This window comes from Periophthalmus magnuspinnatus, chromosome 5, assembly GCF_009829125.3.
Source record: "Periophthalmus magnuspinnatus isolate fPerMag1 chromosome 5, fPerMag1.2.pri, whole genome shotgun sequence".
NCBI lineage: Eukaryota > Metazoa > Chordata > Actinopteri > Gobiiformes > Gobiidae > Periophthalmus > Periophthalmus magnuspinnatus.
The window spans coordinates 2850159-2994337 of NC_047130.1; the positions used below are offsets into that span (position 1 = coordinate 2850159).

The 144179-nt window shown below is 40.5% G+C and overlaps 7 protein-coding genes across 9 annotated transcripts in view; 4 read left to right on the plus strand and 3 right to left on the minus strand.

The window, feature by feature from the left end:
• slc41a1 (solute carrier family 41 member 1) overlaps window positions 1-2614 on the plus strand; it is a 13000-nt gene extending 10386 nt beyond the window's left edge. Inside the window, exons 10-11 of the mRNA XM_033967134.2 lie at window positions 1-24; window positions 90-2614. The exon at window positions 1-24 is cut by the window's left edge and continues 125 nt beyond it. Coding sequence (XP_033823025.1) covers window positions 1-24; window positions 90-275 — 210 coding nt within the window. The 3' untranslated portion in view covers window positions 276-2614. The remainder of the gene's footprint in view (window positions 25-89) is intronic.
• Window positions 2615-2879: 265 nt separating this feature from the next.
• On the minus strand, window positions 2880-8678 carry si:ch211-112f3.4 (EF-hand and coiled-coil domain-containing protein 1). Its single transcript, XM_033966673.2, has 9 exons — window positions 8089-8678; window positions 7270-7684; window positions 7031-7165; window positions 5814-5890; window positions 5329-5470; window positions 5143-5245; window positions 4729-4827; window positions 4298-4367; window positions 2880-4229 (listed from the first exon to the last, which is right to left on the minus strand). The coding sequence occupies exons 1-9, from the start codon at window positions 8618-8620 to the stop codon at window positions 4069-4071; spliced, it is 1734 nt and encodes a 577-aa protein (XP_033822564.1). The 5' UTR covers window positions 8621-8678; the 3' UTR covers window positions 2880-4068.
• Window positions 8679-15246: 6568 nt separating this feature from the next.
• Window positions 15247-93747, plus strand: etnk2 (ethanolamine kinase 2). The gene is made up of 9 exons (XM_033966995.2): window positions 15247-15629; window positions 17428-17565; window positions 17652-17914; window positions 19163-19305; window positions 19661-19744; window positions 19824-19984; window positions 20602-20675; window positions 21035-23603; window positions 93736-93747. The coding sequence occupies exons 1-8, from the start codon at window positions 15483-15485 to the stop codon at window positions 21105-21107; spliced, it is 1083 nt and encodes a 360-aa protein (XP_033822886.1). The 5' UTR covers window positions 15247-15482; the 3' UTR covers window positions 21108-23603; window positions 93736-93747.
• Window positions 24047-55698, minus strand: LOC117371408 (transcription factor SOX-13-like). 3 transcript variants are annotated; one of them, XM_033967088.2, is made up of 14 exons: window positions 55340-55698; window positions 37652-37802; window positions 37385-37481; window positions 36171-36257; window positions 35385-35557; window positions 33364-33432; window positions 32901-33015; window positions 31064-31140; window positions 30391-30556; window positions 29609-29715; window positions 28372-28471; window positions 27669-27833; window positions 26182-26398; window positions 24047-25645 (listed from the first exon to the last, which is right to left on the minus strand). In XM_033967088.2, the coding sequence occupies exons 2-14, from the start codon at window positions 37799-37801 to the stop codon at window positions 25363-25365; spliced, it is 1806 nt and encodes a 601-aa protein (XP_033822979.1). In that variant the 5' UTR covers window position 37802; window positions 55340-55698; the 3' UTR covers window positions 24047-25362. The 3 variants fall into 3 exon arrangements, with proteins under 3 accessions (XP_033822979.1, XP_055077781.1, XP_055077780.1); XM_055221806.1 differs by lacking the exon at window positions 55340-55698 and adding an exon at window positions 51462-51519 and having other exon boundaries at window positions 32901-33012; XM_055221805.1 differs by lacking the exon at window positions 55340-55698 and adding an exon at window positions 51462-51519.
• Window positions 69626-76693, plus strand: snrpe (small nuclear ribonucleoprotein polypeptide E). The gene is made up of 5 exons (XM_033965986.2): window positions 69626-69787; window positions 70047-70073; window positions 70156-70218; window positions 76258-76336; window positions 76532-76693. Exons 1-5 carry the CDS (start codon window positions 69734-69736, stop codon window positions 76585-76587), a joined length of 279 nt encoding a protein of 92 aa, XP_033821877.1. The 5' UTR covers window positions 69626-69733; the 3' UTR covers window positions 76588-76693.
• LOC117370541 (cell division control protein 42 homolog) lies at window positions 77059-82701 on the plus strand. Its single transcript, XM_033965985.2, has 6 exons — window positions 77059-77182; window positions 78623-78756; window positions 78864-78936; window positions 79044-79153; window positions 79241-79438; window positions 81209-82701. The coding sequence occupies exons 2-6, from the start codon at window positions 78652-78654 to the stop codon at window positions 81296-81298; spliced, it is 576 nt and encodes a 191-aa protein (XP_033821876.1). The 5' UTR covers window positions 77059-77182; window positions 78623-78651; the 3' UTR covers window positions 81299-82701.
• wnt4 (wingless-type MMTV integration site family, member 4) lies at window positions 91609-104945 on the minus strand. The gene is made up of 6 exons (XM_033966276.2): window positions 104502-104945; window positions 95088-95169; window positions 94833-94986; window positions 94383-94514; window positions 94148-94290; window positions 91609-93980 (listed from the first exon to the last, which is right to left on the minus strand). Exons 1-6 carry the CDS (start codon window positions 104681-104683, stop codon window positions 93510-93512), a joined length of 1164 nt encoding a protein of 387 aa, XP_033822167.1. The 5' UTR covers window positions 104684-104945; the 3' UTR covers window positions 91609-93509.
• Window positions 104946-144179: the final 39234 nt, after the last annotated feature.

The window sequence follows — 144179 nt, forward strand, 5'->3', positions numbered from 1 at the left end:
TATCTGGCTGCTGCCTTGCTGCAGGTACGTGCATGCCTCCAGGACCATAGCCTCTGTCTATGCTATCAGTCTGACAGTTTGTGTTACAGGTCATCATCCTGCTCTACCTGGCTGAGTGGATGGTCCACTGGATGTGGGGGCGTGGAATGGACCCTGATAACTTCTCCATTCCGTACCTCACAGCTCTGGGGGACCTGCTCGGCACAGGTTTCTTGGCCCTTTGCTTCCACATGCGTTTCTTCTTAGGAGATAAGGACAGCAATGTGGGCAACTGAAAGCACGGATACGCACAAATAATACAACTAAAGCTGGGCTTGCATGAGAAGCAACAGTGCCGATGTTTTGATTGGACCTCCTCAGAAAAGGGCTATTCTTCAGCAGGTCTTTGTTGGAAGTGTACTTGTGTGATGTTTCCTTTGAGGATCTCAAAGATATCAGGGCATTTGACTGTACCCTTCACAGCAGAAGGCTCTCTGGGTCCAGCCCACAGACTACTTATATTTGTTTGTGGCCTTTTAATTGTACAAAAGTATGGTGTTGATTTTGTTTTGGGCAAGTCTTCATTATTTTTCAATGGGGACAGTAGCCTAACTCTTTGAATAATAACATATAGACAGGGAACGCTTAATCACCAAGTGCTATATTTCTCAGTAGAAGCCTAAGATGCAGGAGCTGACAGCAGAATGCTCACAGCTCTCTGGTTGAGTTGATTACAGCTATGTACCATGGGATAAGGCGCACACCAGAGCCTGAATAATTTCCTAATGGGATTTGGAAAACAAATAAGAGTGATTTTTGTGTTATAATCATTGGCAGAAAATGTTGCGGTATCTTAATATGAAGGCTAGAAAAAAATCTTGAACCAGATTCTGCCATGATTGTTACTGTAATACCAAATTGTCATTTTGTTTCATAACTTGATTACAAAATACCCCAAACAATAGTATACTTTTTTTGTTTAAAGTGTAAATAAACAAGCAGACATGTGGATAGAAGCATGTGTAACATGGAGGCACTGGTTGGGAACATGGTGTACTCTGTAGGCACATGTTCTTTACTGTGTGTGAATGCTGAGAGTGCACAGTACTCTACACTGTCACGAGCTGTCCCACCTGAGGACAGCTGTTGTCCCTGGTAACCACCAGAGCATGTGTTCACAAGCACAGCCTATGGATCTGCATTCAAACTTCAATCCTCTGACAAACTTCTGTCAGAGCCAACATAATCTCTATGCAATTTTCTGGTGTGCCTGAGATGGAAGGTTTATTTTCCAGATTGGTCAATATGGCTTCACAAAGTGTTTAGTCTGGGTAATTAAAGCTTTCTGCCACCAGACTGTGTGAGTGTGATACAAAAACATACAGCGACAGTGAGCGAATGTTACAGCCATTGAACAGACTGTACCAAGTACAGGTGTTGGCCCAAAGGCAAAGTCTTAGCAGAACTCTGCATGTGATGCATGGTTATAAATACTTCACTGTGCTGTTTTAAGGGGCCAGCCAAATGCATGTGCAGGGCACATAGTGTGAATGTGCAAAACTTGAAAATGTTCCTGAAATCACAAAATGTAAACAAAAAATTAAGTCATGATTTTCTATTCCGTTCCTTTATTCTTTCCTTTTTGTCTAATCTTTCTAATTGTGTTAAAAGATTTTGTGGAAAAACACTGTTCAGACTCAGACATATATAAGATACAGAATGTACTGTACTATTTCATTTGGACACTAGAGGACGCTGCTGTGACACCAGTCCTCTCCTGTGGGCTCAACTGTTTCAGTCCTCAAAGACAATATAAATACAAGTGTTATATACAAATCTCTATATGGACTCTGTTTGAACTGGGCTCATGTGCACTTCACTCAGTATCTGTTCACTAACTGACCCGGTGCCAGCAGTACGCCTCTACATACATAGTTGTTAATACTTCAATAAGAGGCAAGTCATGCATCGTCTATTTATTTTTGAAAAGCACACAAAGCAATTTGTAAATACTATATATTTATTCTATATATGATGTTGTTTATTTTGACTTTTCCTTTGTCACAGTTTGATTTCTGTTCACATATCTTTTATAGCTATAATGTTTGATAAAGTCAGTGACGCTTTGGAGGTTGCTGTAATAGATTCGCAGAAAGGCTAATGACTAGCACAGTGCCTAATCTTGACACATGCACACTGTTCAAAACTATGGCCTTAACCTGCCAAAGTGGAGCATGAGCTCGGAGCAGGGCTCACCACAGCGTAGCATAGCACTGATTACTAATAGGTGTACAGTGGTTTGATTCTCATGTTATATTGAATGTTGTAATGACAAGATCAAACAGCAGTAAGAAAAGAGTTTGATTCAAAATGACTTGGACCAGAAACCATGAGGCTGTAGTCTTGGTGAAGTTTTACAAAGTAATTTTCTTTACCAGTGCACCACTTCTGCCTTGTTGACCCCAGAGCTCGAGCCCCCTGCCCCTAAGCTGAAAGTTGAGACTTGCTGCTGCTCATACTGATGTCAAATGACCATGTGCCCTCTTGTTGTAACTACAAAGGATCTTTCTGCAGGACTTTGTAAACTGCTGGAAATAAAGCTTTTTATTATTTCATTATATGTGTTTTGTTCTTTTGATTGAAATTTACAAGATTCTGCCCTTTTTTCCTGCTGTCATGTTCACATCAAATTGTGCAGTTTGCATGTCCTTTAAGTGACTGTTAAGTTCAAGAAAAAGATATCAATCACAGCCACAGCCTTTGTCTGTAATGACAGTATGGATGTGAACCGATATTTGTCCTTATATGTTATATGTGTTGTGATTAACTGCTCCCTATTGCTAGTACACTCATGACTCGAGCAAGAATGACCAGAAGAAGATGAATAAATGCAATAGAATGAAACTTGTAAACTGTACAAACTTTAATGATAAATATACAATCATTATATCTGGAAGAATATAAGTATAAACAGTGATATAAAAATGACTCTCATGGCAGCTAACATGAAGTGCCAAAATTCAGTTCAGGAAGATGAGATCAGATGGCAAAAAATTTACAAATCTTTGCTGGAAAATTCTTCAAATTCTATTCCAAAGACTCTTTATAATAATTGACTTGTGTAAACTATTGGTAACATATGAATAAGCATCACATGTTTACAAGCATTTGTAAAACATTATTACCATTCATTATGACTTATAAGTTCTTTATAACTGATAAGGAACCCTAAAAAGCTGCATGGCACAGTGCTACAGTGCAATACTAAATCTATGCCATCTATCGACAACCGCCCAAATCTTTTTACTAACTTTCACTAGAATCAGCAAAGTTTTATCGCCATTGTCAGTGAATAAATTTCACAAACTAGGGACTTGCTTCTGCGTTTTGGTGCAGCATTATAAGCTTGTGCCAAATCTTAACCAGACACAGGCCCTACTACAACAACATTTACATGGGCAAAGTTAATCTTAATCTTATAGCTCTTAAATGAGCTATTATAAATGTACATGTACATTTTGCCAGTTAAAAACCTGGATTAAAGGGGGCAGACTGTCTAAAAATGACTATTAACCATGTTATAATGGTTGTCTCTCACTATAAGCTTAGTCAAAGTTTTATTTCAATTAAATGATGCATGTCTGGAAAATTTTGTTTTCACCTACCCCCAATCTCCACCCACTGCTTGATTTTTCCCAAAAAACCTGATTCCAGGCCATACATGCAAGGCTAAAAAATGTCAAAAAGACGATTTTCAACAATATCAGGTCTGCAGTGGACCTATTTCTATGATTAAGCCATCTGAGATCAATATTGTAGTTCACAGTGAACAAACTGTAAAATAAAGATTTACATATGATAGAGTTTAATACTAAATGCCCCTAAAAACCTTTCCTACATGGTTCATAGGTATACGTTATTGTACAACAAGTCTAATGTATTTATAAACTGAATGTTAACTAGCACAATATTAATCCCTATTAATACCTTGTAAATAGTTTACAAAAAATCATTTATTATAAAGCAATACTGGGTATCGTTAAAAAATATATATATAAAAATAAAAAAATCTCTTGTTAAGTGCTGATGTCAACATGAGATGACCAGAGAGCTGGTGCTGTTGTTCTGGTGTGTGGCCGCTAGGGGGAGCAGTCTCTCTGGTCCTGGACCCTCTCCCCTCTCTGTCTGGACCTCAGTGGATGACAAGCGCACACACAGAGCGTCGGCTACCTGCAGCACCTGGGACGGGCCTGTCACAAAGAATAAATGATAGCACAATTCTCAGACCAAAACATAATGTCCCACGTAATGTAGTTACCATTTCCTGTCCTGCTGTAGGCCTCTAAAGTATCCATAAGAATTCTCCCCAAGGCTTGACTGGACACATTCTGTGGACAAACACAAAGAGACAGTGTCTAAAATTAAAATGTGTAGGACAGGTTAGACAACACATTTTCCAAAAAACGTAGTGCACGTGATTATATTTGGGATTTTGCCAAGATTGTATGTGCTTTCCTCATTTTGATAATTTTGGTGTTTTTTTGTCATTTCACTGGATATTTTGATGCCACAATTGCAATTGAATAATCTGGTGACAAACATTTATAACCACATCTGCTTATCTGATATAAAACTATGGCTAACTAAATATTATGTACTATTGAACCAAACTAAGCAATAATGAGAAAAACTTGCACTTTAAGGTTCAAGCGAATGCAACCACATATGATTTATATGATTCTGTTTTACCTTATTGCGTAATTGGAGCAGCAGTGTGAGTGCATCAGTGAGCTTCTCCTCCAGTAACGACATCCTCTGCCTCTGCAGCCTGTCCCCTGAGTGAGGAGCCTGCAAACAGCACGAGGGGATATTCATGAGGGGATAATCACACTTAGGTTGGTAACACATCTTAGCTTAGAGACAAAGTGCTATATTTAATTAGGTATGAGGGCTAGGTCATAGGAAAGCAAAAGACACATTTTACTTACTTTCATGTAATATATATTTTTTTAATTTGTGAAAGAAGAATTGCATTTAATATAAAAACAAAACAAAAATGTGAAAACAATAACCGTGTGTTCATATTTCTCCAGTAATGTAAACAACTTTGTGATAGCTTCTAACTAATAGTCATAGAAAATACGTATTTGTTTTGAAGTGTACCTTGTCTGATGCCTTGGTCTCCTTGTCGCCCTGGCTCAGACTGGCTCCTCTCCGTCGCCCCCTATCCTTGGAGAGGCTCGCCTCTCTGTCCAGACTCTGACATCTGAGACAAGTGTCAGATCATGTTAAGTTAAAAAAATAAAAAAAAACTCTCCTGAATATATGTTACACCCAGTAAGAGCTGACCCTTTCCCACAGCTGTGTGGTCGACTGCAATGCCTCTTCATGTCCACCAGGCAGCGCTCTCTCTCTTCTGCAGCAGCTCTGTCCTCCTCCTCCTCATCTGAGGCGGCTTTGCCCTCCACAGCCCTCTGTAGACACTCTGCATCTGGAGCACACAATACTAACACGGTCTATTTGTGCTGTGGCGTTTTTTTTGTTTTGTTTTTTTTGTTTTTAATATATTGATATGCGATATTGTATAATATTGTTAATTACCCATTTCTATATAAAAATAGCAACATTCAAGGGTTTCAGATTTCATATTGTGGCATTTTAACCACACCCTGTTTTCAGAGGGATTCCTTGAAGCTGTAGCCTGATGAAAACATGTTTGATCTGACTGAAGACTATTATTTCAAAGCTGTCGGTAAAGAGCTAAAATTAATAAGACATTATAGAACTATCCAGGCTGTTATTTGATGCTATTCTAAATTTGTAAGGCCACCAACCTGTCACCTTGGTGTTGTCAGCACCCACTGGGTGAGCCCAGTCCTGGGTGGAGGTGGTCAGACAGCTGCAGCGGGATCTGTGGTTAGAAAGAGACGTCACATATGGTTTCAGTGAACCTGCTGTATATTTGTACAGTGTGTTAATAGATCTACATGGAACTCATCTATCCTCAGACTTCACAAAACAGAGGGAGGAACAAAGCAGAGTCCACAGGCATACAAACAAAAGAACAAGTTACAAAAGTTAGCTGGAATGTTTTTTCTTCACTTGTAACGGTGTAACAACAGAATGTGTCTGTGTATGTTTTCAGAATATGCACTGGACATAGATCAGTTTATGCAGCCATTTTAACTGAACATCCCCAAAAAAGCAGCTCATTGATTCAAGGCACAATCCTGGAACATGAGCCCAGGACGAGACAGTTATACCCACACTACTGTGGGGGTATACTGTGTGTGACACGTGTGTGTTGTGTGATACGTGTGTGTTGTGTGATACGTGTGTGTTGTGTGATACGTGTGTGTTGTGTGATACGTGTGTGTTGTGTGATACGTGCGTGTTGTGTGACACCTCTGTTGTGTGATACGTGCGTGTTGTGTGATACATGTGTGTTGTGTGATACATGTGTGTTGTGTGATACGTGTGTGTTGTGTGATACATGTGTGTTGTGTGACACCTCTGTTGTGTGATACGTGTGTGTTGTGTGATACGTGTGTGTTGTGTGATACATGTGTTGTATGACACGTGTGTTGTGTGCTACATGTGTGTTGTGTGATACCTGTGTGTTGTGTGACACCTGTGTGTTGTGTGATACCTGTATGTTGTGTGATACCTGTGTTGTGTGACACATGTGTGTTGTGTGATACATGTGTGTTGTGTGACACCTGTGTGTTGTGTGATACCTGTATGTTGTGTGATACCTGTGTTGTGTGATACCTGTATGTTGTGTGATACCTGTGTGTTGTGTGATACATGTGTGTTGTGTGATACATGTGTGTTGTGTGATACCTGTGTGTTGTGTGATACCTGTATGTTGTGTGATACCTGTGTTGTGTGATACCTGTGTGTTGTGTGATACCTGTGTGTTGTGTGATACCTGTGTTGTGTGATACCTGTGTGTTGTGTGATACCTGTGTTGTGTGATACCTGTGTGTTGTGTGATACCTGTGTGTTGTGTGATACCTGTGTTGTGTGATACCTGTGTGTTGTGTGATACCTGTGCTGCTGCAGCTCTGTCTCCAGGTGCCTGACCCTGTCCTGCAGTTGTGGCACACTGTGAGCCTGCTCCTGGATCAGACGCACTCTCTCTAGTCCCAGAGTCAGAGCCTCGCGGGCCTCCTCTGCTCGCCGCCTGCTCCACGCACATTTTAACAAGGTAAGAACCACCACATAACCATACAGTCTGAAGAAAACAAATCAAGGACTTGATTTAGACACGAGGAGAGCATGTCTCACCTGATGTGAGCATTCTCCTTTCGCAGGGCTGACTCCAGGGCCTGCAGTTTGCGCACCTCCTCATACGACCAGCGCAGCTCCTCCTCAAGCCGCTCGTTGAACTTCATGGCCTCTTGCAGCTGGCCATCCCGGGATGATCGGATCAGCTTCAGCTCCCTGAGCAGTGGGTCTCTGGCTTCTCGCCTCCTGACTGCTGCCTCACAAGAGCCTCCCTTGATCCTGTGAGTTGGCACCAGTTTGCCCTGGCTGAAGGTGATGGAGGAGGTGGACATCCTGGGCTTGATGGTGGTGGGAGAAGCCAGACTGCGGGTGCGCTCTCTCCTCAGTGCCACCTCCAGAGCCAGACAGCGAGCGTCACTGCCCTGCAGCGCCGAGCGGAGGTCCTCCACCAGCTCTCTCAGAGCAGCTGTCTCATCTGTACACAGGACACTGATTAACAATCAAGAGCATACAACACACTGACAGCATACAGCAGCATGGGTTTAAAGAGTCAAATATTAAATCATAGAACAAATCCTGACAGTAATCTGTTAGTCTTCAAATGCACTGCAGGTCTTCAATACATATGCTTTGTTAAGACATATTCATTTGTTTTGTGTCAGTGATCTCAAATTGGCAATGTCATTTTCAATGACACATGCAGCACCATCAACTCCGTGCTTTTACATCAACATGGTAGGGCTGAAAGACCTTTGTGCTTATCTTTAGTGTCATTACACAATTATAAGGGATTAGATCTTTAATATTCAGAACCGCTGCGACAAGTTGTGCTATTTACCTGGACAGTGTAAAGTACCGTTCTTAGAAATAGGCCAGTACCTGCCTCCTCTGCGCTCGGGCCTCTCGGGGCTCTCGCACCTCCAAACTGGTCGCGGGTCAAGTCAAAACTCACACACTTTTTACGTCTTGGTCGTGGCCACCTCAGACGAATATCTCTCTCCACGAGCTCAGTGTTCTCAGTGACTGGCAAACGCCACGCGCACTGGCTATTGTCTTTGCGCGCACTGCGCACTCGAAAGTATCCACAGAGGCGCGCGTGAAAGTCTTTGAAGGAGAGCTGTGATGGCAGGTCCGCGCACACATCCATGTATTCTTCATCCTTCTCAGTTTGAGTCCCCTCACTTATCCCCAGCACTGCGCACAGAGCCGTGAAGTCTTCAGCGCTCACCGTATCGTCTCTGTGGGGATAAGCTAGATGGTGGAAGACCTCCTGGAGATACTGATCTATGCCTGTAGCGAGGACCACAATTTCATTGTCCACCCCTGGGTCAGGCCGGTGATAATGGGCCAGCGCGCTCCGCAACCACTCACTTTTACGCACTGCTCGTGGAGAAGGCTCGACACGCTCCATGCGTGCACCTAGAGTTGTAGCGTTGACTGACACTCAGATGTGGTAGGTAGGAAACACTTCACTCAAGCCCGTGGATTTGCCAGACCCAAGACCCACCCTCTATCCGAGCCTTGCGCGGGGAGGGGGTCAATGGGAACACCAACAAGATGTCGTCTTTCAATACAGATTAACTCCATACAGATGCTTCTTCCTAAATGTTTCTATACGATAGTATATGAAAAAACAAGTATATGCTATTTTATACACAAGCAGTTTCCAGAGTAATAAACAATAACATGAATAGCCTAATGTGCACTATGTAACTCAAATGCGTTGGATTCATCTTAAAACATTGTAAAAGCAGATTGATGAGATGCTAGAGGAATGGTTAAACTGAACATGACACGTTTAAAGCACATGATTCACGGCTCTCATCAACTGTCACCCACTTCCTGTAACCTGAGCCCCGCCCACAGGAACTGAACCTGCCCAAAAGGTGACTCCACACTCCTCATTCATGCCTCTGACAGGAGCAACAGTAGACGGCTCCAGTGAAACAGTCTGAGTAATAATAACACATGGGCAGAAAGAATAATAGGAGCCAATAGTTCAAAGCGAAATATATACATAAACTCAATCAAAACAGCTGAAAAGAAGATGACCTTATACTCTTAATTTTTGAGTATTTGTAAAAGTCAATGGGGGAAAAAAATTAAGGGAGATTTTACTTCCAAAAACAGTGGAGCGCCATTGTAGGCTCTAATTTCAAGAAGAAGAAGCAGAAGAAGTGGCAAGGTTCTATCATAAACATTAAGATGTGTGGTTGGATAATGCTGCCTCTCACTTAGAATTAGAAACTTGGGCAATCTTAAATGTTCCACACAGGAAATTACATGAGCACAGAAGTGATAAAAAACCTCACAATTCTCTAGACAGGAGATCAATACAAATCTGAATAAGGAGAGTGGAACGAAGGTAAAACATCTATGTTTATATGTACACATGAGTAAAATATTACACAACACAAGAGATATTTTTGTTTGTTTTGGTTTGGTCCAGATTATTTGGCATTAAAAATACACCTGTTATTGTACATATATCCAGTAAATAATTGTTGAAAAGTGCGGCCCACCCACTTTCAATCCAGTGTTTAAATTGCACTTAATACAATTGTACAATAATGAATGTCAAAATGTCACAATTCAAAGCTCTTTGACTACTTTTACTACACACTGACCTGATGCCCTTGCTCAGTCCTGTACCCGGTTATAATTGTATTTTTATTATGTTGTTTTGGTGAACTGGTCCAGTGTAAGGAAATACAGTGCAAAGCTGAAGTACTCTAATCTACTGTAACCCAATACAGTTTTTAGTTGACCCGTTGTATGCATATGACTCATGTGGAAAGCTCATTGTTATGTCTTTGTTATGGTCGTGAGTTTGTTCTAAAGTGACTCATGGGCTTTTACTTCAGGCTGATATGGTATTTGATTTCAGTGATACTTTGTACAACTACTGTGTACTACAGACCTCACCCGTGCACACACATAAATTGTCCTGGTCTAAAGACAGTATAAGGTTGTGTTTCCTTCTCTCTGACAGAAACGTGCAGAGGCAGGCACAATCCCAGCTCTTCTTCTTGCTTGTGGAAACTATGCTGCCCCTCAGGCCTTGGGAAAACCTTGAGAAAACTCTGAAGGTCAAGGTGTGCTCTGATACAGCAGACTGAGAAGATCTGATGTTGGGGTATTATTATTTGATGTTCAGAACAGAGTCATAACAGTCCTGAAGGAAATTTCACATTAATTTTTCTTACAAACTTGTATGGAAAAAAGTAATACTAAAATACAAATACGGGCACAGCATATTAGAAAGTAATATCAAAAGACAGCCTAACCAGTCACTCTATCAATCACTAACTCACACAATCATAAATGAGCAAATTGGGTGGATTATCTTGCTCAAGGACACAACAGCAAATCTCCTCCATGCCCCTCCTGCCAAGACATCTTCAGCTAAGTTCCCCAGTGCTAAGGGCTCTAAAACTCTTCTGCTGCTCAAGCTTCTGCTAATCTCAGTTATTTTTAGTCGGAGTAAAGAATTTATTGGTCAACCATTAAATGAGACATTCAGTGTTATCCGCAGTTAACCATTAGCTGAATAGTGTTGTGGATGCATACTACAGCACTAAATACATGTAAACAGAAGATTTCCACAGAATGGAGACCCTGGTTTTACTGAGACCCGCTTCTAGGATATAAAGGGCTTATGTGAATCTCTTTAATAGATGCTTTGCTGGAGAGAAATACCCCTGCATTACACTGGCTTATATGTTGTGTTTGGGGAAACAGTGAGAACGAGTCCTCCAGCTGCCTGTGCTCAGAGGGACAGATCTAAAAATAAAAGAACGCAGAAGAGGGGAGCAGTACAAGAGTGTGTGTGTGTATGTGGGGGGAGTGCCACGCGGCCTGCAGTTCACCTCAGAGGGAGGGGACCAGAATCATCAGTAAAGATATAGGGTTTGGTGCAGCCTTTGTTGGTGGCCATATGCTCCCCCGAGGCTGGACGAAAGAGAAATGGAGAATACACTTTATGCACGTCTTTGAAGTAGAGACACTGAAATGAGTCTGTCACAGCTCATCCCTGTGTGACCCTCACCCTGTAGGAGGCCAGTTCTCCAAACAAGCCCACATCACATGAGTCTGTCCTCGTTTGGTGAACTGAGTTGAGTTTATTTCAAATCAAGTTTATCTGTATCTACAATATCATGTCACAAGCAGGCCAATTCATTAAGCATTCATGTCTTTGTGCACTGGTTTCACAGCTAATTTGTAAAACAGAACGATTCTATTTATGCCCTTAAATTAATTTCACACTTTTGAGCAACACATTTGTTAAATTTAAATTGCACTGTTAAAGATGGAGATGCTGTGACTATATAGCAGAGAAGTTTAACAATACACACCAGGTCCCATTGATGTCCTGGTCAGAGGTTTTCTTGCTTTTGTAAAATGTTCTGTCCTAATGGCTGTATTTGATAGAACACATACAGTGTATAATGGGGGAGAGAGAGGGCAGAGACATTCGAAGCCGGAAAGCATACTCACAGCAACCACATAGGCAACAACTAGAAGCTGTTGTCAAGGTTTATACATGTGTGTAAGTGTAATGTGAAAAGCTAATGGCCTCACTCCTCCTCTACCTGAACGGTGTGTATGACTGTACTCTCCCTGCTATGTGTACCAAGGTGTGTCTGTCTCTGCTCTGGAACAATCATTGACCTCAATCTCCAGGACCATGCAGACTAAATACAGACTAGAAATCATGATAATGGTGTATGTAGAGGTGGGTAGAGTAGCCAAAGTTTGAGAGTTACATTATTTGTAATATGATTACTTAAGCAGAAGTAAAAAAGTAGTGACACAAATATTTACTCAAGAAAAAGTATGGTAAGAAACCACTTGAGTATTGAGAAACCAGGACATAAAATGTTTTTAAAATGTGATTTCAGTGTAAACAAAGACAAAACACAAAATAAATGCACACATTCTAGTTTTTAGAATAGACACCATAATTGCAAAAGCAAAGTGTAAGGAGCACAAATCTAATCATTGAATATTAAATTTAACATACATAATATACACAATAGACAGACTTAGTGGGAAAAGTAGCTTTTAAAAAAAAAAAATAAAGTAAGTAAGAGTTAGTTAGATAAAAGAAAAGTACATGTTTTTAAAACACACACACACACACACCCACACACACACACACAAAACAACACTCAAGTAAATGTACTTCCCATCTTGGAGTGTGTGGATGTTATTGCTGCTGCACATGTCTGGACATGTCGTCCCAATCTCTGAAGCATTTAATCCAAACATCAATCTCTGTGGATGCTTCCATGGACACAAACCAACATCACTGATGGAGTGAGGTGGCGGCTGCTATTACTTTAAGTGGTATAATGCATTATCCACAGTGTTTCCTCCTTTTTGTCTCAGAATGTGCACGAGGCACCCATCTGGCAGAATAGAGGGTGTGTTTGGCTATTTAACCTACAGGTCATTAAAATCAATCACTTTCCTTCAGCTATAAAATGGTTTGTTGTCAGATAAAATGTTGTGAAGTAAAGTGATGAGCCAGTTTCTCAAAATGCATTTAACAGGTCATACAGGATTTGTTTATTTTATTTAGTTAATTCCAAATAATGACACAAAATTAACACTTAACACTCAACTGTTTTTTGTCTAATATGTCAACATTACTTGATGAAAATTGTATTTTTCTGGAGTAAGTAAAATACAGAAGAAGTTTCAAATTGATATCTCTAAAATTAAGTTTTATCCCCATTCACCTGCAGTGTCTCATCTTAAATTCTAAAATATAGTAAAACATGATGAACCAACACTTGATAAACTTATTCCAATGAGGTATAATATAGGCTTTATTCTCATTGCCATAAGGACATTCACAATTTTAACTCAATCTGAAAAATGTGCTCAAATGGATTTTTGCCCGTAAGCAGCAATGTAACAAAAAGCGGCCTTTACTGTGTCAAAGGCCTGCAGTGGCTCAGATGGGCAGGCGTCCTTGAATGACTCCTCCCTCACTTCGTTGCGGCTCATAAACTGTTGACCTATTGCGGACATCTGTCAGCCCAGTGGTGGCCCCTCTCTAGGTGTGTGCATGTTAGGGTCAGTGAAACTCCAACACTCATCGCTTGGAACAATCCCATCTCCAAACAACTCTACAGCTTGACAGATGAGTGAGAGTCAACATGGGGCTTGGAGTGGACTGAGAGAGAGGATATTATTGGATGTGATTTATGTGGGTCCAAATGTAAACGCTACTCTATTGTGCTCTAGTGTAAACATTTCCTCATTCCGAAGATATGGACGGAGCAGCCCTACCTTTGAGCTGTCCCACCTGCCGATAGGGTCATGGCTGAGACAAAGTGAACACACACTCATGATGGCTATTCATACTTTTTGGGGACATTAAATTGACTTACATTCATTGGAGACTGGTCCTTAGACAAAGTTATGAGCCTAAAATTAGCCTAAATTCTTATGGTAACCTTGACACATTTAACCACCAGGATCTATGTCATAAGGACCTGAATTTTGTCCCTGTGATGTGACTGTCTGTTTATGGGTTTCAAGTATAAGAATGTCTTCCTTATTTGAAGGATTATCTTTAGACATGGCAATGGTCCTCTATTGTTATAGCAATAATGTGACTCAAATCAAATATGCTTTGAATGGAGAGACACACAAAATCCTTCAAATTAGGAAACAGACCATGAAGTTTAGTCCCCACAATGTGATAAATACTGGCCCACACACAGAGATGGAGAGAGAGAGAGAAAGAGAGAAGGACACACTAGGACATACCAACTGCATTCCTTATACTTCCATTGAAGAGACAGGAGGGGTGTGAGCAGATAGGACAAGTGTCTACAGGTATCTCAGGCTGGGGCAACACGTCTTGATAAAAACATATCAAAGAAAGGCCACTACTCACAGAATCTAAAAAGGGCAATCTTTTACACAAATCTGATTACATCTGTCTGGCAAGCTCAAACCAGTATGATTTTCTACTCATTTCTTATTATGTTCTATATTTGCTTCTATTACTATTTCAAAAACAGTATTTTTTTCTCTAGCATATTTAATACCCTATTGTTTGAGAAATGTATCAGACAGGTTATCTTTTTCGTCTTTATGAGTGTAATTATTGAGTATAGCCTATAGGCCTACTTTATACAAAAATATACAATCCATCAACAGTCAGTTTTAACAGTCTTTGGAGCTGCTTTAAAGTAATCCACAAAAAAGGATTAGGTGAATTCCAGCTCAATAAAACATAAAAAAAAAAACATTAAGTGGTTCCAAACGTTGTCCCTTGGGGCAATGCTCTTTTGATTAATGGTCCTAACAATTCTAGACTAATCATTTTGGTTTTCCTGGTGGACAGTTTGGGTTTTCCTGTTGAATATACCACAAAAATCAGAACATAGGTTTGCTGAGACTTTTAGAAAGGTGACATTTTAGTATGCTGTGGCTGTGGAATTTTATACCAGACAGACAATCAAGCATTCAGAGTTGTTTAGCCTATTCAGCCTAAACTACTGTTCTCTTCTGGTGAGATTGATCGATTTTATTGGTGAAAATGGCTGACGCATATTATTATTATTATTATTATTATTGTTGTTGTTGTTGTTGTTGTTGTTGTTGTTGTTGTTGTTGTTGTTGTTGTTGTTGAATAAAAAAAATAATTACAATATTTCTTTCAATTCCAAAAAAAATATCATTCAACTGCGGTTACATGCACAGCAAAAAATATCCCCATTTCTGGACCTTTAAGATTATTTTAATTAAATGCAAACCACAAAATCAATCAGTAATCAGATGGACAATTAGCAGAAAGAAATCAGTCGATCTTGGTTGCGCATGTGGCCCTAATCATGGAGCTACGCCACTGTCAGCCACCGTCAGCCACTGTCAGCCACCGTCAGCCATCCTCTACTGCCCTCTACTGGTGGATTTAATGTAGCACTGGTCACGGTCGGAGTCAATCGGGTAAATTCGGAGGGACTCGTACAGGGGGCGTGTTCGGCAGTGGCACAATCGGATGATCCCTGGGTGGGCGGAGCCAAGCAGGAGGAAGTGGTCTCACTGCTCCAAGAAAACCGGTCACCAGCATTCATACTCCGGCAATTTATCCGAACTTCTCCATCGCCACAGCTGCCCACAGGATAAATCGCACCGCCAATCCTCCACCTGCGCATAGTTTACTCTGCCATTCACGTCTAGGCAGTGTGTTTATGCGCCAAGATCTAAAAATATCCGTGTAGGACTTGGAGATTAACTGCTGAATTATAATGGAGACGCAGATCCATGTGCCCGTAGGGTCTCCGGCAATTACGAAAATACCGGTTTTTGTGGACGAACACAATGTCACGGAAGGTGCACTGAAGCTTATAAAAGAGCTACGACCAGCGTGGGACACAAGCGATGTTAAGACGAAGGTAAAAAAAACAACAAAAAAAACCCTGAGCTAGCTGTAGGCTAAGCTAAGCTAAGAATGACAGCACCGCAGCATCACTTAAAGTCCAGTGTGCACGAGCCCCCGCGTGCGGCTGGTGCGCACGGAGAGGAGGGCGGATGGGATACTGCTTTTCTTATGTAATATTTTGGTTCAAATGCACTATAATATCTTGTACTTGTAATATCCTGATATGTATCTTGTATTAGAGCACTGGAAAGTTATAGTTTCTTGTAAGAACACTAAACAAATATAGCAGCATGCAAGCGCCGAGCCATCCTGTCATGTTTCAGTGTCACTGGGCATCTGGTGGTGACATCCATCCATGTGTGAAACAGGCAGCGCAAATGATCCTTACAGTCCTATAGTAACTACATTACTGACTTCTCTTGTCCAATCAGTACAGTTATGAATAATAAACATTTCTGGGACTGGGACAACATGCTATGGATGTTTTTCTGTTGGCCATCTGATTGTCCCCATGAAGAAGTTGTGTGACTTTCAACATATCTGTTTTAATGGAAACAAGTAGGCCAAGCTAAAAGTCAAGTCTGTGGGGAGGTGATTCCACTCACACTAAGAATGCATGCTTTTCAATGTATTTGTGACCATTAAAACACCTGTAATTGACAGGATGCAAGATAAAGACAATGCCATTCAACATTCAAGGCAAAGCAGGGGTGGATCTCCCAGCCAAAAAGCTACATAGTGCACCTCATAAGTTTCAGTGGAAAGAATATACAGCAGGCTGCTTGGAGAAAGATCAGATGTCATGTCACAGCCAGGTCAGCGTTGGTGACTGTTTCAGCATTCACATTTTTCATTGTTTGAATAAAGCAATAGTGTTTTTACAGGATGAAACTGTGTAATCTTTCAGCCCTGTATCCCCAGAGTGCACTCCCCCTCTCTCTTCACCTGCGGCTGAGCGAATGTGCACACTTTTTCTCAATGACCATCACCCAAACATACTTTGTCCCTCAGAACGCCTGCCTGAAATCCTGAATGTATGTGCATCAATTCATTAACAAACCCACTTATTGCAAGTACTGGTCTAGGAAGAATGAATTAAAACATAGAGTAACCTACATAGAATGTATGTGTTCTTCAGTAGTTAATGCACTGTTTGGATCACAGCACGACGTGATACATGATAAGGACAATTGCTCTGCTCTACCAACCAAAGCACTGCTGATCCTTTCTAAACACAAGACTTTATATCTACTTCTTGCCAAGAACAACATGTTTCATATTTTCCAGCTGACCAAATCCTGTTTGTGTAGTCAATTGCAGTGACTGAATGCAGATAATATGACTGGATGTTTACTTCTGTCTGGAGGCTTATGGCTGCAATGTACTGGTGACTGCTTTTTAGGAGTGTATTGTGAGTAAGTAGAATGGGTCAGTCATGTGTTAGCAGAGACATGCTTGTGTATAGTCATAACGGGGATGCCTGGCCGCCCATCTTTGTGGTGAGCTGCGCATGGAATGTCAGACATGTGTGAGTGGGTGTGTGCTCTGGGAGATGCTCACTAGATGTTGCCAATGGACCTGCTGTGCTCTAAAGGGTGACCCTCTCCCTATGGATGACCGTTGATGTAAAAGCATATAAAACACATGGAGTACACAAGGGTTCCCTTATCTGAGAGGGTGATACAAACTACCTGCCTGACTACTTTGACTAAAATAAAAGACAAATACCATAAAACACAAAATTTGCAATGCTTTACATTTTCCACAGTTGTCCTAATCTTCTCTAATGAAATACTTTCTGTTTGTACCAGCTCTTCAAAGATGGCACTACAAACAAGCTGGTGGGCTGCTATGTGGATGATAGTCCAGAGGATGTAGTGCTGGTGCGAGTTTATGGGAACAAGACAGAGCTGATTGTGGACAGAGATAATGAGCTCAAAAGCTTTCAGGTAGAGAATGAATTGAATATGGCTGTGTGCACACTTTCTCAGCTCTTTGTAATCCTTTTCTAATAACAATGTTTTTCTGTCAATAGGTACTGCATGCAAATGGCTGTGCGCCCCGACTGTACTGCACCTTTCAGAATGGCATCTGCTATGAGTTTATGGAGGGAGACGCTCTGGGCACACAGGACGTCAGAGACCCTTCACTCTGCAGACTTATAGCCAGAGAGATGGCTCGTATCCACGCCATCCATGCACACAATGGCTGCATCCCCAAATCCAACCTGTGGATTAAAATGCGCCAGTACTTCTCTCTGGTGGCTACAGAGTTTACTGACCAGGCATCTAATATCAGGTGAGTGCTGCTTCTGACTGTAGTTCAGGAACACTCTTCCAATGATAATGGTGCAAATTGGTTCACTATCAGTGGCCTTATGAGAACTGAGGAGAACTGAGAACATTTTATTATCTTACAGTTATGGTTTTCTAGCTACATAAATTGTTTGATTGTACTTAAATTATTAAGTGCTGCAATTCTGATTTTATTGCAATATTTTAATATATACACAAAAATAATTTCAGCTTTTGCAAGTATTTTGCAACCGCCACCACTAATTTGTATTGCTGGTTATTTAAAAGAATAAGTAAAATTATGGTGTCCACTTCCTAAGCAATGTTTTCATCACCATTAATTCAGTCTTTTTTTTAAATCAATTTACCAATATATTACATCACATCATCTAATACAAAACCAGAAAAGACCACGAAAGACCATTATACAAGAGACCCTTGGTGAGAATGAAACAATGGAGAGTTTGAAACATCCAGGTGGTTGAAATACTTTTCAACAACAATTAAACGACAGTACATTTATTGGACTGATGTTTCACCACCAACCAGGCAGCTTTATTGGGACTGGTGAGGGCACTTGTAGGAAAATAACAGACTTGGGTTTAATGGATACAGGCACCACATTAGAGGTAACAGAGGTATGCAGGATGTTCGATAACCAGGGCTACTGCTACTCCTGTATGTTGTAAGATTACATTGATGCTTGGCTGAAGTCGATGAGTGGTTTATACAACTGTACTGTACATAGCACTATGTAAATGCGAGAGTACGGGCTGGATATGAGGAGTCTGTGGCATGCAGAGGGCAGCAGATGTTTGCTCAGCTCATCAGTGGGCCTGTTCTTTCTGGGTGACTGAGACAGGACCTTATGTCAGACCGGAGAGGTGGGAGTGTAAGAAACTGTAAACCTTTTAGTAGAGCTTTTGTCGTGTTGTAGAGGAACTTTGTTTTTACTTTGGACGTAACTGTGACTGTGTGTGGATTAACTTCCATAAGCCTATTAGACACCGCTTAGGGCAGGGGTCGCTCTCTAGTTGGTTTGAGTAATGTGATAGTGATGTGCAGGTGGCTGGATGCCAGTGAGGTTAAGAACCTGTTGTTTTAGCTGTGTCCCTGAGACCTTGCACCCCACAGAGCCCAGTTGTCTGTGCTTGTTGGTCTCACGAGTATTCACCAGCTGACATCGAGGTAAAATAACTAAAGCTTGTCTAACTGCAGGTTCTGTACTCTCTTCCTCTTTTGTGTCATCCAGGATCCAGCAGGAGGTCCCTAGTCAGGCAGTGCTGGAGCAGGAGATGGCATGGATGAAAGAGCATCTGTCCACACTGGGCTCCCCTGTGGTGCTGTGCCACAACGACATTCTCTGCAAGAACATCATCTACAACAGCAAAGAGGGTGGGTACTTTGTGAAGGCTGTCTCACCACTAATCACCCCAATACATGGATCTGACTGGAGAGCTCTACTCTACAGATCTTATGAAGGCCTTTATTCATTCAGTATATTCAGTGTGTCCATACTCCCAAAGTTATAAGCTATAAGGCCTAATCTGCTCCTTTAAGTGGTATATCCTCCCTGGTGGAATGCTTCCCACTCAGTCCTATGTATACTGCTATTGTGTCATCCAGTCAAAGTATGTGTATGACATTGCCAGGTTGTACATTGCAAGTACAGCTAGCAGCTCTGTATAGTTACACAGTCCAGTTTTACAGTCCACTTTTAAGTCTAGATTGTTGTTGTTGTCTTTTTCAGGTCACGTGCGCTTTATAGACTATGAATACTCCAGCTACAATTATCAGGCCTTCGACATTGGCAACCACTTCAACGAGTTTGCAGGTTTGTTCAAATGCAGTCCTGTACCGTGTCTGTGGGTTCTCCTTTTTGTACATTGCTGAATTGTTTGAGTGTTGTTTAGGTATGGCAGAGCCTGACTTTGAGCTTTACCCAAGCCGGGAAATGCAGATGGAATGGCTCCGAGAGTACCTGCAGGCCTACAAGTTTTTCACCAATAAGAGTGAGGAGATCAGCCAAGCAGAACTGGAGACACTTTACGTACAGGTCAACAAGTTTGCCCTGGTGAGTAGATGTGTTTGTTCATATAGTAATGCTGTGTAAATGTATTATAATTACATTTGTGGACCAAAATCAATAAAAAGCGACAATATATATGCACTAGGATGGTTAAAAGTATTGAAAATTAGATACTAATCACTACAAAAGTATTATCAAAACTAGATGCTCATTTGGGCAAGATACTACAAAAAAAATCACACTTTTTTTAAAAGTATTGTATTTGACCTTTTCTGAATAGTTTTAGAATAGTCAGAAGCTTTATCAGAACTTGTGTTTGTTTGTAATATAAGGAAATTACTCTTATGTTGTGTTGAAAATTATATTCTGTTTAGAAATCTGTGCCAACTATTGAGCTTATTCCTTATCAAAATTGAATATGAAATTTTTATATCAACACAAACTTTGTCAGGGCTTAATAGTAAAATGATATGATTGTGAAAATGCTGTGAATCCACATTCTTTTGTAATGGGAGTATAATTTAGTTAGGAAGCATTTACCGTATATTTATCTACATTTATATTTTGAATGCATGTATATGCATTTTTAGTCAGTGAGGGCATTTTTAACATAATGTCTTCAGTGCACACAATTTAAATGCAATTTTACATTTACTGTCTAGGCATCTCATTTCTTCTGGGGATTTTGGGCTCTGATCCAGGCCAAGTACTCCTCCATAGATTTTGACTTTCTCGGGTAAGTTGACATCTGTGTTTGTTACTGTGTGGGTCCTAATATGAGTGATGGGTGTAAGTGAATGGTCTCTGTCAGTAAGAGTGAAACTCCAAACCCTAAAGGCAGGACATATTACATTTCATTTCTTTCTGCTGGACTTCCTGGCCAGACACCGCTGCCAGTCTCCCATTGTGTCTCCTATGACTGAATATTTAAGTGAATCCACCACAAATTAAAATCTTTCATTCTATAACGAATGAGTGCGTTTTGTAAAGTTATGTTATCTGTCCTTGCATATGTTAATCTTATGACCAACAATCTCACGGTGCTTTCAAAAAGTTAGTTAGTATTTGTAATGTATTTTTCTTTGGAATTTTCAGGTATGCTGTCCTACGTTTCAACCAGTACTTCAAGACCAAACCAGGAGTGATGGCGCTTCAGGTCCCAGAATAACTTCAGCTGTTTAAACTTAGAGACTTGACTCTGAGGGTCAGAGATTGTAGTTGGACTTTATGATTTGGACCAACTTGGCATTTCTTCTGCAAGTGCTACTTTTAATTTCTCTTTCTGTAAGTCAGCTCCAAGTCAAATTTTCAAACGTTTGAGTGTGTGTATGGTTGAATGTGTATGGCTGAATGTGTATCATCTAGTTTGTCTGGACTGATCTGTCCTGCACTCCCTCTTTGGGCAGCTGAACCAGGTGTATGGCATCTTAAGCTGTCATACAGGGACTAAACTGTCCATGGCAGTCAGTGTAAGGGCACAGACTCTTGTACTGTGTCCCAGGCTGTGACCAAAACCTGTGCAGACTTTTCTCTGTGTAGTTGCTTCCGTCTTGGGAAGTGTTAGGATCTGCTGGTTTATTGCAGTGAATCTACTTCTAAGACTTGTGTCTACTTACTTGTTTAGTGCAAACTGCTGCTGCTAACAAATGTGAAATCTGAGATTTTTATTGTGCACTACCGTGAAATAGTTGTCTACAGAGACAGGTATGGGTAAAGACATCACTATCTTTAGTAAGGCTGGGTACCTATAAATGTTTATAGGTATCAGTACTTGAAAAATACCTGGTTTTCGGTACCAGAACCTCAACTGTATTTTTTTCAGTAGCTTTTCCTGTATTGATCGTTATAGATGAAGCAGGTACTGCTGATCCTAATGAACATTACATGACTTTGAAATGCAGCCAATTCTAAATAAGATTGCCTCTTGCTCTTGTTATACAATTTTAGAAGTAGCAGTAGTTTGTTCCATGTGATTCACCTGTTCACATGAACCTCTGGCCTTCAAGTCAAACTCATGTTCCGACCACACAGTCACCCATGTCATTAGTTGGTCTTTATCATTTCATCAGCGTTCAGCTTTCTAATGTAGAGACAGGACAAGTTAATTCACAGAGCAGTCTCTACATTTGTGTTCCAGCCACCTCACTCAGTCTCTTGTTTCTACTGAGTGTGGTTGAATAGCTTAATTCTTATGGCCATTTCTGCATGGACCTTTTTCCGCACAGACGTTTTTCTGCCTACTTGACTTTTATGTTCACCACAAATGCTTGGATAACTTTTCCATCAAACGTTTCCGAGCTTTTGAAAAATCCCAACCTTCCTCACCTCTGCCACCGCACTGCCCCTGGATTTATTCATTTATCGATACAGATCCAAATAGTTGTGCATATGAGCAGCTGCATATAATATACATATTTCATTAAAATAAAATGATATATAGATCCTCTTAGTGTAGTGTACTACTTTTCAAAATCAGAGAGTACATCATAAAGAAAAAGTTGGTAGAAATATCCATAAATCACTTTATGTATGATATCTGTCCAATGGTCAGTTGTACCTGCAGGGGGAGTCACTGAGCTCTCAGCTTTGTCTTTTGCTGCTTGTCTCAAGTAACGGGACATTTGAATAATTGACATGTTTCAGGCTCTAGCACAGGACACCAGATGACTGACATTAGTAGCTACATTAGTTTTCAGCCTGGCTTATAAAAGTCAAGTTAACCTGAAAAGAACTTGCACCAGTGATATACCGTCAGTTGTGCATTTTGTTTAAAACACTTTTGGTGCTTTATAGAATACATTGGCAAAAGTAGGATGGATCATCACAAAAACGGCAACTAAATGTAAAGAAAGGCATTGACATGGACATAGAAGGTCCAGTGATTCTTTCTCAATGTGGAACAAAATGTCCAGTGGCACCACTGAGTGGCACAAACATTAGCAGCTAATTTTACTGGTCTAAAAAGTTTATTCTCAAGTGATCTGTTGCACTCTGATTCTCAAGTTTACTTTCTCTTTGCACTGACAATGATGATATTTCAAGTGTGAAACGTTATGTAATCAGTAATTTCAGGTTCAGTCACAGCTTGTTTCCATCGAGATGGTATTGCTTTGCCTGGAATGTTCCACAGTATAGCAATATACTTTTGCATATTAAATTGCAGGTGTTTTTGCAAAAAATGCTCTTGGAATAAAGTGACCTACTTGATTCCATGGAGAAAGATAAGTTGTGGAATTATGGAACATTTTAGGCAAAGAAATTATCCATGGAGACAAGCAGGTGGGGCCCTCCTCCATAAAAGTTACGTAGTGCACCTTTTGAATATGAAGAGGGTGAATTTGTGATGACCAAAATAAAATGAAGTTAATGAAAAACAATTGAGACCAATAGAGAGATTGCTATGTTACCTTAAAGCAACTACATTCTTGTAGCTGGACTCAAGTTCCATACAAGCCATTGAAGTTTGTCTACTTGAAAAATGCTTTATTTATTGTGTGACTTCAACTTATTGTCTGAATGCCTCTGAATAGTTTGCTTTGCAGTTACAATATTTTTGTTTGAGAATGTACTAACTTAATTATGAGACACTGTATACATAACTGTTATTAATGCTGATCATTTTGTAATGCTTTGACTGAACTGAGCTGTGAGATCATGTACTCGAGTGTGATGGACCATGTAAATACTGCAAGATTACTGCAAAGAGCACTCTGTACAGTGACTCCTACAGACAAACTAGGTTTAACAGCTGTCAGTAAATATTTCCATAAAGTATGAAACCAAAATCTTTGTTTTGTTCCATGTTTTGATCATTCTTTCTGGATCTCTCACTTCAAAAATAAGCAGCCTATCGAGACCTGAACGTTCAATACTTAAAATGTGACTTTCTTAGGTGGTTCAAGATTATATTCTGTACTGATTCACACCCCTTAGACAGAAATAATGTCAGAGAAAAAGGATAATATGAGTTGAGATTGGACCACATCTCAAATCATTCAAACGGGTAGTTTTCCCATTTCCACTCCATTAACACAAACGGCCAATCAAATAAGGGTTTAACTTGAAACTCAATGTTTAAATTCTGATTACAAGAACAACACTGACATATCCAGTTAGTAAAACAACCAATTTATTGGTTTTTAAGGAAAAAACAACAACTCTGAAAACAGAAATGTACATCTTTAAATTACACTGGCTCTTATAAACAAAATATAGTCTCTTCTTTCTTCTGTATTTACATCAGCAGGGGTGACTAGTGGCTTTGGGAGCGTCTCTACTAAAATAACATGGCAGTTCCAATACAACCAGCTTCAGGTATAGTCAGACTACAGAGCCCTTAACGGCTTGATAATGGGTTACTATTCACACTGAACACCTAATGTTAGTGATGTCAGCATCACTTTGACACTATTCAGGAGTAGCCAGAATTTTTCAAGTAATGCCTTATGCAGATCTAAACAGTCCTTCCCGTGAATTTGTTGTAAAATATGTAGCCAACATGTGTTTGTGGGTCATCCACCCCTTATTCAGTCTATAGAAGGTAACAAATGTACTGAAGGAAATGGTTGAGGGAAATATTTGAATAAGTACAAAAATACAGAATAAGATATTCTCTAAAATGTAGAACAATGTACATCATTGTGACAGAAAAACTGGTTTGAGGTCAATCAATAAAACACAGAGAGCAAACAATTATAAAAACACCAACAAAGTGATACACAAATACAGCATTTACAGAAAACAGGACAAGAACAGTGAGGGGAAACTACAATGTGCCTTTTTAACTGGACCTGAAGTTCAACTGTCAACAATTAAGTGCATTTGGGGAAACAATATTGTACTGCATTTCCAAACCACAAGAGGGCAGCATCAAAGTGTCATTTCTCCACCTCAGAAAAGTTGCACTGCTGTTCTAAGGGGGGGAAAAATGTAACCTCTTAAACAGAGAGGACCAATGCAAATGTTTTTATTGCAACAATTTAGCATAGAAAAATTATAAGTGCATGAATAAAATAAATTCAATTTTTGGAAAGAAAAGTGTTGAAATTGTCCAAATTATCTTGAGTGGTGTTAGAGTTAATGATTGTCTCTGAGTGAATGTCTCTTAAATGTTAAAGATAAGACTCATTCAATAACAGCCTGCTGTCTATAGGATGTGGTCACCCAAGCCTTGAAATTTTGGATGCTACAGCCAAACACGTGCAAAACACAAAACAAAAATGTTAGCCAACCAATATTTAATAGTGAAAAGTAAAAAAAAAAAAAAGCAGATACCCCTTCTGTTGAGATTTGATTTATCATTGTCTGTACAGGTAAAAGGTTAGTTAAAATGTTTTGTTAAAAAGTTCCAAAGGTGAGCACCTGCCAAATCAAGTGCCCCTTTGCGCCTATTTTATACAGCATCTTATGTGTCCCCCTTCCCCTCAGTCTGCTAAGAGCACTAGTTCCCCCTCACTGCGATCTCCTCCATCACTCTCTTCGCCCTCACTGTAAGGGTTGGGGTCCCTCTCTCTATCTCTGTCCCGGGACATGGGGGGCGGGGGCTTGATCGGTACCTCTGCTCTCCGTCCAGCAGAGGAAACCTGGGGCAGGTAGTGCTCCAGCAGAGCTGGGTGGAAGGGCATGGTTGCCACAGAGACAGGACCTGTGCTGCTGTGGTACTGGCCTTCACTGTGTGGGTAGTGGATCTGCTGTGGCTCTGTTTGACTGAAAAGAAGAGGATGCAAAGATGAAAATGAGATTTCAAGTCTTAGTGGTGGAAAGCCAACTTTTCCAGCAACATTAAGCTTAGATACACTCAATTATTATAATTATCAAAAATTATGAGTACTTTTCTTCAAACTCCAGTTTTGAATTATTATGAATACGTATTACAATACAATTAGCAATGCCTTGAATTAATTTTCTTCAGAGAGAAAATCTTTTCAAAGGAATACACAAATGTGATATTAAAATTGGTTCTGATGCAAATTAAATGTTTTATCACCACTAAATCAGTAGCCTAACTTATGTATAAATGCACCACACGTGTGTATAATTACACCACAACTGTTTACAATTAATAGTTACAAGCGCACATATCAAAATGTGTTCATGTAATGTAGTGTAGTTTTTTTTAATGGTTGGTATTGGTTGGCATTTGATATTTGTGCTCACGGGTACCCATAGTCCATGTTTTGAGTAAGACACTTCTCTTTAATGCATTTGTTGCCTACACATTGCTTCGCCTAGCTGCTCCTTACCTGTGTGTGTACGGGCCCCTCTGCTCCTGCCGCCGGCTCTTCATCATGGCCTTGTACTCTCCGACGCGGAGGCGCCGGCCTTCCACAATGCAGGTGCGTTTGGGCCGGGGCTTGTACTTGTAATCGGGGTAACGCTCCAGATGCTGCCTGCTCAGCCGGGCCTGCTCCTCATAGTACGGCTGCTTCTCTTGGTTGGACATGGACTTCCACCTGGAGCCTGCGGGGAACAAAGATATAATCACACTGGTATAAAGGCAGATTTTTTTCTACAAATTTATCATAACCTCTGAAAATGTCCAGTTTTTCTAAAGTACATTTATAAAATTCCTTATTCATCACACTGAACTCAACCTACTAATGCAAGCAAGTTGAACCCATAGACTATAGACTGTATGTATAAAGGGACATAGCTAACCTGCTAGCCGCTGAGATCCAAACAGGAAGCAAGCATGGGCATGCTTCTGGTTTCATTGGCTCTGTCTCCAATTCACTTTTTATTGAAAAAAATTTGCCCCTCTGTAACTGCTGCCATCAGCCTCATTACTTTGGTCTTAAATTGTTCTTATATCTTAATTTCGGGACAAAATAGTGAAAATAAAAACACCAGGTGCATGTAGAGTTTATGAGTATCAATAACCGAGGTCGCTCCCACTAGCATTAGCAACAGGTTTGATTGACAGCATTGCTAAGGGCTTGCTCCCTGCCAAACCAGTGGTGCAGCCGGGAAGGGGAGTTACATTCAACAGCCTCACTCCAGGTTGGCTCTTTGATTGCTATGATAGTTACAGTCGGAATGACAAATATGGAACTCTAGCTCCAATATGAAGCTCATCGAGGATAGCATTTGGAGTTTGGAGTAGACACTATGGGTGACATCACACTCACTTAGTCCACAGGTAAAGTGGAGGCCAAGTTATGACCCCAGCATAATTCTATCTGAAAACTACAGTCTTATATTATATATTTGTATTTTCTGGTTAATAAAAATGTTACAGAACAATAAAGATTATCTATAGATGCAAGTAACATGCCATCCCATTCATCAATATCTAGTTTGGGTTCTTTCCAAGAGCCCATGCTGACCCCCTAAGAAACCCCAGGTTGGGAACGACTGCTCTACAAGTCTTGTCATATAAAGCTTTAATTTCCAAACCTATGGTAAACAAAGTGTCTGTTAGCAGAGTTGTGCGAATGGTCTCTACCCCTTTTCGTCCACAGTGAGTTGCACAACATTTAACGGGGTATTGACGTAGATTCATTCAGTGTAATTAGTCTGGATGTGTGTGTGCATGTCGGCTTCTGTGTGTCAGCCTGAATGGTGGTTGCTCACAGCACAATAGAATGGAATGCACATGATTGGCCCAGTGACAGCCCTGTGTGTGTATTTATGTGTGTGCGTGTATGTGTGTGTGTAGGAGAAGCAGGTGGGCTGGTCCGACTCTCGTGTTGCACCGTCTCAGAATAGGCCCGCGTGCCGCTCTACTCACCCAGGATCTTGCTGATAGAGGAGTTGTGCATATCGGGGAAGGCCTGGAGGATCCTGCGCCGCTCGTCCTTGGCCCACACCATAAATGCGTTCATGGGTCTCTTGATGTGGCCGGAGGAAGCAGAAGGTCGCGCCTCAGGGTAGCTGCCTGGTGCGGGCTGAGCTCCTACAGAAATAAGACTACAATCAAACCAGAGCACCGGATTGGGAGAGAGACCCGCCAAAAATACGCATACCACATTTACCCACAGGCGTCTGTACGTGAACTCTTCCTGAGATTAATATTTTGTTTTATTTTTTAAACAACCAAAGCTTTCATTTTTACATCCTGTGAAAGGGCTACAGTTTTGAGGGCTTGTTACACCTCACATTAAAGTGTTGCTGGCACAAGTTAAATTGATTGTTTGAGCCCTATCGATGGGAAATACCAGTGTTTTTGTTTTATGTTTCAGTCTGATACCTTCTAATACTAGAGTTGTATTGTAGGTCTAAAATATTATTTTAAAAAAAGTTTTATATTTTGATAAAAAGGTCCACCCATAATTAATAAGAAGCACAAAATTTACCAAGCAATGGCTAGAACACAATCTGTGAAGGCTGTACTAGTGGTGAAACAATTGTTTATTATGTAGTTAGATACTATAATACATACTATAAGTGAACAGTGAACAGTGAACTCTAAAGTCTAGAGGTGCAGGCCGTACCGTCGGAGTCACTGCTATGGTGATCCTCAGCAGTGGGCTGTCTGTCGTCACTGCGCTCACCCTGAGGTACTCGCTCACTCAGAGAGGGATCTTTGTATTCCTGCACATACAGAGACAGACAGGTGAGGCAGTCATGTGCAGCACACACATGTTCACACATATGCACACACAGGCCATTTGAATGTGGAGCACTGTAAAAGAGATGACCCACTGATCATAGGCAGTCATGTGTCACACCGGAGCTATTTAAGGTAAAGGACTGGCACACTTGGCATATCAGCTGTGTTTAAATAGAGAGCTGTAAATGCAAAGAAAGGAAGTGGGAACAAAAAGAATGGCGTTTATTGTACCCTGGACTAAAGGTGAAGGAGACAAGCAATAGATAGTGGGAACAAATAGAAATTTGCAAAGCTATTAAAGCAGCGATGATCTTGTAAATTATTATTTATTCCAATGGCGGGAGCACGTTTCCAAAATAGGGCAGAACGGTCTGTAGGTGTTAAAGAGATGCAGAACTGTGTGTGTAGAAGACAGGACAGACTGGACAATGACACAGGGCAGGTGGCTCACTCTCTGCCACCAAGGCCTTTGTGGCTTTGTGAGGCTGTCACACAGCTGCTCCAAGAGCGGCAGCTTCACCTCCAAGAATGAAAACTAAGACAAGAATAGAAGCCAAGAAGCACATAAACCAAAACACTGTGCAATAACTGTATACCAGAAAGGAGCTGTGAAAGTAATCATTACAAATCTACAACCATTAAACATGTATTTGAGCATGCTGAATGTACATTTTTTACATGCTGTGTAAAGTTTTCAATCAAATCAGGAATACTGCAAACACATTATTTTTATATATATATAAAAACAAACTTTGAGACAACACCACTAAAATGCATTGTCCAGGATCTCCTTGTCTGACAGAGGATCCTAAACAAACAGCTGTCTCACTGGAACCCCAAAATGGAAACCCAAGATGCCAAAGTTACTTGTCATTTCCAAACAACTTTCTCCAAACAGTATCAGCTATCAGCTGTGGTAATGGACTTGTGCTTGTTAATGACACGGCCCATGCTATAGTACAACCGCTAAACCACTTCCCGTAACCCTAAACTTCTGGTGTTGCTAAATAAACTCCAAGACTGATGAGATAAGATGTCAGATGTCTCCATTTTATACCCCCTGTCCTACTAATAGATTATGTGAGTAAAGTGAGATACTGTTTGGACACAACATTTACCGTCTTTCCACCACAGTCCCTGTCCCTGGTGTCTTTGCCGTGGTTCCTCAACAACTGCTGAGCGTCATGGATGGCCTGGGTCACAACATCTCCATCTCCAAGGAAACCTGTTGGATAAATAGGATCCAACACAATGGGAAATAATACTTTGGAACATTTATAAGGGAAAGCGTGAGTTATTGTGGGAGCACAATAGAGGACAGTATAGCCATTATTCAAGTTGTATATTGTTTAGGGAATACAATAGAGATGCATAAGGAATTGCATTATTGCTTTGCTGTGGCATGTTAAAAACAAAGAGTGTGTTTTCCACAGGGAATTGTGAATAAAACTTGTCATCTATTCAATTCCAACACTTTTAGAAAAAAGTTAAAAGTCTCCCAAAATTCAACAAATAATATGGTTACTAAAAAAAGAAAACCAGGTTAAGAAGTAGGGCTACTCAGCCCTACTTTTTATGTAAAGCAGTCCAATTACTCAATTAGACGATCACGATCTTTCAATCTCTTGATTAATCATCAATGATATGGTTAAGGTTTTTGAATCAAGAGGTCAATCCCCCGTCAGTGAAAACATTTTTGTAGCATACACACTTATTAATTTCTCTCCAACTAATCCTTTAAGTACCCACATAACTGCTTTACTATGGTCCTTGGATTTTTTGAAGACCTTCCCTTTCCAACCAGTATTCCCAATTTATCCACTATAAAGTGATTTCTGCAATTATATAAATCCATTACATGAACTTTGCACATGTAGTGTGGGAATTAGTGTGGACTCACTGAGCGCAGACCGGGGAGGGCTGTGGGACACTTCTCTTGGGTGCTCTCTGGGTCTGTACGCCCCCTGCAGCCCCAGTGTTCCCAGCTCCAGAGCCTGAGGACTGGGTGTCTTCCCCATCTCCATCCCCTTGGGTTTGGAGGTCAGGTTCAAAGGCTGACTGGCTTCCTACACATACAGTGAGAGCAGATGAGCTGGGGTGGGGCCACACACACACAGTCACACACACAGTCACACAATGAGGCTAAACCGCAAAGGGCAAGGGCGTGAGTGTCTTGCAGTTATGCACAGCAGATCTGGCATGTTGGAGCGCATCTGTCACACCTTTGTAGCATTTTGGTCCTTTTGTCTTGGTGCTCACCTCATCCTCTCTTCCCTTTTGTTTACTTAAGCTCTGTTGGTCTATCTCTGCTTGAGAAGCAGCCGTGCAAACAGGACACACTCGGCACACACACATGGCAGTGCACTTGTCAAACCTTTGAACAGAGGGTGTGGCGTATTCCAAAAAGCTTTCAGCTCCAAAATACCAGAAAAGTACTATTATCTATTTAATCTGAGCGCCTCTTTGACACACACGCTGTTGCCCTCTCTCAGTATTAGATTTGTGTGCATTAAACGTATGTGTGCATCTTTGGAGTGAGTATTCTTGCACTGAGCCATGGTGGTTGTATGTACCTGTCTGAATGAGCCGCTGCCCCTCTTGCTGGGTGCTGGGTGAGGACTTGGTAACAGCTGCATGGGGTAATCCACAGCTGCACAACAATGACACAAAGCAAATTAAAAAAAACAAAAACAGGCTTTTGTTTGCTGCAGTAGCAAGGGAACAACTGTTTAATCACTAGTTGTGGTTTGTATTCTGTTCTTTAAGATTAAAGATAAACATTTAGTGCCTTTCGAGTGAATTGTAAGGGTTTATTTTAGAACAGTCAGAGAAGATCCACTGAACTTGTGTGAAGCCGTGACAAAGTAAGTGTAAGTTTGCCCCAACATATAACATCATTGTTAAAAAGGTGCACTATGCAAGTTTTCTGATGGAGGATCTGACACATTCTTGTCACCATAGAGATGACAGCTTTGCCTGGAATGTCCCACAGTATGCCATTAAAGTCAAAGCCCAAAACAAGACAAGCAGGTGAGCCCAACAGGCAAAGTTACAGGTCAGATCTGTGGAGAGCTGACCCCACAGCAAGAATGCATGTTTCTCAATAGCATTTCTTCAATTACATGTCTTATTGCTCAAATATAGCAGCTGGTGTACGCATCACCACAAAAGTTACATGGTGCGCCTTTAAGTGATCATATTGTTTTTGCAACTTCAGAAGAGGACACATTTGTTCAGGTATTGAATGTTCAAAGGAACCGTCTTAACACAAACGCTGATCCCCATCATTATGCCAGTTAAAACAACATAACCTACAAGTAACCTCTTCACTATTCATTATTGTGGTTTGATTGTTGATACAATGGGAGAGGTTAAGATGACAAACCTCTACTTTTTCATTCTATACATATCTGTGAGGGAGCTCTTCAACAAAATGGCATTTGTTGAAATATAAAACGAGCTATCCTTAAATTACGCCTACAATGTTTTAAAGACCGGCCTTGTGAGTTTTTGGTTTGAAAAGAGGAGACGACGAGGTCAGAGAGAAGGAGCTTTTAAGTCTTGTGAAAGGCTGACAGCACAAAGCTATGCCTCTCTGAGCTGTGCCCTTTATAGCCTGCTAACTGTACAAGAGTGAAAGCTACCATCATCGCCATTGTTCGGCTTGAGTCTACGTTTGTGTCTCACCAATGCTTCCCATTATACATAAAACAGGCCTTGAGTTGAAGTGCGTTTAAGTCTCTCCTCAATACGATTTGAGAAAAGACAAGGAGGACATTCCAGTGCGTGGTTAATAGAGCTGCATATGGCAACAACTTTTCTGACGGATTTTGGCCTTCAAATAAAAAGAAAGATCTTAAGTGAGTTGAACGTTTACCCTTTTGTTCTATAGTGTACGGAAAGAATACTCCACGGAAGAGCTGATAACCTTAAAGTTCTCATACTAAAGAAATAAAACAAAGCAACCTTGGGAGACTAACAAACGAGAGCACTGAAAATTTAAAGAGAAGCTACGTCTTTGCACTGGGTTTCCATTAGTGGATATAACCCTTGTCTTGTCCCAAGTATAGAAATATTGTATAAGCAGTTCTTGAGATCTAAATTTGTCCACTACATACTGTTTGCGTGTACTTATAAAACAACATATTGTCTGATAATCAGGAAGTGTGCATTAGCATCCTGTTAGCCTTACCATCACAGGAAAAACTCCGGTTTGTTCTGAGACTTGTGAAAAGCGCTTATAAACTCATCGTAGTGAATAATTAGGATGCTCGGAGTGGATTAGATTAGTGAAAATTTGTTCAAAATTAATTGGTTCTGTTTTTCAATTTGCAGTGGTCCATTTTTAAAACGGTACAAATCAACTAGAGCACATTTAAGAGCTAGCAAATTGATTATGAGGGGACTCACTTGGCTTGCATGGGATCGGTTGCAGTGGCAGGGTCATCTGAGGGTCAGAGGTCACTGGCAGGGGCTGCGTGTTTGGGTGAAATGCTGGGATCATGACATAGGGCATGTTTACCTGCTGAGACAAAAGCAGACTCGTCAACCAAACGTGTGCGCAACAGCAGTCAATGAGGAGAGAAAGAGCGAGAGAGAAGTAGAGAGGAGAAAGAATGGAGAGAGAGAAGAGGGAAGGAGAACAAGAGATGAAGGGAGAAAATGGAGAGAGATTGCAAGAGGAAGGAGAAAGGGAGACACAAGAAGCAAAGTGAGGAGAGGGTAAAGAGTGAGGGGAAGAGAGCGTGAAAAGAGAGTGAGGGGGGAGAGTGAACAGAGATTGCAAGAGGAGAGGGGGACACAGATTGAAACTGAAGAGCAAAAGGGAGGAGTAAAGAGAGAGAGTGACGAGACAGAATGAGTGAGGCCTGACCTGGATCTGCTGCTGGAGCAGGTTGATCTTGTGTTGTTGCTGGATGAGTTGCTGCTGCTGTTTGGCAATCTGCCAAAAACGCAATGTTAGATTTGACTGGAAACGGTACAATGATTGGTCACAAAACACAAGGTTTTTCAAGATTTTGACATGATCTTAGTTATAAAATATGAAATGCCCAATAAGATGGCGTAGAGATGTGCAGATTATCCAAAAAATAATAGTGTGAATGTTTTGGAGATATGCAAAATTTGAATATAGATTATATCTTTTATAATGCAAAATGGTGCAAAACGATCTGATTTAAAAGAAAAGTGGAAAAAAGCTTATGTTGTAAACTTGCAAATAATCCAATTTGTTCACATATACAGTTTCAGCAGACAATTGTGCTATTTTGGGGAGGGCTGATTATTCAAAAGCTACATTTTCATACATTTTCTTGAATTCTTAAATTCTATGGCAACGTTTCTGACTTTTCATCATACTGAAATCTATGGATATATTTAAACACATGTTTTAACACAATGATGTTGGAGTGGCATAATATTGTCTGAATATCGCTATTGGGATACTTATGGTATAGCAAAAGACGAAGTTTCAATCTGTCAACTGGACAAATCGTAGAACGTTTTGCTGCTCATCCAAGCCGCTTCTTCACTTCTGGTCAGATTGCTGGTGGACACAGTCCCTCCCTTCAGATAGATATAAGGCAAACTACACTGAAACTGTAAACAGTTATTGTCTCCAGTTTCAGCCTTAACGACCCTATTCAACCTTTAACCGCCCTCCTATTGTTCTCTTTTGTTTCTTTTTGTTTGCTTTGGGTCTGAGGATGGAATCATAGATCTGTGAGCGATTATGTCTCAGGAAAGACGATCCTTTCTTAAACAGGAATGGGGGCCTAACAAAAATAACTTATTTAACTCCCCTCTCAAACCATTTCTTTTCTCTGGCTAAGATCTGAACCTCACCATCTTCAAAGGAGTAGTTAGTGTCTTTGAGATGGAGATGTACAGGAGACTGGGGTCCAGAGGAGCTCTCTCGACAATGTTGGTACATTTGAGAAACTAAACAGCCACTCCATAAGAGAATGTAACGCTCACTGCACTCTTCATTACACTGAATGGAGTAGACCACATTATTTTGTTTATGGCTCAGGGTTTTGTCCTTTGGGTGAACCAGTTTCTGTCTTAGTGTTTGTAGGTTTGAAAAAGACCGGAATCTCATACTGTCTGAAAAATTCTCTGAAGTTTTTCAAACACACCTGCTGTGTAAGGAATAGTTACGCAAATCCTTCTAGGTTCAGATTCCCTGTTGTCCTGTTTTTTAGCTCTCTTAGATCTATTGAAGGCCCATTTTGGATAACCACAAGCAGAGAGGGCTTTCTCCACGTAGAAAGTATGTAGAATGTAGCAACACCGGCGCGAGAGCTCCTCTGGATCCCAGTCCACCGTACATCTCCATCTCAAAGCCACTAACCACTCCTTTGAAGATAGTGAGGTTCAGATCTTAGCCAGAGAAAAGAAATGGTTTGAGAGGGGAGTTAAAGAAGCCATTTTTCTTAGGAAAGACAATCCTTCCATAAACAGGAATGGGGGCCTGAGACATAATCTCTCACAGATCTATGATTCCATCCTTAGACTCAAAGCAAACAAAAAGAAACAAAAGAGAACAATAGATGAGCCATTAAAGGTTGAATAGGGTCATTACGGCTGAAACTGGAGACGATCGCTGTTTATGGTTTCAGTGTGATTCAGATAGATATAAGGCAGTGTCAACCTGCAATCTGACCAGAATTGAAGAAGCGGCTTGGATGAGCAGCGAAACGTCTTCATGATTTGTCCAGTTGATAGGATTTAACCTTTGTCTTTTGCTATAGATAAGACCTGGATGAATGAGGGATAACACAGACAATACTTATGGTACTTGTTGTAATTATTAATTTTAGGCAATATGCCCAATTTCAAACTTAAATGCATGACAACCAGTGTGCCATGAGATTGTGTGTCCTGTGCTTGTACCTGCTCCTGCTGCTGCCGGGCCAGCTCCATTTGCTGCTGTTGCTTCTCCAGGAGCAGAGTGGCCATGTTTCTCTGCTCAGAATGTGCCCCCATCAGCTGCTCCCTCAGCCCACTCAGCTGGTTTATCATCATCAACAACTGTAGTTCCTTCTCCGCCAGGGACTCGGGGGTACCTGGCACGGGACCATGGGGTACTGTTTAGGATCAGAACCTCCATTTTACCTTCTTGATTGGGTGAAACTGTACTGAAGTTGGCAATATTAACAGACTAATCTACAAAGGTCTTATTACAGGCTGTTATCACGAACTATAGTCAGCTGCAGCACAGACACAGATTTGGTCACATTCACTAAAGTACTTCGATATGATGAGAATATGACATGATTTTAAAACTTAAGTCTTTTTTTCAAGCAATATATACTAAACACAATACCAAGACTTTGCTTTACTAAATACAATACCAAAACAAAATTTAAACCAAACTTATTTCAGTCATTTTGAAAGCCATTTCTATTGGTCCATGATATGCTTGCATCTTTTCAAATCAAGAGGTCTATAGCCAATCCTCTGAACTCTCCTACATTTGACAATGATTTTCCTCTCTGAAGTACACCAAGAGATCACATGGCAACACAATTTCCTCCCATCATTCCAAAATATACACATGTTGGAATTCATTGCTACAAGTAACTTTATGTGAGATGACACGGTCATCGCTCTGTGCTTACACTCTCGTCCATCTGTGGATGAATTGTATTGATTTTGTTTTTTTGTGCCAAGACCAACCTTTCAGCTGTCCTCCCGCTGCTGAGCCTTTGTCCAAAAGTTTCTCCTTCCAGTCCGTGTTGAGCAGCTTCTCAATAGTGGGCATGACTGAAAGACACAACAAGGAAATCGGACCTCAACATGATTGCACCAGCACCAAGCGGCGGGCACTAGGCAGCTGAGCGTACAAATACATGCCAAGTGAAGCCCACATGACACCACGATACACTTGCACCTCTCTGCTGTCCTAATGGGCCTGATTGGAGAATACATTCAGAGGCCAGGGTTTGTTTGTGCGTCTGGGAGAAAGTTTGAGTGTTTGAGTGAATCGATATTTGGACACAACAATCCAAGGTCAGCTGGTGCAGGGAATTTTAGAAAAAAATTAAGGCATGGAGTGCTGGTAATAGAGAGGAGGGCAGAGAGTGTCAGAGGAGCAGCCTTTCACGCGGCATGTAAAGAACCGAACTGGGCAAAACAAAAATCATGCTGCACTCATTCGCTTGCCCAAACAACAGCCATCACTTTTAAGCATTGATTTTACACAGGCTGTATTGTCTATGAGTGAATAGCAAGTGAATGTAGCTCGCTTAGGCTGCATCTGAAAACATGGAGTTGTCAACTTATGAGCAATAGGAACATTTTAAACAAAAGTCCAAAAGATAGAAGTCTGTGGGCAGATCGTCTAAATATCAATAATACATACATAGTTCACAAATGTTACAAAAGGAGCTGGCTCAAATAAAAATGGGGGGAGACTTATGTTGCATGTGTAATTGTGGGTAATTTTACAATCATTTCACATTCGTCCCATACTCAACTAATATTCAAGAAACATTTTTGTAGGACTGACATATACATATATATATATATTTTTTTTTATTTCAATATCACCCACCCCTATTTGACATGCATCAACTGTTAATCTACTTTTACACTTCAAGATCTTTTCATCATCTTACTGACCATTTCATATGATTTTTTATGGTTTGGCAATATAATGAAACTTAAATTTTACTTTCTCCCCAAATATACTTCCACTTCAGGTCAAGAGTTCTCAGTATATGCTTATACCTGTATGAAATCTGCTCTTTGTCCAATAAGAACTGCATGCAGAGGTGTGTCTGAACTTGACTGGTACTGGCGAAATACAATTACAACTACAATAAGATTCAATGCATTATAGAGAGTATCTTGTAAATAGTAAAAAAGCGGGGCAATTTAGCGGGGCTAACCTTCCTTGAGGTTGGATTGTCCATCTTGTCTCTCCTGAGCTTCTTTGAGCGCTGTGGGACTCTGTCTGTGGGAGGGTTCAGTCCCTGGGGACCTGTCCTGTAAAAGAAACAAAGAAACGTTTTATGTATATAGAACTCTTACTTGTAAGACATGTCCTTCATTCATTTTGCAGCCCCTAAAATTATTGTCAAAAGGGGCAAATATTTTCAAGAGGTAACTTCTAATGGCTTGTTTTACAAATTTGAGCAGGAGAGAGGAGTAGTCACCTGGCGGGTCTCTTGTTGGTGGCTTCGTGTCCAGTCGCGGGATGGGGAAGTGTTGGGGGGCTCTTCCTGCTCCACTTTGACTCCCAGAGCCTTCATGGTCCCGTCCCCACACGAGGGGAGCTGCAGCACTGGAGGACTGGGCTCAACCATTCTGTAAAACACAGAACAAGACTATCAGCATAGATTTAACATTACACATTGGTTTGTCCATAGCTAAGTGCAGTTAAGTGAACTCTTCCATAAAATGTATTTCCATAAGCAAACAAACCAAAGTGGCTCTGTCACGCACAGACAAATGACTGTCAAAGTTGTGACGCCATGAATTTAGATTAGGTTTTGAGATTTATAATTACGTTATACGAGTTATTGATGAAATGGTACAAACAAGGGCAGCACAAAACATGAGACTAGATCTGTCACGATGACACATTTTGCTGTGCGATATATTGCTAAAGTAAACATGATAAATGATAATATTGAAACCATAACACAAAGCAGAATTATTCCTAAAAAAGTATTCTAAATGTACAATATTGTTGAAAAACAACTGTTGCATTCTCATGGTAATTTATTGCAAATCATAAGTAGTTAGTTTGCATCTGTAATGTGTCATATTCCAACCTTTTAAAGCTTGATGTAGGATTTATTGTGACGGGCCTACATGAGAGAATTTGTGGAAAAAATAGACCAAAGCTATAGCATGATATCAAATGTTCCCTACTTTATAAAAATTAATAAAAAAAAAAAAATTATATATATATATATATATATATATATACACACACACACACACATATACACGTTTGTGTAGTATCAATCTACTTAAAAAAATTTGTAAGTAAATGTACAGTTGAATTAGTAAAAGTAACTAATATAAATGAACTTTTAGAACTTTCCACTGTCACACTAAAAGAGTGTAATTTAGATTACCTCATGTATGCATTTCTCTGAAATGGGAGAGAGATGAATGCCACTAATTTAGGTCACAGCCAATGTCAAGGTTAAAGGTCGTGTGGTGGAAGTGCCATTGTTTGATGGTGTTTGAAAGGTGACACTGAATAATGGAGGGCTAAGGGGAGGCCTGCCCACATCACCTCACCGACCAGCAGAGGACAGGTACAGAGAGAGAGGGGTGAGCCGCAATCAACTTGAACCAAATCAACTGTGCCAGCATGTGCGTGTTTGATTTCCCAGCTCTGCAGCGGGAGGAAAGAAAAACACAGCAGACAGCCGAACAAAACAAAACACAACACACAAGGGCAAAAAGTGCACATATATATAAAGAGGCAGAAAAAAGCCATTGTTGGAGCGGGGGAACAAAGGAAGCCAGGACAATGGGGCAGAGGCTGACAAAAGCCGCGGCCGCAGGAAACAGGCCGGAGAACAATGGCAGCGGAATGTGCCGATCCGACTCGGGAACACGGCACAAATATGTGAAGCGCCACACAGCATAATAATGATTAACCCCCCTTCTCCAAAAGGGACGCTAAACAAAGACACCTGTCTGCAGGACCCAAGGCTCCAGGCTCACTATCACAGTTCAGCTTCACTATGATAGAGCTAAAACACTCCAACAGTGTCCCCTGAGGGAGAGCAAATCCTCACTGTCAACAGGTGGAAGTACAGAACTAAATATGCATACAGTCATCTTGTGCGGTCATCTCTCAGCACTGACCAAAGCTCTTCAGGAATCTAGAATCTCAATTCATTCAGCTGAATGTTTTCTTTCTCTTTAAATACACAATGTTTAAACATTCAGAACATCCCAGTGCATATACAGTTCATGCTAAAGTTTATGCAAAAGTTCTAAAAGTTGTATGCTCCTCTTCAAAATCGGAATTAGGTTTAGAATAAAAAAATACATTAAAAAAATCATAAAAAGTGGTTTGCCAAACTAAACTGCGCACTCTGTGCCTTGAGTCTATTAAATACAGCTGGAACAGGAGGAGCCGCTGCCACTCAGCTGCTGCAGCCGCTGCCACTATCAGCTCCACACACAGCTCAGAACCCCATAGTGCCCAGTGCTCAGGGCGGAGGAGCTGGAGAGAGCACTGTGGATTTTTGCACAAGGCACACACATTGTACTACATGGTACTCAAAAGCATAGATAGATATTAAAATTATTATCTAAGCATATATCATGTTACAAAGAACACAGTTGTATGTGAACATTGGATAGTGTACTTGGGTTTAAAATAAACTAACTTGATTATAGGTTTATCTAAACAATTTGTGTCAAAGCAAAGGCATGCACAAGATGTCATTGGCACTTCCGTCCTCACTGCTTCATACACCATGTGACATGCGTCTTGGTGGCAGTAATCACTCACATATAGTATAACATAAGGGGACTGTTCTGTGGGTAGGTCTGTGGGGCAGTGGGGGTGGCCTGGCAGCGGGTGCTGGGTCCCACGCTGCAGTTATTCCTGGGGCCCTCCACGTTCCACAGGCTGAGAGTGGAGCTGCCACAGGTGGCTTTCACACGCCTGGGCTTTGTGCGTGAGGTATGCCCAGAATCTTAGCGGCCGCAGGCTGCTGACAGACAGGAATGAGTTAAGGTGCATGTGTGGATGTGTGTTTTACAAGCACAAAGGCTTTCTTTACAACAATACCTTCAGCGTCTTAGCTTGAACAATGCAAGCAACCAAGGTTATCGCGTACCTCCACGGCATTTGGTTAAATACACACTTAGCTCCTCTCTGAAGCACCCACATGGAACCCAGCCTTGCCTGCACATGTATGGTTTTCTAAAGAGCCATTTGAATAGAGCTGTCCTCAATTTGTGAGAGATCACTGGGGCCTGTTTTCATACCACATACAGCAGCTTTGCCACAAGCCTTGGCGAAATAATTGCTCAGAAGGCCCTGATGCAGCTGTGCCCAGTATCAAGAACAAAGTGACCAAAAGCTGCTATTTGTGACTCTGGAAATGCAATATACTCACTCGAGTGCTGAATGTGGACCAAGCAGGTGAGGTTTCAAGAATCTGGCAGGATAACAACACAATGACAGCCATTTCTGCTTCAGGTTAAACCCGTCATGTATTACATTATTTCTGCATAAAAAGGCTTGTTATCAAAAGGTATAAAGTGCTGGCAGAATGAACACTGACAAACAGTAACCCATGTGCCAAGCAGCTCAAAGATATTTTAAAGGAGACATACAAAAGCACTGGAGCGGGACTGAGTGCACTGATGGAGGGTGACTGAGGACGTGGCTCTGCTCCTATGATAAACACTGACAACGGTGAAACTTTAGACTTCCCACGACACAAGTGCACTTCCCACAAAACCTTCAGTTAGCCAACAAGTTGTAACATGTTAATAGCGACATTTGCCCCAGGAGCTGCCAAACCAAAGCCTGTTATTGTTCATTCTTTTGTTACCCTTTCTTTCATTGTTTCCTGATTCTCTCCTCACTCTTTCCCCCTCTTCTCCTCCTCAGTTGCTGACAGGACCAGCTTGCTGAGTTTATGTAGTGCTTGTGGCTCCCCAGCTCCAGCCTGAGGCACAGAAGCAGAATGTGCATTGAGAGAGCCACATTAAGCAGCAGGGACAAGTGAGACATATAAAGAGCTCCGCTTGGCCATAAACAAATAAAGGCATTCTCATTGTCAGGGCTGAGACTGACAGCTGCAATGGCAGAAGGTTCCCTGCAGGAAGGTTTCAAAGCGCCGCACTCAGCTGGCCGTCCATTCAAACAGACAAGATTTCACACCCCGATCTTAGCATGTTTCCAAAACCAGTTCCTTCGCACTTTAAAACAGAGCCATTTGACTTCCTCACAGTCTGTTTGGCAGTAAACATGTTTGCGGCAGAGCAGCAACTATTTCAGTGAGTTGCCAGTCGTGTTAAGACAAGTGTAAACTGATGTACAAACAAATATTTGTAGATAGGTTTCATACTGTGCTTTATTTGATTAGGGATGATAAAACAATGGAGTGTGTGGTGCCAGACACTGCCTCCTTGCCCAGGGGCCTGGCACTGACCCTAGCATCACTCAGCACATCTCCGTTCGGCTCCAGGAGACCTACACAGCTCACCTGCTTCCAGTTAAAACTACTGTTAGCATGACATGCTCATATTCTGTGGTCAAGTTAAATAAACTTAAAGTAAAGTTATATAAAGTAAATAATATATTTTTGTTGCCTGGTTTTCAAAAGAAATAATAATGTATGAAAAGAAAACTGACCATATCAAGTTACTGTATTCTGACCATATGAAGCAAATATTGTTTTGTGAAAAAAATACTGTTTTATAAATTGTTTAACATACCTTTGGTCCAGCTGTCAAAAACTTAATACCTGACACATTTTATAATTAAGGTTAAAAAAATTAAAAATCCAACAAGTCTAAAAAGTAATGAATCAGTTCATTTATAAAAATCATAAGATGTGGCACACTAACCTGTCAAGCAATGGCCGTGTAGAGATCCTAAAAGTGCTGTGCACCCAGTTGGAGGGAACTGGTGACACAGATCATAATAAATGCTGCGTGCCGGTGCAAACGCATGTCTTCTACTCTCCTGTGCACTCCGACCCCTCCTCTGCTACCCCCTCCTCCCCCATGCACAAATAACCCATGTCCATAAGAGCCACACACAAAGCGCCTCTTCAAATCCTGTCTCATTTTGCATAATTAGCATGCACTCTGCAGCAGGTATCCCTCGCGCTGCCCAGGCTGATAGCGATCGCCTGCCATTCTACAAACAGGTGCGATGCCAGCAATCATAAAGCCACCATCAAACAAATGAATCTAAATTTCATGCACTGAACAGATTAATCGTAAAAAATGTGCCATTTAAATAAAGCAAAACATATATTTTTTCCATTTTCTTTCCAATTCTTGTTATCATCACTCTAGTGTCAAAGCTAGACTGTAAACTCAAGTCAAGTTGCTCTCTAACAGGTCCAAAAACAAGTGCACTTTGCTGAAATGCAGCAGTTGAGGTGTCATCATCAAACTCTTTATGGCATTTCTCCGCTACGTTAAAACAAGATCTTGAGTGCAGCATTCCAGTCAATTTGGCCCGTCAATCATTTAAAATAATCCAACAACAAAAAGAAAAATAACTGGATTCAAATTTTAGAGGTGTACCCATTTTTAGCACATTTTAGTGATCACTGTTACTGCAACGTAGAACTGAAACATGGATTAAACATCTTTACAGTCCTTTTCGTTATTATGAGAAGGTATTAAGTTAAAAACAAGAACATTTTGTTATAACTTATAATCTGTAATGATTACGTTTAATGGTATTAATGGCGTCAGTTGAAACATCAGTTTGTTTTAATGGAATCAGTGCATTGTATATGAGCTTAATATGTTCATGTTAAAACGAGAAACTAAATAGGCAGGTCCACACACTGTATGATCGGCTGCAATAAGAAGGGAAAAGTCAAGCTCTTGTGTTTAATAACAAGGTAGGCTGCATGGCTCTCCAACTCTACTGCCTTGTAGGCATTGGCCTACTGTAAAAAGCTCCAGGCCTGTCTTTTAGATGTGGAAATCCAAAACGGAGCTGGAGATCCAAAACGAGCCATAGGAACATGTGCATATTTTGCTCTGCTTGAGAGTAAAAGCAGCATGTTTCTGATACGTGGGGTTGGGGTGGGTTGCACATATGTTCAGCTCCCTATTCTGCGGAGAGCACCAATGAGCAACCCAGCAACAGTGCCCACTAGAGTTGGGCGATATGACAATATTGTATACCGCAGTATTGCAATAGCATGACCGCGGTATTGCAATAGCATGACGTGTCACCTTTAATACCATCTGTCCCATTGGAATTTGCAATGTTTTATATTCAACACTGCAACCAATAATCTGCTCAATGAAATATATATTCTCACACATTTAACAAATATTAAACCTCTATTTTGCTGTCAATAATCGTAATAAATTAATCCACAAAAGCTGAAAACATATTGGCACTGCTGTAGAAGAGTTATGTAGCGCACCTGAACTCATCATTACGTCAGAAGCACACAGCTCCTTCTGCCCATCAGAACAACTGTTGGGGCTCAAAGAGTGCTGGCTACAAGAAATAATAACTTTTTAAAAACGCATGATGTGCAGGACGAATGGAGCCTTGTGAACTGCGTGGAGCTGGACTCGGGATGAGGACAGATTCTGACTTTACATCCTAAACCAGTGTGCATCCATGACGCATGAGTTCATACTGTTTGGTTGTCATTGTCTGTGAAGGGCAGAAGAGGAGTTGCTTGGACAGGATAAATAGATGAGTGAACCAAAGTCATCAACTGCCCAAATACACAAGTAGAATGTTTTCCTTCGCTCTAGCAAACTGTATATCCACATGCACAGACATGTGCGTGGATCTCAGTTTTTGTTTTAATGTGAACATGCATCAGTCCAGCTACAGGCCTGCACTGTATTTGATTTAATGAGTACGTGTGTATTTGCTGTAATTAGAGGCTGATAGTTGAAAACACAACCTCTATCATTCTTTACTGTCATAGTTTCACACATTTTCTTCTGATTTGTAGTTTAAAAAGTAAAAAAAAAACAAAAAAAAAAAAAAACAAGGTAGCAGTGGGAACCAGCAGTAAGGTGCATGTGAGTGGAAGGAGGAGAGACTAAGAGATTAATGATGTATTTTGCATTTAGATCGGCTAAATATCTATCCATTTTACACACTGTAGATGTGGTATTCAAGGGGGGGGGGGGGGGGGGGGGGGGAATCTAAATATAACAGATTTGGCTTAATTAGTTGGAACAGGCGATAATACAGTCTATCGTGGCATAATTAGGGGACGGTATGACGATATTAAAAAATTGATATTGCCCAACTCTAGCGCCCACACATAGCCTCAGGGTGTTAGAGGAGAAGAGAGATGACTAACTGAACAATCCCTGGAGTATGCACAAAGCTACAGGTCCTTTTCAGTGCGGTGGCCCCTTATGATCACAGCACATCTGACAGATGCCATGTCTGAACAAACATTTCCATGTGGGTGAAGGCACACGTGCTCTTGGGAAACAGGAGGAAGCCAGGAGAGAATCAGTGGCATCTTGAGATCGGAGTGTCCAGGCACAGAAGCGTGAAGGAAAATTAGGAAATGTGACTGGTTACTGTACACGGCACCAACACAGATGTGCATGCACACATCACCCTTATGATTGGTGCCACTAAGCATTGTTTAAGGTGCCCACTGACAAGACACAACATTCCAGATCCAGTAGAGGTGTACGTGGGCCTTTGGCTACAGATAGACACTGGATGTGCCCCTCTGGTCTCCAGGTGCATTGGCACATCCAAAAGGCAGGCCCAGAGCTAAGTGGGCCTTTCTTCAAGTCGGCATAGGAGTGCCATGCAATCCTGTCATTAGACATGAGCAAAATGATAAGTGTCTGGCTTGATCCTCCCCTGCCCATTGCTACAGATCATACAGATCGCACACTGAGACCTGCTTAAAGTGACTGGCCCCTATTCAGAACATTGGATAAGAGCTCAGTAGATCAAAACATTATGTAAAGTTCAAACCTTCTATCCAGTTTGCTAAGACCCATGTACCCTGAAATTATATAAAAGTGATGTCAAAAGCCTTAATGTAGCAGCCTGGTGTTTATTGGTGAGGTCAGGGAGACAGAGCACACACGCATATACACACACACACACACGCAGAGGAGCTGAACAAAGCACTGCCTTACGTTGCTGACTGGGCCTCATTACAGAATGAGCTCTCAGGGCCACAGACACAAAAGCCATGCACTCCTCTGCCTTTCCTTCCCCTTTCTTCCTCTGTTCTCTTGGCTTTTTGATGTCAAGGGTACTGAACCATAGTGCGGAGTTTGGAGTATAACCTCATCAAGAACACATGCACTTTCCTCTTTTTTGTCTTTCAAATGTGTGAGCGCTTGAAAGACCCAAAACAGAAGCTATAGTGAAGTTTTCCTCATATGTTAGAAAAGGGACTGTCCCAAAACGTGTACATCCTGGATAGTCTGGCACACAATGTCACGAGATGAGGAGATATGAGCCACATTTTGACAAGAGCCGATTGATAGTTGATGAATTTGATAGTTCGGCAATGGTGGAGAAATACAAGGGGGAAGTTTGATGTGCACAACAATATTGGTAGAACACAACTTGAGTAAACAAAAAAAAGTATTGCATGATACAAAACATTTATTTGTCTGTGAAGTGAATTTTGGCAGAATTTAATTAGAATTGCAGTTTAAAAGACTGACATATCAAAAGCTAAAGGCATTCAGACATTTTAGTGCTATATAAACTGAATATTTATCTAAAAAAAAATGAAAATGTAATCAGTTACATGACAAATAACTAATAGTCAAGTCAATCTTAAAAACCAGTAGGGATAAAGAGATACTAAGAATAACTCCATTACAATTAACTGCATGTGACATTGATAATAAATGTCTTTAAGAGTACACAGGATAGTTTAAAAGTTTACAAAAGTATGAACAGAAAATGAAATTGACTGCATTAAGAAATCAGAACACCCCACCACATCCCGTCTTCAGTTGTGCTGCAGTGTGCGGGCGTCCTTACGAGCTTTGTAAGTAAGATATATTAATAGGCTGATGACACAACTGCCCCTTTACAAAGCACTCTTTTTTTCTCCATTCTGCTTTTCAGAGACACAGGTTAAAAAGCAGCCATTTTTCTTTTCATGCCCCCTTCCCCCCCCCGCTTCCTCACCCCCTCCCTCTCCACAACAGGCTCTGAAACAGGTCGTCTATTGTGGCAACCGGCGAAAGGCTACTGTGGCATTTATCAGAGAGGAGGAGGAGGAGCGAGCCAAGACAAAACACACTCCCAATAAAAGAGATAGGAGAGGAGAAAAGGAAGAAAGGAAGGCCACTTTTTCTCTCCTTCACAAAGCCCCACATCCCTCTCTCTCTCCCTCATTCTTTGACCCCCTCCCTGGCTGCTGCTCCTTGAGGCAAGCCCGCACAAAAGAGGCCCAGCCCGCACAATGCACTCTCGGCACACTTTATATCCTCAGCCCATTCAGTGTGGCTTCTTCACGTGCATGCTCCCTGTATGTGTGTGTGTGTGTGTGTGTGTACGTGTGTGTTTTATGGAGTTTGTAATAGTGGTGGCGGTAGTAGTGGGGGTCTATGTTTGCGAAGGGGCCGCGGATCGGAGGCGTCGCCATGGAAACGCCTTTGAGCGGTAAGGAGCACAACAGGTGATTGAACCCGGGGCCTGGGCAGCGATGTGTGTGTGCGTTATATACACTCGCGCCACAAACAAGTCAGAGCCATAGGTCTTAACCAGCTCCAATAAGCCACTCGTCATGTCTGTAGGTCACACTGATGCTGCAGAGAAGGTGCTACGTCAACTAGACCCTGCTAAACTTACCTTTTAAAAATTACATTAAAACACACTTTGTGCTTCTGTGGTGAGATGCTGCAGGTGAATAAGAAAATTATTCCATTTAGAATATAGAATTTTATTATGGTTGAAAAAAAATGGTTAGAGCCAGGTTTAAATGTCCTCAATTGATACATTTAGTTGACATATTAGATACAAAAAAAAAAAAAAAAGCTTTTCTGGATATCTTAGTTCTGAGGTTAACTCTAGTTCACTCAAATACTAAGAATTTTGACCTCATTTTTTTAGAGCCAAAATTTCAATCAAGCCTAGAATTGGACCCTTCTGTACAATCAGTCAAAAAGAGGTTTGGTGTATGTAGATGCTTTAAGAGTGATCTTTATATCCCTTAAGGATAAAAATGCATTTTGAGAAAACAGCCTTTGATATTACAGTGTAGCATATAAATCCATAGGTGTAAATTTATTAAATTAAACAAAACATCTTTAGGTGCAGATTGGAAAATTGTATTGTTTCCAAGTGAAAGCTTAGATCTTGATAGATCAAACTGACCAAAAAACAAACAATTGAAAAAGAAAATAGTTTTGCTTGTAATGTTCAATCTTGATAACAATTGGAGTATGAGTATATATATATATATTATATATATATATATTTTAATAAAGCTTGCTTGGAGTTATAAAAATCTATATTTAAGTCTATTTTTAGTCAGCTGCATGTCTGTAACAAAAAGGATTTGTTTTTTTATTCAGATTCTGATATAACCAGGTGACATCAGCTCTGTCTCATCAAGTTTCCAAATAAACTTCCTGATAATTTTGTTACTTATATCTTCAAACATTATCTTCTACTTGTTAAGTTATTACAAAAATAGTTATGAATGTTATTACCCATAGGGGGTATACAGGACATATTTAAGACATTATTTAAGTATCAGAGAAATTGCCGACAAAAGTGCAGAAATATGACTCTACACTTATTTGAACATTGTTCCCCTTTGAGTCTTTCATAAATGAAAACTATATTCTTAATATTAATTTTTAGTGAATGAGGGAATTTCTCAGCCTGTGTCTGTCATTCATTTAAAGAAGTGCACTATATGATCAAACTGGAGATATGTTATCATTGCTCAGCCGTGTCTGAGAGCGGTTTTACTTTTTAATCACTTAAGACAGGGTGGGCAGATGAGATAGTTATTTTTTTTGTTTAATGAACTAAAAAACAAACAATACACTTTAAAACTAATTACTTTATAAAAAAAGATTAATATAGCAATGAGTTGTGTAGCTAATTTGAAAGCCAGGCTTTTTAGAGCTTTGAACCATGTTCTAGTGGTTTTCCCTCCCCATTCACGCACTTGAAGTTGTATTTGGAGGGATTTGTGCATGTTTGAGCAATCTTTAGTACGGCTTCTTGAAAAAAGCCATACTAAAGATACATATTACCCCCATTTTTACCGCACTGGCATACACACACTGCTCTCTACTTCGTTCTCCGATTTTAATTTCCTTAATTTGTGATACATGTAGGATTCGGCAGCGGTGTGGAGACATTTTGGTACAAATGAAAAAGAAAATCTGCTTCTCTCTAGCATGATCTGCAGCTATCCATTGTAGGTCCCGACAACTTCACGGCTCTTTGTTGTGATGGCGTCTACGGTGAGCTCCAACCATTGGGCACCGCAGTTTTCTAAAAGTGTAAGTCAGCGGACTTGTGATTTAAAAAATTTACAAATTAGAACATAATTAAAAAATAATAATATTCATTGAAAACTACTTAAATGGTCCATAGGTGGAGATTATAGCTATATAGCAGACAAGCACAATAGGTCTTCTTTAAATTTGGGCTGACAGCACAGCGGTTTTGTTAAAGTCATGTAAATCAACCAGGAAACAAGCATCAATAGAGCAGTTGTGACTTGTCATGACATAAACAAATGGGGTTGAATAAGTTTTATAATAAGTGAAGAGAAACAGAACTGCAGCCGAGTTTCAGGTGATCATGCAAATGTGCACACCAAACATAGAGGGACATCAACTATTGTTACTGTGTACATTTCCATTGTTTAATGTCAACAAAAAGGTAATTCTACATCTGAAAAAATAACAATGGCTCAAAATAAGTTAGAGCTTTTTAAATTCATCAACCTCCATTTAAATTTGTTGGCTTAAAATAATATCAACTTTCAGCTTTTATTAATTTTTATTCTAAGTTTTTACTTTGTCAAAATAAACAGAATCAACTTGGGCAGCAAGATTACTACTCAAAAAATGAAGTTGCAATTTCAATGACTGTAATTAGCAAATCACAAAGGCTGCAGCAAGTGACAGTTACAAAATATCCAGGATTATCACATCCAAAACCTCAAAACCCTGTTAAGACCTATATAAAATGCTCTGAAATGCATGTGATTCTTGAATTAGTTAAGACTTTGATTTGTGTTCATGCTTAATAAAATGTGAACAGTGAACTACATTCAAAACTTGTTAGAAAAAAAAAAAAAATCTCCAAAATTGTTCTGCCCTCACTTGTCATGTAGTTTTATTCAAAAGTTAACTGTACATTTATTTTCTAAGTAGCTGGAGTTGAATCCTGGTAAACTGCACTACACTGTTATAAGATGTTTAAGTACGCTGAAAATGATGCGTCCTGTTCATTCACGTTCGCAACAATACGTCGCACTCTGTGAGGCTTGTACGGGAACAGGCAGCAGGACAAAGCGCCGTGTACTTAATGCACTTTTGACAAATATATCACCACAAAGACGCACATACCTCACAACAAAAGCCCGCGTCCCGGCTCCATGTTTAATCAAACACACCTTATACTGGGTCCTGTAGGAGCATGCATCTGCACTCCTCACATGCACACAGCAACATTAGCAGGTTGTACCGCTAAAGTTGGTTTGGGCGTTAGTAATAGGACAAGAGTGGACTGACTAAATGCATAAGAGTATACAAGGAGCCCCATGTTCTGTCTTGTGTGTGAAGATACTTTGTGTATGGACAGGCCTGACTGTCACAGTAACAAATTTTGAAGTGCAATATATTACTGAAGAAAATACTGACTGTAAACTATAGTAGTAGTATAGTAAAAGCACTGTAACACTGTAGTAAACCATCTACAGTTCAAATTGTATTGTAGAGCAGAAAAATAACACAAATAAAAAGTACTGCCAATAAAAACTGACTCAAAACTTATTCAATAAATGATCGATGGTACAATAAGTAATAGAAAGTTTTTTCCAAGTCCAAAAAAATTCCATTAGGGCTGTGCAATTAATTTAATTTTAAATCAATATCGAGATGCAGTGATTTCTAATCGTCAGTGATCAGCTTGGGTCTTTTTAAATCAAGACGTCCACAGCCTATTTTCTGTCCGTAAAAGCATGTGGTTTGGAGCACTGTTCAGAAGAAGAAATGTGAAAGAAATGTCAATAATAGTATGTACCGGTATTGTTTATGTTGGAAAAAAATATTTAAAGATTTTTTTTATTTTTTTTTAATAAAACAACAAGGAATGTAATATTATAACAGACCAATTTGAAGGGAAAAAAATATATTATTTTTTGTCATATCTTCAGCCCCATTTTCATTCATAAGTTGAAATGTTTAATTATGCACATTGATAAGTGTGTTTATAAGTCGATAATATCTAAACAGTTACTCAGAAAGACCATGTTTTTATATTTGTACTTGAGTGATATTATAAAAGTAATACTAAAGGGAAAAATGGAGAAGAGAGTAGCCAAAAAACTTAATTGTTCAATTTGGCTGGTCTTGATATCAATTGCAAATCTTAACATGATTAAGCTTTGGGCTATAGCCTACAAAATAAAAAGAAACGGCAATGACATAAGATGTTGGGGAAAATAGTCAGATTTTAAAAACACAGAAAATACCCGTCCCTACCTTTTTAAAAGATACTGTTTTTGCACATGTAACATTTTCCCACTGGGCCAAGTGTGCACAATTTGTCCAAAAAGTATCATACAATTTTCTATGTACGAGAGCTGCCTTGTTTTAGTTTGCTGTGCTGTTGTCGCTAAAGAATATGAAAAGAAAAAAAAAAAATCTCTAGGGATTGAGTTATATGTAGAGTAATAAAACATGGCTTGAATTGTAAACGAGCTGTAGTATTAATAATTAAAAGGTGCATTGTCCAACTTTTTGGGGGTCCACAAAACTCACTGCTTTACCCAAAATGTTCTATGGTCCATGTTGTATTTAATCAAGGTGTTGCTAAAAAATACTTTATATTACACTGTGAGCAGGGTCAGTTTTTCACAGATATGACCTGTAACAGTGTGATTTTCTTGGCTTTATGGAGATAGTAAAGTTAATTACCATACTGCGGAACACTACAGGCATAGTCTGACCGTCCACCAGAAAAGTTACATTGTTCGCCTTTAAGACAATACAGTAAAAATATCTCTTGTAATATTCGTGTAGAAAAGGAGTCCTAATAGTTTTCTAGTCACTTACTTTGAAATATGTCGTGGTCTTGTAGCGGAGTGAGGCTCGTTATTCATCTGCTTAATCTTGTGCAATGCCTCATCTCTGCAGAAGACTAGATTTTACTGAGCACAAACCAGCTCTTTACTTCCTGTTCATGCTACAGCCTCACGTCAGGAACAGGTGGGCAATGTTTCAAATAGCCCTAGAAAACACCAAGCAAGGGTGTTGAGAATCAAACAACATTGACCCTTTGCACTTTCCATACAACACCACCACTTTTCACGGCTAACCATCCATAAATGCATCGGGAATATAAAGCTTCACCTCAGCCATCTTTCATTAAGTGTCTTTTTCCCAACATTAATGAACCAGAGTTTCTACAAATAATTCAGTCTTGATTTTTAAAAAAACAAAAAAAACAAACAGATATTCAATTAGAGTTATCTCCAAACATTTCACTTTGTCATAACAAAAAAATGACAAAGTGGAACTAATTGAGCTCTGAAGACCAAAGTGCACGAAGGTTACTAAAATATGGGTAGGTTTGTGATGATACTGCCGTAAAAGTTGCACTGTGTAACTTTCTTTTGTGGAACTTTCTGAGATGTTATCGTTTTGCCTGGAACGCTCCATGATATGGCTTTAAATGAATCCATCATGCATTTATTCAATTCAGTTCCATTCTCAAAATACTTGGAGAAACTTACTTTCTGCGTGTGTGGGGTCACCTCTACACAGGTCTCACCTATAACTTACCCAGTTTAATCAAAACCCATCTCTAATATCTTGAATTGAATATTGTAATCTGGATATTAAATACAATTCAAGATATTCATTTGTGTCAGTGTAGTAGTACATTTTGTCATTATTTCCATTACAATAGTAGCATTAGCAGATTTAGTAGCACTTTGAGTACAGTACACCCCTCATGTCTGACCAGTGCACAGTTTAAGTCCATGTGGTCACTGCAGACTATATTCTGGAGCTTTATTTGAACACATCATACAGCTTTCCTCGCTATTGTTCTGTGTGATTGGCTCGGCCTCACACACACACACCTACAGTACATACACACTAGTATTGTCCATTGTAGTGTTTGTGAGCGCACTGTGGCTCTATGGGATCTAGAACAATGGCAGGAGGATACAGGGGTCAGGAGCAGACTGATGGGTGCAGGAAGCACACACACACACACACACACTCAAACTTACTTACACACTTAGGTTATGGCAGCTCAACTGTATAAAGACTGTAATATTAGTAAGTGCATGAATCATGATCAGGAACTGACTGTATTGAAGAACTTGTCAAATGTTATTCAAAGGGTTTGTGTACGTGAGTATATAAAACCACAATCATAACTGAACCTGGGTTGCCAGTGCCTTAAGCTGCAGATGAAGGACACATAAGTTCTCATTCTCAGTATATGGACAGGCCTCATGTGTTTGTTCAGAACCCGCAAAACTCAGTCACTGAGCTGTAGAGGCTGAACTAACAATAACAATTGTTTGTAAAATTGTTTACGGCTCTGTTCAATAAATCATTAGTCATTTTAAATTAATTCAAGTAGTCAAAACTAGTGTAGGATTTGACTTTGCCACACTGAAAACTGGAATAAAATTTATATAATTCAGCATCTAAAATAGTCAGCTATACAGTTGTGGTAAGATTGAAGGAGGAAGTCAGTTTTCAGCCAATCAGAGGTGAGATTCAACCATGCAGATGCTGATATGGGCCAGGTCACCTTTGACCCCCATAAACCCATTCACCTGCACTCGTGTCTCACAAGACAAAAGTCAGAGGTCACACAGGGTATGCAAAACCTCCTCAACACCATCCCATGTCAGATAGCAAGACGCCATCCTACAAATGATCCTAAGCTATTCCTCTCTGTGCCACCAATAAATTCAAAAGTTAGCAGGAAAAAAAAAATATATATTTTTACATAAAGCTGGGGTACTCAATTTTCAGGGAAGTGGAAATTTAAATCTTTACAACTCATTCCTAGTGTTCACAGCCTCTTTTGCATATCACTAGTATTCACATACATGAGTTTTATTCTTGCAATTAAGTAATGGAAATTCATGTTGCAGGTGACCAAATACAAAATTATAAACTTTTTTAGACCCTATATTGAAAGTTTTTCAAGTAAGACAGAATACACCTCAAGGCGAACAGACGATGTTAAATATGCATGTCAAGCACAAAATCACAAAAGAAACTGCATGATGATACGATTGATAAAAAACTATGCAAAAATCATTCCCATATGTGTAGACTTAAAGTCAAGCAGGTGGGTTTCAAAATCAACTTTAATAATCACATAACCAGTTCTAGTTTACTTTTTTAAATCACAATGGAATTGTAAGAAGTAAACTAATTGTCTATGTAGTGTTTAGTAATAATTTTGGTTTGGATTTATCAGGTACAGCGATCAAGAGTAAGTGGTCATAAAAAAAGAGTCTAAAACGGCAAATTACTGCTATAAGACAGTTGCTACATAATGAAACTAACAAAACAACAGCACATGACATTGAATAAGATCACCTCATAAATAATACTAATAATACCATTAATAGACAAGTACTGCATATTCTCAGACTCATAATTAATGACAATAGTAACATGGAGAAGAGTGGCGGCCGCTGCGGGGGTTGTGACGATGAGAGTGAGAAGAAACGGGGAGATTGACGGGACACAAAGGTCAGGGACTCCCCACTGACTGACAGCTTTGTACGCAGCCATGCACTGTAGAGCCGTGCACACACAAACACACAAGCGTACATGCATATGCTAAAGGCTGAATGTTCATTATCACCCCCGCTGGGCACAGACTAACACAGACCTGGAGCTAGTGCCAGTAGAAGCCCACCTCTGCTCTGCCCCATACACTGTGTGACTGTCTTATGGTACCCTGGTACACGGTCATCCCAAAGAGCAAAATATGGCCAAGTTAAATGTAAAATGGACAATAAATTAAAAAAAAATAATAATAATAATAATAATAAACAAAACACTTCAAATTATTCACTGTGTAGTTTTAAAAAGGGAAGGAAAAATGATTATTGGCAACTGTCATATAAACTCATCAAAACTGACACAGCACTCCTAATGCATTTGTTTTGTTTTGTTTTGTTTTATTTGTTGTTGTTGGAATTAACGTGACTAGACATTAACTAGGACCAAATTAGGTTTTGGAAATTGATAAAGTAGTTAGTAAGGAAAGACCATTAGGCCAAACATCACAGTTTTCTGAACCACTAATTTGCACAAAAGGATTTAAGTCTTAAAGTCAACAGTTCAGTTATTTTACATAAATAATAGAAAAGTCCCAATACATTCTACAGGTCGCATCAGTGCACACTGGGAACCTCAGACAAAACTGTCCCTCAACTTTTTTCTTCGTAAATCTTAATTGTCAGCTTTCAGGAGATCAGCCACTACCCTCAAACCGAGCACTTAAACTGGCTCGTATCATGTACAGCCAGCTATAGGCACATAACACCAGGGCATTCAAGTCTGTGGTAAAACGTTGACATTTTTGGCCTTATTATGGGTGAACCTGCCCACACCTGCGCGCACGCACGCATGTCTGGTTAATCAGCACGAGAAATGGAGATGGCACATGTTTGAGCAAGGATGGGGAGCAGTGTTTTGTTTTTTTTAAGAGAGACGATATCAGACAATTAACTCTTCGGAGCAGAGGGAGAGCTTAACACGAGCGATGACATTTGTAGAAATTCAGTGACTATATGCGCCGAGTGGCAGGAGCTTGAGGAGTTCACGGAGCACCAGGAGAAGCCCAACTCTGCTTTACTGTGCGCATGTATTTCCCGTCCAGTCAAACTACACCAAAACTTACAGAAACGCACATGTTTTTAAGTTAAAACAGAGCAGTTACTCACCAGTCCCGGTGCGCCCCGACTTTGCAAAAAAAAAACTTCCGTTCTCCTCCTCCTGCCTCTCCCGCTTAATTGCTCACCACATGCAAAACGCGCAGTGGTTTGGGCAGAGGCGAGGAGCGGTGTGCGTGGTCTGGAGCCCCGGGGTCCTTCAAAGGAAAGTAGAGCCCTCAGTGTGGGAGTGATGGCCCCGGCGCGTACAGCTCAGCCACGCGGTGAAACAGACGGAAAGTGTCGCCCAATGCGTAAAATGTTTGGGAGCTCCGAGGGCAGTCCCGACACTTCACTCGGACTCCCGGTGACTTGTACTCTGCGGCTCTCCTCCACTCACCGCCAGAGCGCTCTCATTGGCACTCACCTCCCACTTAAAGGGAGAGGACGGTTTTCCAAGTTGAGCCGGTGGAAAGAGAGGCGCGGGTAGAAAGCATCTGTCAAGACGTATGCGCCTTTCTCTCTGCGATACGAGAACAGCTGCTAAACTTGGCATAAAGAGTGACTTTTTTAATCGTTTATTTTCTCCACACCAGATGACATAAGTTCCCTTATCCTTATCTTGGTAAAACTTTCCATGCTATAGTTTTTTGGGGTTTTTTTTCTAAATATGTCATGTTATAGCAACAAGTGTGTACTACTGTGTTACTTTATCCTGACACTAATGTAACATCTACATCATAAAGAGGATGATGAGGATGTTTTGATCAGTGTTCGGTCACTTCATGTTTCACTTTTACATAAAATCCAGATGTGGGATTGATAGTAGTCACAACCATATTGATGATCGGAGATAACAACAGCCAAGAGTGTTTGTTTCATTTCTTTCTTTCTAAAGTGATATTTGGGCTGGGTGGACTTCTTTAAATCATTGAAACAAAAGTGATTTGAAAACCTCTTGTATGGGCAAGTTATGGGTCAGATCTGTGGAGCGATGACCCCACTTACATCAAGAGTGTGTGATTTTCATGATTATTTTGAGCAATAAAAACACCTGTAATGAAATAAATGCAAATAAAATAAGTTTGGTGTCATACTGAGTAACATTCCAGACAAAGCCAGAACATCTCCAAACAGCTCTCCATCAGAAAAGTTACATTGTGCACCTTTAAAATAAAATATTTCCAATAAGTTAACCTCAAACATTCTGTTCGCAGGTCAACAGACTAACTCAAAAAAAAGCCTTCACCTGTGTTCCTGGAGTAGTCAATGCTCTTCTCGTGAAGGAGAAAGTGAATCTAAGTGAATTGAATGAATGGATGGGTGAAGAATGACGATGAAAAGAGTGTGAAAAGAGAATAAATCTGAAAATTATTCACATTTACAAGTTTATTCCATCAGTTCTAGTCATTGTTCAACATATTCAGTGAAATTGTCCAATAGGCTGTAGTCACGGAGGGAGACATTGAAGAAAAACAGGCTTTGTCCAAAATGTACCAAAGAACAAGTGAAGACCTCATATGAAGAATGAAGAAAGAGCTGGGTAAAGAAAGACGTGTGGAGGTCATGGGAGAGCGCCCGGTAAGCAGATAAAAGGGGGAGCGGCTCTGTAGGGACGGAGAGCACAGAGGAGAGGACAGAGGAGAGAGGGAGCAGAGAGGAGAAAGTGATGAGAAAGGAGAAGAAAAAGTGAGGGAGATGCAGAATGAAGAAATGAGATGGTGGAGAGCTGAGGAGGGACAAGAGAAGAGGATATAGGAGAGAAGATGGAGTGAAGGGGGAAAGGACAGAGGAGAGAAGGAGGGAGAGGTAGAGAGGACCTGGCGCTGCGTTGGGAGCTGATGTGCCATTTCTAATCCTCCTGTTCGTGGCTTTGTGCCGTGGCCCAGCAGGAAGTGGGAGCTGGGCAGACAACAATTAACAAAAGAGCTGTGAAGAATACAATTAGCCATCAATGGCCAACCACGGGCCTTTGTGCCTGTCGCCATGGAGACGGCACAACACCACTATAGCCAGATTACAAAACCTCTCCTGCACTTCTCCCTTTTCTCCCAGTTTTACCCTTTGATTCCCATTCCTTTGACATTGTGTACAGATCGGCCTGTCTCTGACATGTGGGCACTTGAATGTGTTCAGACTTTACAGCTATATCTCAGAGTAACTGTCCAGCAGTGTCAGCTCTGCATGGCACAAGACACATTCAATATACGATTAAACTGTAAGTCAAGTGCTTATTTCCCATTATACAGGTTTTACAACAAACTTATACAGACAGAAAGACAAATTGCAAATTCTATGTCCAATCCAAACCAAGAATCAAACCCAGAACCTTCTTGCTGTGAGGAGAAAGCAGTCTTCTTCTTCTTCTTCTTCTTCTTCTTCTTCTTCTTCTTCTTCTTCTTCTTCTTCTTCTTCTTCTTCTTCTTCTTCTTCTTCTTCTTCTTCTTCTTCTTCTTTTTCTTCTTCTTCTTCTTCTTCTTCTTCTTCTTCTTCTTCTTCTTCTTCTTCTTCTTCTTCTTCTTCTTCTTCTTCTTCTTCTTCTTCTTCTTCATTTTTGAAAAGAGACCTTTTCAAAAATGATTAGTCCATGATTGCAGGTTCTGTATTTTGTCATGTGCACAGTAATGCAGCAATATAGAATAACACTTGTACCAGTACTGGCATAGAGTTTCATTATGAATGAGCACTCAAGTGAGATGCCCTTTTTGGTCAATGCTGCAGTAATGTCACTATGCCTTTTTATAATATCTTTATAATATCTACTATAATATATCTAACATTTTATAGAGAATTGTATTTATTGTGTAATGGGATGTTGTTTGGTTGTATAAGATAAACAGGTGCACAGTGGAAATATCCAGATTGTTCCAATGCTCAATTAAATTACAATGAAATAATAGGCAAATTAAAGTGCAATTATATTGTTGATGCCAACTTCTCTTAGAAGACTTCCAACAATGCATCAGAACAATAGAGCATGTCATTAGTGGAAGTGCAGATGAACTGTTGTGGTATATTTAACTCAGGTGGGGCAGGTATGCACTGTCCGTGTCAATGGTTTCTGGGCCAGGACTCAACAGTACTCAGATGAGATACTCTTGACAATTGTGCTCCACCCCACATATTAATAGTCACGCCATCTTTTCATTGTCCTTTTGAGCTGTTTCAAATGAGCAGGTGTTAACAGTTGCTGAAAAGACACCTTTCTCCGCATTGTTATGCTCTATTGAGATTTTTTTTTATTTATCTTTTTTTTTTATTACAGTAGCTCCTTTTTCCGTGTGATTATGTGATTTCGTTAATGGGATGAATAGCTTTGTTGTTTGTGTCACCTATTCAAAACCCATGCATTATTGTCTCCAACAATGTGCCTCAACAATGGAGTGAAACTGCTGAATGACTGCATTCAGCTGCCAGCAGCAACATTACAGCTGATTATTTTGATCACATAGGGCCAGCGTCCATCTGCCTCTGCAGCCTGTGGCACCAGATAAGTCCACTGTTGGTTTCAACAGGTTTTCTTCACAATCAAAATATTTTATATCAGTCTGAAGTAGAGATATCATCCTGGAGATATTGTCAGGGTATAACAATGACATTAGTTAGAAGATTTCTACAAGTTTGCCAACAGTAAACTGTGTGTGTTATAGATTTGCGCAATATCTGTAAAACAAGCCAGAAATATTGTTCATACAAATACAACACAATACAAAAATCTCTTCAAATTTGAGCATTTGTATTTCATCTTTTTCCAGCAAATGTGTTGTGTTCTTTGAGAAACTGAGAATATCACATTAGCAGTAACAGTAACTCATTTTTGAGAGTACTTGGGAGGTCAGACCCATTGATCCACAGGCTGGCGATGCAATTCCAGTTCCCACAGGTGAATACTTGCATTATGTTCTTGAGCAAGACACATTTGCCTCATAACCAGTGTCTGCATACCGGCGTATGGATGTGTGTGTGAATGGGTAAGTGGTTCCTTATTGTAAAACGTTTTGAATGCCTTGAAGGTGGAAAAGCGTTGATGAGAGTTGTTTCACCAACCAACTATAATCCCCATTTCAAACAGTGAAAAGATGAGTAAAACAACAACTAGTCCAAGTCAAGTGTGCATCAAGTCATCAGCTCTTAAATTCAATTCCAAGTGGCTGAAGTAAAACTTGAGATAAGTCATAGTCAAGTCTGCGGTGACATTGTTGTCCGAGTCCTCTGCCTGAAGGTAAAGTCTAGTCACAAGTCAGTGCCCCTGAGAGACTAATTACCACCAAGTCACCATTGAATCTGGAGTACAGAGAAGCAGGCTGAAAACTCTATGCCAAATAAGTATACCTGTGACTCAGAAGCGAACACATAATTCACCAAACTGAACAGCGTGATTTAAAAATAACACACAATTCACATTCACAAACAAACATGTCTTGGATATTTTCTCCAATTTACACTCTCTGCACAATTCTCATATATAGTTGTTATTTTATCTATAAATGACCTCTGAGCTGCAGTGTCAGTCTATGCACAATAAAAATCAGATGATAATAATACAAGCTCAGTTTCTGGCAGCTCAGTATCACACATCTCCACATGTTGGACAGGAGCAGCTCATTTTCATGCAGACTGCTGGTGGCACTTTGTTGCAGGCAGTGTCCAGGTTCATTATCATGTATTGACTGGAGCTGTTTGGTGTTTGCTGATGGACAGTGCGAGAGGCTGCAGTGCCAGTGTGTGGACAGAGGTGCGGTTCCAGTAACAATCCTGCTGTGAAGTGCAATTCTCGGGTTACTTATTAGCCCACATTTTCGTTTCCACCATCTCCAAAACATTCTTAAACTTCTCGGTTACATATCAGTCTTTGTTAAAAAGTCACAAGTTTGGAAAAGTTTGTCGCTTGATGTTTGTCATCCAAATGACAAATCCCATTGGCCAGAGTGAATTTATGTGATCCAATGCAAAATAATTTTAGCACCATGAAACTGTGGAGCCACATTCACAATGTTTTTTTTGCCAATGTTAAAGCATCACCCTTAACCAGCATTTTGTAAAATATTTCTACTTTAAAGCCCAACAGTGTAACATATCAGCCAGTCAACAGACAAAAAGAAAAGGAATTAATTTTATTACAAGACATTTCATCGTTCAAAAACATCTTGAAAAGCAACGTGCAGTTGCCTCTTCACAGATCTGGCTCATAATTTGGCCAGGTAGCAAATATGTCACCTGCTTCTCTCTATAGATATGCTGATTTGTCTGAAATGTTCCACAGTATGGCATTAACTTTGCAATGATTGACTGAAGATTGACCAGTGAGGTGGAGCTGAGAGAAACATGCAAAATCACAGAGCAGAATATGCCTTCTTCCAAGTTCAACTTTGAGTCTGCTCCCTGCTGACCAGATACAGACAGGACTTGGGTTTAGATCTTGTGAATAAATAAAGAGAGGTGGCTTATGTATAGAGCTTTCTCCATCTCCATCTCCTTATGTACTGCTCTCTATTATTACAAGTTTTGATATCAATGTTACAAACTAAAGCAGTAGGCTGCCACTGGCCCTGCAGTTTCCACATCTGACTGCGAACAAGCCGATATTTAAAGGCGATCATAAATATGGCATATCAACAGTGAGCCCCTATAGTATGTAAGCTATGTAGTTTGTGAGAAATACTTTAGATTGGTAGTATGTGGTGCACTTTTACAAGAATGCAGAAAAAAATGAGTTATAATACAATGTGAAATGTTAAAAATAAATAGTGCATGACCATGGCCATAATGGTTAGCTTGTCATGAAGGCTAACTGATAATTTTTCTGTCTGATATTTTGAAGTTTAAATTTGCCAAATCATAGGAACCCCACTTAAAATCCCTGGCCACAATGACCGTTACAGACGCTTGTATTGAATCTTTATGCAATATGTGGTACCAAACAAAAACCTCAACTGAAGTCCAGCAGCCACAAACTCTTCCTGTGTGAAACTTGCTGCTCTCCAACCAGGTCACCGAGGCTGCCTCCTGTCAGCTTTTCCTATCTGACATATCTGACAAACTGCAGCATGCAATCATTTTAAGAATACACACTGCCATGGCACATACACATGCCCCTACAGAATTAAACTATACTCTTGTTTATGGCTGAAAGGTTTTTGTTCTCTTTTAATGTTCATGATGATTATTTGTGTTTGGATTTGTTTGTATTGTGATTTTTATTTCTTATTGTGTAAAGCACTTTAAATTATTTTGTGTACAAACTCTGCTACACAAATAAACTTGCCTTGTCTAATTTCAGTGCAATAGTGTTATTATAAAGTAATATTTATAAAAATGGCTAAATATATATATATATATATATATATATATATATATATATATATATATATATATATATATATATATATATATATATATATATATATATATATATATATATATATATATATATATATATATATATATATATATATATATATACTGTCAACCCAGTGTGAACAATATGAGCGTGACTTTTGATTTCTCAACAAAAAGATGCCCTTGAGTTGGTTGGGTCACACAAGTGGTTCAGAGCACAGAAATAGTCTCTAGTGACTCTGGACAGAGGAGAAAGTAGGCCCTCATTCTCAACTAATGTTCACTAGTTCACTATTGGATCAGCCTAGCTGGCAGCTTAGGTTGTAAGATGTGCTATGGATGTGCTTAGACATGTTATTTCATTTTTATAACACTATATTTTGTTTAAAAAGAGCCATTTAAAATACATTTTTGAAACTTCATGAACATATTTATTTAGTTAGTTTTGAGAATTACATGGACATCAGTAGCCTTTAATGGCAAACAGTTAGATGCTTGTCATGTTAACAGGATATCCCACACTAGTCTGACCCATAAGATGTAGCCTAGATATGGGATGCACTCTGCCAACCAAGTGAGGCCCCTGAGAACGCTGAGATAAACACAGAGTGGAAAACCTGTAGAGATGATTCTGCTTAGGCGACAGTGGTACAGATGTGCTTATGTTGCACTTACACAAAGATGTATTTACTATCATGCAGCACTGCAAACCGCACTAGGGTACATGACACTTGTTGAAACAACTATTTTTTGTGACCAAGTCATCTTGTTATAGATGCTCAGATCCGATAACCAAAGTTTGCATTATTTCTGAGAATCAAGTACACCGCAGGCCCCTGTTTTCCGAGTCCTCATCCGCTTAACACAGCAAAACAACACATCTGCCAGCAGAAGCATGTCAGGCCAAAAGCACAGCGGCTTTTTGCAAACATTACACTATACAGATAGTCCAACCGCAGTGACCAGATTGAGAGATATTCATGTACATAATATTGAACAGAAAATGAAGCCATGTCGGCAAACACGAGTATCTGACGAAACATTTCAACATGTTAGGATTATATGGACAGGATGGATACTGCCTCAAACTGACACACATCACTCTCTACTGCCCCATTTCTGCCCCTCTTCTCCCCCCCTCCAAGCTCCTATAACTCAGTATCCCGTTCCACTGTGGCCCTCCACTGATGAAGAGCAAATAACCAGCCCAATGAAGCGGGCCGCTCTTTTCAGCCAGAACACAAGACAGCGCTGCCTCTGCGGGGGCACCAGTTTGAAGGTGGGCTGTACAGAGAGGGGGATTGAGGATCAGGGAGGGGTGAGGGGGGGGCAGCACTGGCCCACACAAAGGCAGCCCTGAAATAGCCCCCTCGCACAATGAGACCTGCCACTCTGTCTATGAGATAATGTCTAATTGAAAACACTGCAACCATTGTGCTCCTGTCACCGGCTCTATTGTCCAGATAGCCCTCTCCCCCCCACCTCTCTTTTTCCATTGACGCGGCGCGATTGTTCCTCGCCATTGTGGCAACCCTGCTTTCTCCCTCTCTTTCTCTGTCTCTCTATCAGTCCCTCTCTCTGTATTGTTATAATTTCATTACTTATTTGTTTTTTGTTCCGCTTCTCCTTTCACTCCCCTGTAGACCTTTTGTTCACCATATTTAGGCACTTCATTGGGATCTGCTGTCTGTGTGTGTGTATGTGTGTGTCTGCTGCTCAGTGCCACAGTACAAGCAGGTGTCAGTTTCACAAGGAGATCAAAACAGGAAGCCAGATAAAATAGAAGAAATAAAGTCTCTACAGGCATCATAAGTGGGCAGAGTGGTCTTATCCAGCTCTAAACACCACAATATGAAAGATGAACTTGCTTGTGGTTGTCCTCAGAGACCAGGACTGAAGCATTGTCCTGTGTATTATCGTGTGTATTATAGTGTGTGCCAAAACAGCCATTGTTGACATAGCAGCACCATGCTCGTGTCCAGAATATATAGACAACCTATTGCCTAATGACACACATAGTATCTAGATGGTATCAGGGCTCATAAATCTTCCCACTGCCAAGGCCGGCCAAGTGAAGGTGAGGAGCAGTAATGAGCAGTGTCCCGTGGGGCCCATGACAGACCTCTGTGCTCTGTGCTTTGTTACATGTGATGGCTTTTAACATCTGCAGACCAGAGTTTAACAAGTTTACAGTTCATCTGAGGCTGGATTATGCTGTGAGGAAAACAAATGCACAAATGCTTTTTTGTGCATGTGTATGAAGTTTTAAAGTCATGTACTGTAAAAGCATGGTTGGGTTCACAAACTCCTAAACCAATATATATGAAAGTAATCTCTATACCTTATACAAAACAGCACCATGTAACTTTCTGGAGGTATAGATGCAGGTTTTCTTGTTTTTTGTTTTTTTTCAGTGCATTTTTTTTTTTCATTTTGTAAAAGCATTTATTTTAGTCAAGTTTCTGGCTCAGCAAATTACAGTTAGGAACTACTACTCACAGTTAAGTTCACTACAGATTATGTGGTGATGGTTGTTGAAGTTGCACTCATCTCAAGGTATTACATGAATACACAATCATAAGTGTGCCTCTGATGCAGAGGGACAGCTTCCAAACTTTGAATCCCTCTTCCCTTGCTCTCCACGCTAAGTCACTCCCCCTTTAGAGCGCTATCACAATCAGTGTGCATTTCTCTAGTGAAACTACTGCACATTGCACCAGGTTTGTGATGTTGTAGTGTATTATTTTGAACTTTTGAGTATTGTCTTGTGCTTTTGTATATTTATGAAAAATTGCCATGCGGGAGGATAGGTGGCATAGACTTATGGACTGAGCGTTAGACAGAATCGTGCTAACCATAAGAAGGGTTCAAACAGGGCCTGGGAGAGATCACTAGATTACTCAGACATGCATGGATGACATGTAAAATCTCTTCAGGCATGTTTGTGTATGGAAACAACAATAAAACATGGTATAAAGCTCCAAAAAGTAATAATAATGTTTGACCAGTCTTAATCTTAAAATTTAACATTTGCTCAGATAAAAGATGAAAAGCAAACTCCAAGGTTTACTGACAGGATTAAAGCTCACCATTCTGCAATATAATACAGACACCTTCAGTAATGCATTTGGTGTTAAATGTAGAATGTCATACTCCTCCATACATTTGGAGTCTGTTGCTGAATTCACACATCCTGAGAGCTCAGGAGTCATGAAGTTGACAGGCAGCAGCAGTGAAGACAGTGTAGCATTGTCTAATCCACTGCTCTTCACAGTGAGGAGAAATGAAGGAGTCAAGCCACATGTCATGCTGAGTGAGAGCCGTGCACTGAACAATGATAATTATCACCTCTGCTAAACTCCCTCCACTACTAACAAATCAAACACTTTAAGACACCATCAGAGTCGAGAGAATCTGCTATCAACACAGATGGAGCAATGTGGACCGTAATCACATGAACAATGCATCTCTTTTGGGTCTCTTTAGATGTGTTGCATGCAGCAGTCAGATTTTTTTCAGAAACTACTGCTTTAACATTCTATTGCATCTACTCTACTTTTTAGTACATATACCAAAATACATTGAAGCATGTATATTTAATAGGATTTGGGGCAGACACAAATAATGCGATAACTAATGGCAAAAATATGTTGGTGCAAAAGGGAGACATGTAATGTACTACACGTATTTGAAATGGCATGGCTCTCTATCAATTACTTTCACACGAGACTGAAACAACACAATTTAGAGATCGTTAGACTGATCATTAGTAACTGTGCTTAATGCCCAACTCTGGCCCTGTGTGTGCTGCTGACCTCTTCCACTTGTGCACCAGCTTTAGCCAGCAGGTCCCTGGCATTACAGCCAAACAGGCTCACAATGAGAAATGCCTCTACATTTCCTCATTTTCATAAACACCATTTGAAACAAAAAGCCCTTATCGGACCTGCGTATTATTCACTGTGTTAATTGGAGGGAAAATAAATGCATTGTGCATCTTGACTGTGCTGTTAAAACAAGATAAGAGCCGTATGAGCAAGTCTGAGACCATAGCCATAGAATCAATTGTTTAATAGAGAAAGTGTGAACAAGTTGGAAAGTGTTTTGGCCCTCTGGGTGAGGCTGGCATGGTTGATGTAACCCACCCGCGAATCCCCTCACAGGCTATTATCCTAACGTCACATAATTGCAATAAGAATCACAACCACTCTGATAATACACTGTGCTGCTGAACATTCAACTTTCACCACTTATTAGAAGCAGCTGCACCATGTTTTAGGCAAGGTAGACAACACCAATAATATTACTCCATCATTCACTCACACTTTTCAATCACACTCTTGTGATAAGCTACTTCAAGCCACAGAGACATGGCTGCCAGCATCTGAAGAACTTACGACCACCACCTTTCAGTCATACTCTTGGGCTTGTTACTGTTCTGGCAGTGGATGTGGTACCAGCACCCATAGACTTTTGAGTACACCCTGAACATTACTCATACACAACCTATTAGCTCTTATTCATTGATTAATTGAGCTAAATAATTTCTTCTGCAAAGCCATTTGAGAATGCTGGAATGAGAAGGCTGGAGTAGCAGCACTGTCTCAGAGAGTAAATGAGGCCAAGACATAGTTCTTCTAGGTCTTGTGCTCACTTTTTTTGTGAAGAAACAAATGTATGCATTTCATTTGTTCTTCAAGGTATATGTGAGTTTGTTTTACATGCACCGGTGAGTATTAACACATTGTAACCCACAGAGATCTTACATCAAGGAAAGTGTTAACCTGAGTGCAAACATAGAGCATAATACATGTATGTAATAGGCGCTCAGGTCCAGAGACAACCACAAACCAACACTTCATTTTACAGTGCAATGGGAAACTGGCAATAATAGAGCTGCACTGTTCAAACATGATTACACATGTCTATAATTGAGCTGCATGGTTACAGTGCAGGTTAGAGTAATTAAATAACATCACAGATCACTCCACCCTGTACACAAACAGGCTTTGTCTATACACTCAATAGAAGAAATAAACTTGTCAGTAGTGTATGTTACAGTCTGTTGGTTCAATGGATGATGCCATTATATGGAAGGGTGCCACAAGGTGTGGGGCACACACACAATCAACCTTCACTTGGTGGTGATGCCCATGCCACACATATGGCAGTAACAACTCCTATATAGTAGTACAAAAATGTGTACGCTGTGACCAAATGAAAAAGATGCTTAGAACCTGTGCACTTAGTATGTGGTAAATATATATATACATATTTTTTATGCATTAAACACCTTAAGCATCATCTTAACTGACATATTGAGAGCATTGTACCAATAGGCTAAAATGTTAGATGACTTGGTTCCTGATTATTACCAAAAATAAACTAAAAAACTGCACTGCATAACTTTTATACTTTAGGTTTTTGCTTTTTGAGTGTTATGACTTTAATCATGTATCCAACATTTATTTCATGACATGTATTTTTAATGCTCAAAAATACCTAGAGAATCATGCATTCTTACTGTTAGCAGGATCATCTCTTCACAGATCTAGTCAGCAACTTGTCCTGGTACCACCACCTGTTTATCTCCTTGGTGATATACAAGTTAGTATCCATATTGCGTAACAATGCATGCAGGCAAAGCAATAATATCTCCATAAACACAATCTGGTTATAAGTTATGCATTGCACCTTTATATGTTGTAAAGTTTCTATGTTTTTATTCATTAAGTTACATTTTCTTCCGGTGTGAGTATTTTTAACCAGGACAGCTCCGGTGTCATAAATCAGCTCTATCATTATATATCCCTATTGTTAGTGTGGACATTTGTTTGGTTGTGTAATTGAACTGTGCCAAGGGAACTTTTGACATGAAAGCTGCCATATTTGTGTGCGGTGAATATCCTGTCCGTCTGAAGCAGGAAGCAACAGCCAGGGCCTTGTCTGGTTGCAGCAGGTCATGTCAGTCAGGTGGAGGTCAGCCAGGTGAGCCAGTCTGGAAGAACACAACCCCCCCTCCCCATCCGTCTGCTTTCCCTTCCCCTCTGAACAATCACCACCAACAGGAAGAGGAAGTGATGTCAGGGGGAGGCCACACAGATACCAGGCTAGTGGCAGAAATAGAAGAAAGACGATGTGGAAATGAGAAAAGATGGAATAGTCCATCACAATGCACAGTCAAACAACTTCCTGTTTGGGTGTGTGGGGTTTGTAAATTTTATCAAATGCCAAGTTTTAATATATGGAGACAATAAAACAGATGGTACTACCTTGAGAGTGCTCATCTGATTCTCATCTGATTTTGGTAACTAAGCAAGATTGGGCCTGGTTAGTACCAAGATGGGAGACTGCTAGGAATGCAGGTGCCATGGCAGAAGTTGTGGCTTAGTCTAAATGTTAAATAGTCACATTTAAATATCACTTCTTCTATCTTTAAGGCACTCAGAGCACTTTACATCAAGGTACCATACACCCATTCACACACACATTCACACACCAGTTTACACAGACACTGGGGAAAGGCAGGTTAAGTGCCTTTACCCAAGGACATAGAACCAGTAATCATCTGTGGTGGTTAGAGGGACAGGTGGGCCAGTGGGCCACTGGCAGTCTTGATTGCATCAGTCTACCTGGGCAGCTGTAGCTACAATGATAGCTTACCACCACCGAGTGTGGCGTGAACTAAATTGTACAGCAACTTTGAGCATCTGGAAAAGCACTATAGGGCTAATGCATTATTTTGTAACCATAAATGAGCTGAACCTGAATCATTCACACAGTCATTATGTGTTGCCTGCCTTGGGATTTGAGTTCACCCTTTTGGCCTATGTATTTGCATTCCTTTGGTACATTTGGCCCTGTGTGGTTTACAGGTAAAGATGTTAGACTGCTGTTGGCCCACTAAAGCCTGTGCCTGGAGTGTGCCCCTCTCTCACTCCTCCTTGAGAATGTGAGTTTGCTGTGTGGCATTGAGCGTCAGCCCATTCCTGCACTCATAGCAACTAGAGAACCATGTGGCACCTGACAACGATGCCTGGCTCAGTGGCAGCGTGACGGCCCTCTGAGATGTGCCCGAGGGTTCTGCAGTAACAGGACACCAGTGCCTACGCCACCGAGGATCCTTGTGAGTCTCCTGTCCTCCACTTGTGGACTCCTGTCTGTCCTCGACTGCTAATTTCCCTCGCACTTTTTGGACGGGCAGTGGGATAAGTCTATGTTATGAGTTATTAATACTATTGTTAACTGCACATTCAAGGCTGGCCTCCCTGACTCAGCTCATCATGTTACAGATATACTGTGCACAACAGACAAATAGTCAATGTTTTATATAAGACTGACTATTAATATCAGAAGGAATGCCTTGGCCATCTATGGTAAAGGCCAATTGTCATTGTGTATCTGACTTCAGTGTGTCTAAAGGCCACTCTAAACAATTACAACCATTAACTTAAATATATTTTGTAACCTTACCCATTAGGTTTAGGAGTGTAGATTGTGGACTCACATCCACACACATCTGTATGTTTGTTTAGTGCCTGTTTAATGAAAGTAACATGACACAGCTCCATCTAGAGTGAGGACTGCAAACATTCACATGGTACTTGTTCAACCTTAATTGGTTGAATTTTCAGGCAAAAAGAATTTGGTTTAGTGATTATAAGTAGGCCTAGTATAATTGACAATAAAACATGATAAAACATAGACAGAAAGAAAGGCTAGATCAAGCAAAATTGCTAACCAACTAGGCTATGATTACCTTTCGAAATGGCCAAACCACCTAATAATGGGGAAATAATGAAACCCAATAGAACCTAACAGGCCTGATATTTATTTGAGTCAGATTTGTATGCTTATTTCCTTGACTAATCTAATTTTGAAATCATAATTATAGAATAGATGAATGGCAAGGAATTGTAGATTCTCTTACAGTTAAAGTGCAGTAGATACCTCCGGTGGACTGGTGGCGCTGTTGTTTTTTTTTTTAGCCCATCATTAAAACGGAAGTAGCTTTGATCCTGGAGGAAACGCGCCATTGAAGCAAACAACGTGAGGACTTCGTTGAAGCACTGAAAAAACGTGCAATTTTTTCATGTTTAATACCAACTATTGGTATTTATTCTGAGGATGGCGTACAGAGGACAAGGACAGAAGGTGCAGAAGGTTATGGTGCAGCCCATTGTATCCTTTCAGAAATCTTCACACGAAAAACAAATGAAAACCACTGTTAGCAACTGTGCTACTGGTGATGCTAACACAATCATTCTGTATCACTGCGTAAATTTGTGCAGACTGTCTTGAATGCTCGGTATTTATTCAGATCCACTTTATGCAGTCACTAATTTATAAGATGTCTGCGCGCGTTTCACTTGCACAGTAAGACGTTCTTTAACTTATTTCACTTCATGTACTTGTCTACATTCCTTAACCTCTTTTACAGAACCTTATTTTCCGGTACCTGCAAAATGTAAGTACTTGTAGGATCTATTAGACCAACGATATCTGTGTCTTCTACAGTCCGTGTATTTTAGCTGTTGTCTCTGTTGCAGCGCTCGCGCATCCAGGTCTGGCTGTATGAACAGGTGAACATGCGGATAGAAGGATGCATTATTGTAAGTACACTACACGTTTCGCACTGAGGTGGAACTTCATTTGCGACTAAACATTGAGTGTAGTCTAATACCGCCTTCATCTGTGAGATTTATAGTAAATATAACATGTTGATAGGGAAAATATTTGAATTTGGGTTAGCAAGATATTTGCTGTAGACACGCATTGCTATAAATTCAGGCTTTCCTCAATCGTTTTATTTGCTATGTTTGTTTTTTTTCTCCCTATGGCACATGCATATTTCAGCATTGCAATGGCAATACTAATCAGGCTCAAGTTGGGAGAAAGAATGTGGCATCCTTTTCATATACTGACCACCAGAGTCCTGCACGTCTTAAGAAAACTCCTAACGTGGTCAATTAACCCTCAAATGAAATCCAACCCATTTATAAGGAGTTTACAATTTGAGACCACTTAATCTCAGACATTGTTACTGGTTTAAGGCTGTACTAGGGCTGAGCAATATGGACCAATATTGATATATTATTTCATGATATGCAATAGGTATCTCAATATTTACAACAAAAATACTATTTTTGGTATTTTGCCATATGCCATAATGCGATTTCTGTTGCATTCAAATGGCTTAACATCAAATAGCTTACTACGTTAAATACCCATGTCTTGGGTACTTAATGTAGTAAGCTCATAACTTATACAAAAATGTAAGATGTGCATTAAATAAACTGAACTAAAGACAGAACAAATAATACATCTTGCCCTTTCAGCCAGATATGTAGTTCTTTTCATTCGAAAATAGTGCTTTTCCTACCTTTTAAACATTCAAAGGTTTAACGTGACTGTGCGTCATTTCATTTAGTTGTAGCCAACAAACAATAACAAAAGTGTGCAGCTATGCTCTATATTTTATTATTTTGAGCAAGGAATCTGTATACAGTGATAGGCTTAAATGTAGCCCTCTGACCAAGTAACTTATGTTCCCGCTGCAGCTGAAGATTCTTTCGGAAGAACTGCTAGTGGCAGGCACACAGGGGTACCTCTTTGCTAGGCTGCTCAGATAGGCAACCTCATGTTCCTGCCACCATTTTAATGGATTTGCATTACTTTCTACACATACCAACTTTAAATAACGAGACGGCTCATTTTCAATTTCCTTGTCAGGTGTGAATGAGGATGAGGGTGGCATCTTGGGTAAAGAATCTGACTACAGATTTTTTTCTTTAGCAATGGGGGACGCAGTTACTGAAATAATAATCTCTTGTGTGGACTGAGGCACAGCTTTGTCAGCACTCGCAGATCTCTCCTGGTCACCTAGCAAACCCTTTTTCACCAATGACTTTCTCTCAATGAAACCAGTTTCCCACTGCTGATATATTTTTCCTCGAATCCAAAAAAGGAAGCAATGTCCAACAAGTCGCTGGTGGATAACTTTGAGTACTTCTCATTCAAGTGAATCAGGATGCTGCTCTTAATGGTTAGCTCACTGCCACCTTCATCAGGAACAAGGATTCTGTTAAAAAGGTGAAGTACAGGTTCATATGAGATTGTCACATCTGTGAAGTCCTGTAGAGGTTTCAGTGCTCTTTGGATGGTCTTTAGCACCTCAATATCTTGACAGAAGAGGGCAAAATGTCTTTGTTTTCTTGTCAGCAGACAGGACTTTGGCGAGCCCTTTCCTGCTTGAGGATGCGTTGTAGCATATGTAGTCAGGCCTCTGCAGTGTTTTCACCTTTTATCATCTTGTTAATAATAGTTTGCAGGCATGCAATTGTAATCTTCCAGTCCATAATATGCTGTACAGTAACGCACATGTACAACTTGCATGTCCATCTGCTCCACATATCCGTCGTCAGCTCTTTCAGAAGTATAAAGTCGCAGGGGTTCTTGTCTCGCAAAGCAATTCTGACTGGGTAATGTGTACTGTGGATCCAAAGTTTTCAACATGTGTACATCTATGTTCCACAACAGCAATCGCTGCTACGTCAGATGCAGTATAATAATTAACATTTTGTTATGATACACCGCCCATATCAATAGGGAACACTCAGGGAAAGATGGCAAGTGCAACATTGTAGACAAACAACCACTACTTTCCCAATTGTCATTTATAATATAGCGAGTTATGATAATGAAGAGATGGGGCACAATGTGACAGTCACAGGAATAGCCATTACCTTTTTATAATGGGTTTGCCCACCATTTTCACTCCTGAAACATTAACTAACTTATCTTAAATTCAAAGTTGGTTAAAAAATGTTATTTGAAGGTCATTTAAAAACATATAAAATGTTTCAGCCCACTCAAATGCAAATACAACATTTTTTGGTACTTTACCCTAGACTTTTCAAATTTGGCACAAACATCCTCCTCGCCATACTGAACGTAAAAGTCAGTGAGGATATAGCTTTATCTATGATTGTGTTACCATGCAACACCAAAAATATGCAATTGAAATTCATGGAATTTTGGCAACTGTGTATAGTTAGAGCCAAAATAAATGAGTTAAACTGATACATCTATTGCCTACAAAACATGCTCCTCCATACAAGATTTTATTTTTTTAAATACAATGGAAAATATTGGAAAAATTACACGGTGGTGCCCCCTCAAAAATTTTAATACATAATGGATATAGGAGGTGACCCTATTTTTATTTTTTAAAAGGAAACTCAACTTGTTAGAGATATAGGCTATGTTAAACCAAGTAAAAATGTACATTATGGTCCCACCTTAAACCCTACAGGAAATTGGCCACCTGTGACCTACAAAAACATACACTTCATGCTGTTTATCTTTTCCTAAAGGTGTCAACCAAAAAGGACACGAATGGTCAAAGTATTATAGTGCAGTAAAGTTATTTCGATTTTTCTTCACAAAATGTGAAATGTGGCCAACTATCAAAATGGTAATCATGTTGAAAAGCATAAAAACGTATCCATGTGTCTGGTGATTTTGAATTGCGTCGGACGCATTTGTGCACATTGACAACCTGGATGATATATATAAAAAAGTGTGTGTGTATATAGTATATGCCATACTGATTAAAGAAGCCAATGAGGACATATCTCTAGTTCCAACTGTGTTGCCATGGCAACATCCAATATTTGTCATAGTATTGTGTTTTGATTAGCTGGGACGAAAAGTTTGCCATAGACCGCAATGTTTAGGTGGCGTGCTGTGTGCGGCGGTCGCACACAAAGGACGTGTACACTGTGGCAAGGGCCTATAACGTTGCGTGTGGCTTTAATTAAAATTACAGTTACATTAGCCTCATAATGGTCTGGGCCTTGGTCCCTGACACTTCAGGACACATTCTAAAGATTGTAGTAGATCGATATTGACATTATGTAAAATGGCTTTTAATTAAAAAGCTATGCAATTAATATTCATAATTCACCATATTTGATCATATAAACAGGAATAAAGGTTCAGATGGTAAAACAAAAGATTGTATTAGATCAGACAAACTTTTTGACATATGGGCCAGAATGGGTTCTAAAGTTGAGAGGGACCGGGCCAGAATATATATATATATCTATATACCTGTGTGTGTGTGTGTGTGTGTGTGTGTGTGTGTGTGTGTGTGTGTGTGTGTGTGTGTGTGTGTGTGTGTGTGTGTGTGTGTGTGTGTGTGTGTATATATATATATATATATATATATATATATATATATATATGTGTTACATTAGAGATTTGGCCTGTAACATGTAATAAAGCATGAATATGCAAGAATGCATTACTTAAATTAGTAATTAATTTAATACATTTCAGTTAAATAAACACAGCAGAAGAACTTTGAACAAGGTTTTTAATAATAATTTGGTCCCGTTCGGTGCGCCGGATTAGTGAGCCCAAAGGGTTGTAGTTTGCCCTTGTCTGTACTAGATGGATATTGTCATTATTGTCAAGTGCTGTTGATAAAAGAAGTTGAATATTGATATTGAGCTTGTTATATTATTATATTATAATGAAAATTGGAAAAGTAGTGATTGTAGTGTATCCACAATGTTGCATTTATTGTGTATTTAAACTTTAAGTTTGCAGCTATTGAGAACAAAAATGTTTAGTATTGTCATTTGTTGACGGTCCCTTTCCTTAGCTACGGCTGCATATTTGCAGCAGTGTATTTCACTGTGCCCAAAATGTTTTTTTTTTTGTTTGTTGTTTTGGGTAAATGTAGTTGTTTAACTGAGGATTATGGTATATTATCTTTCAAGAGTTTTGCCTTTTATGAGCTATTGACATCAGATTTCCAAATCTGAATTCGATGTGAATGTTGCCCAACTGTAACTCTTAGCGTGTTCAAGTGTTTTATTTTGGCACAAGGTTTGTTGGCTTTGTGGCAGTGGTCTCTGTTTATTGCACTCTTTGTAAGCCAATTTCTGCCTTAATTGTAAATGGTGATATAGATTTGTGGTGCTCGAACTTTTAGCTGGTACCAACTTTTGGTATTCTCAACAGTATACGTTTGTGTTGATCATCGGAAGATCTGAAGCCAAAATTCCTGTTTTTCTATAATTTTTGGGCGTTAATAATTATTGTGAGTACTTTTTCTTCATAATAGTGAGGAACTTTTTGTATTTTGTATGTTTCAGAAGATTTAAGCTGTAGACAGTTTAATAACTGACATTAAATAACATTTATTTGCAGCTCATGTTCATTAACAGTACTCAGTTTTATTTTGTCAGTGGAATAATGGCATTCAGTATTATCGATTATCAAATTTTCTTCAATATATCGCACTTAAAAACTATTGCCCAGCCCTAGGCTGTATAAGAAGTCCACTCTCACAAAGTGGTCGGGTGACCTGTTCAGCAACGGTATTTGCCAATTTTTATGAAGGGGAAAACTGCAATGGAAAGTAAAGGGTAACTTCACTCTACACATTGAATTCTCCAAAATATCTAGATCAACTGTGTACCATTTTGAGTCGTTTAGAAACACAAGGAACTGTTGCGAGGCTAAAGATGACAACACTGTCCGTCGTACAAGTCCATATTCCATTCCCCTGAAGTCCTGTATTATATGATCAAACTCCATTTTTCTCCTCAAAGTGACCACACTTTTTGGCTGTGGGAAGTGGGAAACCCATCCATAGTAATTATCGTGAGGATTCAATTTGTTGGCTGGTGTACCTGTAATTTGGCACTGTACAATTTAGGATACAAATGCTGCTGGAACTTGTAGAGTGGACTATCCCTGTAAATGTCTTAATCTACAGCTGGAATATAAGTGTAAACTGCCATTCATTTACCTGTGACAAACTGCTGCAAGAATCCACGGTGGCAGCCTTATTTGTCTTTTGTCACTTTTGTGGCTCTGTTGCTGTGCATTTGACAAGTCTTCAGAAGGCGTTGCCATGCCTTTTTATATTTACACTTCACCCCGCAATGGTTGTTTTACATTGTCCAAATGTTTCCTCTTCAACGTGGTTGCCAAGATGAGCAAAGCTTCATGCGAGTACTGAATACCCAGATGACCAACCGTGAAATCAGGGCCTTTGGCGCAAATTGGCAGCCTCACTTCCATAAAGTCAACACTGCCTCGCTGATTCAGAGCCGCAGCAGGTAGACACACACATCTCTGGTGGCACTTGGCTTTTATTTTTTACTTACAGTTCCGTATTGGCCACAGCCTCACGTCTCCCATGTTTCCCTGGACTTTGCCTGCTCCACTCGATGCACTACACCTAGGAGTAACTCTTACGCCCAGAGAGTTTTGGTCTGGCTGGTAAACTAGTCTTGATCAGATTTAAGTTGAACATAGGGTTGGTTAAGCTTAGGTGTACGACCAGCTGGTCTGTTCGGGTCCTACAGCAAGACATATGAGGTCATTAGCAATTGTCATTAAATTGAACATGTCCAGCTCTAGTAATTTCAAGTCAGTCTAGCCTATAATTTATAGCAGGGCTCTTGCCTGACCAGCCAGTCCTTTCTATGTCTGTTAGTCAAAGCATATGGTTCTGACTGGCAAGGCAAGCCGATGGGCCTCAATTGGCTAATGGCTTGTTATTTTTGTTGTCATTAAAATGGCTGTAGATTGATTTGTTTTTTGTTATTTAAAAATACGTTCTTTTTCAGGGCTTTGATGAGTACATGAACCTGGTTCTTGATGATGCAGAAGAAATCCACATGAAAACTAAAAACAGAAAGCCACTGGGTAAGTTTTAGAGAAAACTGGAATTGTGATGAAATATGATTAAACATTGGAATTGTATTTATAATTGTTAAAAAAATAATACGTTTTGTAGAAATGTATTATTGTGTTATATGTACATTCCATCTATATATATATATTTTTTTTTTTTTTTTTTTTTCCCTGGAATAAGTGTATCATGAATATTTCTCTTAACAGGGAGGATCATGTTGAAAGGAGACAACATTACCTTGCTTCAGAGTGTGTCCAACTAACCTGGAGTGATGCTTTCCATTTTTTTCTTTGTTTTTGTATGTGACATAAATATTTGTTACTTTGATTCCACATTGTAAAATGTTGAAAATAAATTTGATTTCTTAGAAACCGTTGTCTGTGGTTATATCAAGTTGTTCTGAAGTGGGTCATTTTGTTGTACCGCCACCTAGTGGTAGTATGATGTTATTACGATGCTAGAATGTAGGTCAAACTATGTCACCGCTGTTGACCCGACTATTACAGTTTTATATCAAGCCAAATTGATTATATTGCTGAAAGAATATGAAAATGAACACTAATTATTTAAAACAACCGAGTCGCTTATGTTCTTGAGGATTTTCTGTACATTCCCCACTATTATGGCTATTAGTCGATAGCCATATGATCCATAATTACTGATTTCACATCCCATGAACCATATACAACGCTTAAGATTTGGTTAATAATTTGTCCTAAAAAGTATGTCAAATTGCGAGATGGATCGGCGTCATTACGTCGTCCTTCACTACGCAGCGTGTCCCTGTTCTGCTGACTGGGAAGCCCCTTGCACGGAGCTGCCAACGCCCGGCGTAAAGACACAAAACAGAGGATTCGGTGAGAATTTTCTCATTTTTATGTCATTATTATGATTTAGCATCCATCTTAGGCATCGTTCAGTGACTAAATTGAACTGTTCACTGTTGCGATTAATGTTGTGATTGGGAGAATGCGCTTGAATTTCTATAGACCGCATCCTCTGAGGAGCTAAACTGGTTAGCTTGTATGCTATCCGGTTAGGACATTAGCAACTATTGCAAATGCATCTATAACGGAAATTGATGATCTAGGATGTGTAAAAGGGTTTAACCAAAATGTATCGTACTTACATTTTACACGTGTCATCCGATTGGAAGAATAGATACATTTTGTATTTGGCAAACGGTGCAGTTGAACCTTGAGCGAAAAAACGATCAAAATAAAACATTTCAAACTAATGTTTTTCATATAAACAAGCAAGAAATGTGGGCGCGATCCATCTCATAGTACCAACAACATGAAGCAACACATTATAGCCTTAATATTCTAGTTTAAATTGGTTTTACAGCTGGCAGGAAATTAGGCCAAGATGAGGCCGAACCGGAAAAATAGCCGAACAACTGCCCTGTCGCCAGCATCCTCCTCCTCGCATAGTTTACTCTGTTATCTAATAATGCACACGCACAGTAGTGTTTAATTAAATGTTTGTACAGAGATTATCAACGTGTTATTTAGGTTTACATCTCATTGTACGCCTCAAATGACAACGCATCACGATTGCTATTGGTTCCCAAGTAAAGTTCTGCCTATTTGGGGCAGGGGTTGCATTGATTTCTATACCACCAGTGGACATTTGCACCATCACAACAGTCCGTTTTTTTAGCGGTTGTAGGATCACTGGCATTGACAAAGTGATGCTTCTAACACGATATCAGCTATTTTCTGGCTGCTCTAAGCTGGCCTGCCCTACAAACACAAATACGTGGATTAAGTCTGGCACCGTTACTGCAGCTGTATCCTGACTGTGGTTACTGCACCGAGGGGCCTTGGCTGCTGCATACTGCTTTTTTTTCTCTCAAATCAGTGCGCCAAGAGACAAAGTTTTACATCGTTGGACTATTATTCTAATTGCGGGGTTCTGTGTTCTCCTTTTTCCTAATATTTTGGATAGCAGAGATGTATGGATGCTTTGGCTGTAATACTACTGTGATTAATTTTACATCGTTAATTTTATAGACAGATCCAAAATCTGATTGCATACGTGTGTTAGGTTGCCTGAGGCGCAAAACTGTTAATTTATGGGTTGTTGGTTGTGGTGTCAAGAACCGTGTTATTACCATTTTACGATTTTTTAGAAGGATGCTTTAACTCAAGGTAGTTAACTCAGTTTTAGGATTGATGGTCATTATGTTGTAAAAAGTCTAAACAATAGTGAAAACTGTGTTTTAACATGCATTGTTATTTATTTTATATATCCAGTAAAGATGATCTGTACTTCACTCTTCTCCTTTCTTTTAGATCTTGAATGAGTAGTGAAGACCGCAGCTATGCAGACCATCAAGTGTGTTGTTGTAGGGGACGGTGCTGTAGGTAAAACCTGCCTGCTCATCTCTTACACCACAAACAAGTTCCCCTCTGAGTATGTTCCTACGGTGAGTCACTCAGCATTTACATGTATTTCAACAATTTGTGCTTTACTTTGTGTCGGCTGAAGTCCACGAGGGTCTTTCTGACTTGAAGTTTGTCTGTTGTGCTGCAGGTTTTTGATAACTATGCTGTAACTGTAATGATCGGGGGAGAGCCCTACACTCTGGGCTTATTTGATACAGCAGGTATGTGTCGATCCTGAAAATGTTTGTTTTTCAACAATGAGTACCAATACTGCTATCAGCAGTTTATACATTAGGTATCTCACCATATTTGTTTCCCATTTATACAGGTCAGGAAGATTATGACAGATTACGGCCCCTGAGTTATCCCCAAACAGATGTTTTTCTTGTCTGTTTTTCTGTTGTTTCTCCCTCCTCCTTTGAAAATGTAAAAGAAAAGGTATGTGTGGTATATTAACAGATTTTTGTCATTGTTAAATGTTTTAAAGTGCCTAAATATAATGAAATCCTGTATCTTGTCAAACAGTGGGTTCCAGAGATCACTCACCACTGTCCAAAGACTCCTTTCCTGTTGGTGGGGACACAGATCGACTTGAGGGACGACCCCTCCACTATAGAGAAGCTTGCCAAGAACAAGCAGAAGCCCATCACTCCAGAAACTGCAGAAAAGCTCGCCAGAGACCTGAAGGCAGTGAAATACGTGGAGTGCTCAGCCCTCACACAGGTACTATACATTCCACAGATCAGGCAAAGTTGTTCTGTACAGTATTATAATACATAGGTCAACAAGCAGCAAGGCACTGGAATCCCTTGCTGCTCATTGACTTGTGTGTTAATAACTGTTCTAGAATAATGTTGCACTGAAACATCATTATCTATATGGTTTACTAGTAATGCAACAAAGAAACAAGGATCAAATAAAGGTCCAGAAAATCTGAGGGAAAAAACAAAACAGCAGCTCTATGGTCATCAAAGTGGAGCTCTTACAATGTATGCTCTGAGAATTACTTACCACTGAGTGTTTGAATCAGCATCTAAACTAACCTTAATACATTATGGGTACTGTGGTACTATGATTAAAAGAAAGGGACACTTTCATGCTTTGTTTTCTAAAGAACAATTTTTAAGGCACCTGCCCTCCATGATGTTGTGTTATCTGAACATTGCCGATGGTGCCTGGGTTGGAAAACCTAGCTCTTCTGTTCTAGACATGTCACACCCTTCAGGTCCGTGGTCCCTCCCCAACATGAAGCTGCGTGTCTTTACTTTTGGTCCCTCTGGATAGAGATCAACATAATGTCCATAGATGTGTGTGTGAGAGAGCAGCTGTTCTAACTGTAGGGATTTAATTAACAAATGGAGCTGAGGTGTTGTTCAGCGTCTCTGCTTCTTCCTTCCTCCACCTGGCCCTTCCTAAGATCTGCTGATGCCATTTCCTGTTTCCTTTTCAGGATCTCACCTCTTCATTTAGTACAGGAACTTTTTCTGTTCTGTACTATCGTGTCATGCCAGTTATTTTCGTCCACTTTTACTGTGTCTGCTTTGCTAACTGCCTTGTTGTTGTCTTCCTCTCCTGCTGCTGTAGCGAGGGCTGAAGAATGTATTTGATGAAGCTATCCTGGCTGCCCTTGAGCCACCAGAGACACAGAGAAAGAGGAAATGCTGTATATTTTAAACTGTTGGAACTCCTAATACCACTGGCGCTCTTTTCTCACTCTTTGAATGTGCTGCTATTTAAACTCTTCTTTATGTACCCGAGGGCTGTGATCTAATTGATTATGGCACATAGCACTGACTACAAGTCGCCTTAAGAGAGTGTTGGATATATTTTGTGACATAGCCATTAACATTGGTCAAGTTTGGGGCATCTTTTCCTTCCCAATGCTTTTTTTTCTGAGTTGTAGTAGGCAGTGATATATTTAGGTTGGTCAACTTTGAATTGTTTAACTTTTATGTGCCAATAATGTGCAGCTGGTGCGTATTGTCACTTCACACATGGTGACTTCAAACCCTGTGAAATAAATAAAATGTGTTAAACTATTGTTCACTGGTGCAGTGTTTTCTCAGACACAGTAAGTACAGTAGCTACTGCTCTTGGCCCTGCTGCCAGGCCTGACTTGTTTTCAGCACAGTGCAGCATTGTTTCAAAGGTTCTGTTCATTTCACATGACCCGGCTTCAGTATAAGCTGCTCTGCTTGGGACACAAACACTGTAGGCAACAGAAAGGTTACAGTTAGTGTCACTTCTGACCAAACCATTGTTCGTGTGGCTGGCTTATTTCTGACCCTTTCAGTTGATTCACTTCAATGGTTTATATTTGGTTTGCTCCTACAGGCTGTTTTCTTTGTCACTCCACGCATTCCTGATGACGCTCACTGCTGCTCCCTCTCTGTTAAAGCTACTGTTCTTCCCCTCAGCATTATGATTTGTGCTTTTGCCTTTTGAGTTGTCCCGCACTGTATTGAGCCTGTATTTGTATGTTTGTGTCCACAGAAAGGCCTAAAGAATGTGTTTGATGAAGCGATATTGGCCGCACTGGAGCCCCCAGAGCCCAAGAAGAAACGCAAGTGTGTGCTGCTATGAGAGGCTCCTCCCCTTTTACAGCCCACCACCACAAACACACACATGTAAACACAACACCATCCACGTCCACTGACCCCAGCCCTCTCTTGCTCTGCTAAGGCTCGTTGACAACCTTGAGAAAACATCTTACCAACTTTTGGACATTTCTCTGCAATAATGACGTTTATAATTGTGAGTGTGGTACAGAGATCTCCACTCTGTTACAATGACACAATTGGGATCTATAAACCAAGTCTATAGAAAGCTAACCTTGATTCCGGATTTCGCGTGGAACAATTAACAGGAAGAACCCAGTCATGTTATTTTCTTTTTAGTTCTTGTAAAAGATTTAGACTCTGCTCCTGCCTTCCTGCTTCCACCACGCTGTCATCCCCTTTGGTAATGAGCTCTCCCCACATGCTTACATTTGTTGTTTGCCAATTTTCTTTTATCACAACCTGTCTCAATATTTCAATATTTAACAGATGACTGTTAAGATGAGTGCGGATGTGTCCCCACCGAGCTGGTCAACATTGCCATACATAGACAGTCCCATTGCATTTAGTGGTGGTAGAATAGCACAGACTGTCCAAGTAGAGTGTGCTTCATCTAAATGCATTATTAATAGTGGGCCCATGTGGTGACCACGCAATTGGCTTTTTAGGTTGCAAGAAACTTCGAACAGTGTTAGCAGATCAAGTGGTGTGTTTTTCATGCTTTGCCAGGGACCAAGGAGTAACGCACTGGCCTCATAAAGAAGACAGAAGGGGTACAATAGTGGGAACTATGAACAAACGTCATGTTGGCACAAGCAGATGCCATTGCTAGTTTAATGCTTTTTATATGAACTGAACTACTCCACCATATTTCTGTGCCAGCTCAGAATGTGGTGCCTTGTTTTAGAGTGACTGTCTGCCCCGTTGTCCCCTTCCACACATTGAAGAGTGCTGCCTTGGTCTCGGTTCTCATGATAGGATTTACAGATGTAAGTATAATGTAAACTGGCACACAATGTTGACGTAGGCTCTAAGTGTTTTTACCAAAATCTTTTTTTTTTTTTTTCTTCATTTTTGTTTGTGCTGTTTTTTTTTATTTTATAAACATATATAAATATATATGAAAGGTTTCCTTTCACTTTTACCTTTAGGGGCAGGATCTCAACTGAACTCTTCATCTGCCAGTTTATCAAGATTACCTCTGATTAGTTCAGTCAAATAAACCCTCCAATGTTCGGTAAAGACATGTGATTGGCTGGTTCTTGTCTTCTTTACTGGTGGCTTTGAGTTTGGTTGACCTCCAGCCCAAGGCAGTATCATTAAGATAACGTAATTGTTTTTGGTAAAAACCAAATGCTTTGTCAAAAGTCTTTGTTCTTTATATGCATTCTTTTCAAAAATATTAAACTTATACCTTAATTGCCTTTACTACCATTTGTTGTCGTAATTTTGTATCAGTTGTTTCCTGAAATTATGAACCGTGTCATTTTGAAGATGCCCCTTTTCTGATAAATGAAGGTGTATATGTTAGTATGTTAAAAACGTAGTCATTCATAGGTCAAAAAACTCCCCCTAAACAAGAACTTCTAATTATTGAAATGGACAGAGCTGGTAAAACAGCGATTCTACTTCTAAAGTGAAATGAGAGACGTTTGAAATACAATTGATTGTAATTACCCTTTTCAACCAGCAGGGGGTGCTGCAGACCACCATTTATGTGTTTTAAAATTTGTGACGTGTCCATCATACAATGGGTCCATGTGAATATATGTATATACCAAGTTGTTAATGGAATGTCTTTTGTCAGCCAGGGGCATCTGGGTTTAAATCTAACTTGTTTCTAGCTTTTACAAACGGTTTGGAACATCATTAGTACAGATGGAAAAGTGAAGCAGGTTGGGCAGAGCCAGTCAGCTCTTATCCCAAACTGTGATACAGTGACTAACATGGTTCTTTCTTGCAAGTTTAAAACGGATAAAATGTTTTATTTATGTATTTATTTTTTCTAATGAGATAAAGACATTATATAGAGGACTGATTTTGTTACAAAGTTTCCAACTCATCTGTGGGAAAATAATTTGCTTAAATTAAAAGTTATAAAACCTATATGTTGTGGTGTGAATCACAAGTAAGGGGGAGGTAGACTACTTTAGCTCTGAGGGAGATGGACTAAAATGCTGTGTTACTAACATGCTCAAACAAAACACAACTTCATGTAAGTTGGTTTATGTTTTGATGAGAGTACCTTAACGTGGTGGAGGGGTTTGAGCACCCGAATGATCCTGGGAGCTATGTTGTCGGGGGCTTCATGCCCCTGGTAGGGTCACCCATGGCAAACAGGTCCTCGGAGACGGGTCTGACTAAGAGCGGTTCAGAAGCCCTTCATGAAGAAAAATACAACAAGGCAGTTTACATCGCCCGGACTGGCGTTACCGGGGCCCCACCCTGGAGCCAGGCCTGGGGTGGGTGCTCGGCAGCGAGCGCCTGGTGGCCGGGCCTTTCCCCACGGGGCCCGGTCGGGCCCAGCCCGAAGAAACGACGTGGGGCCGTCCTCCCGTAGACCCACCACCTGCGGGAGGAGCCATGAGGGGCGGGTGCGGAGAGATCCGGGTAGCAGTCGAAGGCGGGGACCTCGACGACCGGATCTCCGGACATGGAGACTAGCTCTGGGGACATGGAATGTCACCTCGCTGGGGGGGAAGGAGCCTGAGCTTGTGCGGGAGGTTGAGCGTTACCGGCTAGATATAGTCGGCCTCACCTCCACGCACAGCTTGGGCTCTGGAACCCATCTTCTTGAGAGGGGTTGGACTCTCCATTTCTCTGGCGTTGCCCGCGGGGAGCGGCGGCGAGCTGGTGTGGGCTTGCTCATTGCCCCACAGCTCAGCCGCTGCGTGTTGGGGTTCACTCCGGTGAACGAGAGGGTCGCGTCCCTGCGCCTTCGGGTCGGGGACAGGTCTCTCACTGTTGTGTCGGCCTACGGGCCAAACAGCAGTGCAGAGTACCCGGCCTTCTTGGAGTCCCTGGGAGGGGTACTAGACAGTGCACCAACCGGGGACTCCGTTGTTCTCCTGGGGGACTTCAACGCCCATGTGGGAAACGACAGTGACACTTGGAGGGGCGTGATTGGGAGGAACGGCCTCCCCGATCTGAACCCGAGCGGTGTTTTGTTATTGGACTTCTGTGCTAGTCACAGCTTGTCCATAACAAACACCATGTTCGAGCACAAGGGTGTCCATCGGTGCACATGGCACCAGGACACTCTAGGTCGGAGGTCGATGATCGACTTTGTTGTCGTGTCATCTGACCTCCGACCGCGTGTCTTGGACACTCGGGTGAAGAGAGGGGCTGAGCTGTCAACTGATCACCACCTGGTGGTGAGTTGGATCCGCTGGCGGAGGAGGAAGCCGGACAGACCTGGCAGGCCCAAGCGCATTGTGAGGGTCTGCTGGGAACATCTGGCGGAGCCCTCTGTCAGGGGGGTCTTAAACTCCCACCTCCGGGAGAGCTTCTCCCTGATCCCGGGGGAGGTTGGAGACATGGACTCCGAGTGGGCCATGTTCTCCACCTCTATTGTTGATGCGGCTGCTCGTAGCTGTGGTCGTAAGGTCTGTGGTGCTTGTCGCGGCGGCAATCCCCGAACCCGGTGGTGGACACCGGAAGTAAGGGATGCCGTCAAGCTGAAGAAGGAGTCCTATCGAGCCTTGTTGGCTCGTGGGACTCCTGAGGCAGCTGATGAGTACCGGCAGGCCAAGCATGCCGCGGCTCGGGCAGTCACAGAGGCAAAAACTCGGGGTTGGGAGGAGTTCGGGGAGGCCATGGAGGAGGACTATCGGACGGCCTCAAAGAGATTCTGGCAAACCGTCCGACGCCTCAGGAGGGGAAAGCAGTGCTTCACCAACACTGTTTACAGTGCGGGTGGAGAGCTGCTGACCTCGACTGGGGATGTTGTCGGGCGGTGGAAGGAATACTTTGAGGATCTCCTCAATCCCACTGTCACGTCTTCCGAGGAGGAAGCAGAAACTGGGGACCCAGAGGCGGACTCGTCCATCACCCTGGCTGAAGTCACTGAGGTGGTTGGCAAGCTCCTCGGTGGCAAGGCTCCGGGGGTGGACGAGATCCGTCCTGAGTACCTCAAGTCTCTGGATGTTGTGGGACTGTCTTGGCTGACACGTCTCTGCAACATCGCGTGGCGGTCGGGGACAGTACCTGTGGAATGGCAGACCGGGGTGGTGGTCCCTCTGTATAAAAAGGGGGACCGGAGGGTGTGTTCCAATTACAGGGGAATCACACTCCTCAGCCTTCCCGGTAAGGTCTATTCCAGGGTGCTGGAGAGGAGAATCCGACCGATAGTCGAACCTCGGATTCAGGAAGAGCAGTGTGGTTTTCGTCCTGGTCGTGGAACACTGGACCAGCTCTATACTCTCCATCGGGTCCTCGAGGGCTCATGGGAGTATGCCCAACCAGTCCACATGTGTTTTGTGGATCTGGAGAAGGCATTCGACCGTGTCCCTCGTGGTGTCCTTTGGGGGGTGCTCTGGGAGTATGGGGTCCGGGGCTCTTTGCTAAGGGCTGTCCGGTCCCTGTATGACCGGAGCAGGAGCTGTGTTCGCATTGCCGGCAGTAAGTCAGACCTGTTCCCAGTGCATGTTGGACTCCGCCAGGGCTGCCCTTTGTCACCGGTTCTGTTCATTATATTTATGGACAGAATTTCTAGGCGCAGTCAGGGGCCGGAGGGGGCCTGGTTTGGGAACCACAGGATTTCATCTCTGCTGTTTGCAGATGATGTTGTCCTGATGGCTTCTTCGAGCCAGGACCTGCAGCAGGCACTGGGGCGGTTTGCAGCCGAGTGTGAAGCGGCTGGGATGAGAATCAGCTCCTCCAAATCCGAGGCCATGGTTCTCGACCGGAAAAAGGTGGTTTGCTCCCTCTGGGTGGGTGGTGAGTCTCTGCCCCAAGTGGAGGAGTTCAAGTATCTCGGGGTCTTGTTCACGAGTGAGGGAAGGATGGAGCGTGAGATTGACAGGCGGATCGGTGCAGCGTCTGCAGTGATGCGGTCGCTGTATCGGTCCGTTGTGGTGAAGAAGGAGCTGAGCCGGAAGGCGAAGCTCTCGATTTACCGGTCAATCTACGTTCCTACCCTCACCTATGGTCATGAGCTTTGGGTAATGACCGAAAGGACAAGATCGCGGATACAAGCGGCTGAAATGGGCTTCCTCCGCAGAGTGGCCGGGCGCACCCTTAGGGATAGGGTGAGGAGCTCGGTCACACGGGAGGAGCTCGGAGTAGAGCCGCTGCTCCTACACGTTGAGAGGAACCAGCTGAGGTGGCTCGGGCATCTGCTCAGGATGCCTCCTGGACGCCTCCCTAGGGAGGTGTTCTGGGCATGTCCCACCGGGAGGAGGCCCCGGGGAAGACCCAGGACACGCTGGAGGGACTATGTCTCTCGGCTGGCCTGGCAACGCCTTGGGGTCCCACCGGAGGAGCTGGAGGACGTGTCCGGGGTGAGGGAAGTCTGGGAGTCCCTGCTTAGACTGCTGCCCCCGCGACCCGGCCCCGGATAAGCGGAAGAAAATGGATGGATGGATGGAGAGTACAGAACAAGATGAACGCCCAAGTCAGTTTTTCAAATCTTTATTTGCATAGCACTTTTCTTTTGTTCACAGTGTAATAGAACCTGAAGTTAAAATGGGCTGCAGCCTATGCACAGTGATGGGCTGTGCTTTAGAAAACTTTTTGTGAATGTATTAGTTCATTATTGACTGTTGCTTTTCTGCTCCTGACATTTAAGATATCATCAAAGCCAATTTTGAATTAGATCACTGCACACTGACATAGCCTAATGGGACCCCTACAATTTTGCACTGGCCCTAATTTTCAAGTAGTCCCCTCTTTGCCTTGTGCAGATGTTTAGCGTTCAGCCCATGGAGCGTCAGTAGCAGCTCCGTTCACTGCAGGTATTTAGACACCACAGAATGACAATGTTTAATACATACATGTAGCGAGTGCTCTCAGACGTACCCCGCATATACACACATGTCCAGGTGTGAAGTGACTGTGTTTTTTCTTCACGCCTTCAGATCAGCACAAATCTCTCTGTTGACAGATAAGATAGTTGGAAGAGCTCCACATAATAAAGTGAAGCAGCCCAGACCCCTATCAACACACTTTCACTGATGCCTGCTCGCTAATCTGCCTTTCTCATCTGTCCCACTGCAGGGCCATTTCTAGCTTTGAGGGGGCCCATGAATTTACCAAAAATGAGAGATCGGTTACCCTTTATAGCATTGACATCCATGCCACAATCTATTTTCAGCTTACAATTCTGTTGCAGGTAAAGTAAAAAAAAGCACATCATTGACCTTGATGTGATGTCTATGATTATCTGAACAGCATGACTTTCATCTGTTTTATGCCCCAGCCCTATTCTTCTTTGGATAAGTAGGGGGATAAAAATGTTTCAGTTTTTGTGCCCTTCTTTATGGTGCCTGCTTGGAAATGTCGTTCTCCCCATGATCCAATCAGAAACTCAGGTGTAGCTAATAAGCAGTCTATGCGCCCCACCCATTATGCACTCTTATGCAATAGATTTGACAGTGTAATATTATTTGAGACCTGTTTTGACTTTGATCCTCATATTTTTTTAATCATGGCATAATTTTGGATAGTTCAAACCGTAAGACTTTGGGAATCAATCACTCCATTTTAGTGTGGGAAATAGTAGCTTTAAACGACATGAGCCAAAAAACAATGGTGGCTATTGTTGAACCAGCACAGCAAGGAGAGAACGAGTCTGGTCAAAGCATAGACTTAGAGCTTCATGGGTTTATTTAATAATTGAGAGAGTAACAATATACATTTAAAAAAAAATTCTGGCTATTTTCAGGTACGAGTTAAGGGTTGAATTGTTAACTGTGACTTACTACTTGGTGTGTCATTGTTGCTATTTACTGCAGCTCATATATTTTATGATACTGTGCTTTAGGTTTGTTGTATCACTGCAATTTCAATATTTTTTCTATCGAGGTGCTTTCTGAACCAACATATATTGAATTTGTTGTGGTGAGAGGTCTATTTTGAGCATTTTGATGAGAATACACCAAAAGCCAGTTAAGTAATAAAGGCCCCTTAAAAATCTTTTCTTTCTGCTTTTTTTCTTCTTTTTTTTTTTCAGAGAACGACCATCTGCATGACTCAGGCTATCCTGAAGTAATGTTATTCTTGTTTACGCTTACTATTGTACACAACATTTTACAGATTTTTCCTATTCAAAAGATATGATACTTTGTTGCAAACTCAATGGCAATGGTCCAAATGTCTTTATCATTCCAAAAAACAGGGAAAGGACTCCTGATCCCTGCTCCTGTGTTGCACAACAGGGCTGCTGCCTGAGCCAGAGCATCAGAGACTCCAGTGAAAAGCCCAAACAGGTGGGGGGGGTGGAGGACAGAGGACTGCAACTGTCATCACAAACACAAACCATCTGTCTCATTTGAGTAACTTGTTTTCTTTTAATATGAGAAGTATGCTGTGGAGATCTGGGAGTTTGCGAGAGGCCTGGGAGGGCTGGAGCTCTAGACTCACTGAGACTAGCATTAAGATCTGCACCCTGACCTGCACATGTTAAAGTGAATATGACAGGTTGGACTACTCATTTCACATAGTTAACACAACTCTATTTAAGTTTATAATTCAGCAGATGCTATAAAGTTCCTCAGTGTCTGCCCCCGGTTCCAGAAGTAAAATTTTCATTAATATATGGGTGTGTGTGTGTATAATGTGTATACTACTTAAAACAGCCATGTTATATATATTAGCAGCCAGGTAGCTGGTTAGCCTCTGTGATGTCTCTGTACTCTTAATAGAATTGTTCGAAATGCCTATGGGAAAAAATAGTAGAAAATGTACTGCTGGAGGTGGAGCGAGCGATCACTGTTGAGCTCCATGACATGTACAGGTAATTCTGTAAGTATTACTTAGCAACCATAGGCCAAATGCTGTCTAAACCCCACAATATACATGATTAGACTAATGAAAAGGAAAGTTTAAATCTTCCCTGCATTTTGGATGGAATGTCTTGTGTTGATGACATAGATAATGTTTTTTTTTTTTTTTTTAACCTTTCTTCTAAACCTTTTTTACACAAACTTCTACTAACTATGATCAGTGTTTACCACAGGTATACCTCACCAAACAAAGTAATAATTAGAGAAATATGAAAACCTGTCATAAGAACTTTAATATCAAGCACCGCCATCACCTGAACTCCCACCTGAACTGTAGTGGCTGATGGGATGAGCATATTCATGGATTTCTGCTTCCTGTTATATGCAAACTTTTCACATTCAAAAGATATAATATGCTTTTTAAATTGTAAATACTATGGTCCTAATTTTTCAGTATTCTGAAACTCTTGGATACAGTTGGATTATGAAGGGAGAACAAGGCATTTGGGTTCCATTATATATATATATATATATATATATATATATATATATATATATATATATATATATATATATATATATTTATATTTTTAGCACAACTAAAATACCAAATGATGTTGCAGTCATCACCAGAGACATATGGGGTTTTTATTGATCATATAATTCGCTTTTTGAAACAAAGTTATGGAATATGTTAAAAGAACTACCCCTCATCTCCAAGTGGGGGCAGTATTCAATTAAGAAGTGTCTTGTGGGCTCTCCAATGTACTCAGCAAATTCCATGCAATGAATATACCTGTAATTTACTATTAAATAGCAGTATGTCATAAAAAACAACTTTGGACCCAAATGCATTAAGAGCATAGCTGTGTTGAGCATAACATGCACAAGTCTGCAATTTGTTGTAACTTAATTTTGACTTTGCTAGACCCACTGTCAGCATGGCCAACCACTAGACAACTTGATCTGACTGGCTGAGTGACTCCATACACACGCACACCAACAACTCTAGACAAGCGGCAAGGGCTGTGCAATTACTCACATTTAAATTGAAATTGAGATTCAGTCATATCTAATCGTCCATCTTTTCAAATAACATAGTCAGTCCTCTGTCAGTGATTTGAAGCAGGGTTCAGAATATGGAGGAAAAAATGACTTTACTTGATTTTTATTTGACAATGAGTAAAAGACTGTCTAGTTTATGTTCAGGTAATTAATATGGAAAGGTATAATCATTTGTTTTTAGTAATACAAAATCAAATAGAAACAAAGCTGGATCAGTCAATATGACTTCACCAGGTCATCATGGTCCCTTGATATTTAAGTACAGCTCCTCAGAGAAGGGGAGGGGTGTAAGTCAAAGATATTACCGCACTGGAGCAGGGGGGCACTCTGATATTGATAGGACGGACAAAGCCTGTGCCATGTGGTCTGCATTTTGCCATAATCCCACTTTTAGCCCAGTGTTCCTGCCTAGCTTTTCCTTTTCAGCCTCTCCTGCTCTTCTGCCCAAACACACACCCATGCAGGGCCCATTGCCGTGGGAAGCTCTGCGCACTATCTCTAGTCCGTACAGTACTTGGTGATATACGGAGCATAAATTGTCTTTATTGGTGTCAGAGGTTTAGGGAAGGACCTCAGGGTGTAGCTCAGTACCTCACGCAGGCAGCACTATGTAGCACACGCCTCACTCACAGAATAATAACCACTTTATTAAATATATAACTGTTACTAGAAACAAGTGCCCCCCATAACATTTAGTGTGTCACAGTACTGAATGTTTGGTGATAATGTTAATTGTCCTATAATAATATGTATGCATTTTGAAAGTTGCTTTATTGGAGCATATTTTTATACAAGTAACTTTTTTGCCAGCCTGTCATACAGTCCTATGCACTGTACTCACACTTGCATTCTCATTCCATCTCTGGATACTCATTTGATGTTTGATTTATTCATTTTAATGGAGCACATTCCCAGAAACAACTGCACATTCTCGTTTAGTATATCAACCTCAAATACACTATTATACTTGTTTTACTCATACTTTAGACAAGAGACTATTTAACCTTTTAAATGTAACAAATTAAAGCTACCATATGTAAGTTTATTTGATTTTTTTCTACCAGTAGATAGCATATTTGAAGTCTATTCCCCCTTCCCCTCACCTGGCCTTTGTTCAGGCTCATCTGTGGTCTCTGGTCTTCTTCTGCCAGACCAAAGCTGGCACACCATCAGATCGCAGTAATGTAGAGAGCATCTAGTGGTATCGTGTGAGAATACAACATCTAATTACATTAAATATATATAAATAGTACAAACCGTTCCTATAAAACCACCCACTTTCCAAAACACCCACACATTCCACAAACAGAAAGAGTGACAACACCAGTTCTTGACACAGCATAGTATATTCCAGATCAACGTACATTCATAGGCAGTATAGTCTTCAGTGTATACAGATCTACAGTATGACTCTATAATGGTACAATGGTTTAATGATGGCTGTACAGGTTAGCTCAGAAAACAATGCAGTCCCGATAGTGGCACAAGTGTGTCTGTGTGTGTGTTTGTGTGTTACTGTATGTGCGCTTGGAGACAAAGTGCTTCAGTCGTCATGCTGGTACTCCTCTGACCGACCCCCTGGACTCATGCATGTTTGTGTTTACTGCTGTTAGCTGTGAGCCTCCTAAGCCTGGAAAGTGGACGGATCAAGCCATGCTACAGGGTCACAGAAATATAGTATGTAATAGTTAAGGGCTGCCAAATTCATCAATGTTCTCAGTACAGTATAATAAAAGAGTTTAAATGTAATATTTTCTTTTCTTTTCTAATCTTAGTGAAGAAACTGAATCCTCCTTCATAGGGTGACCACTTCAAATTGCAGAAAACGAGAGACGGGAATTTTAAGCTCACAAATAACTTCAATAGCCCCATATGATTTTTATCAATTGTAACCCAAAGATATTGGGATTACAATAGTAAATGCCAACATATTACAATCAAACCCAGTGCACCCAAAAGTCTTGATTTCTTTGCAAGAATAAAAAAAAATCTGTTTTCTATGTAAATGTCACTTTTTATATAATTTGTTTGGCATCACTGAAAAGATGGGACATTATCCAAATAAGTGAGACAATGGACAGTGATCTAAATGTCTGTGTAGGACAACTAAAAGAGGGAGAGGTGGTCACCCTACCTTCATTCTACTGTCAAATGCATGTACAGTATATTGATTACAACGCAATAATTGATAGTTGTCTCTCAGTGTGTGTCTGTCTGTAAGCTCTGTGAAGAATGGCCTATGCCCAAGTTGTACCCAGTCAGTGACCTTTTAGACAACTATAATTGTGCATATAGCATATACTGTGCAATTTATACTATGGATGACTAAAATGAACTAATTTACCACCTACTGTCAAGGAAATAATGTTAATTATGGACTCATGTCAGTATTTGACGTATCAGAATACTTGTTAAATTTACTACGGAAGACAACCTCTTATCAAAGCTGTTTAATTTGCTATTTAATTAATATTTAATTGGAAGATCCAGCAAACTTTGGAATCTGGAGATCTAATTGAAGTTCTGAAAATAGACAAGTGTCAACCGTGTGTGTGTGTGTGTGTGTGTGTGTGCGTGTGTGTGGGGGTGTGTGGGTGTGTGTGTATCTGTGTATTTGTAAGAAAAAAGTGGAGCAGCATTAGGGCAACAAATGGGACAACACAAAAACACATTTTTTCAAAATCATTCATCAGTCAGTCATGAAACTGGAAGCAAACCGCATTTAGTTCCTGTGCGATAATTGCTCCTTGTCGCCTAAGCCTGATTCAGTTCAGACTCAGTTTTCCCTTTTGGACATCTTTCTCATAGTGTCTCAAAGCAGCAGCAAGTACAGAGAGGGCAACAGCCCCTCCTCTCAGATACCCCCCCACATGTTCTGTCTATCTGTTATCAGGGCCTTGTGTCTGTGTCCTTCTTCACTCTCCACAAATAAGTTAAACAATACAAAAATATGAAGCATCAACAATGAAACGCCAAGTGAGAGTAGTGGAGAAGACACAACATGAATGAAGTTCAGGAGAAACAATGTTGTCCAAGTTGAATCAGACAAACCACATGCAGACGGTACGGTTCCAGGCATGGTAGTAGGCTGGTCCAATCTGGTCCAGTCTGAGTAGACCTACGGCAGGTGGGAGGGGGGTGGCTTCACACATGCTCTCCGCGCGCTCTGGCCCTAAAGAGGCGGGGCTATGTGGCGTTTGGTTTGCTCCCAAATATTGTCTTTGTCTATCACCGACAAGTGTGCATTTCCACCGTTTTGCGACACTGTTTACATTTGACATAGCAGCACCAGTGGAACTTACAACTGCACCTGTCCACCACTTCCACCTCCTGAGTCTGGAAGCCCCGCCCACAGCACATGAGTTCACAGCCATCAATGGCTTTGGATGTTCGGTTGCACTGGCGGCCTACAGTACCCAGCATGCCTGGTGTCCGTGGGTCATAGTCGCAGAAGTCCGGACTGGGGTCTAGGTAGACCAAGTCTTCGTCTGTGTGAGGTTTGAACTGGGAGTTCCGTGGCACCAGGACTTTGGTAGAGCCCACCTTGCGTTGCTCCACCTCAGTGGCACCATCAAACTTCTCCTTGATGATGTTGCCCACTTTTCGGAATGGAGGCATGGCTTTCCAGCAGGTCTTCACCTCACAGGAGCCTGACACACCGTGGCATTTGCACTCCACTCGCATGTGTGATAGGATGGCCTGCAAAGAGTACAATAGGCTATCAACAATCAACTTTGTATGTTAATTAATTTTGTTAATAGTCTGGATATCACTATAGTAATATTTATATTCAAGTGCCCATTAGTTATAACCCAGCCAGAGTATTTATGGAAAACATGAATTTTACTGATGGACAGTGGGTTTACCTTCCTGCCAGCCTCATTGTTGTGCAGGTTCATGAGTGCCCGATTGGAAGACTGGCCTTTGCCCCTCTCCCTCACATCCACAAAGGATTGTGAGAATGCCACTCCATAGGCGATGTTGTCACTGCAGCCGGACCACTGGAACCCTGATGAGAGATGGGCAGCAGTTACCATGAGTGCGAGTGTGTGTGCTGATCTGTGTGTGTGCATGTGTGTGGAAAGTGTGGCACAGACATACCCTCTGGACTGACTCCATGCACATTGTGGTCACAGCCACATTTTTCCAGCTCCCCGCTGCTGCAGGCCCGGGTGACCGCAAACGCCACACTGGCTGCTGAGATGGCATACACAAAGGCTGCCTCTCGAGTGCCTAACACACACATGGCACAAGCAGACAACATGAACAGCAACATACAGTTAGACTCATAAAGAGTTCATTAAGCTCTGGAAGGGGGCAAACAGGATCCCAATGTTTATGCAGGAGAGGTTTCTAATAGGAGTCAGTTTAATGTGAAATGTGTTCTAACTCACTATTGGGAGCATTTTTCATAAAAGTTATATACATCTGTTCTTAGCCCCCATACTATCACATTTAATTTGAATGTGAATGGTTGTCATGTCAAAAGAAATGGAGCTTGCCAGATTTTAACTATTTGTATTTATTAGAATATTTAGTGGTCAGTCTTACCCTGTGTCACCACTTTGCCGAACACGGGCATACTCTCCAAGGTGGAGCAGTTCCACCTGCGGTTACGGAACTGGTACTGACACTCATCGATGGCCAGCTGAGCACCACGCCTCACTGCATCCATCACCTCCACACTGCGTTTACATATCTGCACCTGACCAACAGGGGGCAGCACATCAGCTTCTACACAAAGGTCATTGCATAATAGAACTAAAATTTGGGACTGATAAATGAAAACCAATGGAAAAAATATACCTGTCTTTGTATTAAGCCTCTTAACCTCTCACATGTCTCCTCATCCCTGATGCTTCCAACTGAAGAGAGTTTGGCAAGGTACCTGCGAGGGAGAGAAAGTGGGTTTTATTACCCTGAAGAAGCATAAATGGAACATAAGCAATTAAATGGATATTGAATTATTCAGCTGAAACACCAGAAATTAATGTGTCACTCTCACGCTAGAGTGAATGAGGCAGCTCATGGTACTGCTGCTGCTGAACAAATGAATGCCAGTGTGGACAGGCCATTTGTTTTTTACAACAAGACACAGTAAAGATGCAGCACAAGGATTACACAATGTGCAGAACAGTAAATGTAATGCATAAATGGCTTGATAGGTGATTGGATAAAATGAGAAAGTGGCATTATTTGATTGGCTGACCACAACAGACAGGTGATTGGATAAACAAGAGAATAAAGAAACTTAAATTTGATGCATCTAGCTTCATAATATAAGTGACTAGAGAGCAGTTTCAGACAGGTCTTCTGGCTGGTTCTCATGACATGGTGGAAATGTGAGCTGATGTCTGATGAAACCCAGAGAGGACAGTGAGAGGTTCTTATCACACAGCACCTTTGGGCCAGACAGGTCAGCTCACCTCTCTTTACCTCATACCTCCACTATCACCATCCTCAAACCTGCTTCTGGACCATAACATGGAGTTTTATAAAACATATTTGTATGCTAACCTCTTCCATCAATACAATTATTAAATCTAAGCTCAAGTACAGCCATTTGGTTACAGTTAAGCACACCAGAACAAGTGCCAGGTCACAGGGCTCCTCCCATCCTCTCATCTCCCGCTCTCAGCCTTACAGATACGGCCTCCTCAAGCACTTCCCATTGAGACAGTGTGGTTATTCATCACTCATCGCTCTGATAACACTGTATGGCACCCCACTCTTCTTAAAACATTCACCGTGACTTCATTGTCACCCTATTTTTGCTTAATACCAGGTATAGTCCTTGTTTGATCCTCAACACACAAAACTGCAATGAACTGCCTTATAGCATGTTAAAATGTGTTAAAAAGCCAACAAAAGAAGCAATATATGTGTTTTTTCCAGTTTATATATAAACCTCTACATCCTTTGAATGATGAATATGGTGTATGAAGAACAGAAATGCATTATCGTTTCTAGCATTTATTCTAAAGAGATACTGTTATTCATTTCACTATGATGATAAATATCTAATACAGGGGCCATGAAGATCAGGAAATGTGCCACAAAATGTGAACTGGGATTATAGAGTGTGCTCCTGGGACAGTCCTGGGAAAGATATCAGAAAGAAAGGGAGAAATGGAGAAATGTCACTAGTGTCTCATAAACTCTTTAAGCAGCTACAACATCACATGGAGCTTTCAATGAAGACAAAGCATTTACAGAAAATAAGAATTCAACCAAAAGAAATTTTATTGGATGAGATGGATCAATTTGGCCTTGGGAATTGTCTGTATTTGATTGGAGGCTTCCAGCAAGGAGGCAATCAAAATGCTTTCATATAAGCAAACAGTAACTGGGCATCACTACACACACACACACACACACACAGTGAGACAACCTGCCAGCGCTTGTCCCTCTAGCCCGGCATTGACCCTGGGCACATCTCATAACATTGGATAAGCACTGGTTCAGGTGTACAGCATGGGAAACACACTTGGTAGACCTTGTGCAAATCTGTTTTATCTGTTCAATTGGCACAGCATTTCTGTATATTCCCCAGATGTGGTTAACGAAAATACCTCAGCTACAGCAAACATAGCAGTGCTGGTGCATTCATCTCTCTACGCTCTGACGATTGCGTGCCTAAATCCCAAGGGTCTAAGCCTGCTGGAGCCAGTGGAGTTGTGGAGGCTGCCATATGTAATGCAACAATAACACAGCAGCCCGCACACTCAACCCGCGCCAGGTGGACGCTCCTTCTACCTCCCAGCCAGAGCCCCCCACGGCACCATGGGAGCTCACCGAGAAAGGCTTTTCCAAACAGAGATGAGACTCATGCAACAATGAGACTATATCCACCAGAAGACAAGCGGCTATCGTTTTAGAGCTGTGTTTTCCATAAACACAGCTCTGTTTCAGTCTCTGTGTGTCCATGAAATGTGTGAAAATGCTGTAATACATACACCAGGATGTTTGTTGTGCTTCCATAGAAACAGACCACAACTATTATTAATGCATATAGGGCACATGCAGAACTCATCAGACGTAAACATACAGTTGAGTATGATTGTGTAACTATAAAACATATATAGAAGATCTCTTACGGACACTTGGCTTTAAGGAATAAAACTGTCAGAGAATGTGCACTGTTGATCATGTCAGCTGAGCTATATTGGTGGTCTTGCTCTATGTGATGGGTCTTTAAATACGTATTAATTTGCATTAGTTGCTCTTAATAGGGGATAAGTATACCACAATATTTTTCAGTAGTAATTAGAGATTGATGGAAGCATGGACTCTTTCTCTTGCCATGCAAGAGAATCTATGGTTAAAGTAAAAAATACTTTTTTGATTTCCCGATTCTCTACATGCGATCCATCCGTCATGCTGCCTGGTCAGTTTGTCTTGGTAACTTGATCTGAAACCCGTGTTTCTGCTGGCTGCAGGATTTTGAATATTGTACATGTTTGTCCAACCTGTGGCGCAAGGGGGAAAATGCTAAATCTGCACATCACCTGTGAATTTCTTGCTATGAAGCAAGAGGACCAGCCAGCGTCCCACCAATGGACAGGGCATGCCTTGAGACAGTCCATATCCTCATTTCACTGGTGATTATTGGACATTGATTCAGCGACTCAACAAGTGCTGTGTGGTAACTTCAGTTGTGATATTGAGCTATAAAAATACAGTACACTGAATTGCATATTTCTTTCTTTTTACCAATTACTAATCATCTCTCAAATGGTTCATCGTACTTAGACCTAAATTTACATGCAAACATGGGTTGATACCAGTGGAGAAGAATCCAGAGAGGCTGATGCCCAATAAGATCTACCAATATTTTGGGACTGGTTTTAAGGCTGATTTTCATTCTTTTCTTCATATTATGTAATTCAAAATTACTACAATCTCACACAGCCACAGCCCTTTTTACCTCAAACCTTTAAGAGAGCTATGCAGTCACGCCTCATGCAGATCTCTCTTTTCACTTAAGTGTTCAAATGAGGCTGTGTGTACAGTATTTGGCAGCAGGTTGGACAAAACAAAATATTGGCCTGTGCTGGAGATTTGAGGCAGATAGCCAATATGCTAAAAAGCACAAATATCTCTCTGATTATGACCTTTATTGACATCAATATACTTTGATGCAACCATTTCCATTAAAGAGGACAGAGATATTGTATATTTTCATTACTTTGCTCAAAACATTACAATGGTTTTATCTTGCAAGTCACAACATAATTATTGTGGAACTCCTGTTGGACCAAGGCATCCTCACGCGTCATTGTGGGGTCTGAAATGAGGCTTGAGGTATTTTACAGACTACACAGTTGGCCAATTGGGATAAATAAAGTGCAGCTTGTAATCTGTTCACATCAGTCTCTAGCCATTCTCATGTAAAACCATGATTTGGTGAAAGAATCTTACTGTGGAGTCCCTGGCTGAAAGTTTTACTGGTAATCAAATCTCCCAATACAGCATTAAGGAATTGCAATATTTACAGCAATAGACAACACTATTTAGTTGAAAAATGTTGTATGTCAAATTAAGGCTTGAATAAAAGTACTATTTTACTATTTACATAATAGGTACAAAATGGATAGTAAACTTGTTTTATTAATCAAGACTTATTCATCCATATTACTTATAATAATACCGTATAAAAATTGTCCAAGTTACTTAAGTCAACTCAGATTTACCAGATCAAAAGAACAACACGGTTATAAAAGCCACTCAAATACGATACATTTGCTTACAATCAAATGAATATCATCATTAAAATATACATATGCATTCTTGTTACGTAAATTCTCCTTTAAACATACATTTGCTCACCTTGGGAAAGTATTTCACATTCTCTAGCATTTAGAAAATATACTTTCACCTTCATTTCCAATTTAGACAGAGAAAGAAAAGTAAACAAATGAAGTCCTTATCCCCCATAACTACAATGTCTAAAAACAGAGCCCTGCGTTCCTTTGACACAATTTGACTGTAGAATGAGTCCAGTGATAGCTTGGCCTACCTATGACGCAACAAAAATGAATTAATGAAACAACTGTGAATTAAGCAATAGTACAACTCCAGGTATATTTTTGAGGAGGAGGCAACAATATAACAAACATCAGTTCAGCATAATATATGTTCTTGAAAGATGCAAGTCCTCATAAATATGGCAAAGTCTAACCTGGGTTCTCCCTCCATTTCTCTCATTGAGTCAATGCAGCTGGCAGTAATGTGCTTAAGAAAGTGTGTCAGCATCAACAAACTGTGGCAGCCTCTCTCTATACCTCCATCATCTCATGTGTATTTACTATTTATATGAAAATATCCTGCTGTTTGCCTTTCCAACTCTGAGTACACACCCACAGTGCCCACTCACGGCAAATATAGCATGGATGGTTAATGCTGGAGGAGAGATACAGGGACAGTGCCCAGCTCAAAGGAGGACCAACTCTTCTGATGATGCACAATGGTTTGTCTTTCCACTAAAAGGGAAGTTAAGTGGTTGTCAGGTTTGACAGGGACAAATAGAGAACAGTGATGTGGTGTCCAGCAGCACAGATTCAACCCATTCATAAAACATGACCCCGGCTAACCTTGTCTGTTCCTCAGCTGTCATGTACTGTGCTATACACGTGGCTGCCTGTAGAGGGCCTTGTTCACTACTTGCAGGTCTGCATCCTCTTCAAGTGAAGATCAAACTGACTTCAAAGTGTCAGTAGAACTGAGCTATACTAACATTCTATATGAGAGTGAGGTAAAGAGCCTAAAAAAGTATGAAAATGTATATAAACGCAGCATTCTCATTTGATGGAGACCAGAGTGCTGTCATCCTGTGTAAGAGGCAGTAACTCTTTTGAGTCACAATCAGCTTTTGGTTTACAATATAATACTTATTACATGTAGTGCCCCATGCAAGCTAAACAACGAGGGCCTTCAACTTGAAAAGAATACTGAATCCATCAGTCAATCAATAGATAAATAAATACATTAACTTTACTGTCAGGGAAAATAGTTTAATCAAAATCACATGCATTTTCAGTGAATAGAGATCTAAACCACAGGTTTTATAAACTTGATGTATAAAACCTGTAGTTTAGGGATTTTATTATATATAAATATATAAATACACACTCACACATACAATATAATCATGAACTTAACATTTAAAGCTGCTACATCCTGTTTGGGAAGCAAATTTAAACAATATTACTATTCACTGTGTAAGTTTTATATTGCAAAAATACACATTTTTCTCATGATTGATGTTTTTTTGCATAGTTAATGTATTTTATATAAATAAAGTTTGTTAAGTAAGAAAAAGTTAGCACACTTTTTGTGCATCCTATTTCCAGAGAATACAGGTAAATGACTTATGCATGCAGTGCTTGTGTGTCAGGGTGTATTTATAAGCTGCTGGCTCCACTCGAGCTCATTTCCCCCTAAAAATAACAGCCTCTGCCAACACTAGTGCCGCGCTCTGCCATCACGGACACACACAAACCGACACGCTAGGCTTAAACTCACTAAAAGCCTCGAAATCTGTCTCTGACCTGACATCATGTAGAAACCTGGTTCAAATAGGTAAATACATTGCATGTTGTTCTTGATGCCGTACGTGTAATAAGTATTCTGCAGGTGTGGCTAGCAACAATAAAAGTGCATTGTGTTCCGTTGTTGAACTAAATAAGACCTGTCAGTGTAAACTGTAATTTTAGCTGTGCATAATTGTGCCAAATTACTCAAAAAATTGCCTTTCAAAACTTATGATAATCCTGTGGATTTTTTGGGATATTTTGCCGACAGTGGACACATTTAGTAGAGAACACCAAAAACTATTTTCATTCTTGCAGGTGCTCACAGAATGAAATCATCTTGACAAAGTTATCCACAGCTTTTGCAAATTGGTTTGTTGATTGGTCAGTTCTTTATGACCGAACATTTTGAGATTTGCTTTATGTAAATAGTTTAACAGTGAGCATTGGTCACAGATGTTCATATTGCACAACAAAAAATATAGTATGACTTATTTATTCTAAATCTTTAACAGAGGGAAAAAAAAAATCATTAAGAAAAATAAACATTAACATGCAAAAACTCTTTAAATGAATGTTTCTCTGTTGCAGACTGCTGCTGTGCTAAAGCCTGTGTCTGTGCCTGGGTCTCTGTCAGCAGGTCTGCAGTCTCCTTACCTCAATTTGTCCACTGTCCCACTGTCATCCCTCTGATTCTACATGGCTCCATGTTCTACATGCTAACATGCTAACTGTACCCAGCAGTGACAGAGGCTCTGTAAATAACATGTGTGGTGGCTTTACCTCATTGTGTGTGCAACGTGTGAGAGGCGCCAGTGTGCAGCGCAATGCCAAGGTCTGCTCTCTGGTTACCCATCAGCTGCCCTCCACAGCACACACTAACCCAGGTATGCTCTCTACAGGTCGACATACACATAGAGGAAGATTATCAAGCAACAATATTTAATCATTTCAGAGGTTATGTTGTAAATAAACTTATTTTCAAATAATATTTATTTGTGTAGTCATTGCAGAGATGAATGATTCTGATTAAAATTGAGATACTATATTGCAAAGGTCAGTAATCAATCAATTGCTGCAAGTTATTATCTCAAATGCTAGTCATCAATAAGGCGGTATTTAGTATTACACCAATTTTGAAAGTGGCCAAACCTGTTTATTATTTTATACACAATATTCAAATGCACCCAAGTCTTTCTGGTACTTCTGAAAAGGAATATAAACTATTGAAACAGTTATAGTTTATGAGGAGCTTAGAGACACCCAAAAGTCCAAAGGTTGCCCATCCCCTTCTACTGGCAACACTGATGCAGAGTCAAACATGCATAAGGCATATAATTATACTTATGTTATGTGATTAACTGTTTCATATGAGCTGTGACTGTGGGGGCAGGGCTACACTTGTGTCATTTCTCATTCCCGAGGCTAATTACTGACTGCGCTCCAATGGTGAGGGCACACAAACAAACAGATATCAGCACACGACTAACCAGTCAGAACAGGGCCCTGACTCAGCACAGCGCACGCTGCCACAGGGAGAGCTAATGCTAAGGAAAAGTAAAAAACAAAATAGAAAAAAGCCCAATCTTCCTCTGATCAAATTTATTCTGATAAGGGAAACTTTAAATGTATTTTTTTAGTTTTTGGCTCAAGACTCAGCTGCAATACTCCATCAGTTAATTAAGGTGCATTCAGTCATGTGCAATCACCACATCAAAACTGGGACTAAACCTGGAACTAAACATGGACTAGACCAAATCTACTTTAGGACTCAAATGTGAATGCACCACAATTTGGGCTTCTGGAACCACCCTGCTAAAAATACGTTGTGACAAAAATAAGCAATTTTGATTCACTAAAAAATAGAAGAAATGACATAAAAATACAATAATTTGCTCATGTCAAGCCAAAGAGGTGCCATTAGTTGTTTCACGCATTGATTCAAATCAGTCCTTTCTGTTGTTCCCTTTAAAAAAAATAAAATAAAAAAAATAGGGCTGGCAGTTAAGGAATCAGGCTTACACATTGGAGTCAGTGAAAATAGATGTCTTGCCCATAACCTATTCCCACCTCTGTTGAGCTGTATGTGTTCTGAGGGAAAAGAGTCGATTCACGGACATTCTTACATAGGCTAATGCCATTTATTCTGTTTTTTAGTTCAATGTTGACTTTTTTTTCTCACATGGTTGGATAAAGTGCTGCACTGCTTGCCTTGATTCATTTTCACACAAAAGATTATTAATGTCTTATTGATGTGTCATGCCGCCTGCCTTCTAAGTGTGAGCGTTCTGTGACTCAAGTGAACCAGATAATTCATCTCGCTGCTTTCTTCTATATCAGTGTAAACTATCAGTGAACCCTAACCTGTTTGCATTCAGGCACACTAAATTAATCCAAGCCAAACCACAGAGTGAACCAGGAAAGTCAACACAACATGTTTAAATAGTGATGTGGAACCGAGCACAATAATATATGAAAGCTACACAAGGTATCAATATATAAGTAATAAACACAACCTGCTTTGTGAAAATGATTAATGTGCAGGTTGGAAATGGGTTAGTTGAGCTTTCCCAATCCAGTAGCCTGTTATGGACACATGGCACCGGGTAAAGGAGCCCATATCTACAAAGCACTCCTCTAATATGTGTGTGTATATGAGGTAAAATACTTAGTGTACTTCTATGTACAGTGTTCCGGACCGGCAGAGCGGCCTGGCAGCTCGCAGCCTGCCCGTACATGCCTGCTGTAGCGCGCTGCTGCTGTCACCACACCTTCAGACCTAAACAGCCCCATTAGTGCGCGCTCAGCGACAGTTCACACTGCGCACAGTCTTTGGCAATGCTCACTGTTCACTTCTGATCAGTCTGTCAGCAGTGTATCAGTCAAGACTGCTGTGTAGAAACATTAGGTAACCCGCCCATAATGACTTAAAAGGGTCGTGCCTCAAAAACAATCCAGGACGTTTGGACCAACAAGCTTTACTCGTGTAAAATGTCAACTCCATTTCAGCCTTGCTCTTGCGTCACAAAGTTTTGGCCCCATCATTGGCATCTTTGGAATAGGAGAGGGAAGTGTTCTCAATGGAAAAGAGCGACACTGCTTGTCACCTTACTATAGGTATGAGAAATGACTGGCAGCACAAAATGAGAAGGCCGCGAAGGAATGCATGAACCCACCTAACCACCTTCCACAGGCAGCCGGCAGAGCAGGCACGCACATGCGGCTAGTGCCCGGCCCAGGAGTGTCACTGATACGCACTCGCAGCATGGCTGAGCGCAGTGAGGCGCAGTGACAAGTATGGCACAATGTTGCCATCCTATTCTTTTGGTCTCTCTGGAATTATTTTTTTATGGACTCCACTACAAGGTTTGTAGCCTACTTCTTTAGTAATATGAACTTCAAACAAGATGGCTAATCCTTGCGTAAACTGTCATCTAATTGCTGCAACCAGGCAATGGAAAGAATAATAATAAACAAACAACGTAAGTAAGTCATTGTAACAGCCTATTTTGTAAGCACTTTATTTCTCACCAAAGGTATGCACTTTGCATGGCCTTTGTGTTTATGGTGATGCTGTGACTGTGAGGCTGTAAAGTGGAGAAAGTAGAGGTTAATCGTTAACTGCGCTGGAGGTCGGGGGGTGACACTGGGAGGGGGCAGGTGAAGAGGAGGGAAAAGAGTAACTTACAGCCAGTTGCTGGCGTTGGCCGAGAGCAGCGCAAAGCAGAGCATCAAGGCGCAGCGTGACACATATTCCCTGGTCATCTCGGCACTCGCAGGGTAATCCTCAGCACGGAGGGTCTCCAAGGACACAGAAAAACGGTGGACTGTTAATCCATCTCCCCGCATCCACGGATGTCCCGTGGACATGCAGTGGACACGTACGGGGAAGCGTCTCGCCTCCCTCGTATTCAACTCCAAGTCTCTCCACGCGCGAGGATGCGCTCGGACCTTCCGCAGATGCCACTTGTTGCTTCCTCTTGGAGTGTGAGAGACGCTCGACAGTCCACTCCGCTGACTGTGAGTCGACCCCAGCTTGTGATGTACAGCTTTCACTCCCAATGAATGGAGAAGCAAACCTCTGTCAAAAAGTTGTGCGCCTCACGTTGCAACCCGTGAAGTCCGTGCGTCTGGCAGCGCAGGAGCGTGTGTGAGCCTTTAGCAGAGCCTGAGCGGGGGGCGGTACGACACTGAGGTACAGCGCAGAAAAGGATCAGGGATGAGGAGGCGGGTTCACTGCTCCGTACTCACTGCGAGTGTGTGTTTTAGAGCCCCCCTGGGAGGATGCAATAGCGCAGCCATTCACTCCGGACTGCACCTCCCTCCAACACACACACCAATACTATGTGGTTAGAGCGCTATTTAAAGGACTCCTGCCAAACGTGTGCATTAGATAGGCTAGCAGCAAATCACATGAATGTGGCAAATGTGAGCCGCAGTGCAATGAGGGAAGACGTGAATATGACACACAAAATATGAGTTAAGGTGAGGTGACGCTGAGGGGGCCCACTAAAACCAACAGCACAAAATGATCTAAATATACAGTGTTAGGCTGAATTATTGGAGAAACATATATGAAGGGCTCAACAAACATGGCAGCAGATATTTCTGTCCCGCCACATGATACAGTCAAACACACTGTATATTATGCCCACTATTTGAACAAGTTAGTATTATCTTGTATTTATCTTATCCTCTACTTATTCAAAACTGACAAAGCCGTTTAAATTTATTCACACTAATTTGTTAATCAAAGGGGAAAAAATGCCAATATTAAAAATTTATTTCTTTATTTTTTAATTGATTCGCAAATTTTCTAAACATTAGACCTGCATTTTTGCTGTTCTGTTTCATAATGCGCAAAAGACTTCAGAGTGAATTTGGGGCAGACGCACTTGAGGTTTTGCTTATAGGTGAATGTGTTGAACATAGTCTCAACAATTTAACCTGGAACCTTCTTTCTATTTGCTGCTGCTTGATAGATACTGTTGTTGAGTGGAACACAATGGGGTTAAGAGACGCAGTGTCTTTCCATTCTGCTGTTGATGGACCAACAGGGGGAGATGTTGAGTGATGTCAGTAATAAGCAATTGAGCACTAATTGGGCAAAAAGTGCAAGGGTTAATCTTACTGACTTCTGATCCAAAATCACTACTCTACTACTAAACCTGGGTAAATGGTCTTTGGGCAAATGTCTTTTCATGTAATAGACCTAGATCCCACAGATTCAAACAACCTTATTGAAGAGGCAATATTTCACTGCACACACAACATTCCCACAGCATACAAATCAGTGCTGGGATACACACGGGCAAATGGAGTCAAACTGCAAGTAACTGAATGTTGCATAATATTTTTTCAGGATTTTCAAATAGCACATGTCTTGGTACAGTTTTTCCTCTGCTCAAATAGAACTGGTGACAGCACAAGCCAGCATACATTTGGATACAAGTGATCGATTCAGGAAGCAATCAGAAACACAAATGTCTGAGTGTGCCCCGCTGGCTGCATTAAGAACACATTTGTCTTGGCCTTTTAGCCTGAATGTGTCAAATGAGAAAACTGTGAAGGTACAGTGGTCAGGTTTAAACTGGTCAGTGAAGCACATCTGCTATGAATGCATTCTGACATGTTAGGCTTGGAGAGGTCAAACATAACACACACAACAGAGCATCTTTGTGGAAATAGCAGCAGTTTGTAAAATGGATATATAATTTATTTAATACTTTAAGAAATAAAAATGCCAGGTTGTATTCTGCAGCTGACACTGTCTTAAAGTGGACCTATTATGCAAAATCGACTTTTTAGAATTTTTAACCATGGTATAGTTGTTTCCCCTTCTCATTTACCCTCTCAAAGATGTATTTAGAGTGATTTATGCATGTTTGAGTAATCTGTAATATCCTGCATTCAAGACGTCATTGCTGCGATCAGCCCCTGTTTTCACTGCCACTGGTATATGCCCTCTGCTCTGTACTTACTCCATTCTCCAGTTTTATTTTCTTAATTGCTCATAAACATAGGATTAGGCAGCGTCGTGGCAGTCATTTTGGTACAAATGAAAAATAATCCGGTAGTCGCTAGTGTGATCTGCAGCTGTCCATAGGAGGGGCGGACATCTGTGCGGTCCTTTGTTGTAATGAAATTTACTGAGGCGTCAGCTCCCGTTGGGCACTGCTGTTTTCTAATGTGGAAGTCAGTGAACTTGTTCCTTTAGGTTGCAGATCAATATCAACTTTGAAACGTCCAGATTATAAGATAATGATTCTCAGGTCAGGTTATAACTATATAGCAGCAAAAGCACAATGTCGTCTTTAAAGGTGCACTATGTACTTGTTGAAAGATCCACCAGATGCTTGTCTCCATGGAAATTGTATTGCTTGGTCTAGAATGTTACATCATACGGCATTAAGCATATCTACCGTGTATACATTTAATTACAGGTGTTTTTACTGCTAACGATAGTACCTTGAAAAAACCTCTTGACAAATCTGACCAGTAACTTGGCCTTCTAGTCTCCATGGAGAAAGAAATGTTTCAAACTGCTGTACTATGGAACATTTTTGACAGTGCAATAATATCTCCATGGAGACCAGCAGATTACAGACCATCTACCATAAAAATGACATGGTGCACTTTGAAACTGAGCTAATCTCAAAGCAAAAACAGTAATAATTTTCACCAGAACTATAGATATTTTGTAGGTTCTGGAGGGAAAAAGGTTGTCGTGCACATTTCCTGGAGAAAAAAAAAAAAATTGTGATCTCAAAAACTGCAGCAACAAACTCTGCAATCAGCTAATCATTACTCAGGAAGATTTTATGGGGTTTTTCATTGCCTGGGATCCAGAATACACACCCCTAATGTTTTACAATGATGTGTGGCGGCATCCACAGCGACTTCCATAATAAGGTGAATAAACAAATCTGTTGTCGTGTTAGGAGCCGGGCTGTATAAAAAGTACAGAGAGATATCATTGTGGACTTGCCAGGCACTGCACTTTCACCACAATGACACTGTTGGTGTGGTTGTTAGAGTAACGGTTCATTGAAAACAGTCCTCATGTCCCCTGTTTTGCGCACCACATGGCCTTTCTGCACATGTAAATCATCTCTAATGTCCGATAGAGAGAATGCCGGGTGGATAGAAAGATGGGGTCACTAGAGCTTGACTCAGGACAACCCAGCGTCCCCGTGGCAACAGCTAAGGCATTCCTAGGGAGCACGAGTTTTATGGCTGTACAATCGCCATGGCATTTACTTGCTCTTAACCACATTCAGTTTTCTACGATGTGGGAGTGGTTCAACACTTATTTTTGCCAGACTCCTTTAAGAATGACGCTAAAGAAATATAATAACATGGAAGCTTAAAATCTTGTTGAAATGATATTTTTTTTTGCTCAAATGTCTTTCTTATGTCGATTCAAAAACGCAGACACAACACACCAATTTGCATCTGACAGAGCCTTTTGTAACACCTCAATTAAACATCCTTTCATTTCTAACATTACAAAATATAATTATTGCAGCAATGACAGCCACATAATGCACTTGAAAACTACTTTTTAATTGCTACCTTGTGTTGGCAGCAGAAGAACCTCCCTTTGCAGCAAAAAGGGAAAGAGTTTTGCACTTTTTATCAGTTGGTGCTTAAAAATCGATAGTTAATGATTAGCCAGGGTGGTTGCGGGTCAAATGGCCTTTAGCCTATCTCGCCTTTGCTTTGTTTCCTCGCTTCATCCTCCTCTTGTCTGGAGACTGGAGCAGGGTTAGGGTTACTCCGCTAAATGAACAGCTGAGAGCGGCAATTGAGTGCATATAAAAGCCGTCCAACTGTCATAACAAAGACACACTGACAGCAGAGGACAAAGAGGAGTCCAGGGCCCCCACCCCAAAGATCTCTGGACTCATACGCGGACCCCCGAAGAGCCCACAATGGTTGAGATCTGGAGACTCAGAGCTCCAGGGTCAGGCTAAACCCAGTGAATGGGCCAGAGGGGAGCCATTACTAAGCCTGTTAGCAGCACAAGAGGAGTGTGGTAGTAGACCCAAACGTGCAACAGACAGTCCTTCAGCTATAGTCCAAACTCAGTTTTATTGTTTAGGTGCCATTTTTAATCAGCACTGTGAGGCACTTTGTGATTAATGATTTTATGCTTGTATAAATTATGTATGGCAGTTAAATCTAACTGCACATCAATACCTGAGGGTGTAAATAAAGTTACCTGACCCGACTGACTTCATTCAGTGCTGGCTGTACTTATCTGAACTGCACCACTATCATGCTTAGTGAGGCTTAGCGGTTGAGTTGCAGTACATATGCAGACACTTTATCTTCCATTTTAAATCTTGCAGACTGATAAATATTATTCAAATAGAACATGAAGGCAAAATTTGTTTTGTTTGTGAATTTGAATGGGTTCAATATGAAGAACAAGTCTCGAATTACAATTGCAAATTTATCATTTTGCTCTCAGTGTCAACAAAAGTGATCTTATGGTTTGTTGCAATACACATGCAATTAATATGAACATACACTTTAAAGTAAGACAAACTCTGGTGGCATTATATTTTTCAAGATTTCATGCAGCACATGTCCTGATTTGGTAGTGATATAGTTTTTTTCCCTGCTGTGAGGTAAAACTGGTGACAGCACAAACCAACATTCCCATAAATACAGGTTTTAACACTATATGCCCCGCTTGATCCAACCCTGTATTTTTCCCAAGTTGCACATCTCAAATATGTACATTAATGAATTATAAAATGTGATTATGTATGTGTAGTTTCCTCACCCCTACATCTTACGAGGTGTCCAGAGTGACCCAGAGGCTGAATGTGGCCCCTCCATCCTATTAGGCTCCTATTAATGACTCTTTTGTACTGGGTTGAGGAGAGGCATTGAGCCCTCTGTCACCCCATCACCCCCCACTTCTGCTGCCACTCCTGCCTCCATATCCACCTGCTGGGGCTTTGTCTGTGGCTTTGGGCGAGCTTTGGCTTTCTGACCACACTCTCCGGCATGGTGGCGTCCACAGAGGAGCTGGCAGGAGCGCTGGAAACAGGAGCAGACCGCCGTGCACTCGCTGTGGTCTGAGGGAAGCTACGGAACAGGCCGGACCATCTCAGCCCTGTAAACTCTGCATGTTATACGGCACATTATTTTAGTTATGATTGCAGTTCTTTTGGCCCATCCAGCAGTGCAGTTTATAGAGGGGAGTGAGAATTTCTCCCACGCTACAAAAAGACAGAGCTATAAGACGTCAGGCTAAATAAATGATTCAGGGCAGGTCTGCAATGGGAGGAAACAGTAAAATGTCAATTATAAAACAGTGGGACACATGATTAATCTTTCCAAAACAGACACCGAATACTTGGTAATCAGTTTGTAGCAGGTATATTATTTTTTACACATCAATAATAATGTTGCCATTGTGGTGAGAAGCCAGACATAATTGTTAGTAATAGTGAACCCAGTTTAGTTCCAAGCAAAATGAGCTTACCCTAAGAAAGTTTGTTATTTTCTACTATCCAGAAATGTTTGTGTCTCGTAATGTAAAAAAAAAAAGAATAATTGAGCAAGTTTTGAACTTTGATGACTAAAATATCAAAATTACCCAATATAACCATTAACTGTGTGAAAGAGTAACATTCTATTTGCAGCCCGAGTGTTTTATGTCACAGTGGTGTCCAGACAGGTGACTGGGACTGGACTGAAGCACACTGTAGACTAGCACCTGCTCTGTGCTCATGTAAAAGGAGCTCAGAGCCACATTCAGTGACACACAGCAGACGTAAAGGGCCTGTTCACTGTCACTGTGCAGCACAGAGCTCCTCTGTCAGAGCTGCTCTCACCCTCTGTCATATTCTCACCACACACCAGTGGACATATGAATGTTTATTGTCATACATTATGCTTAGGCATCAGGTCCAGGGTGTGAGGGTGCAAGGCTAACTCTGAATACATGAGAACATTTTCATTCTTTTTGGGGTTTGAAAATGTTTACATTTTTCAGAAACAAAATTGCTTTTATTTATTCAGAACAGGGAATTTTTTGCATTACAGACAGCACACTTATACTCTGCCTTCAGTCTGTTCACCAGTGTACACCAAGGTTCAATTTTGCCAGGTTCATGTGCCTTTGTGCATATGGATGCAGGTTATACTTTATTGCTCCCATAGAGAACTGTGTCTGCATTTGATCCATTCTTCTGCGGGCAGTGCCGCACTGCCCACCATCTTTAGATCTTGAGCTAGATTTGGCCAAGACTTTAACTGGAGGATATTTTTTAGCCACTTGTGCCTGTTTTGGGTTTGGGTTAAGATCACTTGGGCCATGGTTCAAATCACAGCTTAGCAGAGGTAATCTCGTCTACCATTAAACAAAAAGCTGTAGTTTTCTCCATCAAGTTTAACAAATAGGTACAGGGTTGAGCCAGATGTCATTGTGTCATGGGACTGATTTCAGGTTATGAAGGACTCCAAATATTTCAGGCTTGTTTGATTTGATTACAAACTCTCAACCAAGTTCTTCAGACTTTTATTCTTAACAGTGCAATATTTGAAGGTGCGGGAGTGTAGCAGGTTGTTGAGTGTTTCGTCCTCAGGGTGTGTTCATATGCTTTTGTCAGTATTGTCGTGCTCTGGACAGGAAACCATTCACAAGTATTTCCACCTCTGAGTGAAGAAGAGCCCAAATCACAACAGCCCTAAGGCCAAGGCCTCTAGGACAGGCTCATAACAAGTGACTACCAGTCTATAACCACCTGTGCTCTGAGGTACAGTCCAATTAATACATATCAATAAAAAAAAAACAAAAAACAAAAAAAACTACTTTAAAATAAGTATTCATTATACTGTAGCATATTATTAGGACAATTTGAGTTATTTGCAGATAGTTAGAGTCCTGACAATGACGGTGTTCCATATGATTGTAGTTAGCAGGTTTGAGCCTTTACATTTCTTTTAGAAGTGATCCCTATTTGTGAAGTTATATTATAGAAAGCTATAACAAGACTGTGACACCTGTATGGGCAGAAAACTGTCTTCAGTATGGAGCACATAGGAGTAATCTCTTGCCTAGCTCCCTCTCCACAGTGCCCCCCTTATGTAGTCATGTCCCCTGTGTGTCTGCATGTGTCTGTGTCCCACTCTCTGGCAGACAGGGGTTTAAAGTTGGAGATCTGTGCTGTGTGAGGTCAAAGCTCTGGCATTTGCAGTTGGAATCACAGTTCTGCAGAAAACCACAGCGTCAACCGCAGAATCCCCAATTACCGCAGTGCATTCATTTGTACATACCTCCACACACGCATGCACATACATTACAATGTGTGAGCATCGTAACCAATAGAAGACAGGGTTTACACCATATGAATATATCTTTATGATTAGTGCATCTGCTCAAGAGAAAATAGTTTAAGCCAAAATCATAGATGTGATAGTTTAAGCTAAAATCAGTACATTTAAAAGACAAAAAGCTTCTGTGACTTTCCTACAATTACATGAATAAAAACAATGAAGATTTTCAAATTTCTGATACCATGGCAAATAATGACAAATCTTACTAAGCTGTAAAAAATATATACATACAAATATAATGATATAATACTAATCTAACAGTATTTCCTCCTTGGTATACAATTGGATCCTCACTGGCACACATAGATAATATACAGAGGAGCGTGCTGAGCCACAAAAACCACAGGCTCCACAGACAAAAGCCTTGTCATGCTCTAGTGGGGTCCTGTCACTAATCCACGCAGCTTTAGAGGCTGCAGACAGCAAGCACACACACACACACACACATGCACACACACAATGCACATTCATGCCAAAGGAAATGTGACACACAGACACACAGGCTGATGAGGGGCTCCTCACACATGCCCTTTCACTTACACACATGCACCAAGCCTAGGTGTTAAGGCCCAGCAGAGCTACTGGCGACAGGTTGGACAGAGAAGATGGCTCACTAAGCCTCATGACACAGGGGAATACTGCCCTGGCCTCCACCACCTCACCAAAAAGTGTCTATTTCAGCAGCTCCATAGTGTACTTATCGAATGAACACAAAGTACTGACACTTGTCATTGTAAAAGCATGGGTCTTGAAATGAGTACATTTCAAGACAAGTTAAAGATTATTTATTTATTTATTTGTAATTGTTTTAAGCCTTGTACTTGCCTAAACTGTTAGATTACTACACTGACTCTTTACAACAACAAAAACAATTGAATGAGCATACAATTGTATGGTAAGTCTGCTACAGAATGCTTGGTGGTGTATTTTGATAATTGAGGTTATGTGTCTGTGAACTCTGAACAAGGGCAGTCATAATTGGGGCTTATCACCACAGAGCAGCATAGGACCCGAGGTGCCAAAGTGGGATTGATAATGTCTGACCCTTCTGACTAAGGAACAGTGTGTGTAAGCAGCAGTCTGTCTGATGAATTCATCGCAGCAACGGTGTCAACTTGCACCAATGCATGTCAGTAACTACATACCCTAGCTGTGGAATAACATGGCGTCATTTCAATGAAGAACTTGGTACATTGCCATGGAATACTGACACAGTCCCACTCCTATTTATAGTCATATTACTATTTATAATCCCAAATGTAATAATGTACATATGACAGCACTGTATTAAAATAATCAAGCATTTGTGATACAGGCTTCCTCTTTCAGTTCACATTTAGATTAACCAGTTCTTTTATTATCATGAAGTCTTGTACTCAGCTAGTCTCCTGGGTCCTTCACTATGCACAGACCATTCGTTGCAGTGGATTCTCACAGATCCAGAGTATTTAGGGTCTCACATGGAAGACGTCTTGGACAGACAGTCGCGGCTCTCACTCCATCACTCCAGAACATTCCTGTGAGCTAGCTGGCGTTGTTCTCAGAAGTAGATCATTTTCTCTTGTGTCCAGCATCTGGAGCACTTCACTCAAATCAAAGACACTTTTATTGATTTTCCTCTTGAAACATTCTTCCTTTCAACATTCCAGCCTCTCTGCCACGTTATAAGACAATTGGCACGGACCATAGGTCTGAGATTAAAGCTTATAATAGTGTAGGTGAGGGTGACAGGAGCCATCCTGCTGCAGGGCCACCTCTGCATGTTAACCAGATGGAGCAGCTACAGCAGGTGCAGTCCAGGTGCCTCCTTGAATAGACTCAAACTAACTCTGTGGAACTCTAGGAGCTTTCCCAGGTTTTCTGCCAAAAGTTACAATGAACATCTCACAAAAATTGGTTGTAACGGAAATTAAAATTGCTGGTTTAGTCAATAATATTATTGAATAATCTCTTTGATTTATACATGTTCTGTTTGAGAACAGTAGGAAGAATACACTAAATAACCATAATAATTCCCAGGTTGATTTGTTTAATGCTTGGTCACCAATAAAACACACTTTCTAAGTGTAAAGGTTCAAAAGATGTATGGAGTGAATGATCCAAAGTGGCGCTTACCTGGTGTATGGCAAAGGTCATGTATATCATAGATGTGGGCATACAGTGTGTTCAAGTACTTTGGTGGAAGGAGTACATACCAATTATAGTCATTCAAATTTCCCTGAAACAGGACACCCATTGTAAATGTAATAAATTAAGTATGCATTGTTTTTACTGTGGTAACTGATCAGATCCAGCGCAACACATTACAAACTTTAAAATCTGATCATGATCTTTTCTGTCACCTGTGTGAACAACAATTCTAAATGACATGCAGACAGACCCAGTATTACCTGCGTACACAGAGGGAGATAGCGACTCGTCTCAATAAAGTTTATCCAAATCGTTGGACGAATGTGGCAGATAGCCAGCTCTGCAGTACCTATTCATACAAATATGTGATCAGAGTGCTTTTTCCAAGCACTTTTACTTACACAGCGGATGGTTGGCCTGAGCTTGGTTGTGTTCACACCACACAGGCCTTGCTCCAGAGTGGAGCCGCTCTGATTTTATTCAAAACAGAATGTGACTGACTGAGTTCACACTGGCGCAAGCTCACTACTCTCTAACAAGTGGCTGTTGTTTTCTCACATGTTTGTGCACTCGATGAAGAGACCCCAGTATGCACTAGATTTAGTTTTGTTTACTTCATCATTCACCCCAAGCATCGCACGATGAGCCACGTGAGAATCCATCAGCTGATTGCCAAACTTATTTCCAGGACAAAGCGCTTCAAGCAGAAAGAGCCCCCCTATATATGAGAGTCCCCTATACATGGTTGTCTTTTCCTTCTCGTGTGGCTAAATACACAGCAAGGACTGTACCTGCTGGAAGTGGAGGAGAAAAAGCTTTTTGAAGGACACAGACAGACCTAGGCTCATCTGTGAAGACAGACACAGGAGGAGACTGTTGCTGATATTAAGTTGATCCAAATGGCCTCTAAGATGGATGTGTCATTCATACAAATGTACATGATCCAAGGGCTTTTTTGCCCAATTCCAAGCATTTTTACTGTCACTGCGGACTGCGTAGGTCGATCCAATGTCAGTCGCATTCATACCACTGTCACATTGTTCAAGAGTGAGAGTGAAGCCCCTCCAAGACGTGTTCAAGCTCACACTCAAGGAGCTAATGCTCTTTCTTGTCAACCTAACCAATGGCAGTGTGAAAACAACTTAGTTTCGTGATTATTGTCTTATCTTGTGTAAATAACAATTGATCGTAATGTTTGGGTTAAAGGAGCTAAAAGAGCCAGGTGCCCAGAGCCCTAGTCATATCTGATCAAATACTAAGGTAAATTTCTTTGCTAATATTGTGTGGTTTAATTCCGTCATAGCATGGATTCAACTGACCCGTGTTCTTTAAACTACAGCAGAAGGCTGTCGGAGTTTGCTCTCATTTCTCCTTTTGATCGTAGTAGTTGTGGTTTTATAGTTGCTTATTTATAACTTGGTCAGGGATTAGTAGTGCCATTGAGGGTTAGTGCAATGCAGGATAGCCTGTTTTGAGGTTAGCACAAGACACTTTAGACCTTGTAGGCTCCAAGCATAGTACACTTTAAATACCTAAAACTCAACGCACTTTAATCCAGTTACACTTAAGCAATTTATACTACAGAAGTTAAATTTGCATTTTGCCACAGCATTAGTCTACAGTAAATATAAGATTTAACTATATTTACTGTAGAAACCATAACTGATTTAATCAGCCGTTCGCAGTTTCACTGTACCGGCCGTGTGTACTTAAATGGCTTAATCTTTGGTTTTGACATTTGGCTTTGCCAAATTCTGAAAATTCAGAATTGTAAATTCTGAAACATGGGACTGAAAGATAGTAAACTCTATGTTTCAGACCCAATTTGTTGTGTGTAGTCAACTGATTATATTTTTTGTGTCAAACTTTAAAATTTAAATGCCATTTAACATGATTATCTAAAATGTGTACATTACTATTATATGTCGCTTCGTCCTTTGTTTTCCTGGACTTGCCTGTGTTCTTTATATTAAGGGGACTTTAATCTCTCCCTGGTTACACTGTTAAAGAGGCAAGTCACTTTGGTGTGTCTTACTTTGTCTTCAGTGCATCTTTACGTCGTGTGACTGACTCTTATCTGCTCTTATCTGGCCAGTTGACCCTGCCAGAAGACGGGTCATTTAAAAAAACTTCCATCATGACAACAATGTGTCACGTTTGGCTCCGATAAAGCTTCAGCATAGTCCAGAGATATTCAAGATCCCATATGGTATTACCTTAACCTCTCCATCCAGACATGCCTGCCTCTTGGCCTGGTCTTCTCTCAGACTACATTACCAACACCTCAAACCCAAGGGGGCGACCATTACTGTTACTCTGTGCTTGTTTCCTTCGCCTGTTTCTGCTTCCAATATGGTTATGATTAATCACTCTACCAGTAATCAGAGTGGCCCTTCTTCCCCTTCCCACTGCCTCTCTCCAGATGACACGATAGAATCCAGATGGGTGATCGATGGCGCACGGACGACGTTCATAAGCAACAAGGCACCGCGGTTTCTACTTACAGACAGGAAGACCCATCCACTGGTCCTGGTCCGCATTGTTGCTGCACTGGTGATTAATGAGGTTTTACTGGCAATGAAAAGTACATGCATTAGTGTATACACAAATAGATAGTAGGACCCCCTGTGGTGTAGTGTTCACATGAGTTCCCAGAGGTCACAGAGTGTTTGGGAAATGTGGTGAGAGAATATATGTATGTCTGCGGACACGATGATGTCAAATGACTGGAATGGTGGCACGAATGATGCTAGCTTGGTATGGAGGAGTCCGTTTAGGTCACCGCACAAAGTCTTGTAAGTCACGTGATCAGCAGGCGGAGAGATCAGCTTCTATCTCATCATCTGGAATTTATCACGCACCACATGCTTGGGCTTAAAACTGCACCCACAAGACATATTCTCCACAAATCAATAGTTGATAAATGCCTTGATCTGGTCTCTTTTCAGCATCCTTACCATATGTCTGCATAATCATTTAGGCTGGTTCCAGGTAAATTTAGACCCAAACCAAAACAAACCAAATGATAGGGATAATCAGAATATGCTAATTGGTGTTAGATAACCCATAACCTAATTTATAAATACTAGTAACAACTAGGGTGTGTTAATTCCAGTGTAGTTAGCCCTTCTCTTCAAATAGATAAAGGCAGTGACTTACCAGAAACCTCAGAACTGAAGAAGCTACTTGGAAGAATGGCGAAATATATAAACTCTTAAACTTTTGTCCAGTTCTCAGATCTCAATCTCTATTTGCGATCCTTACCGTATACCATTGCCCTGCTGTTGTCTTCTGTTTTACCTCTCACTGGAGCAGTCTGCTGGCCTGCCACGCTGCTGTGCCTGGCTGGGGTACAGTATGGCAGAACTGTGTGATCATGTGTTGAGCAGATGTTTGTGTCGACTGGAGTCTCTGGGTGGCTCTGCATGCTATCAGATAATAAGACGAGGATCAGACCAGATCGCCGCTGACTCCGGGATTTACCTTCCATTTCCACCCAGTCTGTCGTACTGCGTTAAGTGTGGTCTAGTCATTTTTGGTTCCCATCAGTGCTGCCAAATTTTTACTTAAAAAGGGCGTATTATGCTAAATCGATTTTTTTGAGTGTTCTACCATGTTATAACATTGTTCTCTCATCAAAAACATGCCTGAAGAGGTTTTATATGTCATCCATGCATGAGTAATTTTGCAATCTCTCCTGGGGCCTATTTGAACTCTTCTTACGGTTAACTGTAAGATTCTGTCCAATGCTCAGCCCACAAGCCTATGTCATCCCTGCTCTCACACGACAATTCTCCATAAATATACAAAAACATGATACAAAACTGTACACAACAACTGGACAAACCTGATGTGATGTGCAGTAGTTTCATTAGAGGGATGCATATCAAGGTACAAGATTTCCAATATGTTTGAATGTGTAAATGTTGATTTGTACACTGAGAAATATTGGTTTACACTTACAAAAAACGTTTTACATTTACAAATATCGTTTTACAAATTGTTTTGAGACAAACTTGGGGCAAGAAATGTCCCAAACTCATGAAAGCGTAATTTTCAGATTTGTACTTCTATCTGTAAAACAATATTTGTTAGTGTAAAATGATATTTGTAAGTGTAAAAAAAAATTTTTTTACCAGTGTACAAATCAACATTTACACATTCAAACTTTTTGCAACAATTGTACCTTCATAGATGCACGCTGATTAAGTTGAGTGATAGCGCTCTGAAGGGGAACTGACTTAGCGCAGAGAGCAAAGAGAGGGAGAGGGTCAGAATATCAAAAAGAGACATTAATAAGTTGTTATCACCAAATATTTTTTCAAAACAATAAAAGGTAACATTTGATCTAGATAATGTGAAAGTAGTTGTTAACGGTTAATACGCCATATAAGTAAAATACCCCCTCTTTAAATAAAAGCATAAAGTACATATGACCATTGACTTTTTATGAGTTTAATGTATCAAATTATTTATTATACTCAATTACAGGTAAGTACAAGTTTAAAAATCTACTTAAAAAGACAAAATACTCCAAAAATTCTACTCAGTAACAGTAATGTGAGTATTTGTAATTAGTTTCTGCACCCCCAGCTGTATTTAATACTCTATCCTCTTTCAAATGACTGTGATCAGAGCTCCTGCAAACTTGTTATTGTTGTTATTGTCCCTAAATCTCATGTATAGTATCCTATTTATCAATTTCAGTTCAAGTCATAGAGAAGACGTACAGGTCCGTAGCCCAAATCATTTACTGCTGGGCTAACGTCAGACCACCCATAAACAAGCCTCATATCCGAGAGGTGAGAAGTACATGTGCGAATATTCTCCCCGGCTGCTCGTGTCTGGGACCCTGACCACTGCACCGCCTTGGGCACTTGGGCTCTCTGCGTGTTTGGGGGTCACTCTTAGGATCCTGGATACAATTACCACCGCACACAGCAGTTTAATGAGCCCAGTACAATGTGTCTGCACCTCTGTACGCTGTCACCTACATCTACACTACCACTGAGCATATACCCCACCACCCAGGACGTCCCGTAGCGTGAAGAATCTGCCTCAGGCCTGTTGCACTGTGGATGTTTGGGGTTCAAGCTACATGGAGCTATGGGTGCAGGGGTGGTTAAATGGGGAGTTGTATGGTTGCTTCTCTGTGTGTGTGCTGTGTTTTGTGGCTTGGGGGCAGATTTAAAATGACTGATGTGTTGTGAGCAGCGCTGAGGGACACCTGAGACAGCGGGCGGATCGAATGGACAACTCAGGGTTTTTGGAGAGTAACACAAAAACATTAGTACAAAAAAAGCAGGTAAAGCAGACAGGGCTGGAAACACATGTCAAGTGGGAATTTGTGTGCGGCAGGTAAAAAATGGGGATGATGTTTTGTAGACACACCAGAGTAATGAGTCCCACACACTTTGAGAGGAAGCGCAATGGAGTATGGAGAATCGCAGTTTCACTATTTGGTATAAAGCGATATTAATGCTTTAAATATCCCAAATATTTGGCTGGAAATAATGAATCCGGGGGCTATGCAATGGCTATTAGGACTAAAAACTAAAATCCCATCTGATCTGTTTTTGTTTTTTTCACTGAGACTGGGGAGCATATTTTTAATGTTTTAGAAGTTGGGGAAAACCAACATACCTGGAGGAAACCTACAGAGAACATATAAACTCCATCCATTACACAAGTAATAATCACCTTTAACTAAATACAATATGAACAATATGCAAATATATTATATTAGTTTCAAAAACAGGTTCAGGCTAATAGTCAGTGGCCCTGTTTCAAAAAACAGGTTTAGGCCAAACTTAGACTTTGTTAACCCTGAAAAGTGGTCAGCTGAGAGTTCCCTGTTTCATAGAGAGGGTTAACCTAAAACCTGAGTCAGTCACAATGGAAACTCACTCTCTGACCATAACCTGGTTCAGAGCAGGTTTATTCTTCTAACCCTGAGTTATACATTTTGTTTCCATTTGTAATTTATAAAATAAAACAAATCACTACTTATGATAACTTCTTTAATTAGTTTGGTCAAGTTTATCAGCTTCATATCAAGCAAACAGATCTATTTAGTTAATTGTTGCCTTAATATTAATTAATAAATGTATTTAATGCCACGTATAAAAGCACAGTTTATGTTATTATACTCCAAATGCTCAAATAAATATTAGACCTTTAAGTGCAACATGTGCAAAATGATGGGGTATAAAATTACTTTAAAGTTACAAAATAGTATTTAATGAGCTACAAACGTACAAGTGTAAAAATATAATGTGTTTTAATGTATCACACTAATTATTCATTTAAGTATTACTTAACACCTCATTTGATGTCAAATGAGACAGGGCCAACTCTGAGTTAGAAATTAAACTCTGGGTTAGTTCAACTTGCTTTGTGAAATAAGGCCTAACTCTTCAGTCAGTGACACTTGGTGATAATAAAGTACAGCACCCAGGCAAATGTGTGTAGCAGCCAATCTGCAGCTACAGTCTCTTCATCCAATTAATTTCCAATATGAAATGAACAAATCTGGATCCTTATTTTATTGTAAGCTTCCACCTTTTTTAATGGCACTGTTTATAAAAGTGAAAGTGACACCTGCCTGTCTGCGGTAGGCCTGCAGTTGCAATGGTGGTTGTGTGTGTGGTATTTTGACAACACTCCTGGGGCATCAAAATGTCAGTCTGAATCAAACCTGAGGAGGAGGGGGGGACCTTACAAACTCTCTCCAAACTGACTGGTGTTGAGAGAGCTCCTGCTGACAGACACTGCAGAGCCTCTGTATCAGTCTGCCTCTCCCATGTCTGTTTGTGGGTCATGCTTATTAACATGTGGCCCGTGTTTCCCAGTGGCTCTGGTACAGCAGTGACACAGGGCCATTCACTGCAGACACCGGACACTGAGCCGCAGCTCCAGGATTAATGTGGCATTCCTCCTTCATCCTATAGTGCTTCCTCCTTCTCCCCCTCCCAATTTTCCCAAATCAGACCCTGCCTACTGTGTATTTATTTACCTTGTTACATGTTAGACACATTAATTTATTTATTTGTCACTTAAAACAATATATCATCTGTTTTTGTTTGGGTTTTTGCAGATTCGAACAGCCCATCACACGTCTGGAATAAATTTTCAGTCTTGATGACTCTTGTTTTTGCAGTCATTTCTTGTCCCTTTGTTGGAAAGACTGTGGAAAAGACATGCGTTTAACGATGGTAGAGACCTGGAATTTGTCTCAGGATTGAAAAAAACAAAAAAAACAAAACCCACACACATTTACGCTGTGTCCAGAATTATGTCCATAAAGTCCCTTTAAACATACTTAGAGGTTCGAGGGACATAACACTTGACCATGGAAAAGTTAGCTGCCCCTTGTGTGAGTTCTACATTATATTGGAAAAGCAATGTTTTATGAGGGGAATTAAGTTTCATAAGGCTCGATCTGTGTGCCCTTGGTCAGCTGAGAGGAACATTTACACACACAACACACACACACATACACACACACACACTTGGGATACTGGAGGTGGGTCCAATAACATGGGGGAGAGCTCAACTAACCATAACCCTTCCAATGGCAGTCCCACTTTTACCTCCAGTTTCTTCACTTTGGGTCTCTGTTTAAATGCAGTTTTTGAGTACACATTACATTATTAAAGCTACAATTGACATTCCTGAATATCTGAACAAACTCCATATGATCATAGACGTGACCCTTCACACCCCCATCATTGTCTGTTCTCGCTGCAGAACTCTGGAAAGAGATTTTGCTGCATTCAATGTAAGACCCTTATAAAATGTATAGTCACTTCACTAAGCACTGCTGCACCTTTATCTGCATTTTTAATATACATAACTAAACACTTTATTTAATATTATGCTCTTCTTCTTCTTCTTCTTCTTCAAACAGGAACTAAAATATTGTGATATAAAGTCTCAATAATATGCCACTGTCGTAAAATATCAAATGACAATCTCCTTTTCTTAAATGCATTGTTTTGATGGAGCAACAGCTAAAAAAAAACAGTCAACTATGTAACCCTTCTGGTGGAGGGCACACTGTCTGCTTATCTTCATAGAAATGTTATTGGTTTGCCTGGAATGTTTCACAGTATGGCATTAATCTTATCTGTCTACATAGAGACAAGCAGATGGCACCACCAAGCCAAGTTACAGGTCAGATCTGCGGATATGAAGCCAACTCACAGTAAGTGCATGTTTTTAAGGTATTTTAGCAATAAAAACTATAATTGAAAACACAAAATAGATGTGTTTACTGTGGAACATTCCAAACATTCCATGGAGTCATGCCGGTGGTGTGCACCCTCCACCAGAAAAGTTGCGCAGTGCACCTTTAAAGTATGCACAACTCATTCCAACCTGCCTATTTCTGATGGGGTATAGATGAAGGAATATGAGGATTGTCACTATGGGTTCATCACTCCAGTGCATCTGTCAGCGCCTGGGCCTTCTGCTGATCTTATCTCTGCATAACCATAGCCTGCACATTCTTAAGCACAAGCATATGCCACATACATGCACACCTGCAAACCACCTACAAGCTTTAACACCATCACTCACAGTTTCAGAGGCTACCATACATCAAGACGTCACAGAGATTACAAATAGTTTTAGTCAAAAAATGAGGAATTGCCAAAGTCCTCCCCATTTTTCACACATTTCATTTAGAACATTTTGAATAGACACCTGGCATATTTTTCTCACACTCCTGAACTGAACCAGGCAAGAGTCATCATGCGGGGGAAAAAAATGGATCTTGAATGCTCATAAAAAGTTTTGGAATTCCTTCTGAGTGAGTCATGTTGGTTTAAGAAATGTTACAGTGCATAAAGTTAGCGCACAGACACAGCAGGGAAATGCATATATGCACTGAGAGGCGGTTGAACATGGAGGAGCATTTATACAGCTATAACAGCTTGTCATAAATCACCTGCAAGACTAATTTGTGGGAAAAGATAGAGCCTCTTTCCAGGACAAGTTGTGGAAGCAAAACTAGTACCAGTCAATACCTCAGATTTTATTAATTGAAAATTTTTCTTCTTTCCCATTTAAAAAGACAAAGCCAGATCTGTGCGATGTGTCGCTCCTCGCATTGATGAGTCTCTGTATTTTTGATTGATCTTATGCACGTAAATGCTGAAGCGCCAGTGTGTATGGCTCCCTATTGTTAAAGTACTCACTAACTGTGACCATGGATGAAGAAACCTGGTGCATTGCCATATAACAGTATGAGATGAACGCATTGGCAATGCTATGTTCATGCATGTAAATGCTGCAGCAATGTGCCAGATGGTTTCCAAGAGCAAGGAATGAGTTTGATTTTGGTGGAATTCTAAAATTGCATATTAAAAACATTTGTAGAAGAACCCATTAGTTGTCCTAAACAATATATAATGTATATGCCAGTTATATTTCTTGGGATTCTTCACTAAAAGTATGCCAATGTAGTATGACAGTCTTTGTTTACGAATGGAAAAGAACCTTTAAACACACAGAAGACTGTTTTAATGTCATGAACACACCGTACCTTCACACAAACACTTGTACACTGGTCTTCTGGTTTTACATGAGAAAATGTCTTGGCTTCTGTCTCCACTGCTGACCCTGTGGTCTGACAAATCCTGAATTAATTAAAAAGGGAAATCCCACTGGTTCAGAGGTAGAGGCACACTCGCTCGTTCTCCCACAGACACACACAGACTGAGTGTCTCTCGCCCTTATGCGCTGCTTAGGGATTAGTGGGCCTTGTTCAATGACGGGAGTGTTTCCAGGTCGACAGAGAGTGACGAGGCTTGGTTCAAACATTACTCAGGAACCTGCTTATACGGCTGCTATGGACTTTAGTTTTATTTTGGTTTAAATCTGGGATATCTCACTCTGCCAGCAAATGAATGTCAGAGACACATTTGTTGCAGAAACACACACTTGTTTGTATGTGCTTATATTTATGTTAGTTGACAACAATGGAAGCAAAGAAAAAAGTACAGCATCGCCAATACCTGCAAGTCAGATTGATACTTGCAATCCACACTCAGTTATCACACAGGGTCTCGATAACTCTGTGTATTTTCTTCCCTGCTCTTCTCCCTGTAAACCAACTGCTGCACATTCAGCCAGAACTCTGTAGTCAAATTTGCAGTTGACACCACTCTCATCAGACTCATCTCAACCCTCAGCTCCCATGGAGAAGTCAACACCACCCTCATCGGGCTCATCGCAACCATCATCTCCCATCAAGAAGGTCCAGCAGAGGATGCACTTCCTGCAGCAGTTGTCCAGGCTTCTTTTCATTGGTGCTTCCTCTTTGGTGTCTCCTCAAACCACAATGCTGCTCTCTGATTGGGACCTAACCCACCAGTGATCAGTGATCACTGGTGGGTTGGGTCCAAACGTAACATCAGGAGTGGGACAAGATGAATTCACAAGAATTTCTGAACTCACAAACAAATGGTCCAGTCGGCTTGTGTCATTGTTTGGTTACAAAGACTTTTCTACACTGAAGAATAAAGTCATCGCAAATTTCTTGTTTGACCCATCAAATGTTTGTTTCTTTCAAGAATCCAAGCTTCTTACATATGTGAGATCCTTTAAACCCAATTTGTAATATGATGTTTAAACCCATCATATTAAAAATTTGGCGTAAAAATTTAATACAAATCAGATACAAATGGTGAAAAAACTATGCTGGAAAACATTCTAAATGAGTGCTAATCATGTGTTTTTGTTAATTTAATGTTCATCAAAGAAAACCTAGTTACCGTGAGCATTTTAGTAACATTTATATCATCATTAGAGAAATCATACAAACAGGAAGCAAACTCCTTCCTGAGTGTTCAGCGTGGGCTCTGTGTGTTGACATTTGTGTAACTTTTCACTCAGAAGTTGTCCCGATGTGAGGAGCTGTAATCAGCGTTTCATCTTCATGTTCAATAAACACTCACCATCTGTCCATCGTCAGGCTGCTGTGGGGAAAACTAACCTCAAGGTTTGGACAACATTATGATTGTTTTCCATAGATTAACTATTACATTTACATCATATCTGGGCTCATGGATACAGTTCATGACAAAATCCTTAATATGCAACTTAAGGTTATTCAACATTGCTGTTTAAAGGTCTTTATGTGATGGGAATAGATAGTTACACCACAAAGAGTTCAATGCAGGATTGTAATCCGTAATTTGGTTGCTGAGCCTCTATTTTTGCAGAATGGAGCAGCGCTGCATGTGGCCTCTGTATGAGCATGAGCCTATCATTGTGAAAGTTTGTTTAACTAAGTGTAAGCACTTCCCGTTCAGCCATAATAACAGACTTTAATAACAGTCCGGAACACTAGAAAACTGTCATTAACACTTATCTCTGCAGGCGCAGGTTGGTGAACACTTTGGAGTTTGCCTTAGATTTACATGACACATCCAGACCTCAAATGTTTTTAAAGCTTTTTATATCTTTACTCAATCTTCCCTCGATCAGGTGTCAGCTGTTTGAAACCCAAGCAGAGCATCGAGGTAACCACATATAGAGCAAGGTATAAACACTGGGTACTTTTTACAGGTAACTCTAAATATGTTCTCGATTTATTTTGTTTTTTTTTTCTTTCATATCACTTTTCCAGAGAACTAGTCAGACCGCACAGTCTACATGCTGATCAGCCAAACGGGACAGTTAAGAGACATACAAGTTCATATAGTGGGCCTGATTTAGCATTTGTGTAACTTTGTAGCTGTAATTGATAATAGTACAAACATACAGTATAACCACACTTTTATCATTTTAAATAATGGACAGCTTGATCAGTTGATCTTTATACTGACATGACATGCTTGAAAATACATTGCTCACTAGTCATTTTCTCTATGCAGTGAAAATAAACATCAAAGTGCCAGTAGATTTTACTTTTGCTTTTAGCATGGAGCAAAACAATAAAAAAACACAATCAAGTCCTTGGTGAAGGGTTTACAATATGTGTCTTTTCTTGTCCTGTACAGTCAAGTAACACTCTCCTAGCTCAAGTGGAGCAGAGCTCAAAGTACAATCTGAGTATTCCAGATGTGTTTAGGCATAATTAGGTCTATATCTCTTTGCTTCCGGCACCTGTTCACAATGGAGTTAACAGTGCCCATCCACTCTGTTTCCGGAAATACATTTTCTATTCATTTTTCCCATAAACCTTTTATAATTCATATAATATTCATTAATCAAGCATTTGCCCATGTGCTAAACAGCTAAACACGCTAAAAGTGGAGCAAAAACCCAATGCAATTTCTCTCAGAGACACTAAAAGTGCAGCGCCATTTTGCTTCTGTGAAAGAATAAATATGCAAAACACGGGAACTTTTTGCCAACATGCACATGCTGACGCAGACAAAATGCCAGTTAAGTTGTTAAGTGGGTGCTGCCAAATTGATTACAACTCTGAGAGCAAAAAGTGTGATAATATAGTACGTTAGACAGACACATGTAAACTTTTTGCAGGAGAGCTGCTGCAATTTGTAGCCCCAATAAGGTATTTGACATTGATTTTAAATGCTTTAAAAGACTCACAAGGACAGACAAGATAATAACATGTTGTTCTAAAAGCAACAGAAATAAAATATAAGCTCTTTACCCGCAACACTTTGAACAGCAGCTGTCCATCAAACTGGACTTTCACATATCTATCTCATGTCCTAAAGTTCCACACTGAGAAAAGGATAACACTGGTAAATTTGCTTTTTAAAGATTTCACGACTCCCCGTTAGACGCTCCTTAATCCAAACTCTATGCAAGAATGTTCTGAAGTAGGGGCAAATGTGAATTTGCACATCACTTCCACAATTCAATATTCCAAAGGAGGAGAGGCACACAAACTTTTGTGCTTGCTGAATGCTCTTCCCAAACGTAAATCACTCACAATACGCCCACAAATTCCACACTCTATTTTTCAGTTTATACCCGCAGTTTAGCGGATGGATCAATAAGTGAGGCCTTGAGAGTTCAAGGCATTGCGGAGGCTAACCACCGGCAACTAAAATCCATAATGCGATTGTTTTGACTCCAAAAAGCACATTTAAAATGTAAGTGAATCAGTGAAATGTTTTAATTACTTAGTGGTTTATAAAGTTTCAGAAACAGATTTTAAATAAAATTATAGGGCTTGTGGTCATTAGTTATCACATAGCTGAGCAAACTTTCAAATATTTCAATACACTTTTTTTTTTTTTTTTTCATAAAGTATATGGGAAAAAAAAATAAAATATTTGAAATGTACCTCCAAAACCCAGAGGTGGGTGGTCACTTTTGAGCTCCATAGGCTGCGTTAGTAAACAGAACTCCAATGGGAGTTAGCATTAGCCACCATTTATCTGCACAGACCACAAACATTTAAATTCATGTTTTTATTTTGCTGCCTCATTAAAATGAATGGGAAAGAGTGTTTATATCGGTAACAGACCATGTGCGCAACTATTCTAAACACGTCACTCCTGGAGGGGTCAAATACATGCTAAACACTATAGACGTTGACATCTATCAAGCCCTGGACTTAACTGTGTATAACATATTGAGACTGCCATAGCAACAAGTCAAAGCAACCATCCAATAAGGGCTCTGGGTTATCTCCATCTGAAAAATGAATAAAACAAATGAAACAAGCAATGGAGAAATACAGAAAATCTTATGTCAAATGTAAATATATGTCTGTCATCAGTCTGTTTTTACACAGTGTAAACTCTCATACTTTCTAGATTATTCTAATATGTCTATATCAAACAATTTAGTCTACTTTTCCACATTAAACAGAGGAAAATACACTTCAGAATGGATATTTCATGAAATGGCTTCTGGCAGTTGGATCGTGTCAAGATCTAAAAACAGTAACATCATCTTTCCAGTTTTACCTCACTGGCCTAAAATCTGAGTCGACTATGTGCTATGTACACTCTGAACTCTGAAGGTATTTGCTACTAAAACTATTTGATTGTTTTGATTTGGTGGCAATGGTTTTGTGAGTCTCAATCTACAAACGTCCAAGTTTGTGATTAGCTGATAAATAACTGCAAAATTGACTTTTCTGAGCTTTTAACCATGGCTTCATCATTAGCTTACTCAGTTTTGTGTGAATTCTTTTGTGCATATTTAAGTAATCCTGTGTTCCTACATTACAGGCGCAAGGCCAGCAATAAAAACAAGTAAATGAAGTTGCGGGCTCTCGGTTCTGCTGTTTCAATTGACCCTATTCTGCTCTTTTGCCTCCAATATCCTACTAAACCATGCTTTCTTTGTGGTGGCACTTCCGGTTAAGCAGGATTTCTATTCATTACAAAGGAGAATTTGAGAAAAAATTGCAGCTAAAATATGATATAAAGTAGGGTTAATTTGTGTAAAATGTTCAATGTTAATGTGACCAACAGGACAACAATGCACAAATTATTTGGGAGACTTTAAAATGGTTCTGTAGTCAGTATAGAAGTTATTTGCTGTCAAGATCGGCAACTCCATGCAAAATAATACAACCTGAATGATGATCAGGTGAGTTAGATCATTACTGCTCTTAATATTAAACAAAATGTAAAATAATTATCTATGTGTGTTATTGCTCATTAGGAAACCTCTCGAAAAGCAAAATGTCTTCTTTAAAAGTGAACACCTATATCAACAGTATTTTGGAAGAAAGACAAAACCATATATAAGCATCTTTCCTTTTAAATAATTCTACCCAAAACTCTATGAAAGACGTATAATAATATAAATCCTTTTACATAACAGCATGTTTAAGGCCATCTGGGTCTTTTTTTGTTCATTCAAACTTTAAATTATGTTAATAATAAACCATTTACATCATGGGGGACCTGATTATTTTTACCCATAATGGAGTCAGGTTAAAACTGTCAGTATGTGAAGTCAGCTCTACAAATCACCATAGTGAGGCTAGTAGTGTCTGGGGACTGGTCGCACTATTCAGGCTCCAGTCAACTCTCAACTGGACCTGGACTCCTATATTTCCTGTAGTGTACACAGCACAAGGAAAAAAATATTTAATAAAGTTAGCCAAGCACTTAAAGATGTACTATGTCATTTTTCTTGCACTGCTTAAAGATGGTATGTATTGCTTTGCCTGAAATGCACAGCGGTAAACTGACCTATCTAGCATTTCAGTTAGTGCTGCAATGATTAATCGAATAGCCCTAATTTAATTTACAGGTGTTTTTATTGCTGACAAAAAAAGCAAAAAGTTCATACTGTGAGAGATCTGTGGAACTTTCAAGGCAAAGCAATAACAACTTCATGGAGACAAGCAGGTGGCAACCAGAAAAATTACAACGTACACCCCAAAAAGCACCGAGTGTTTGCATTTAAAGAACACATTTTTGTGGCTTTAATTCCTTTTTAAATGTGTGCTCACCTTCAGATAAACATTTAACATGTAACAACTTAAAACAATGTCTACATTTTGAAAACACACTTTACAAACTACACGTCTGTTTCTAGAGCCATGTGTTTGTCGTGAATGCACTTTGACTGCAGTGAAGTGATGGTTGTTTAAAAACTACACAGAAGAATTCCAGGTTTTTACCTGTGACACAACAATTCAGGTAACTGAGCATTTTTGAGTGCTCAGAGAAGATAATATTAAGTAATGAACTTCAGGTATGTTTTTGATGAGGTTTTGGACTTTTAACGATGATAAAAGCTCAAACTCAAAAGTAAAAAAACTGCACCATGCTAAAATATACCAGGGAAAAACAACCATAAAAGATTGAAACTGTTTTCAATTTTTTCCCAATTTTTAAGCCCCCTCCCTGTCTCTCCCCTCTTTCCCTCTCTCTCTCTCTCCCTCTCCCTCCCTCCTTTCCCTCTCTCTCTCTCTCTCCTCCCCTCTTTCCCCCTCTCTCTCTCCCTCGCTCTCCCCTCATTCCCTCTCTCTCTTTCCCTCTCTCCCTCTCTCTCCCCTCTTTCCCTCTCTCACACTCTCCCCTCTCTCCCTTTCTCTCCTCTCTCCCTCTCTCTCCCCTCTTTCCCTCTCTCTTTCTCCCTTTCTCTCCCCTCTTTCCCTCTCCCTTGCTCCCTCTCTCCCCCCTTTCCCTCTTTCTCTCTCCCTCTCTCCCCTCCTCCGCACTCCCTCTCCCTCACTCCCTCTCTCTCCCTCACTCCCTCTCTCTCCCCTCTCTCTCTCTTTCCCTCCCTCTCTCTCACCCTCTCTCCCCTCTTTCCCTCCCCCTCTCTCCCCTCCTTCCCTCCCTCTGTCCCCCTCTCTCCTCCTTCCCTCTCTCCCTCTCTCTCTCCTCAGTCGTACATGTCTAAGCCTGTGTGCTGGTGTTTGATGTCAGTTAATTTGCTGCAGTGTTGACAGGTGGATGGCTGCTCCGCACTGTGCATCTGGCCTGACTGTATTTTCATGTATGTGCTTGTATGTACATTCGGTGTGATTAGGCGAGAGGGAAAGTCGACCTACTACACGTGTTTTAATCATGGTACTTTGATAACGTGTCAAACAAATGAGTGCATACAGCCGGATATGTGTATGCGAGGGAACGTTCTCAAGCCTCTCGGTGTGGTGTAATTGCTGCATCAGAATCCGCTGCCCTGGATTAGGTCTATCCAGTCCCCAGGGAGAGCAGAGCTGTGTGGGAACCTGCAGGCAGAGAGTGCTTGTGTGCACATGTGTGTCGTGTATACCGCTGAACAACCTTTTTGGGACAACTGAGTCTTTTCTTTATCATCAACATATATCCAAGTATATTAGAGTTGGTATAGAATTTGCAGGATTTGAGCTGGTATTATACCTTCTTTTACACGTAGGGAAGTAACTAAATACATGTAAAGTATGTTTTCAGACTCATTTTGAATAACTAACTGGTGTCAAGTCACTTTTACTTGCTGGTATTCAACATATTGCTACTTTTTAAAAATCAAAATAATACATTGAGGCACTTATTCTCACAGTTTAGGCTTCAATCAATTTCTGTCTGTAATTAGTAATAAATACATGCATTACAAACAGTGCTTCAGACATAAAGTTGTTTTATTCCTCTGCCACGTTTTCCCAAAGTAACCTAAAGTGAAAGTATTAAAAATGCAATATACTCTGACTGCATTCTGTGTTCTCTAACCGAGCACATTTAGCTTATTCATCCCAACACTGCAGGTTGAAAATATCTACATACTTGAACTGGTATTTGTTCATATATTTGTTTCTTCTCTGACAAACACCAATCAGTGTGTCAAACAAAGTAGGTGAAGTGTATTGCCCATGAACACAAGAACAGTATAGAAAGGCTACAATGGGATTTGGACTGCTATAATGTGGCTGTAGGTCAGACCATCCACCACCTTTTCTACTATCTTTGTTCTCTTGCCCACTTCCCTGGGAATGTGCTGGAATTTTTGTGAATGGGCCTGTTTGGCTCTGATGGACGATTCATGTCGTGGCCAGCTGTGCATTTGTACCAGTGTTATAAATGATGTGTGAATGTAAAGAGCTCTTAACCCCACCAGCACAAGCATATAAACCCTTTGTGCAGAGTGGACTCTAATGGCTACAAAAATGCCTTCTTCACTCACACCGTAAATTGCTATTGTCATGTGGATTTACTCCGGTGCAATTAGGCTGGCAGTTTTATGAGATGGTGAGCGACTTGGACTGGTTTAGGCTAATGCTAGAATTATATAAAAATGTCGTCAACAGGTTGTGGTTGTAAATGAGAATTGGTTCTCAATAAACCTACCTGGATAAATAAGGGTTAAATAATAAACACACAATCAAGGCAGACAGAACAATAATTTTGACATGACAATATTATTAGATATTCAGTTTCTCTCATCTTCATCTTAAAGAGCGCAGTGGCAAAGTTTTCACCACTAATAGGCTAACGATGATGTACTGCAGCTCAAGGCTGCTACACAACAGGACTGGTTGCTCTGGTGGAGCAACCTGTCCTGTTGAAGGATGGATAAAATACACAGAATGATTTTCCCATTTATGGGTTTAATAAAGTTACCAAAACCTTAATGGTTTTCATGTTGCAACAAAAAGATATCTCCTTTACACTTTGTCAGTCCAAATAATCAAATGATATGGAAGAACTGGAACCTACTATGTGACATTAAACCCTGTAGTACTGGGTCAAAGTAGGTTTGTTTTGGAGGACCTTGACAAACACAGCCCTCCTGTGTTTGTCTGCTGCTGCTTTGTGAACACAAGTGAATATTTCCCGGACATCCCACTGACACCAGGGAGCAGCATTTCTGTGTGCATGTCTCCAGAGACATGTTGCATGATTTCACTATGTGAGGTATGCAGACCTCCTGCAGTTCAGGTGCACACATTATACACCTGTACCATATTCAGTTTGTCATGTGCTACTGTCATCTGCAGCCACGTAGGATGAGACAGTGGCCATTACAGTAGGAAAATAATGTAATAATGCAATAAAGTAATGTTGCAGGTAGGCTATACGTCATTATGTTTTAGTTTGTGATTTCTTCTAACTTCATAGTAGCCAAAAGAAAAAGGTTCTTGTTTGGGTTTTGCCCTGTACAGACATTTGTACAGTGTAGGAAGGACCATCACTGTCAAACTCTCCTTTGCATCCCTCAGTAACAGGGCACAGCTTGAGCAGAGAAGCACTATTTTGGTGGGAACCGATTGGTAGCGGAAAGGCAGTAGGATACTCCTACTTCCTGTTTCCTGTGTGATCAAACTGGAAAGAATAAAGGCGAGAGGATTGTGTGAACATATTAATGTTCTTTAAAAGTCACTTTCTCATGATTACAATTGTGAAATGACCTTTTATCTAATTTTTGTGGCAATTAACCCCATCAAAATTGGTAAATAAAACTCTTTCACCTCCTCAAAGTTGTAAATGATGACATTAACAGTAGGGTTTATTCCTATGCTTTCATTATTCACAGGGAGTACATCTGCAAGTACTTTTTATCCTGTCCTGTTTTTGAACCCATGCTTTTTAATGAAGCTAATAAGCACTGGCTCATAGATAGAGTGTTGTTGGGTAGACCTGATGAAGACAGATGAACTTTCGTGGTGGTCGCCTCTTCTCCTCACACTCTGCTGACTGGAGCAGGAGGACAGGAGCTTTCAGAACCTCTGACACGCAGCATCAGTCACTGTCTCTGCATTTCCGCACTGTAATAGCAGACGTGAGAGGCTCAGAACAGGTGGAACGGGCCTTTGTATTGTTTACAAGAGTGTGTTTTACATTCTAGATAATCGAAGCTCAGTTGTAATTTAAGAATTGTTCAAAATGTTGCCTTAAAGGAATTATGAGATAGCTGAGAGTAGCTTATCTGATTCCTGCTACTAGTATTTCACACTGTTGTTGGGTCCTTAGGCAAGAGACTTCACCTGCCTCATACCAGTGGAGTTCAAATGGTAGTTTTCTGATTTTACAATTTAATGATGTCATACTGCCAGATGGGAGAAAGAACCAGATTTCCCTATTGCTCATTATAATAACAAACATCTAGCTGCTCACTCACTATATCGCAGCACAATGTATTAAATATCACTGGGGTATAGAATGTTTTAACACCATCTGAAACCCAGAAATATAGTGAATTTGACAATGCACAGCTTTTACACAGGGCAACATGAACCTGTTCAGATAAACTTAAAATAATTTGTGTCATTCCTATCACAGCCTCAGCATTATCCACACTTTCTATGACACACCGGAAATGGCTCACCCTTTGGATAAGACAGACTGACAACACTTTTCCATGGGAAGAATGATGACCATCAAGATCATGGTATAATTACATTAACTTGTTACAGTGTGAAAAAAGGTGTCTAGACATTTTGGCTTCAGTTATGGCTATCCCAATTTGTGACCTCATGGATGTTTGCCTTATTGAAATTGGCACTTCTGTTAAAAATTGGGAGAATGATGTGAGAAGAAGGCTTTATTACCCATGATCCATCAGTGATTCATTGATGTTTCTGGGAACTATACACCTGATAGGGAGCTAAGGGAAAATAGATACTGACTGTTTCTTAAAATTTGCTTGTAAATAATTCATATCTTTTGTAATTCATGATAACAACAACAACAACAACAACAACAACAAAAATCTATTGCTTTCTATGTTAAAATTTCACTATGAGGGAGCAGGGCCTATCAGTCCTGGAGTTTTGAACAGGAAGTTAATGGATCCATTTCGATTATTAAGTTGTTTTAAATCAGTATTGCGAATTACAAAGTGCAAAATGTTAAGTAAGGATGTACATTTGTTGCATAATATGTTTACTTTACGGTAACTCTGAGTATGCACATGGGAACTGGGTGTTTTGTCTCTGTTTATGGCCCTGGAGCAAATAAACTAATGTGTTTGCCTTGGTCAATCACCCTCCATTTGAACTGGCTTTATTAGCATGACAGGATAATTGAAGCCATTTGCAGGCGCTACAGCCTCTTAAGCGACGTTTCCAGAGGGTTTTACAACTTCACAGCTGGATCCCATTGTGCACCGAAGTCTTTGGGGAGAATGAGAGCCACTGGAGAAAGACAGAGGTGAGAGAGGAGTTCTTATGTAGCCTCCTCATCCCAAAACAGACCCCCTTTCACTCAAGTACCATCACTTTGAACTGTGGATGCTGGCTCAGTGCTGACACTAAATTATGTGGAGAATCTCACACGTCATATCTACTCGTAATAAACTTTTAAAAAATTTTATTGTTTCAATCTATCATCTCCATGTGCTCCTTACGGTGATCATTATGTCTGAACAGCACATGTCGATTTTGGATCATGTATTGTCATGAAATTCTTTAAATTTCAGCACCTCAATGAACAAAAAACCCCTGAAACATTTCCTTATGTTTTTTAAATAAAGGAATTCAGCAGTATTTCTCATTGCAGTCAAAACTTTTATTTATGCAACTTAAAGAGCCATAGAAAGAATTGTGGAGGATAGTTTAATATTGTTGTTTTAATCTTTTGTTGTTTTTCATTTTGATTAAAAACTAGTCCACATTTCATGCCTAAAAACTGTGTTGTACTGTAATTTACTGTGCTGACAGTAGATAAAGAAGAGTGAACTTTTGTTTGCTTTGGATTGGCTTATGTCACTACACAAATATTAATAAAGTGTACATTTCTTAGCTTCTCCTGCATCTCAATTCCCCCTTTAACATGGCATTAGGTGAAAGTCGCTTATTAAGCAAATGATTAAACTGCAAGTATTTAAAGCGCATATGGTTTCATGTTTTTCTACTTATTACTTAGTTTGATGCAGTATTGCGTTAAATATATATCATAGTTTTCCCTAAAGTGTCAGTGTGTTGAAAAGTTGAGAAGAAAAGTACAAAAAATACAAGAAAAATACAAGAAAAACACAAGAAGTAGCTCTGGGATCTAAAGTGGAATAACTTTACCTGTGATATCAACACCGAACATTTCATCCAAAAAGCAGAGACATGTTTTGGCTTCATTAACATTATGGTTGCTAGGTAAGAATTATAGACTGGACAATTGAGAGAGATCTTCCTTATGGTCTAGAACAGCTCAGTTATTATATAGCTTTACAACACAAACACATTTTTTCCCATCCTTACAAAACAATTCTTATGTGAGATTTATGGGTGGACTCGTGTGCCTTTACCTGACGGCGAGGTTCTCCCTGGAGACGGAATCCACTGGTGCGGCTGAATGTGTTTGCCTCCTCACAGTTTACTTTCCCAGGCTGTGGACGAGCATTCATTTCAGGTCTAAAGTGTCATTGCTAAATCCTACTATGGGGTGGACCTACAGCTACGGCTTATAAGACACATGCTCTGGTTTGGTAAAAGAATAGTAAAGATAAGTATTGTAATCAAGGGTGGAATGTACTGCTGCATAAGTTTGTCTAGTTTATACATGCTCCAAACTATTGACAGCATTTGTGGAATTTTGGATCAAGTTCCTGCTACCTGCATTTTTCTGATGTTTCTGTATTTCTTTGTTAAATTGAGCATTTTGTGTTGTACTTTTATTGCAATCATATCAAATGCAATTCAGTCACTGTAAACCTTGAAATGAGGATGATAAAATGCTTGAATAAAAGGGTTAGAGTATATTGCTTATCCTCCTATAGGGAAAATCTTTTCTTTGCATTTGACCCAGCCTTCAATTCCATGCAAAGAGCAGTGAGAGAATACAGTGACCGACTATAGTGCAGCAACCAAGGACATTTCTTCAGATCTTTGGTGAACTTCGTGGTCAGAATTATCAAAACTGGGGGATTAGCCTTTTGTGCATATTTTAGCCAAATGGTTTAACCCACAGACACAGGGAGAACATGCAAACACCACACAGAAAAGGTCCCACGTGGCAAAGCTAACCATTCAACTACAGAATTAAGCCTAATGGACTGGCACATTGCCTCAATTGTTGCACCCACTGACCCATTAAATCAGACTCCATAAAAGAGGTAGTGTAAAACGTGAAAATGAGCAGAGGACATGCAGACGGTGTGTTCCCTCTGGCAGCTGTAATGTAATCTTCAGCTTTATCTGCAGCCGTGTCTGGGTGAAAGTTGCTAATAAGGCAGAGACAGAGCGCTGTTTAGACAGTGGGAGAGCGATCATTCTCTGGCACTGCTCCTCCAGATTTATGGCCTTCATAATGAGCCTGCTCCCCACTGCTCATGTGTACGCAGTTCAGCTTATCACCGGCCTGTAGTTCTTACGGCTCAAGTACCTCCTTAGCTTTCACCTCTTTGCCTTGGCTGACACTTGGAGGTATGTTTATACAGAGGTAGACATTTGGATTAGTCCCATTATAACTGATATTCTTACGCTGATTGTGGAGAAGTCACACAAGTTTATGTATTGATGTAATATAAATCCATAATTTGGGTGATACACTAACTTTAACCTTTCTCAATGACAATAAATCTGTGGGAGAAACCATGTCTAATGTAGTTAGACAGTCTCTGGTTAAGAAACAATCATTTCTAATTCATTTGGTAAAGTTGTGGTAATGTGCACTATTGTACCCGTAGGGAAATATGTCCTCTGCATTTGTCCCGTCCTCAAATGGCACTACGACAACCTGTCAGGTGCTATGGGCACTGCAGGTTTTATTGTGCATGATTTGGATTGATGGGACATATCCAGCCAAGGGGAGAAACATGCAAACACCACACAGACTATGCATGATTGATTTCAGTGAATGGGAGAGTTTAGTGCTTTACTCTGAAATGTTTTTGTCATTTGTCTCTCAGAAACAGTAAGGAAAAGTCAAATTTATGGCCCTAAGCACTACCAAGCGTCATCATAAATCTACATGCCAAAACAACATTGGTGGCATCAATAATGGTGTCATACAAAAATAATGAATGCAAACCAACCTGAGTAAGAGTGAGCTGACAGAGCACTCTGACAGCAGAAACTGACACATGGCCAAGTGTAGTAATGAGACAGAACAAGGTGAAGGGAGCAGCTGCGTCAGAGAACAGAGGTGCACTCCAACACACACAGATCTACGCACAAATCCAAATAGAGTCTAAATTAAGACCCCGAGTGCAGTGTATGTGTGTAGCACTGTTTGCCTTGGCCCTAACCTCTCTCTAACATGGCACCCAAACAGCACTGCAAAGCTCCAAACCACACAGGCTGAAGGCCCCATCGCTCACTCTGTGCTCAGTGATCCTGCAGCCTCTCTATGACCCATCTAGTGCTAATGTTGCTAGCCATATTCATCTTTCTATTTGTCTATTTTTATTAGGATGTCATCTCTTATTCCTCCAGTAAAAAAAAAAAAAAAAACGCATTACATTTCATAAGCGCCATTAATTTGTTGTAATAGAAGTGTGATGGGAGAATCAGATGATCCACCTTGACAAATGGAACTTTCCAAATTGTTTTCTCCTGGATCTGGTTGGAGGGAAATTGCCTTAAAAAGTGTGCTGGGATAGGATTTGTCTCAGACTAATGCTGCCCTCGGAGCAGTGGGAATGAAAACAGCTACCTGAGAAGTCTTGCTGCAGTTATTAGCCACTTGGCACAAAGCCCCATAGGTCCACATGAGGGTTTGAATGGACTACGCCATCTAGGGCCACACACAGGGGTAGCGCTTTAGCCAGGCTGTCACATAGAATACTGGCATTGACCTCTGGCATGATAAGATTTACGAACAGGTAGAGAAACTTTTTATGCAACTTGGAAAGGGGATTGAACTGTATTCAAAATATTGTCCAGTACAAAGAAAAAGTCAGGTACTCAAGCTTTAACACACAATGCAATTCACGTGTGTAGAGAAAAGCTAACACAAGCTAACAAGAGATTGCTGGATTTATTTAACATAGAACTTTAGTCCATAAATAGCAAAGCAATTTTCAACAAAATGAGAGAAGAAACAACAAGGTATGGAGCTTTATGTGAGATATTAAAACTGATGTTTTGTAAATGTATTATATATTATGTTCTATTATGTTGTTTTTCTTTAAAAAAATAATTTTACTGTAAAATTGTAGTTTGAAATAACCAAAAATTACTTTGTGTGTCTTTTTCTGTGTCTGGTTTATCAGAGGACACCACCTGCTGGCAGACACAAGCACTCAACGTGACAGTCAACGACAGTTGGACAGACTCCTGACACCTCAAAACGAGACATTTTGAATTGCTCCTGTCCACACACTACACAGCACTATTTTGAGATGACCCAGAGGACACTAACGAAGCTCACGCCGCATTGATATGTCTAGTTCTCTGAATTGAGTTTGACACATTTATCTGGAAGGGAAGAAAAGGAGGAACATGGTGATTGGTTAAAGGATGACAGCCACAAAACAATTGGAGAAGTCGTATTTTTCTGAAATCCAGTTAAGAAAAAAGCACAGACATCTTTCCCATCCAGGAATGCACCATGCGCATGCCCTCTGCATGTTTTTCAAATAGAAAATAGGCTGAAGTACATCTGTTGGCGTTGCCATGTTTGTTTTGGTTCATTTGTCCACTTCGCCTTTGGCTTCTGTCCAAACCACAACGCTGCTCTGTGATTGGTCTGAACCACTGGTGGCTGGACCATATTATACAGCAGCAGCTGGACCAGATGGATTCTTATGAGTTTGTGAACCCATAAATATCGCGACAATTCGTCCTGCTGGCCAGGGTAAGTGCACGCAGAATTTACTCCAAAATGTTATTTTAATTTCAAATCCAATCCAGACATTCACTCAAAGGATTACTCAAGTACAAAAAAACAAAAATACAGCTTTTGTGATACGAAACAGCTTGAGACCTAAATGTGAGGCAGTGACACATTATTGTATAGCCGTTTGTCATTGTGTTTTTGTTTCTATTTTAGATTCAACCTGTCATTTAAATATTAGACAGTATTCAACATGTCCGGATGCTGGCATGCCAAACTACGCCACAGAAACACTAATAGGCTTGGGAGTCCTCCATGAATTATAGACCCTCTCATGATATTTACACTGCACTGGGATCGTACTAATTTCCTCTCCTAAATCTCATTTCGGCAATCCATCAAGGTATTGTGTATACAGTATATGAAAAGAGTTTTTAGAAAATCCGTTTTGGAGCAGCTAATTTCATGTTTCAAAGGGTCCCGGGTTAAACTGCCTGCTCCCCCATAGACCTGCACGGAGCAAACCCTTTTAAAAATTTCATCTGCTCATAGTTAAGATTTATGTAGGCCTGTTTTCACATGGAGATGGATCTGTTTGAAAAGAAATCTAAGGTATGCAGCTGGAACTTGGTGTCATAAATTCTCCATGTAGTTTTGGTGTGCTTAGGACCTCCCACAATGAGGGCACAGAAGCATAGGAGATGGAGTTAGTCCTTAAAATAGATGCCATTGATTGTGCCAAGCCATAATCTGGAGATAAATAATTTGATGGAAACACGGTTTTGGGGAGCACCAGGGACCTACAAATGTCTATGGTTTCAGTGATGCTGTTGACATTGGGCAGACAGTCACTATTTCCACTAGTGTATTCCAGTGAATCTGCTCCCACAAATCAGTCTGAAGCCATATTAGAGAGCTACATGTTTTCACAAGATTTGGAATAACAAAAGCAATGCAGTCATTCGCCCCTCATTTGTTCCAAAGATGAACACAGCTGTGATGGATCGCAGCCCCAGACATTTTAAATGACTGCTTAAATTGCACTCTGATGGAAATGGATTTTGACTTATGTTACATTACTATAATAAAAGCCCATAAAACTCTAACTACCAGAGTTTAAATGGAGTAAAGTATAATTTTCACATATTTATGAACTCAATAAAACAACCTCAACTTACATGCAAGTGTTTATGTATTCAATTTTTTCATACTTATAGGTAGAGTCTGTGATGAATGGACTATTACATAAGGAGATAGGATTTCAAGTCATGATGAGAGTTTTCTTAATGAATATTCCTTATAACCCTCGGGCACACTAATCACAAAGCAACAGTTTATCTATATAGGCAAGGTGGGTGTATAATAATAGGAATAAACTGCTGATCTTTGGTTTGATACATGGGTGAACTGCGCCGCTGCTATCATCAAGATGCTGAAGTGCTAGCATCCCATTTCCCAGCACTGTGACCTTGACTTAGGAGAGCCTTCGACCACCTAAATAAACTGTTACTGCCACTTAACCATAAAGCCTGTTTGAATTTACCCCTCCTTTTCTCTCTTGCATGTATCTCTGTTAACTATTTTCCTCTTCATCTCATCACCCCACACCTTCTTTGCCTCCCTCTAAAATAAACGAACTAACCCCACTTGTGAAACCCAATCCGCCACAGCACAAGCAGGAGAAGTACACCTCATAAAAGGGACTGGAGGGGTTTATGCACTTCAAACGGGGGCTGGATTAAAAGGCCATGTATGTTTATTTACAAGCCACTCTGCAGCTCTTTACGTTTGCTCCACTTCCTAATTCAATTACCACAACGAGCGGTAGACAAGGCAAAATCTTCAGAAAACACTCTGATGTGGAATTTCCCTTTGGTCTCATTGAGTCATATTATACAGGGTCATTGGTGGTTTGTGGCAGTCATGAGGGTAAGCAATAGGATGACTTGGCCTAAGTGTGTTTTGTTAGCATGTGCAATTGTATAAGGTACAGCAAGGTCACATTGGCTAATAAACTACCCTTAACATTTTTGATTGGTTATGTAAATGTCAGTATACAGGTAAAGCCAAACAAATAGCACCTGAGCAAAATGAAATTCAGATTCAAACACATGAAAAGAATAAAACAAATACATAAATAAATTAAACAATTGTTTTCCGCTTATTCATGGAACTGTAATTCACTAATCCTATAACAAACAAAATGTCAAGGAACATTTATAGTAAAGTGGCAACAAGAATGATGTAACACTAAACAGCACTGCACATTTAGTAATATTCTTAAACTGGACAAAAGTCTTGCCGGAGTAGAAGTGCTGCTTTGTCGTGCAGTTCATGAGCAGCAGTCAGAACCGCCACAGCTGTGAAAACACAGCTCATGTATGATGTTTGTATGGGTGATATTAGCATAGCTGCTGTTTACTCTGTTCTGCTATGGTACCAGCCACACACACAAAGCCTTGTCGTGGGCCACGGTACAGTGTTAGGGCCAAACCCAAAGTATTGGCTGTGTTTATGATAACCACACCAAGCACCCTGTTAACCTCTGCACTTACACACACACACATCGAAAGTTCAGGCTCATCAGCTGCTTTGTGGCGTGGAACAGGTTGTTACTGGGACAACGAGTACAGCTGAGGACAGGATCTATCCTTGAAATTAGGAGCATGACTGGGCTGTGCGAAGCCCCCTAAAAAATAAATGTTTGCACAATAACTGTTCACACAATATAATATCTTGTTTAACCCACCAGATAATTATCTCTGGTAAGCTTTGAAGCATAGCAACAAGGTAAACTAATATTTCTACAATAATAATATTACCGTGAAATATATTATAGATTAATACACATTGCATGTTTGTGAACCTTCGATTAATTTGTGAATCATATCATATATTTGTAGATTGCCCATGGATGGCTTCAATGCAGAAGATCAGGATCATGATCTGTATCAGTCTATATGGTATGCAATTAAATTATTAAATCAAGCTAATTAATTACCTTGTGTGAACAAGATAAAAACATATTTTTAGGGAAGTTTCAGGGCTCCGTAGGAATCAAATTTGGGATGCACAAATACCAGTTTTGGGTCTTGGCTCAATACCAGGTACTTGTACTATGCCCTCTCACCATACTGCTGACTGTAACTCCGCCCTCTCCCCTGTCTATTGCTGACTGTAACTCCGCCCTCTCACCTGTCTACTGCTGACTGTAACTCCGCCCTCTCACCTGGCTACTGCTGACTGTAACTCCGCCCTCTCACCTGTCTACTGCTGGCTGTAACTCCGCCCTCTCACCTTTCTACTGCTGACTGTAACTCCGCCCTCTCACCTGGCTACTGCTGACTGTAACTCCGCCCTCTCACCTTTCTACTGCTGACTGTAACTCCGCCCTCTCACCTGTCTACTGCTGACTGTAACTCCGCCCTCTCACCTGTCTACTACTGACTGTAACTCCGCCCTCTCACCTGTCTACTACTGACTGTAACTCCGCCCTCTCACCTGTCTACTGCTGACTGTAACTCCGCCTTCTCACCTGTCTACAGCTAAATGTAGTTCACTTTTCTGCTACTTAGGTTTTTTAAGCATTTAACTCTTTAATGCTGTGTTGTCATCAAAAAACATATCTGGGCTGGTATTTTGCTTCATGCTTTTTCTGTACTCCTGCTTCCCCTTCAGAGCTCAAAACACAATCCATGTGAGGGAAGTGTAGTTAGTAAGCCCAAACAAACAACTTTCGCTTTCCAATATGTCATCACACACAGGACTGCCACCATCTGGTGGTGCTTTTTACATTTCATGACTGAGATGGGATTTAAAGTATTCTACTACACAAAGCCTAATTTGTAAGAAGAAAATATCAAGGCTCAAAGCATGCTATAAAAAACCCTCCAAAATGCATAATATTGGCTCTTTAAAGTACTGAATTAAAGTAACCCTGCCCTCTCACCCATTTACTGTTGGATTTACACAGACTGAATAAATAGTTAGTATATAATTAGTGGTGCAACTTATAGGGCACTGACCCTTAAATGACTTAAAATGACAGTATGCAGAAAAGATTATCTTTAGTGTAATAAAGTAATTAAGGACCCAGTGTTGAAAAAACACTGATCTGATAGACAGGGGGGACAAAACACTGTGAGAGCCTAAGGGAGAGTAAATAAACCTCACTGAGAGGTTTTCAGTCTCTCAGTGACAATCTCCCTGATTCTGCTCTGTGTCAGTGTGTCAACAGGAGGGATTCATAGTCATTAATGTAAAAGAATAAAACAACTCTCTGTGGAAATCTACTTACATGCACTTAAATTATTATTTGGGTTTGTCAGTGATGCTGAACAGACAACACACATGCTCACGTCTGCTCACAGCCCTGTGAAAACACTGCTGTTGTCTAACTCCAGTAGAGTGTGTATGTGTGCGTGTGCGTGTCTGTGTTTGTTTGTGTGTGCATCTCCACCGGTCTGCTGCAATTTTGTGTCGGTTTTAATCCTGAAGTGTCAGTCTTCATTCCTGGATAATTTTGACTGGAAACACATAAAGTCAGCACATAGCTCTGTCAGTAATCACTGTGTGGGTGGTGAGTGTTTGGGCTGTAAACAGTGTCACAGCAGGCATTTACACAGTATAGGCACTCTACAGTTAATTTACATTTCACTACCATTTATCCAGAGAGTGTAATTGAGCATGTAGACTTTAAATTACTGAAAAGACTATTTCACAAAACTACCAGAAAATAAAGGGGTAGTTGCCACCTTCCCTCAATTAATAAAAATACTCAAATGCATTGT

Coding starts and splice junctions, on each gene's coding strand:
- si:ch211-112f3.4 (XM_033966673.2), bottom strand. CDS start 8,620: ATGGAGCGTGTCGAGCCTTCTCCACGAGCAGTGCGTAAAAGTGAGTGG. Junction 4,828..5,142: donor AGACCAAGGCATCAGACAAG/GTACACTTCAAA, acceptor TGCTGTTTGCAG/GCTCCTCACTCAGGGGACAG. Junction 4,368..4,728: donor TGCTCCAATTACGCAATAAG/GTAAAACAGAAT, acceptor GTTTGTCCACAG/AATGTGTCCAGTCAAGCCTT.
- etnk2 (XM_033966995.2), top strand. CDS start 15,483: ATGGAGACGCAGATCCATGTGCCCGTAGGGTCTCCGGCAATTACGAAA. Junction 15,630..17,427: donor CAAGCGATGTTAAGACGAAG/GTAAAAAAAACA, acceptor TGTTTGTACCAG/CTCTTCAAAGATGGCACTAC. Junction 17,915..19,162: donor GACCAGGCATCTAATATCAG/GTGAGTGCTGCT, acceptor TGTGTCATCCAG/GATCCAGCAGGAGGTCCCTA.
- snrpe (XM_033965986.2), top strand. CDS start 69,734: ATGGCGTACAGAGGACAAGGACAGAAGGTGCAGAAGGTTATGGTGCAG. Junction 70,074..70,155: donor TTTTCCGGTACCTGCAAAAT/GTAAGTACTTGT, acceptor TCTCTGTTGCAG/CGCTCGCGCATCCAGGTCTG. Junction 76,337..76,531: donor TAAAAACAGAAAGCCACTGG/GTAAGTTTTAGA, acceptor TTCTCTTAACAG/GGAGGATCATGTTGAAAGGA.
- LOC117371408 (XM_055221805.1), bottom strand. CDS start 51,508: ATGAATAACGAGCCTCACTCCGCTACAAGACCACGACATATTTCAAA. Junction 28,472..29,608: donor GGGACTGTGGTGGAAAGACG/GTAAATGTTGTG, acceptor CTGTATGTGCAG/GAATACAAAGATCCCTCTCT. Junction 25,646..26,181: donor AGGGGCCCGTACACACACAG/GTAAGGAGCAGC, acceptor TCTTCTTTTCAG/TCAAACAGAGCCACAGCAGA.
- LOC117370541 (XM_033965985.2), top strand. CDS start 78,652: ATGCAGACCATCAAGTGTGTTGTTGTAGGGGACGGTGCTGTAGGTAAA. Junction 78,937..79,043: donor GGGCTTATTTGATACAGCAG/GTATGTGTCGAT, acceptor CCATTTATACAG/GTCAGGAAGATTATGACAGA. Junction 79,154..79,240: donor TTGAAAATGTAAAAGAAAAG/GTATGTGTGGTA, acceptor CTTGTCAAACAG/TGGGTTCCAGAGATCACTCA.
- wnt4 (XM_033966276.2), bottom strand. CDS start 104,683: ATGTCCACGGGACATCCGTGGATGCGGGGAGATGGATTAACAGTCCAC. Junction 95,170..104,501: donor GCCAACGCCAGCAACTGGCT/GTAAGTTACTCT, acceptor TCTCCCTCGCAG/GTACCTTGCCAAACTCTCTT. Junction 93,981..94,147: donor ACAATGAGGCTGGCAGGAAG/GTAAACCCACTG, acceptor TACTCTTTGCAG/GCCATCCTATCACACATGCG.